The sequence below is a fragment of the Rhipicephalus sanguineus genome, chromosome 5 (assembly GCF_013339695.2).
Source record: "Rhipicephalus sanguineus isolate Rsan-2018 chromosome 5, BIME_Rsan_1.4, whole genome shotgun sequence".
NCBI lineage: Eukaryota > Metazoa > Arthropoda > Arachnida > Ixodida > Ixodidae > Rhipicephalus > Rhipicephalus sanguineus.
The window spans coordinates 26,011,337-26,146,169 of NC_051180.1; the positions used below are offsets into that span (position 1 = coordinate 26,011,337).

General features: G+C 45.6%; 5 protein-coding genes across 5 annotated transcripts; 2 read left to right on the forward strand and 3 right to left on the reverse strand.

Annotated features, from left to right (window-relative positions):
• Positions 1-816: 816 nt before the first annotated feature.
• LOC119393376 (ATP-binding cassette sub-family G member 1) lies at positions 817-38,419 on the reverse strand. The gene is made up of 13 exons (XM_049415880.1): positions 38,364-38,419; positions 18,422-18,576; positions 17,080-17,197; positions 16,180-16,366; positions 15,508-15,653; positions 14,468-14,591; positions 7,064-7,178; positions 5,992-6,137; positions 4,187-4,288; positions 3,384-3,552; positions 3,090-3,190; positions 2,024-2,179; positions 817-1,237 (listed from the first exon to the last, which is right to left on the reverse strand). Exons 1-13 carry the CDS (start codon positions 38,417-38,419, stop codon positions 881-883), a joined length of 1,932 nt encoding a protein of 643 aa, XP_049271837.1. The 3' UTR covers positions 817-880.
• Positions 38,420-50,937: 12,518 nt separating this feature from the next.
• On the forward strand, positions 50,938-97,334 carry LOC119393378 (ATP-binding cassette sub-family G member 4-like). The gene is given in 14 exon segments (XM_037660354.2): positions 50,938-51,408; positions 67,654-67,914; positions 68,576-68,693; positions 70,208-70,394; positions 72,147-72,292; positions 72,417-72,540; positions 73,892-73,984; positions 73,986-74,007; positions 74,786-74,931; positions 78,404-78,505; positions 79,758-79,926; positions 84,802-84,902; positions 86,031-86,186; positions 88,549-97,334. Coding segments are annotated over 14 exon segments (2,118 nt in total). The 5' UTR covers positions 50,938-51,263; the 3' UTR covers positions 88,897-97,334.
• Positions 97,335-102,218: 4,884 nt separating this feature from the next.
• Positions 102,219-110,079, reverse strand: LOC119393988 (uncharacterized). The gene is made up of 5 exons (XM_037661201.2): positions 109,663-110,079; positions 108,490-108,771; positions 107,683-107,875; positions 104,519-104,907; positions 102,219-102,614 (listed from the first exon to the last, which is right to left on the reverse strand). Exons 1-5 carry the CDS (start codon positions 110,077-110,079, stop codon positions 102,249-102,251), a joined length of 1,647 nt encoding a protein of 548 aa, XP_037517129.2. The 3' UTR covers positions 102,219-102,248.
• Positions 110,080-111,069: 990 nt separating this feature from the next.
• Positions 111,070-112,114, reverse strand: LOC125758703 (neprilysin-like). The gene is made up of 2 exons (XM_049416229.1): positions 111,938-112,114; positions 111,070-111,320 (listed from the first exon to the last, which is right to left on the reverse strand). The coding sequence occupies exons 1-2, from the start codon at positions 112,097-112,099 to the stop codon at positions 111,078-111,080; spliced, it is 405 nt and encodes a 134-aa protein (XP_049272186.1). The 5' UTR covers positions 112,100-112,114; the 3' UTR covers positions 111,070-111,077.
• Positions 112,115-127,006: 14,892 nt separating this feature from the next.
• On the forward strand, positions 127,007-128,657 carry LOC119392795 (endothelin-converting enzyme 1). Its single transcript, XM_037659747.2, has 2 exons — positions 127,007-127,739; positions 128,195-128,657. Exons 1-2 carry the CDS (start codon positions 127,017-127,019, stop codon positions 128,654-128,656), a joined length of 1,185 nt encoding a protein of 394 aa, XP_037515675.1. The 5' UTR covers positions 127,007-127,016; the 3' UTR covers position 128,657.
• The last annotated feature ends 6,176 nt before the right edge of the window (positions 128,658-134,833 follow it).

Consider the following 134,833-nt stretch of genomic DNA (forward strand, 5'->3'; position numbering starts at 1 on the left):
AGGAAACGGTTTTAAAAGTGAATAATTTATGCGTTACACATTAACGGTACAACTTCGTAAAGCTTAGGGAGCAAAAAGAACGAAAGAAAAACGGCCAAAAATACATGCATATACAGCTGTGATTAAGGAAAGAAACGTTCGAAAAAGAAACTGAACTAAGTTACACTTAACATAAACGCGATAAGTCGGCCGGCGCAAGTTCTCTTCGCCCACTTCATCTACTGCTTGGCTCCCAGAACACGTGCGCCCGATGCGCGCTCTCCCGCTGCGTCGAATTTGTCCGACTTGGGATGCAATAACTCGAACGGGCGAGAGCACGAGAACAGAAAGAAAGAAAGAAAGAAAGAAAGAAAGAAAGAAAGAAAGAAAGAAAGAAAGAAAGAAAGAAAGAAAGAAAGAAAGAAAGAAAGAAAGAAAGAAAGAAAGAACTAGAGAGAAAGAAAGGAAAGAATGCGAGAAAAAGGGTAGAAATACAGAGAAATAAATAGACAGAGACAGAAAGAGATAGAAAGAAACAGACAGAAAAGAGATAGAAAAAACAGAGAGAAAGAGAAAGAAAGAGAGGAAGAGAAAAATGAAGAGAAGCAAGGAAGACTGCCCAGCTCAAGTGTTGCCCCAGGCCCGCCACCACTAGCACGAAGATACCTTAATTTTTTTTTCCTTTACTTTTGTTTCATTTAGGAGAATTACTGGCGTGAGTGTACATGTGCCTTTGTATAGGTTTCTGTTTGTACTCTACTTTGCCACGACAACTATTGTGCAGGAGAAGTAGCCGGCGCCACGGATTGGCACCGACATCTCCTTACACAGATTTATTAGGGGGAAATTTTTTTTCTGATGATTATGGGTGGCCCGTACTTCAGTTGCAACCGGCATGGGCTCACTGCTTGCGCTGCAGTCGCCACTTCAACAGCGCGAAAGCGAATATCTTCAGCGAGATGTCTATACCCAACACCGCCATGGAGCAAACCAGTAGGTCCACATCCGTCGCATCGATTATGTCGAGCACGGCGTCACCTTCGACGGGCACACACAGCACGTCGGCGTCCCACTCGTTGCACGTCAATTCGCCGCGTCCGTTCCCGTACAGGGCGTACATGATTCCACGGTGCACGTAGTACAAGTGCGAGGTGTACGTGAGCCACCTGATGGCCGGGAACAGATGTCGAGGGCGTACGAAGAAGCCGCAGAACAAGAACGACGGCGTCGCCGCAGGAAGGCATAACATCACGGCGACCTGCGCATTGAAAAGCCCCGTCGGCCTGCAGACACAGCTGAACGGGATCAGATAGCAGACTGCTACAGAAATAGAGGTACGGGAGGCTTAATAAGAGCCGTAAGTTACACATTTTGCTTTTCTTTCGTAATTATACCGTAGCTTTGTAAGATTAATCATGTGGGCATGAGCCCTTCACAGGAAGCATGAACGAGAATACAAAATCCGGCTATACCCTAGACCATCCATCGCAGGAGGGAAGGCTGAAAACACACACACACACACACACACACACACACACACACACACACACACACACACACACACACACACACACACACACACACACACACACACACACACACACACACACACACACACACACACACACACACACACACTTACAGAGAGAGTATATGTACCAGACCACAGCGACCACGAAATAGTCCTCCCTTGTTCCCTGTCATGGAAAGTGCATTTGTACGGAAACAAAATAGTGCGACCTTATTTTACCTTTATATTGAAAAGTGTAGCAAATATTCCGTTAAAATTCGTTTCCTGAGAGAAAGAGAAAAACTTTTACTTATACAAAGAGGTCTTCCTCGCAGGGCGGAGCCCTCAGTTGAACTATCCATAGCTGGCATACCACAACGGCTTGCCAAAAAGTAACAATAAGTTTTTGTTGAATTTCGTATGCATAAATCAACAATCCTACGTATAAAGCTCGCTGTAGAAAATATGACACACTAGGCATTAGAGAGGCGCAAGTAGATCCACTTGTCACGCTCTTGCTGTACAAAAGTTTACCTCGGGACTAAAAGGAGTGGATGAGACGTAGCCAATGCTTTCGCTTGTGGACGCATACTGGATGGAGAATAGTATGACGAAAGCAAGGCGCTTGAAGTCCATTGGTTGAGATGTCGTCCAATGCACGATGGTCATCATGATGACGGGGCCAGCGATCTAACAACAGAATGTTTACAATTACGTCATGGCCGACGAAATGTCTGTCTGTCTGAGAGACACTGAAATGTGGTTAAGGCCGCGGATGCAAATAATGCTTGAAGGCAAGATTCGCTCACGCTGGAAAACACGTATGCAATGCAGTGTGAAAACAAAGCTTTCAGATTTTTTTGTCAATTTGTATATGTTATTTTAAGGCAAAAGCATTAAATGTCTCTTTGCACGGCCCCTTGAGCGAAACACGACAGGCGAATGCAGTGGTACGGAAAACCACGTGACATGCGTCACTAGTGAGGTCATGCTGTGACGTCACCATCTGCCGTCGTTATGACGTCACGGCTCTTTAATTTTTTACGTAGTCATGACGTCGCAACATGACGTCATATGATGGCGTCATCAATGACGTCATCACCTGAAGACATCAGTTGACATCGTCGCTTGATTTGTTTGTAAGATTCTTTGTTTATGTTTTTGGAGTGCGATCGTGTAGTTTGAGGGGAGGGAGGCGAAGGGAGATAAAATGGTCAGTTCAAAAGCACGTGAACCATAAGGATATTTTTATCTTGTTGTGGTTCTAACTATGTGATTGGGAAAAACATCCCTTCAAGGATGCCACTGCGTCCGTCGGTCACGTTGAAAATTCATAATTCATTGACACCCTGCATGCACAGCCGCTGTAATGCGAGCAGAAAAACTGCTAACGCGTCATACTACTTACGCCACGCGTTGAAAGCAACCGCTGCAGTGGCGACGTAACCATAAGATCGATGATAGCTTGTACCAGAACAGAACTCAATTCCCAGCTGCCTTCGACTGGACGACCATAGACTCTACCGTCATTGTGTGCGCAACATGCGAATCAATACGAATATCGTGGTAGCAGGATTATGGTGGCTACAACTGCACTCACCGTTAATGGCAATTCCGAAAGTGTTCGTGATACAAAATACAGGCCTGGGCTATACCAGCAGTTTCTCTGCTCTCTTAGCAGAACGTGTATCTCCAGAGGAACTGAAGGAAAGAAAACGAACAACAAATGAAGGAACAAATACTTGGTCGCGCTGCATGTAAAGTCCTGCACTTTTACTAGGTTTAAAATGCAGGGTATTCCGAAAGCTCACCCTATGTGTGTATAAACTCAACCTATAATATGTGTGTCGGCGTTCCTGAAGCCCACCACTATGTGCGTATAAGAGATGCTCACATGTCAACACATTAGCGCCGGCGTATGCGAAGAGCAGCATCATCATCGCCACGAGGTACATCATGATGGTCTCCCTTATTTGCAATGCCTTGTTGCCGGAGTCGTAGTACATAATGGAGAGCAGGAAGGCAAAGAACAGGCAAGCCAGCAGGCGCGCGATGCAAGTGGCCTGCGCTAGGAAGAACGACAGTGATCGTGGTATCAACGGTTGCAATCAAACGAAGCACAATAATAATGCAACGAACAATTGTCATAATAATAACAAATTTGATTTTAGCCATGTAACTGCGGTAATACTACACATAGTAGGTTTACTAGCCATGGTGTTTGGAAAAGCACTGTTTTCTTTCAAGGACATGATCTTTTCCCGCAGCTCATAGTCATCATTATCGACAGCGTATCTTCTGTCCACTGCAGGATGAAAGCCTCCACCAATGATCTCCACCCCACCGTGTCCTGCGAGAGCTGATTTCATCTTGTGCCTCCAAATTTCTTAATTTCGTCGCTACACCTAACCCTCTGCCGTCCTCGGCCGCGCTTTGCGTCCCTTGGTATCTATTCAAATGCTCTAACTGGCATCGGCTACCTATCCTTCTCATTACGTGAGCTGCCAAGGTCCCACTTTTCTTTTCTCTTAATATTTACTAAGACATCGATACCCCTGTTTGTTCTCTGATCCACTCTGTTATCTTCCTATATCTCTCAGAGTTACTCCTGTCATTCTTCGTTCTTTTGCACGCTGGGTGGTCCTTAACTTCTTATTGAGTCTCTTTGTTATTATCTTGTTCCGATAATTAACATACCTTGTTTCGTGTAACACACAAGGAGCACCTTTTCATGAGTATCTTGAACTGCTTCCAGTACCCCAGTCGTACTTCATACTGCCGTTTCATTTCCTCCTTTTCCTAATAGAAATGAAAATGAAGACGTATACAGTGGCGAGTAACACTGTAAGTTCGGTTACTTTTACAGAAAGCAAACCATACAATTTCAGACTGATATATAAATTTAGGGCTTGAGCATCCCTAAACATCACAGTGGGTTATGAGGAACGTCGTACCCGAAAGCTGCTGATTAATTTTGACCAACCAAGGCCCTTTAGCGTCGCCCAAAGCAAAGCGCATGGGCGTCTTCGAAATTAATCGCTATCGGGACGTGGCTGCGGCGGCCGGGTATCGAACCCTCATTAAACTCTGAACATTTATAAGCGCAAGCATACATGTCAGGCATGTGAAATCGGCGAGATTATGTCGGAGGCCGCGAGAGAAGCGAGTGCCGGTGAAGGAGGGCGCCTGGAGTAGGAGAGGATAATCGTAGCTCGGAGGAGAGCGCGGCACAGCATTATGCCGCCTAGAAGAAAGCCTATATTCAGTGACAACATAAGAAAAACTCTCAGCTCCGCCCACATAACTACGGCGCGCCTGGCGTGGTTAGGCCGTGCTAGCTGGTTTCTGCTCGAACCGCAAGTACCTTTTTTCGGCTAATGTAAATACTACGCGTATTATGAGTTTAAGGTTCATTATCACTACCTAAAAAGTTATGTTTGGCTGAGCCTTGAAGTCAGAATCCCTGACGACATTTACCAGGACGTTGAAGTTTCCGCCCTAAAACCAGTGGCCCAAAATGTGTCTGTATGGGAAACTCAACTATCTGAAACACTCGAGAAGTGTTTGATGTCACGAAAATGAATAAGCGCCATTGGACGCATTGTTTTCGGATACCTAGTTGACGAGCTGGAAGTGAGTGGTGTCAGGGGCGTAGGCAGAAATTTTTTTCGAGATAGGGGGGGGAGGCACCTCCTTGGTCTGAAGGGGGGGCTGGGCAAGCATATGTGGTCGAGTGTGACCTTGTGTTCTGTATCCAATGGCAAAAAAATATATTTCGGGGGGGGGGGGGGGGGGTCACGGGCCCGGTGTGCCACGCCCTGGCTACACCAATGAGTGGTGTTGATGCCTGCCTTCTTAAGTCGCTGGCACACACTGTTTTTCGCATTACGTGGGGAAAAACTGGATTTTCCAGCAGCGCCACACTGAGTTCAGAAAAAGAAACAAGTTACCCGACTCCCCATGCTACACTTCCCCCTCCCACATTGCTTTTTTTTTTATTTTTTCCCCATCTCCTTGAGAAGTACGATGCTTTTAGTTAACATCTTTGTTGTTGTATAGTCGCTTGGTAGCATAGAGTGTATTACTGCAATCTGCATAAGATTGCACCTAGCGTTTGGGTAAGTTATAGTGACGCAATTTATAAGTATTTAGTTTATAAGCGTCTCTAGCGCTTGCGTGTACCGGTTCAATAAACTTTCCTTTGTGAACGCATCATTTATGCAAATTCCCTGTGGCAGGCACAGCGATGGCTGTGAGCGGAGTTGACATTTTGTGTTATGTTGGAACCGATTGCAGGTGGTGTTAGGCGAATAGGGGGAAGAGAAAAAAGGCCGAGCGTCCTGGAGGAGGAAGGCAGGCTAGGCGCGCCTGAAGTGCAATATTCCCAGAATATTCAATCAAATCTATTAAGGAGTCAACCGCTGTATATATACGGCATTCCTCGTAATCCCACTGTGGTATTAGCCAGTGAAACCAAAGGAAAAACTTGTCGACAGGCTTACCTGATCACTCATTATTCGTCCGCCGTAACTGGTGAGGGACAATGAACCAGGCTTATCTTCATTATTTACGGGCGTGTCATCGGGAATAAAGAGTCTTGATAATTTGGTTGTCTGTTCTCCGTGTTCACCGAAAGCAATCTCTGTAACTGTAGCAAATAAATATTTACAACAGTGTCGTAGTGGTTAAGTCAAACATTTAACATTCACTTTTGTGTCATATTATGTACCCTGCGCGCTGTGAATTGCTTCTTGGTCGTTTACACGTGCGCGTCTTCAGCACAGCCACAAGCAGGCTACGTAGCATAAATAACCCCAACTAGAACATGCTGGAGGAGCTGGCTAGCGCGGCGACCAAAAGCACTTATGTGCGAGAGCTAAAAGCTATACCATAACAGAGGCTTTCTTTCGTAGTGAAGCCATGCGAGTCGTTAAAATATTGTATGTCTGTTTATTTTAACAGGAATATGAATATGACCTCACGGCGTATACCCCCCCCCCCTTTTTTTTTTCTGAGTCGCGTGTAATAGAAAATGCTAGGAGAGTGAATGTCATGAACCGTGTCCTATTACCATCTTTCCGAACGTTTATCCTGTAATTTATTCTTCTCTCCGCTGCTTTTCCATCTTCCATCCCCCTTCCCCCTCCTCCTATTGTAGGGTAGCAAACCGGATGCTACAATTGCGCTTGACCTTCCTGCCTTGCCCTCCTTTTCATCTCCCTCCCTCTCTCTCTCTTTCTCTTCATCCTTAAATTCATGGGTGGGTACTCTCCGAAGTCTCGCATGTCACACTAAAGCTACCGTGCAAAACAAATCAATTCATCCCTGCAGCTCAGCGGCTGCGGTGTCCTGCTACCAGGCACAAGGATGTGGGTGCGATTCATCGCTGCGCCTCAGACAAGGGAGAGAGGAGCGGGGCCGTGCAAATCGCCCTCGCGAACCGAGCCTTCAATGCAGCTTAAAGACACCTAGCCGGATAAAATGATTCCAGCGCGCTCTCTCTTTGCATACAAAGCACATTTCACGGTCGCTGTGTGGTTTTAGGGCATTGCAGACAATTAAAGAAACACTTACTCAAGTCAGATGGACTGCTGTACAAAGGGCAGTGAAATTTGTGGGATTCCAAGAATGGCTGTAGCTGCTCCACTGAACCACTGTATATGCATTTTCCGCCGGAAAGCATGTAAAGCTGAAGAGGACAGAACAAAATCCAGCGTGACAAAATCATCAGGAAAAAAAAAATCGCCGTTTTGCAAATAAACAGCGCTCTTTTTCTGTGACATTTACATTAAAGTATGCTGAATAGTAATTTTTCGTTGCTGTACCATACTTCATTTTTTTTTCTTAAAGAGGAGTGTGTGTGTGGGGGGGGGGGGGGGGGATATTTTGTTTGAAAAAAAGACCGAGCGCTTGCAGTGCTAAGCGTTTTACCACGAAGCTGTATACCACTCGCTGGTCTGAAAATTTCGTGGCGTCAGCACAAGACTCCTGTAGAGCGTATGGGCCACTTAAATTGGGCAAATTCCACTACTCACCACAGACACTCGCGTGCTACTCTGCTGGCAGATGCGCGCTCTTTTTGCGTTTTCACCCCAAAATCTGAGGAAGGGCATTCGGAGAGGTGGACAGACGAGCCGACGAACGCAGGGTCGCGAAGGAAAGAGCGTAACTAGCAAACGCGTGTAACTCCGCTAGCGTTCGCTGTAAATTCGCGCACAACCGCAACGCCACACCTAAATTTCGACCTCTGGGTGGTTTAAGAGCCCTTTAACAACCTAAGGCAAACGGCATATTTCTTTTTTTTTTTTTGCAATCAGGCATACAGCATAGAGCTCAGTATTCGTTTCAATAAAGAAAACCATACAAAACAAGCATCAAAACCGCATGATGGATGATAAGGCGCCTGTGAACAATGGGAAAACCCTCCCACGCGTTCCCGGTAAAGATTAGGTTGCAGCTGCTGTGCACTTCGCACGAGTGCTTCGAATGACGTCGAACGGCCCTTTCTTCTCCCCGCGTATGTTTTCCGCTTTCATATATAAAAGGGAGACCCCTCTAGCAACTCACTCAGTTCATTCTAAGACTGCCATGGGAATACCACGCACGGAAATTAAAGACACCAGAAGAACAGCGTGAACACGATGCTCGACGAAAGGATACAAATTCGCCTGGCTGAAAATGGTGGCGGAACCAATCAATGTCTACCACAGCGGCCACAAAGCGATTATTATTACCATTACTCTAAAGTAATAATAAAACATACCCCTTGCCCCCTTGTAAACTCGACTTGCTGCGCAACCAGGAGGAAAGAAGGAGGGAGAAAAAAGGAGCCCCCCCCCCTCCCCAATCTGCATCTGCCGTTCCTGTGCTGGGCGGCGTCGACGTTGCCGTCGTCGTCGGTGGCGTAAGCGATAAACAAGAAAAAAACATAGTTGATCCCTTCATCGTAGCAGCCGGCATAACACGAAAATGAAACATGTCCGCACAGAAGTAGTTGAATGTTTATTATACATTGATATACGAGAGCTTACAGAATGTCTATTGGTGTTTGCCCTTAAAAAAATGTATGTGGACAGTATATGGACTGTCTAAAGCAATTTTTAGACAGTCAATAGACTGTCTACATACATTTTTGTAAGTGTGGAAGCTATAGCACCGCTTGATGTAGACGCACCCACGCTGACGCCTGGTGGCACATCTCCATCACGACGACTAACATCCATGAACATGATTAAACATTTGTGGTAGCTGTAGTATTTAACATATAGCTAGACACAGCATATATATGGTGGATCCCGTCCAATGATGGCTTCAGCATGCACATAATAAACACTAAATCAACATGCACTATTTCAAAGCGTCGTAATTTGAGGAGATAGATGGCAAGGTGTGCGCTCCCTAGTCGTCGGTGCCAGTGCTCTCGAAGCTGCATATGCGGCGGAGAAACACCGTTGATCCATTTGGAGGAGGCGCCGCACGCTGACGCGAAAGGCGAATCGGGTAACTGCGTCGTCACCGAATCGAATCACCGTGAACGCCGCATTTCACCAACTATAGAGCTTTCTGCAATATTGCAGCGAAAGCCTCCGCCGCGCTAAGGCTACCTAAGCGCTCGCAGTCGGTACTCGTTAATGCCATGATGCATTACTCGGCTCTCGAGATTGGTTCCTGCAACGCGCCGTTGCTTGTGTTGCTCAGTCCGTTCCATTCCCACGGGGACAGCGTAATACCTTACAGATGCGTAGAGGGTACCTCGCTTATCCTCAGGAAGATAATGACGTAGTGGGTGCTGTCCTACTTAACAAATTTATGGCGTAGTCGATACCTTGCGGAAAGCCAAAACTTCAAACACAGTTGGCCTTGCCCCTACAAGAATCTGCGCTCAGAATTCGCATTAGGCAGTATCGCAACCGTCGGTGAATCTTTTATTTGAATATTATTTATAGAACATTTCGAAATTTACATGTTTCTGAACGCCCTTCTCAGTTAATCAACAGGGAAAGCTTTACATAAACATCATAATGGATCTGCTGCAATTCTTTTTTAGAAGTAACCTAGACTGTAGCATCATTGGCCTCGAGGCCCACCACTGGAAACGCCGGCGCCACTGTCGGCGTGACGTGCTTGGCAGGATCACGTGGTCTCAGCGGCCGCGTCGGCTGCTTGTGGCGCACTGCCGCGTGCTTTGAAAACGAGTTTCAAGTCCCACATGCGCTGCGGTCTGTTCAAATTCGGAAGTTTTCTCTCATTTTCTACTCAATTGAAACCATTGTAATAGAGTGGATGCCTCCGAAGACGACGAACATGGGGCTCTAGCACTCGGTACCGCAATGCCGCGCTTACGCAAAGGAGCCCAGTGTCAGCCTGCACCGGTAACCGCGGGACAAGAAACAGTGTGAAGCATGGGTTTTAAAGCTAAGAACCGGCAAGTAGCCATCTGCTACGAGTCTTGTGTGCAACAAGCACTTCCGCGACGAAGACGTTCGTTACTGCGTCAGGCCTGCGATGTTCGGTGAGTAGCAGACAGCGCGCACTGAGACGATGGCTCGCGCGCGCTTCCCGCCGGCAAATGATGCTTATCTGTCACAGGATGGTAAAAGCGCTACCTTTTACCACGTGCGATGCCATCTCAGAACCCTCCAATACGACCTCTTGATCGTCGGCCCCGTGCTCAGCGTCCACAAAATCGGCTGCAGATGCGCAAGTCATTGTTTAGATACGTTAAATTAAAAAACGCACAGGGTCCCTTATGCATTCGTTAAAGATGACTAGAAGGCGAAAGCCATCTTCTTCTTGTCAGTCGATGTACTGATTCTCCCGCGCCCCCCTCCAAAAGCGTTCTGTACCTAACGCGGTTTTGCACGGCCTCCGTGACCGATCACGGAAGCAATGCAAAGCGACCATGGCGTGTGAATACGTCATCATGTGACGTCATAATGACGCTACATAACTTGGCGATCTGTGACGTCATGATGACGTCATATGGTGACACCATCACGTGACGATTATTTTTTGCATCACTCGTGTTGACGCCGCCGGCGCGGGACGCCGACGGGCAACCTTCCCGTTTGATGAGGCATGCATTGCTTCATAAGCTACATAAATTTTGCATTGCCTCCGTGATCGGCCCACCGGCCAACTCCATGTATTTTCTTGGAGCCTCATTTATTTACGTGGGAAAGATGCCACCCCGTTGGCGTTATACACGACACTGCTGCCAAAATTGCTGGGGCACACGCCAAATAATTACTATTCTGTTTTGCGGCTGCTGGTTGCTGCAATACCTTCTATTTTATTCACCGCTATTTCAAGTTCATGTGGGTCCTAGTTCACAGCCGACGTTTGCAGAACAAGTCCGGCAAACGTTACTGTATTTTCTTTCTTTTCTAGGCGTCGCATGCTACTACATGCTCGGTCTCGTAGACTGGTTCTCTTTCCACCAGCAATCTCGAAGTGGTGAAGCTTTGGTCTATGAATTTGTTGTTGATAGAGAGCGGCAAGTTCACTGGAATGCAAACGGAACGATAATTAAGGAGAATTAAAAAAAGGCGTCGCATTTGCTCACGTTTTGTGTGAGCACCAAACGAAACGAATGCACTGAATAAAGAAACAGAAGCAGCGGCATTTGCCCGCTAAAAAGGCCGATCAATACGCAGTGCGAGAAAACTTGTCAAATGACATTGAAACGTACATGAATTTAGACCGAAAAAAAAAAAACACTGATTCGTCGGGACGGCACATCACAAGTTGCCATGCGCACCGAAGCCGCAGTTGTAACGAAATTGTTTTTGAACTGCTCTGATACCGTCCGCGCAGCAGCAGTTGTTTGTGCACTCACTAATTCTCATATTTCGCGGCCTAAAGTTCACAGCGCGGTGCCGAAACGCGCTCGTAGCAAAAGCGAAACCATCAGTGCGAACATACATGCAGACGCTCATACATGCAGAGGCACCGTCAGTCGTCGAGAACCCGTGCGATCGCCGGCTTGAGGCTTCTTTCTCTAATGCTCCGCTTGGTTATACAGGCAGTCTACTCTAACGAGTTATTTCACACAGTTTGCGCTCAGCGACTGACTATACCTTTTACGCAAGAAGCCGGCTCAGGGGTCTTTATCGCGGCGATAGTGTGAAGCGAGCGCTGCGTTTTCTGCAAAGAAACAGCGACTGCAAACTATCTTGCGCTTTCTCTTCGTCGAAAATGATTATTTTGACAGTAAAGAACACAGCTCATTTCGAAAGCACTTACAGAAATGCCCTGGAGGGCTTCCGCGAGGTGTTTTTGTAGAGCGCCGACAGCAAAACCTATGGAGAGCGCGCCGGCGGTATCCTGCCTAGCACGCAATCGAGGAGCGTCCGATAGAGGGCGACTCCGTAACTCCTCGAGGCCAATAGCAGGGAACAGCGAAGATACATGAGACAAGAGAGACTGACAGGACTTGGCGCTCTTGTCTCTCTTGTCTCGTGTATCTGCGCTGTTCCCTGCTATGAAGCCAAGCCAACAAGCTCAAGTTTACACCCTTTTAGACTGTAGCAGTTTGCTGTAGCTCCAGTGGCCCTGTTTTCTGTGGATCTCTCCGGCCCGCCGGAGAGATCCACAGAAAAAAGTTTTTTACTAATACTAAGTGCAGTGGAAATGATGCAAAGGGTTCCTTAACACATGTATACCTAACATATCCATATCTATATGTATACTCGGCGACAACTTTTCTTGACGGCACTGTAACAGCTACAGAACCTAAACGCATGCCTGCTACCGCGCCAAAAAATAGTACTTATGTTTACTGATAATTTTCTTATTTGCTTTGCTGAAGTAAATACTGCTTAATTTAGTATGAGACTCAAACAGTTGCGGAAGTCGTAGGTAAAATAAAGATAGCTCACTTTGCAAGAATGCCTTCCTTTTCTTTTCTTTTATTAGACAGCACCACCTTTTCAGCACGCCCGTTTTCCAAAGTAAACATGGCGTCCATGGTGGGTTCGTGTGCGGCCGCAAAAGCGCTGTTTAGTTCTCCAAGAAAAAACATACTCGTAACATGACACTAAAGCGTACACTGAACAATCGAAATGTTTCTCCCATTCACATATTTCGTGTATATAATCATCTAAACGCGTTAACGATTCGAGCGAGCAAAACCGAAATCAGCCATAAGCTGCCGTACTACTTACGTAGCAACACGAATGTGCGCAAGCCCCGCCTCCGTAGCCTTCGCTCCAATGTCAAGATAAGTTGTCGCCGAGTATAGAATATAGAAAACGTAAGTACACACAAGACTGTAAATTGCAACACGCATGCACAGAGCGCGCTAGCGCGTGCTGTATTCGTACATGATGCAGACTTGAATTCTTGTGAAAAGATTTTGAGGGTTCTCGAGAGCTCCAAGTGTGGCAGTGGATCGTTCGCACGCCACTGAAAATGTATGCAGTGACTGTACACGGAACGTCGCAAATATTCTTGCTTTTCATGCTCCAATGGTAACAACTAGAGGATGGATTTTTAGGCATTAAAAAAGCTCGTTTTAGGCGTCAAAAATAGGCATACAAAACAACGTTTTACGCCTCCAATATCGTAAATATAGACACAACGAACTTTCACATAAATGCAAATAATTTCTAACGAACACCTACGCTACCTATATCTACGACAGGAAAACAAAAATGTTATTGCTTAAGGTGGTACAAAGGCGCCAACAGTTGAACATAGCCGCGAAATTGTGCTTTGTCCCTCATGGTTCGCAGGACACGGTCTCTCTCGTGTTCTGTAGGGTCCGTCAAGTGCCTACTGTCGAATCAACACACTCCTGGGTGTCTTTTCGGCATGACTGAGAAGGGCAGAGCAGGAGCAGGCAACCAGATAGCTAAAAGACCAGAAGGGAGGGATTCCTCCTATTAGCCGGGTCAAATCACGTAGAGCCAATTTCTCCCCTGGCAGTGAACCACTGGCGTAGCCAGGCGGGGGAAGTGTTCAAACTACCCCCCCCCCTCAAACTTTTCAGTTTTCAGTTTTGCGTGTGTGTATATACACGCACACATACAAACGCATGCTCGAACCATAAGCTGCCGTACTACTTACGTAGCAACACGAATGTGCGCAAGCCCCGCCTCCGTAGCCTTCGCTCATAAAGCAATGCTGAACCCTCCTCCCTCCCCCCTCCCCTTCCGAAAAAAATTTCTGGCTACGCTGCTGCAGGGAACACCATAAAAAGAAGTACATTGCAAACAAAACAAAAGCTGCGTGCACATTACATTTCACTTTCTTTTTTTGCTGTTCACCCTCCTTTCCGCTGAGGGCTCTCCGCGGTTTCGCATTCGCCAACCGCTCGCGCCATGTCAGCGCGGCGGCGAATGCTAACCGGCGTGTCCCACTTCACTGCTGCTAGTGGTTGTTTCCGAGAGTTGGCTGAACTAGAAGACCAGGTAGAGCCCCATAGTTCCCAACAGTCAATGTCAGGCGGTAACATGAATAAAGGTCTCATATAGCACCCGGGAGAGGAACTTTAGGTTAAATATCGTTCACATAAGCGCCAATTTTGAAAATAGGCATTTATAGGCATTTTTAAGCATTTAGGCACGAACGCCAAAATAGGCATTTATAGGCACTATAAAAACCCCATAAAAGCCCTTTTTAACCCTTAACTCATGCTCATATATCAAAATGGCGCGATAGGAGCGCAAGGAACAAAATAGGCATTTGCCTAAAATCCTGTCTGTAGTAACAACTATCTCTGTTCCCCGTCACTGTTTATCATTCTCCGCTCCGCTATCAATCAAGGCCACCTTAATGGATAAACTCAGTGTTCTTCCGTTTTTGCTGTGGTTCTAAGACACATTTAACCGATAATGTGCACAAAGTCACCCGCCTTACCAGACACACTTTTGTCCATGCTTTCGTAAGTGTTTCGCCTGCATAATCGTACTCCGACTCCGTTTTTTAATGAGAGCAGTCGAAGCAAGGCGAGGGATCAGCGTGCTTTGTACTCACGTTGTCGAACTGAGAAAACAGGCGGGCACTCGGGTTGTGTATCGAGCATAGCACGGTGCGTCCTGATGCAGCGAGCGATTTTAGTACCGTGACACAGCGCTGCGCCGAGCTACTGTCAAGGCCACTGCGAACATTAGCAAAAAACGTACTTTAAAAAATATTCATTCATTCATTCATTCATTCATTCATTCATTCATTCATTCCACTAACTAGCCACCTTTACGTTGGCGACGTCATCTGGGCGTTCGTACGTATGAAACAGTTAAGTACTAACTTCGAATATATATGTGTTGTGTACGCAAATTTCCCATTCATGTATAGGCACACTCATATAGAAATATTCATCGCGCGGACAAACAGCCGGCAAGCATGTGGCTGCAATCGCACGTAGTGCTTCGGACAGACAACCAATTGGTCAGCGAGAGTTACGGAATGGATATGAAGGAACGGAAAACGCAGCCGAGGGCGGCAGAGAGTTAGGTTAGGTGATGAAATTAAGTTCACTGGCATGAAATTGAATCAGCTCGCGCAAGACAGTGTACATTGAAACTTTATTTCGCGTTGGAGGGTTGTTAATTACTGAGATGAGGCAATGAATGTCCTTGGAGAATCACGAGGGATAGAGGCGCGTTCTAACCGCATCGCTCAGTGCAGAAAACGGCCGAAGTGGGCTAGCTATACATGCACGAAGATAACAGTCGCTTGTTTGTCGCCTGTTTGTCGAGGCGATAGCTATTGCTATTTACGTATGCAAAAGGCCATACGTTTTCTCTAATCATCTCAAGTGTTGTCGTGTTTATACGACTCGCGTCAAAAGGCAGCCTACAAATAAACAAAAAGTAACGCATGAAGAAAGCTTATCTTTAGGAGCTGTCTCCGGTCGTTCTAGTTGTAACCATTTCAGCTCTCTCAGCACGCCAGGGTGTCGTGGTTTGTTCTTGTCTTCCACCTAAGCCTACGTGAGTACTGCTCCCTCTACACTATGAGTACTCGTTCAACCGTTCGCATGTAACATCAACCGTAAGGAGAGTGCGGCTAACCTGGTCGGTTCATCGAGCAATATCACCGGTGAATTGCTGATGAGCTCTTGTGAAATGGCCAGGCGCTTTCTTTCTCCGCCAGAAAGAGACCTAGTCAACGTGTCTGCGCATTCTTCGAGGCCCCATTGCTCGATCACTTTGGTCACCTGTATGACGGAAGCAAGATAAAAGTATTTTGCATTATCTACTTCATCATTAACGATCAATGCGCACTCAATTTCTGCGTCGCTTTCAATGGTATCAATAGCGTCGCTCGGGTAACAGCATTTACAGCTTGTCATTAAACTTAACCGAAGCATCGATTCAGCGGTATTTTGTTCTATTCATGTACTCTTTTATGACACGATCATAGAAAAAACATTGGTGCACTTACAATGTCGCAAGTACGTTTGAAATGAACCAGCAGGAAACTTCGTTAGCTCTTTATAGGCACGATTGATTGATTGATTGATTGATTGATTGATTGATTGATTGATTGATTGATTGATTGATTGATTGATTGATTGATTGATTGATTGATTGATTGATTGATTGATTGATTGATTGATTGATTGATTGATTGATTTTGTAGTAAGTGAGGTAGCTTACGTTGAAGTGTATTTTGTTTTATACACAAAGTTCTTTTTTTTCCTTTGAGTTGGCATAGACGTGCTAACGCATTTAACAACTCACGAGATGCGAAATGTTCTCGCCTCGAATTTTCGAGGTTCTCAGCTCCATGCTCATGGCGATAGCTTCTCGTACAGTCAGCTCTTGCAGCAAACAGTCGTCCTGCATGACGTAACAGCTCTGCATGTTGAACAGTTCCACACCTCGGAGGTAACCGTTGACGTGAACTTCACCTTCGTAACCTCTGCGGCTGTGGCAAAGGAAAAAAATGCTATTATCACAACACCTCTGTTGTGCATTCATATTTACGAAGAACAGTAACATGACAAGGGTCTTTACGCAGTTTAACATACAAGATCATCGGAAAACCACATTTTCCCGCCCCTTCACGATGCTTCACGTATTCGTAACAGTACTGGACTTGTTTGCTGTTGAATTACAATCACATTACCATGCGAAATATTCAAGGTTGCGCACTTTCATCCTTAACCATGCTGACGTTCTCTCGTTTGCGTCGTGTCTACCGACTCATAGTGTCATCAAATGGATTAACCAATTGCTTCGCCAGCTGCGAAGGGTGTATTTTGCCCAAAGGTATTTCGTCAAAACAATAATAATGACTTTTCGAATATTTAATTCTCTATATACCTTACAATAATAATCAAGCAGTCGCCATGAGACTGCTCACTGCACAAGTACTCCGTCTTGATCAAACGATTATTCCTTCCTAAAGCTGCAAGACAGAAATACAGATTATCATCATCAGTAAGATAAGCAATGCCTATTTGTGCGTGCGTATTTCTGTCCCTAATTTCGCGATGAAATTACTAGTTCGATACTAACAATAGCCATCGTGCATGTATTTTTCTCTTAGGCCTACAGTGCGAAATTTGAATGACAATAAGCAGGAACAAGCGCAGTCCTGCGTTCGTCCCTCTTTGTTATCCATGTAACAACACTTACAGGTGACCAGCCAGTATGTTGAGAAGCGTCGTTTTTCCTGCTCCCGAAGGTCCCATGATGGCTGTGAGGGTGCCGGGGGACGCCTCTCCGTACAGGCGAGTCAGCAGCGCCCGCTTCCCTGAAGTTTCGCAAATTTAACGCATAAAATAAATGAAGATAGAAGTACCATTCGGTAGAGTGGAATGATTTCATCTTCAAACCAAGTACAACGCGACAGTCGCACTATATGCTTCAACGACGTGTTTGCAAGTTAAAATATTCAACCAGCTCCGCTTCGCGGACACCGATGAAACAGCGAAGCCGGTGGTGTTCCCTTCGTCAGGCTAACGCACACCTATGTTTTGCAACTCTTTCAGGTATGTTCACAGTTTTCCGATATATATATATATATATATATATATATATATATATATATATATATATATATATATATATATATATATATATATATATATATATATATATATATATATATATATATATATATATATGCCTGGTCCTGTCCACGTCCATTCAAGATTCAATAGTGCAAAGTGTTTATCTTGAATGGGATCAAGCTCTTTTCGACGATCAAGCTTACGCCTGGCCTTTTACTGACTGACACGTGTAACGCCATGACTAACACCACAGATAAGCTAAAATTCCATAATAATTTTTCAACCCTCGTAATTATGATAATTTGTGGCCTTTTACGTCCCAAAACCATGGTATGATTATGAGAGACGCCGTAGTGGAGGGATCCGGAAATTTCGACCCCCTGGGGTTCTTTAACGTGCGCCTAAATGTAAGCACACGGGCCTCCAGCATTTTGCCTCCCGGAAATGCGGCCGCCGCAGCTGGGACTGAAGTGTTGCCGGTGTATTTCATCACCGGCTAATGCTTCTCACACACAACAGTTTCTTATTAAGAAAGTTGATCGATCGTTTTTAAATCACACGATCTGTGTGTGTGTGTGTGTGTGTGTGTGTGTGTGTGTGTGTGTGTGTGTGTGTGTGTGTGTGTGTGTGTGTGTGTGTGTGTGTGTGTGTGTGTGTGTGCGCGCGCGCGCGCGTGCGTGCGTGCGTGCGTGTGTGTGTGCGTGTGTGTGTGTGTGTGTGTGTTTGTGTGTGTGTGTGTGTGTGTTTGTGTGCGTGCGTGCGTGCGTCCGCAAAAATCATTAGATTCTTTACTGTCCACCACGACAATATTCAAATTTCTACATTTGTCACCTAGAAAATAGGAACTTATCTCACTTGAGCATCTGTTTCAATAATGGCCGTCAGTGCGTGATAAATGTGAAACTAAAGCAGAAGCAACACTGTTCATTAGCATAACCTTTAAAACTTGTCGAATGTACGTGTACCTGTTTTGCTTTTCACGGAGAACGTTATGTTTTTCCATTCTAGAGTGATCGGCGGACAACTTGTGTCTTGAATAAGTGCCTCAGTGGTGGCGGTCACTTTCGAGTTCTCAATCTGGTCTTTCTCTTTCCCGCACAGGTTGTCCCTTTCTTCCAAACTGCAAAGAGGAAATAATATAGCAGAAATTGACGGGTGCCAGTTGTCATTTTCAATCAAGAATAGCGTAACGGCGACACTTTTCGTGCAGGTGGTATATTATAGAGTACCGTCCCCATCTCTCGTCGGCTCACAATGCAGTGAAGGCACTCTTGTGCTTTTAACGCGGCAGCGTTCAAGAGCTCGTTTCGCACAACTTCCGGCGTCGGCGTCGTTTGTTGTGAACGAAAAACCAGCGTTGTCCGTGAACAAAAAATCGAGAAAGATGCATATAGTAAATAATAGAAATCTTCGGTTGGAGTGAGAATCGAACCCCGGCCTTCTGCGTGGCAAGCAGGTGTTGTACCACAGAGCCACGCCATTACTTGAAATTGCTTCGGAAAAAAACACTATATGAACGTCATGCGTGACAGAAGCGTAGAATCGCGCCAGCCGTAGAAACGTGTGAATTGCACAACGAGTGGGTGTTTTAAAGGCCCACCCATTACGAAGCGCTCAGACATCTTTTATCATCAGCAGCAGCAAAATCGTCAACAAGGTGAGCAGCTGCGTAGGTTCGCGTGTTGCCCTGCGGACGCGTAGTGGGCCCTTCGCTGATTCGCAAAAGAGGGAATTATGGCATAGTGGGCACTGCAAGGTATATGTAAACTGGTAGCGTAACTTTTATAGAAGCCCATGTGTCAAGTATTTGGCGGCTCGTTGCCACCGTCGCCATCTATACGTATCGCGGGCACAACTAACATCAAGCTAGAGTGTACTAGAACAGCGGAGTGCTCGGAACGGCCGCAGCACCAATGTATAGAAAGTGAAGCCCAAACAGGGTCAATCCGCTTGTAGCGCTGCGATCGGTAGTCCGTAATGTGTCGTCGTTTAAAGAGTTGCGCGCGGCTCCGCGAAAGTGGTGCAGGGGTACAATCCCCGCTTCCCACTCAAAAGGCCCGGGTTCGAATCGCAGCTGTACAGGGTGGGTTTTTATTCGTAGTGTCTACCTTCATAGCTGTATTGGTTTTCCTTACTTTCTTAAAACTAGCTTCAGTTGCTATGTATTGCTAGAAAAAGTAAGCAAAATGCGGAGTAAAATAGAAAAAAATTCACAGTGAGGATGGATGGATGGATGCTATGAGCGTCCCCTTTAAAACGGGGCGGTGACATGTCTGCCACCAGGCTCGAAGAGAAAAAAAAAAAAAAAAAAAAAAAAAAAAAAAAAAAAAAACTTCCTTGTTTCATGTTGGCCAAATACCTTATCTACATTGATTAAATCTATGTTATTATACCAAAAAATATAAATTCACGGTCCATCTCTCTGCCTCTTAAGGCAGAATGACCTTATTTTTCCCCCATTATTTATTTTTGTTCTTTATCTCTACTTTTCTGCCACCAATACTCTAACCGTCTCTTACTTATTTCTATCGCGGACGTGTTCAGCTTTCCATTGTTGTCCCTAAAACCCAAGGCTTCATGTAGACTCGTGCCCACACGTATACCTGGGTGAATATCGCCACATTCAATCAGTACATGTTCCATCGTTTCCTTAGTTCCCCCGCAGCATGTACATTGTTCTTCTTCGTTACTAAATCTCGCTTTATAACTACGCGTTCTAAGACAGCCCGACCTTGCTTCAAACAGTAAAGCGCTTCCCCTTGAATTATCATAAAACCTTTCCCTCCTTATTTCGTTTTTTCCTTTTCGGTAGTTACTCAGAGCCGGCTTCTTTTCCATCGCTGTCATCCAATAAGTCCTCTCCGCCTCTCTGACCTTCCGCTTAATGCTCCTTGTTGCCATATCGCCCGCACTGCCAGCCGTATATTTACTGGTGAGCCTCCTAGTTCTTTTTCTCCACTGCGTGTCAACGCTTTTTCTATACAAATACCTGAAACCTCTCTGCCCATCTACTCTCCTTCATTTTCCTCAGCCTCTCTTCGAATCTCATTTTGCTCTGCGCTTCCCTCACTTCAAAGCCTGTCCATCCCATATCGCCCTTTACAGCCTCATTTGTCGTCTTCCCGTGAGCGCCCAATGCGAGGCGGCCCACCGTCCTTTGATTTACATCCATTCCTGATTGCACCTCTGACTTCATGCACACCACTGAGTTCCCAAATGTAAGCCCCGGAACCATCACACCCTTCCACAGCCCTCGAAGCACCTCGTACCTATTGTATCCCCATAAAGCTCTGTGCTTCATAATTGCAGCATTCCTCTTTCCCTTTGCTACCGATGCTTTCTCTTGTACCTCCATATATCTATCCCCCTCATTTACCCATACTCCGAGGTACTTGTACTCGCTTACCCTCGGTATTTTTTGGCCCTGTATTAATACCGTATGGTCTCCGTGATCATTGAATACCATCAATCCACATTTTGTTGCACTAAATCCTAGTCCTAGAGCCTCACACTCCCTTCCGCATATATCTGCCAGTCGCTGTATATCATCTTGACTGTCCGCAAATAAGACAATATCATCAGCATAAAATAGACCTGGAAGCTTCTGCTCAATCATCGCTCCGACCTGTTTGTGTGACAAATTAAATCCAATGTTGCTACCTTCTAGCGCTTTTTCCATTCTCGCCATGTACAGCATGAATAACAGCGGGGACAAAGGGCATCCCTGTCTCAGCCCCTTGCTAATTTCAACGCTGTCCTTGCTACTTATTCCTTCCCATTCTATACAAACTGTATTTCCTCGGTATATTTCCCTCAAAAGCTGTACACAGTCGTCACCTATGCCCACTTCCTTCAATATATCCCACAAAATTTCCTGATTAACGTTGTCATACGCCCCGGTGATATCTAGATAAGCTACGTATAAGGGCCTGTTTTCTATTTTAGATATTTCTATACACTGGGTAAGAACAAACAGATTATCGTCTAACCGCCTGTCGATTCGAAATCCATTCTGAAGTTCTCCCAAAATATCATTTTGTTCTACCCACGCTTCTATTTTTAATTTTACTGCCTGCATCGCCAACCTGTATAGCACCGATGTAATTGTTAGCGGTCTATACGAGCGAATGTTATCCTTTTCTCCCTTGCCTTTATAGATTAAGTTCATTCTACTTTTTCTCCAACTGTCTGGTATTTCCCTCTCCTGTAAGCACTTTTCTACGGCTTTCAGCAGTGCTTCTTTAGTGTTATGTCCGAGTTCGTTAATGAGGCTGACGGGAACCCCATCTAAGCCCGGAGTAGTGCGCTTAGGAATTTTTCCTTCGGCCTTCTTCCAATTGAAATTCTCTAGTACTACATCTTCTTCGGTTGCACTCCTTTGCGTACTTTTACTCACCGGGGGAATCCCCTGGGGGACCTTTTTAAACGAATCGGCTGTTATCTTTCGGATGTAACCTAGCGCTTCATATCCTTCCAATTTATTTCCTCCTTCATCTACCATATGTTGTTGCATTGTGACAGACTTCCTACCCAGCGCTTTTAGGTGGCTCCAAAAAATCCTAGACGCGGCCTTCTTCTTTTCGCGAATCTCTGTCATCCAGCGTTCACTTTCACCTTTAATTTTTGCCTCGACTAATTTCTGCACAATGGATTTTTGCTCTAAATATATTTCCCATATTTGGTTGACTTCGTCCTGTGGCCGCTTCTCCTTTTTTGCCTGTCTGTGCTCCCGTGATGCCTGACGTCGCCTCTCGATCGCTTCCCGGATTTCTTTGTTCCACCAACTTTTTGGCTTTTTCTTTCCTTTCCAACAAATGGTTTTCTTCTCTATTTCCATTTCTTTCGTGATTACATGTAGCAGCTCACTATACTTCCAGTCTTTGCCTGAGTAGTTATTTGAAGCGCCATCCCGCGGAATTCAACAAAAACATAAGGTATGGCCCCCGAGATTGAATCCCACGAGATGGCGCTGCAAATAACTATGTTAACTGTGAATTTTTTTCTATTTTACTTCTCATTTTGCGTTACTTTTTGCAGCAATACGTAGCAACTGAAGCTAGTTTTAAGAGAGAAAAGAAAAACAACACAGCTATAAACGTAGACACTACGAATAAAAAGCCACCCTCTGCAGCTACCATTCGAACCCGGGCTTTTTAAGTGGGAAGCGGGCATTCTACCCCTGCACCACTTTCGCGAAGCCGCGCGCAACTCTTTAAACAATGACACATTGCAGACTACCGATCGCAGCGCTACTAGCGGATTGACCCTCTTTGGGCTTCACTTTTTGAAGCTCGTTTCGGGCACTCCCCTGTTCTAGTACACTCTAATCAAGCAAAAGATAAAAAATGAAATATGACGTCACAATCGGAAACGGTAGCGACGTCGTGAATTTGCACTACATGGCGCGAAATTGAAATTTTTTTTTTAATTGCTGACCTTTTATATGCTTTTGATAACTACGCGACTATATTCCGTCTTTATGGCTCGCTAGTTGGGTGTGCGAGAGAAAAGGAAGATCAACAAGAAAGATTGGGGAAGCAAGCTTGTTTTAATAGCCAAATAGTGTACCTGCAATATCCACCAAAATACTTTGCAGATGAAAAAATTCTGATACAACGGCACACGATGAATAGCAAAATACTTCAAAAATTCAGGTTTCCCAATCGAGGAAAACCACTGGAGTAAAACAGCAGCCTTGAAAGTATCACTAGGGCAACCTTATAGAGTACAGCGTTGCATCACGAAAGGCCACGGCACGCTGGCCGTGTGCCAGAGAAAGCAGCCTGCAGTCACAGGAGCGGTTTTCTAGACATTCCGTGAGCTAGTTCAGCTCCTCTGAAGTGTCACGCCAGTAAACAACTCATAAGCAAATAAATAAGCTGCGAAAGATACGCACGAAACCACCGCGCAAAAGTGAGCGATGGCTCGTTGACGCGACAATGCGCCGAACTAAACCACAGGTCCACATCCCGCATAGTAGACTGTCTGCATACGCCCCCCATTTATGGTGCTCGACAAAAAAAAAAAAAAAACAATCAGGCAATCAACTATTTAGTCAAGTGTCAGATAAGCCGTAAAGTAAATTTCTAGTTTGCTTTGGCATATATAAACCTAAGAGTATTCGAAAAAAAAATCCATCGAGTTTTTGGTTTTCGTTATTCGTCCCCTCCTCATCTAGTCGCACTTCAATCGTACGGCGGACATTGATGTCAGTGGCAATAGGTTCTCGACCACTTTACGTTCCAAGTTTCACGACCGATATAATTTGACCTTGGGCACTGCGCAACTATAGATGGCTTGCACTGACGTCACTGAAAGCGCCCTGTTAGAGCCCCAGCATGTGGAGACGCGACGTTTCCGATGCCACATTAATGTTATCAAAACATCACATGCACGTTCTTTCATTATTCACGCACAGAGATGTTCCTGCCGCGTCGTTTTCGCATAGACGCAACTTATTTGTCGTCAAAGCCGCCATCGTGGAGTCCCAGTTCAGAAGCTGCGTCCATCCAGGCTCACATAGTAAATAGGGGAAAAATATTGCTTTCTTCATTCTTTTTTACTGTTGTGGCTGTTTTTTTTTGTTTTGTATGAAATTGTAAAATTTTTTGGATATATTTGTATTCTGAATATTGTGTTCTATATGATTTTCTTTTCTTTTGTGAAACTGTGCTATCGCTGCCTGCATTGTAGAGGTGGCTGTGGGCCTCTGTCAAGTTGAATTGTTTCAAGCAACTTTTACCCGCAGTCTCCTCCATCGTTGATGGAAATAAAGAAGTTATTATTATTATTATTATTATTATTATTATTATTATTATTATTATTATTATTATTATTATTATTATTATTATTATTATTATTATTATGTCACGTGCAAGCCATCTATACTTGCTGTAGGCATTCTAAAATAGCTTGAAATGGCCAATGCTACGCGCACAGACGGTCGTTTCCTTGCGGCACGGTTGAGCCACGCATCGATAACTGAAGCCAGGCTAGCAATTGAGTAGCTGACTGGGCTAGTTGGTTGTGCATACTTGGAATAAACAGCGCAAAAAACGGACGGCCACGGAAAGAAACACACAGGACAAGCGCTGTGTTTGAGAAGCAATTGAGAAGGCGATGCGCACGGGGCCCGATTACGCTATCGCGTTCCACTCTTGCAGGCGAAGCTCAGGCGTCACCCAAGCTTTTTTGAGGACGGCGGACTTGTGCGAACGCCTCTGACTTGTGGTGCACTCCCGCAAGCTTAAGTCAATTCAATGCCCCCTCCCATTTGTCCCCTTCCCTCCTCTCTCTCATATCTTTCAACTCCCCTTCCCCGATCCCCCAGTGTATGGTAGCCAACCGGAAGTTTTTCTGGTTAACCTCCCTGCCTTCTCCTTTTCTGTTTCCTTCCTTCCTTTTGGTGACGCTCCGTCAGAGCATCTTTTCAAGCGTTAGATGTGTAAGACGGCGTGTCCTTCGCGCCCATGGCATTGGCCGTGGAATATCGGATTACTTCCATTGTCCTGTGTTTGTTTTTTTGTAACTTTGCTGTGTGTCGTCAACTTCTATAGTTTAAGGGGGAAGGGAAAGGGGGGTCAAGCGGATGCAACGCGCAAGTCTAATTATAACTTCGCTGAACGCATCCGGAATGCATATACATCGAATTTCAAGCACCGCTTTTGGCGTTTTGGTGAACACAGCTCAGCCATTCAGGTATGCTTCGAACATGCACCTCTAAACTCATCCCGTTTTAAACAAGACCTTCAGTTCCCTGATGTCCCAAAGGAAGGAACGAACAGGAGCGCCTGCCACGCACCGCTTTTTAAAATGTTGTTTTCAACATAACCTGAAAAAATGAAACCGGGCGGGCCCTGCATATCTCGCAAGGCCAGATCCGCCGGCTACCGACAACGTCATCCACCTCGTTTATGTCATAACTCAAGGCACTACACATTGCCCTTAGTCATGGGCAATCTGCCGCATAAATATACCCGACAGCAATGTGGTGGCCTTATTGCAGAGCCAGTGTCCTATGGCCTGACTTCGAAAACATGTAATAAGTATTCTGCGTGTATGTTTACGTATTTAGGTGATAAAAAAAAATGACAATAATTATGTCACACAATTTCGTCATTTGTTCGCCTGCCTCCGTGTTTTCTTTTCCCCCTTCTTTTCTACTTCATATTTATTTCTTCTAGTACATTTGTCTTTTCTACACGTTAATAATAATAATTGTTGGGGTTTTACGTCCCAAAACCACGATATGATTATGAGAGACGCCGTAGTGGAGGGCTCCGGAAATTTCGACCACCTGGTGTTCCTTAGCGTGCACTGACATCGCACAGTACACGGGCTTGTAGCATTTCGCCTCCATCGAAATGCGACCGCCGCGGCCGGGTTGCTACACGTTGTGCCTTGCGTAATACTCTTGAAGTGCGTCCGAACGTAGGTTTTTTATTTCTTCTTAGCTGTTCCTGGGCAGTATAGTAAAGATCTGATGATTATCATTATAATTATAGCAACAAATCGCTGTATTAACATGCATCACAGCAATTCTCACTGGTGGAAAATTGCAGGAAGGGAGGGAAAGAACAAGGAGGTCGACCAGACGTGCGCCCGGCTTGCTACCTCACTCTGGGGGAAAAGGCTTAAGGGATGAAAATAAATAAGAGATAAGAAAGTGCTATAGGCGTGGAACGTGTGTGAATGTCGAGCACATGCCTACAATCGATAGAAAGGGCCATTTGTTTGACAAGGCGACAAGATAAGCGAGGCAAAGTGAGGTAGCGGCAAGCTGTCTCAGCACCAGTTCGGCATCAGCGATACTGAAGCAGGTAATAGCAAAACAAAAATAAGTAAAACAGAAAACTCGCAGAACATGATTGAGCGTACAAGTAGATTAACCTATTTTTAGGAGAGCACCGCGCAAGCGAGCACGCATCAAAGTTCAGTGTAGCACCTCGCGGTAAACTTTGCTCCGTCAAGGAGCAGACATATCACGGGATAGGGAAGAAAAGTTGAGTCCATCGCTAAAGTAAGGCACTGCATATGATATCGCGTTGCATGAAATGTACGTAAATAATGTACGTATCATAAGAAGAAACATATCCCTCATGTATCCCGTATCGGTGACACAAGTTGTGCGTCCCCGAGAAAGATCTGCGCGCGGTTTCATTCCAGAAGTGTATAATCGTACGAAAAATGTGTAGAAAACATGTTGTACAAAGTTTTCCGCAATGTCGTAGTAGTAGATAGCATGAAAATGCTACTCTACATGGCGGCAAAGTAGTCATGTACACATCGCTTCAAACTTGTGTTCGGTGTAATCGTAACTCTTAATGGACGTGAAAAAGAACAAGCGATTGCAAACGTCGTACTTACGGTAAAGAAATATCCGCCATGCTATTAAATGACTCGGTTTTTCCACCAGACGTTGCTCCCAATATTCCGGAACCCTTCTGTGCATCAGCCACAAGCCCCGAATGTGTGGCTTCTTCGAGCACCGCCGTTTCCTCACAAGTCGTGGAGCACCCTGCGTGGAGGGGCGCCGCACTGATATTCGATACGGATGAGCGGTTCACTTTTTTTTTATCACCAGTTTACGGGTGCTATCTCCGCTGAATCAACATCAAACGATCCCGTAGGTCTAGTTGCACGCTGCCTCAACCACTGATCCCTGGAGGCCGCTGATAAGAGAATCGTCACCTGCTCAAGTTGCAGCACGAGACATTCTAGCTTGGAACCCTTCGGACACTCGAAAACTGAGACAGAGGATTACATGACGATCTATTAAGGGCATCTTGCCAAATGCCCCAACCCTGCTTTCTTTTATTAACTTGAGAAGATGATGCGTGGTGTAAACATGACAAAGAGGCTGACTGGTGGTTCTTACACGCGTTCGGATTAGACGTTACTTACGACGTTCTTACTTGACCGTGCTTGTTTGACAAAGCCAAGTCGTGACTCGGTGTAAAGGCACACCCCTGAATACGAGGGTTACTTCGGTGTCTTTCCCTTTCCGAATGACAGTGCTGATTGTAACCACTGTGACAGCGAAGAAACTATATAGAGCACGTTCTTTGCCGCTGTCCTCGCTACAGCGCGCACAGGCTAACGCTAGTGGCCGTGTTCACCCGCCTTGACAACAGGGCCCTGTTGGAACAGACAATATTAGAATGCCGACGCGAACCGTCATCGCACCGGAAATCAACTGAGGCCTTGGTGCATATTTTGCGTGGAAGTGGCCTATTGGACAGACTATGGTACTCCTCCTTATCACCTTTCCTTCTCGTATTTTTGTTTGTTTTTGCGTGTCTGCTTTTCGCTCCCGTTGCTTTCTTGCCCTTCCCCCTCTCCCTAGTCTAGGGTAGCAAACCGGGCGTTTCAATTCTGCTTGACCTCTCTGCCTTTCCCTCGTCTTTCTTTCTCTCTCTCTCTCTCTCTCTAGTATGACTGAGGTATTTGGGCACTTTTTTTTGCAGGCCCTTTTGTAAGCGAGAGGATATCACAACGTACCGAACTGCGTCCCGATTTGTACTGTGTTCGCTTGCATACGAGCAGCACAGGTTATCATTCGCTAATACTGCTTAATGGCGGCCATTTTTTTTTACACATGTAAGATAAGAGGCAGGGTTGGCTAAAAGGCAGTTTAATGCCTTACAAAGTGCCGCAACCCGTCCCAGTCATTAAAACGCAGAAGGAGCAGTGATGCACGCATGTTAAAAGATTAGAAACGAAGAATCAGCCACAGTTGCACAATTTTTTATAACAGTACATAAAACATCGTTAGAAGAACATTCATACTTCGAGACCTGTCTGCAAGACTCCGTTTATAACAATAGTGTGTTATAACATTTTTTTTAAAGAGACAAAGCAAGAAATATGTACAAATACCCAGACTTTTTGAATACGAAACCATGCTATTACTATTTACTAAATGAACATTTGACAGATATTCATACACGTCAATTGTAACGACAATGATGCCGAATGATGCCGAACGTTTCCTAAATATGCCTAAATGATTGCTCATCTAATGGTGCCCACGCATATACATAGACAAAAAAACTGAGTCAATTATACCTGAATTTTGTGCTTGTTTGTTTTTGCGAGGCACTAATGTTCTAGACGACAGCACATTTCTAAACGAGCGTGGAAGGTAAGATTTTAGAGTTAGGCCTTGGTGAACACTCGAGTATCGGCCTCATATGGGAACGACGTTGTACGCCGTTAAGTTTAAGTGTTTTTCTTATATTGCAGCTTTTTTTTTTCATTCATATGATATAATTTGGTGCATAATTCATTCATATGTATAGGTTGGTGCATAATTAAGGCGCCGGCTACACTCAGCACATTAAAGTATCGAGCACACGAAATAGAAGTTTTAAAATTACATATCGTAGAACGATTTTACAGCAACATCGGCACATAAAAATAAAATATATTATTTAAGTAACACTATGACACCGCAAAAGAAAGTATCAAGAATACAAATCATGATGGCGCCTAATAAGAAGGTATCTTGTCAGAAGATAGCATATACATCATGTCGATGAATTATCAAGTACATACAGCACAACCAATAACACATGATAAATGCGCCGACCTTAAAATAATAGGAACAATAAATGCCTTAATAGCGGTCAACAATACAGCTGTCTTCAAGAAAACGTTTTAGCAATTTTCAAGCTTACTAGGAATATGATGCGGAGGCAGATAAATTGTACTGCGTAAATAGCTTAAAAATGCTTAAAACAGCTTCGGTCGATATGCTTAAAGAAGTATAATAAAGGTATTTGGATTCGCATGGGAAGCCTAATAATCACACGCGTAATCCCCCCCTCCCTCCTCCCCCCTCCAGCAGTGTTTGTGTTTCACCGGCGGAACGCTGTTATAATTTATCGCTAGGCGCAAAACCCGCCTTCACGTATTGGGAATTTCACGCGTCAATGACACGCTGCCACCATGACCTGCTACTATTTTGCGTTTTTCAGCAAAAAAAAAAATAGAAGTAAAGGGTCTATTGTGCCTATACATATACGAAACATGGACTGTAAAAGAATATTTCAGGGCAAAATAAGCCCTAAAAGTCGCCGGCGACCGCCATTTTTCCATGCCGTGTGTGACGTCATATGCAGCATGGAGCGAAGCCGTCTCCTTCTGTCAAAGTTTCAGCCGTCGCAAGTCGTTTAATTTCAATGATAATAACATGTGGTGTTTAACGTCCCAAAACCACGATATCATTATGAGGGACGCCGTAGTGGAGAGCTCCGGAAATTTCGACCACCTGGGGTTCTTTAACGTGCACCTAAGTCTAAGCACACGGGCCTCAAACATTTTCGCATCCTTCGAAAATGCAGCTGCCGCAGCCGAGATTCGATCCCGCGACCTCCGGGTCGGCAGTCGAGCGCCATAACCACTAGACCACCGTGGCGGGGCTCGTTCAATTTCAATGTCAAGCTTAATAAATCTTATCTATCTCGATTGCATGCGCAGCTGAGCACGTAACAAAATCGTTCTCCGGAATGCAGATGCTCCCACAGCAAGCAGCTTGTTACGTCACGGCCAGCGAGCGCGCCAGTTTTGCCCGACTCTCAGGCCGCCGTGTGTGCCAAATGCGCTAAAATTCCGCCAGCTTGTTTGAGAGCGCACAAGGATTAACCCACAATCACAGATCATGATCGAAAGTTGGGCGTCATGGCCTCTTTAATACTGTGTTCGGATACAACTTTAGACGCCTGCGGCATTTTCTCGTCAAAGGCGGATGCTCACGACTTTCCACCAATACAGGCGCGCACTCCAGAATGACGGCCGGTGACCCCGCCTTCGGAGAACACTGCCGAGTGCACGAGCGGGACTATTTCTTTGTCGCGGAGGCGATCGGCTGCCGCGATTCGGTTGTCTGGGCGGGGCCTCTCCTGACTTCTTAAGTTGTATCCGACTATAAGTTCATGAATACTAATTATAGCTAACCGTTCACCATTCTAGCGAAAATGTAAAAAAAAAGGAATCCGACGAAACTCAGGGTAATAATATTATATTTAGGGCAGTTGTAAAAAATAGTGCGGTCTATTTGTTCGGCGATTGTTGTGTGCGCGCACGTGTCGGAAACGAGCCGACGGTAACTGAGTAACTGACCGATAGAGAAGGCTGAAGTACTTATCTCTCACTGTACGAGGATCGAGGGCTCTACAGCAAAACATTGTTCACAGATATCACTGCGAGGCGTTTTTTACCGCAGCTGCTACCACAGACGCAAATAAGTTCGAACACTTTAATTTCAGGAGCAGGGGAAAAGGTAAGTCTTCAGTTGAACTTCCCTTCGTTTATTTGTTACTTTCTTTATTTCTTGAAGGTACGGCGATAAAAAGTGCTTTACGTTTTGTAACTGCTGTCGCTAACTTTGTCGTTGTAAAAAAAAAAAAAACTTGATTTGCGTTTTCTGATTTTTGACTCTGCACACTCCCCGTCATTTAGGAATCGCTCAGTTGTTTCTTGTCTGTTATGTTTACTTTGAAAGTCTTTCTTCCACACCGCTGCATTCAGCATTTTAAAGTAGCTTGAACATTCGAGCTACGCAAGAATTTCCTTTAAGGTACTGGCCGGCACTTCAGAAAGCTACTTCAAAAGTAAAATTGAAAGCTACCTCAAGCATACTTCCACCATTTCTGCAACAGCAAAAAAGAAAAAAAATATATATATGTTTGCTTTCAGTCGGCACGTGTATACAGTCGCACCATTTAAAAAAGGCTGCAGGACCTTACGGGATTGCTTTGAGTTGAAATGCAGCGCCTTGTCCTGTCTATTCCTTTTCTGTATGTCCGTTTTGCTAATGCTGCTATCATGAATAAGTTTCAAACCACTCGATTTCATTTCTCGTAGTAGAATGCAAGCAGGGTGCGATGCAAATCGCGATATGTTGACACATCTAGGTTAAGCTAAGAGGTGATCATTTTTCGATATTTAGAGAGAGAGAGAGAATGAAAAAAAAAAATCACAGCATATCCACGGAGTGAATGATGATGAGTGGGCGAAGCTGCGGAGGTTCATCGGTAAACCGTGAATCTTCCGTGAATTCTGCCCAGTACATCATCACCGACGTGAGATCGGGCGCGTTTATACTAAAGGTTCGATGAGTTATGACGACTTGCAGCTCACTTTAATTTTACATGTACGCTGTGAATTTTCATTGTTTAGAAAACCATTGCTTTAGAAAACATCTGGCGTCTTTCATTAAGCAGCTGGCGTCTCTTCGTTTTGCTTTAGAAACATCTGGCGTTCTTTCGTTTTGCTTTTACAAAACATCTGGCGTCTTTCGTTGGTTTATTTCATCAATCAACGGCGTTTTGAACAAAATTTTTATTGTTTAATCACGCACAGGAGAAATCTCACCAGGCACTACCTTGGAGGTAAACAATGGCTGCTAATGGGAATGAGAGACAGAAGAAGTCGGCTTTTAGCTAACACTTACACTTCTACTTCTACTAACGTTTCCTACTGGAACATGACAATGGCTGCTAATGGGGAATGAGAGACAGAAGAATTCGGCTTTTAGTTAACGCGCACGCTGCGAATTTTTTATTGTTCAACAACGCACAGGAAAAATCTCCCACCGGCACCACCTTGGAGGTCAAAGCGTAAGACTGGTTACGCACTACGACTACTACGACTACGACGAGGGACGAACGGGTGCCGCCTTAAGGAGCTTCGCCCCTAAAAGGAAGATCGATATTTAATAACGCATAAATCGTTAGAGGTAAGCAGTAGCACTAGTCTCTAAAGAGCAGGCGTGTTCCACTTTTCTTTTTACATGTAACTTCATTAAGGCTTTAAAAAACTTGAGTCCGAATTGATGTAGCTATATGCTCTCGAAAAAATGCCCCCACCTCCCCGAAGGGAATCGTGAGGAAATGCGAATGCATTTCTTGCGCCGAGAGTACACGGCGCAGTAATTTTAATGGCGTAAATTAATGACGAGACGAGGATTTGTACCGTAACCATTTATTTACACATTCATCAGCACCTGTTTGTGTTGTCACTGTACCTGACGGCCATAATCTCAGCCTTGTGGTCGCCGTTGGCGTTTCACAGCGGTGTCTCGAGCACACATTTCTTCTTGAGAGGCGCCCAGCCAGCGGACGGGAGAGTGGGGCGCAGGGAGGAGAGAGAGCGAACGGCGAGAGAAGGAGCGGCGAAAGCGAAGCACTGCACCCAATGCCACCTAGAAGAGCGGTGCGGAGAGCGGCGCGCGCCCGCGCAAACCGCGGTGAGGGGGCGGAGCGCGCGCAGTCACGTGGGGTGTGACGTCGCTGCGCCGTTGCTACAGACGCTCCTCTCCGCTCCTCGCGCCGTTGCTATGGGACGGCGGATTCAGGGTCGCTTATAAAGTGCATTCGCACTTAAAAATTGTATGCCGTCTTATCTTAAGACGTTCGCTGCTGCACGCTTTCTTGAGGTCTCGTTTTAGATACGGAGTGACCCACCCGTGGGCCACTCGGCATATCTTCCAGGTGCGCCGTGACCCACCGGCGGGTCACGCGCCCGTGCCTGTTTGATTCGCTCCAAAGAGATGGCGCTGCTACCTTTGCGGCTGGCGTTTGGCGCGCTTATTTGAAAGACACATAGCTATTTTTTGTCCTTTTCGCGTGAAGCTACGCTGAAACATAAAGTGTCTGGCATCAGAAAACACAAACACACGCTTGGTTCCTCTGTGCTGTGCTTTCTTTTGCGTCCGTAAAAGACATGATGATTTACGAGTCGCGCTAAAATGTTTGGGAGCAGCAGGAAGAACTCATGCATGCTTATTCGGGTGAAATGTACTTTAAAAACCGCGGAAAAATGTTGGCGAGCAATACAATTGACAAATAGGCCTCCACTCCGCTCCTTAAAAACAACATCGCCTTCCCACGTCGATTGCAATAAAAATATGTGTACTGGTTTCATTCTCAAGCCACCTTAGACGGCAGCACATGACGGAGAGTTCTTGAGCGTGGGTCACCGGTGGGTCACACCGCACGCAGCATGAAGACGTTTTCATTGAGTGTGTCGTGGGTCACCGTTGGGTCACGCCATCTAACACCAGAAAAGCGTTCTTCTGGCCATTTATAACCCCTTGCAGCAAGAATCGACCTCTGCGTTCAAGTGGGATGAGGTTATCGCATCCGCAAGCAGATGCATACTCGTAACATCGCGGCCGCATAAGAAAAGCACAGGCCGTGACCCACCGGCGACCCACGACGCAGTGAACGTGTTAACCAACTTTTAAGAAACGTTCTTTCAATTCTACGCGTATAGCGATGAAACATTCTCGTGTGAGTTTCTTTGTGCGCTTATTGATCCCAGCTCCTAAAGGATCGCGTACTCTGTACATGACACGATCGGGCAAGAGTAATGATCCGCATTCGCCAAAATGCCCACATGTGGCGCTGGCTAAAACTTCTAAGGTTACCCATATCTAAATATTGAAGAAGGAGCACGAGTAAACTGCTGCCCCCGTACCAGCGCAGTTGCAGGGCAACACACGCACAATGCAATGTTGGTGGCTTTAGTTCTCACCAAGTGGCAAGTTGTTCTGTCATCCACTTTCACTTATCGTCAGGTCGTGATAACTGCACTACAGCTAAGAACTACGCCCCTTAAGTTTTCCCTACGCGCCGTGGTGGTCTAGTGGTTGTCGTGCTCGACTGCTGACTCGCAGGTCGCGGGATCGAATCCCGGCCACGGTGGCCGCTTTCTCGATGGCGGCAAAGATTCTGTAGGCTCGTGTACTTAGATCTATGTGCGCGTTTAAAAAACCCCAGGTGGTCGAAGCTTCCCGAGCCCTCCAAAATGGCGTTCCTCATAACCACATCGTGGTTTTTTGACGTAAAACCCCAGCAATTATTACATCATTGTGTTTTCCTTGGCTGTGTTTGTTGCCTGCTGCTTTAAAATGAACGTATATATTAGAACGAGTCCTGCTAACATATATGTGTGTGTGTCACGTTCTCGGAATACAATGGAACTCTTTTTATACGTACATCGTGGATATCCTGCTACGGTTGTGCAGACACCGGTATTCTTCACAACGCAATCTCGTGGAGCTTCAGTTGATAACGCACCGCACCAGGGTTATCGCGTGTAGTATCTATCCATCCGTAACGGTGACCTCGGCAACAACACGTGTACAGATATCGCAAAGTTTGAACCGTGGATCTCGCGGTTTCATGGCGATCGTTCACAGCTAGACTAAGCAAACGTACGGTTGCGCTTGCAAAATAATTGGCTTGACACCCGACATGTATCGCTGCGACCGGGCGTTCCGTTATCTGTTGTCGCTCTATTATAACAATAGACGCTATGATATAGGATGCACATGGTTGGCCACATTAGGGAAAACAGCTCAAAGGCTCGTAGCGAAGAACATTTCGCATAAAATTCAGGAAACTCTTTCTTTATTTATTGAAACATTTATTAGGCTTCATGAGTCAAAGTTTTCTGATGAAGAAGACAGAAGGTTTTAGTTATACCGGCTTGTAAAAAAACTTGCAGGAAGCTTGAGCTTCGCCTTGAAGAGTAGAACGCGATAGTTGAATCGGGCCCCGTGCGCATCACCTTCTATATTGCTAGCCCAGCTTCGGTTCTCGGTGCACGCCTCAACCATGCCGTAAGGAAACGTACGACTGTGCGCGTAACATTGGCCTTTTCAAAGTATCCTAGAATACCTACTGCAAGTACAGTCGTTAAGTGCCCAATACGCCATAATCATTACTTTTTCGAATCAGCGAAGGGCCCACTACGCGTCCGTAAGGCAACACGCGATCCTACGCAGCTGTTCACTTTGTTTATGCTCTTGCTGATGATGGCGATTAATTATGTCTGAGCGCTTTGTAATGGGTGGGCCTTTAAAACACCCACTCGTTGCGCAATTCACATGTTTTGACGCCTGGCGCGATTCTACGCTTCTACCACGCAGTATTACATGCGTAAAAAGATTCCTTCCCCTACATGACGTTCATATCAGATCAGATCAATTAACTTTATTAATTGCCCTGCGAATTGGTGGGATGGGCCTGGATCCCGCCTAGGCTTCGGCCAAGGGTTGCTGGCCCTTGGCGGCTATGACGTTCATATAGTGCATAAAAAAAAAATGACGTTCATATAGTGCATATTTTTTTTTTCGAAGCAGTTTCAAGAAATAGCGTGGCTCTGTGGTAGAACACCTGCTTTCCACGCAGGCGGTCTGGGTTAAATTCTCACTCGAACTCGATTTGTATTATTGATTGTATTTGCATCTTTCTCGATTTTGCGGTCACGGACAAGGTGATGATTGTTCGCTCACAACCAACGACACTAACACCGACGCCTACTGCGACATCGACACCGGAATTTCTTCGAAACGAGCTCATTAACGATATCGTGTTAAAAGAAATGAAGCGTAATTGCAATGGTGTGAGCCTGCCGGTACAGAGGTGTCTATGTCAATGCACCCGCTGGTCAGGCTGTAATACGGTTGCTAACATGCTATACGTTATTATACTGATGATCGCGTATGTCAGTTATCTAGGAAGGCGATGTTAAGGGCACAGGGTATAGGCCCTATATCCCCCATGTATTTTAAGGGTTCTTTAAGATCCATTTTCTCTTAAACTACTGGGCGTAAAGCGTTAGGATTTGTTTAATTTTTATTCTTCTGCGTCTCCTCTTGCAATGGAACTAGAATTAAAACTGTATTTCAAGTGTTGACATTTTCGTAAGTTTTTTAGCAAAACAAGTAATTTTTATTATTATAACTGCCAAAAAATGGGAACTATTCAGCATACGCACACTATTCTAGTTCGGTAGCTTCGTATTGACCCTCGGTTTTTTCTGGTAAAAAAATCAGCGTTCTGTATTTTCGAGTTGTTTTCACAATCGGGCAAATGTGACAAAAAAAATTATTTCGAGATAATGAGAGTTAAAGAGGAAAAGCAAGTTTATTTCATGTTCTGTTCAAAAAGAAAATGCACCGAACAATTTATTTATATCAACCTGCCGTATAGCCATCACACAAATCAGCGTTTCGCTTCTTTTTTTTGTTTTCTTGGTTCCCTGGCTTGCTTTGTCATAACTTTTGTGTCTCTATTGGCCAAATACTGCCGATGGCGATCGATCTCACCCAATCATATCACAGTGGTGCAACTCGGTGATATGCCAACTAGCCTTGAGAACGTTTACTGGGGCCATGCAGTCCTTTTTGAATGTTAGAACGGTTCCAAGGGTGGCAGTTCTGCGGGTTTTGATTCCAAGGAACGCGATCCATTGTGTACCTTACGAGTGCCACGGTATTCTGTGCAGACACATTTACTCGTAATCATGGTTTGTAGAAACCCCACATCAAGCAAAGCGTAGTCCATTGTCACTGCAGGTAACATTTCTTTCTTGCAGCGACGCGGAATGAGGACCAAGCTTACTTTCTGAAGTGCTCGCACGAGTACTCCTGGTCTCGTTTCTGTTAGTAGCCGAAGCGTATCGATTTTCCATTATACTGCGCTTTCTAAACAGTTTCTTTGATTTGTCAACACGAGGATATCTTTTGCCGCTGCAACAAAATCAACAAAGGCGCAACTAAACTCAAAATAAATGCACAGAACCGCGTCTCCATGCGCGTCTCGCACACACAAGGCAAGTTGATTCGGTAAATGCCACACTTGTTCAATAAGACTGCACAATGTGCTTTAAAGGGGTGGTGCCATCAAATTTCGAGGCTATAACAAGCCTGTTGTGGGTTTCCTCTGTATGCAAGGACACTCCACACGAAGAGTCGGACAGAGCAAATGTTTAGTATATATTTTAATTCACTTCCAAAGTGTACCTAAATGCCCATTCTCCCGATCGAAACCAATCGCTAGCGCGCCAACACTGACGTAGATCTGTAGGATGGGCAACGAAAGTTGTCGTGACGTCACACCAAATCTGCTGTATTAACGTGAGTGACCTCCGGACCTCCGCCACTTCCGCAACGTACGTACCGGCTGTAGTGAACTAGAATACATTCTAGTTCACTTATAGTACCGGCAAAGCATCGGTTGCTACATCACTCCCTGAGTTTCGATCGCTTCCTGGCTAAGTGCGTCACAGCCTTGTGTGGTCATGTGACCACGCATCCTACACTTCTACGTCACTGCACAACCTCGGCGCCCAGAAACCAAAACCAAAAGTTGTCCACATCAAAAGGCGATATTAAATTATTTAGCGAGAATACATGAATCTTGGTGCGTGCATCATGCTTCCTGGAGCTATAGGAAACGCTTACAGCAAAGAACGCGCAAGCCACAAATTTGGTCGCACCACCCCTTTAAGTAGCCGGGATACTATTTTTGAAAACCTGCTAAACTCAGAGAAACTACCAGCTTTGATTTTTCAAAAATTCACTTGAGGCAGAAAGCTTAGTTTGTTCACGGTCTCAGAAAAGGGGGCTAGGCTGTTCGTCAGTTGGTCTCGAAAACTTGGTCGTTTCGGCTCAAGCAAAATGCGCAAAAATGTGCGGGGCATTGGATACTGTTAAGGAAGGCCTTATCATTCCAAAGAAGCAAAAAAAAAACAAATTTCAGTTTTTCTTTTATTTAAACCTAACCTGTGTCCTTATTAAGGTGTCAAGGACCGCTGACACCAGACTCAATATGCACCGAGAGAGCACTCGGTGCCACTGCCGCTCAAACACAAAAAGAAAAGGATCGATAAAACCAGATAAGCAAACTATACCAGCCGTGAAGATTTAATCCGACATAAATTTATCAGGAGGATCAACAATAGCCAACCAATTGTCTACACACAAGAATATTCAAGCAGTTTTCTTTGTCTTTTCTTTTTTTTTCCCTTTCCGCGAATCGGAATGTCGCTCACATCATGACGCCGTTCCTTTACGTTCACGTGTTATGAGGTCATCCTTTATTCTTACCTCACAATGCCCGCTTCTCGCCTTTTATCACCTTTCCGACCAATATCACCTCGCTGTCCATTTTATCCGAACACCTCAGCTATCCAACTAAGTTCAAAAACAATATAAGCAAAAAAGAGACCCAATAAATTACAGAAAGAAAACTCGTTGAGCAACGTTGTCAGATTCTTATCTTTGACGTGGCGTTGTACATCCTGCCGCAATAAAAACCAAGAGTGGTCCCTGCAAACAACCTCAGAACAAAGCTGTATCGCTACGTTCCTGAGCTGTGAAATTCATTGCCTCGGTAACTCACTTATATAGCTTCGTACCCGTCAAAGCAAAAGCAACAACGCTCATCAGGTTGGGTCATTGGGACCTTTGCAAGAGAAAGCCATCTTCACAGTTTTCCTCTTACTGAGCATGGACTTTGCTAGCCTGTTGTGAACGTGTCCGTGGAAAAGCTTGCGCAACCCACGTGCTCTGGTCTTGTCCTTGGCAAGGAATCATGGCAATGTCCTATAGTACGTTTTGTTTTTCTATCGGTACACTGGGAGTACAGTGAATTCCAGCGCAGTGCTACTGTAGAGAGCACAGTGGGGATTTCAGAAAATGTGTTAATCGCTGAAGTGGGGGGAGAAATGCCGTTGTGTTGGAATCTGGCTGCGCCGTTTCTTACGAGTGGAGGAATCTTGAGCCGGTTCTTTCCTGGTATTTTGCGGCAGCCGTAAAGGTGTGAAGGAAGCTGAAACCGTATCCTTATCAAAGTTAAAAGGTATGAATGCGGAATTTTGATCGACACCTGGCTTAGTTTGCTCCCCATGAACGATACCGGTATTTGTACAATTAAGGGTCGAAGATCTGAGTCGGTGGACCTCAACCGAACCTGAGAGGGTGATACGTAATTATTTTGCTATATCTAGCTACCTTTTTTTTTTTTTTTGCTGTTTCAAGTGCTTACGCACGCTGAATAACAATAGATATACAGCAATATTTTCACGTGGTGAAAAACTACTGGGCCTACTTGCGCCCAGAAAATAAAGTGCACTCACTGTACACCCTTGCAATGTTTTAATGATATCACGCGAGCGTTCACGCATGGACGTGGTAGCGCCTATTATAGGAGAAAAGTAACGATATTTCCTACATGTTGCGCAATCGCCGTCTCCGTTGCTGTTTGCTTAGAGATGCATGCTCATTACCAGACTTATGTGTGCGATCATGTGTTCAGAAAGCCGGTGTGACTCCAATCGTCGAATCACTTTTTGCTTTTCGCCGACATATAAAACTGCAGTATCCAGGGTTCCACGCTCATGCGATATTATTTCAAAAATTGCAGGGATGCAAAATCGAGTAACGCTCACAATGCAACGATATACAGATGCACGGTCAGCGCTCGTCGAATAATCTGATCGTCGGCGGAATGCGTTCTTTGATGCATGAATGATCGAAAATTCCAGCATTATCGCTGGGGCTCGCGTTAGCTCTATAATAAACTCGCCAACTCATGTCCTGTGCGCAATCTTATCAGTATAGAATAAAACAATCGGGCAGGAGAAAAAAGAAGCGATCACCTTGTTCCCGTAGTTATCACTTATTTCTTCCAATTCAGCGGATCTCTCGCAACGTGCATCCTGAACATTATCGAGAAAGAGGGCTCGTCAAGGTAAACGTCATCAGGAACAACCACCGTATAATGACCCGCACGCGCGACACCTGGACGCAGCCAAGTATCCGGGGCGCAACGCCTTCGCGATTCGCGTCACAAAGTAAACAAGGGGACGGCACTGGCGTCAGCAGCGATCCTCGCCAAACGCACGGACACTGCCGAAGAGGCCGATACAGCACTCGCATACCAGACGAGCAAGGATTCCACAGTGGTCTTCACTGACTCACAAAAAATGGTTGGTTGATCCCTCCGTCATAGGAATCGGTATAACACGAAAGTGAAACGTGTCGTCAGAGAAGTAGTTTATTATTTATAGTGCATTGGTATATCAGAACTTGTACAATGCCTACTGTTGTTTGGCAGATATAGCACCGGTTGATGTGGACGCATCTCACTCACGTTGACGCCTAGTGGCACATCTCCGTAACGACGACAAACGCCCATGATCCTGATTTAACCATTGTGGTAGCTGAAGTTCTTAACGTATACGTGGACTCCGCATATGGTGAATCCCGCGCAAAGGTGGCATCAACAAGCACACAATAAACACTAATGCTCGATATGCACTCCTTCAAAGCGTCGTGAAATGCGAAGAGAAGCGCTTCGCGCGTCGTGTCTTCCCTCTAGCCTGCACGTTACTTCTCACAGGGCGCGCAGGGAACGCGGAGCGACAGCCAGGCGAGCGTCGGAGAGCTATTTGTCGATATAGATGGATGCTATGAGCGAGGCTTGCGCTAAAAAAGCCACCACACGGTGTGTTAAAGCGTTGACGAAATTAAACTTGTATTGAAAACGCGCCGAATGGGACGGTCGCTGCAGCGGCGCGTCTTTTTTTTTTTCGAGCCTGGCGGCGCAGATGTGACGCTCATAGCATCCATCCATCCAAGGGCACTCCCAAACGCAAGTGTGAAAGATAAAAGGCGCGTTCATGCCGCCTCCGTAATGTGTTCGGCGGTAGCTCAGTGGGCTAAACGCCCGCCAGCCATCGTCGCGGACCGAGAGGTCATGGGTTCGATTCCGGTTATCGGAACTTTTTCTTACAGTTTTTTTCTTTGCCATCTGATGGCATTCATTTTGCTGACGTACTTCCGTGACGGAAATACGTCATGAAAGTCTTGGTGGACCCCGGCATAAAACACTTTCGTGTTAAAAGCGGCATGCGCATACATGAAAGGCAGGAGCAATAAAAATACTCAAACGCATCGGCACCCCTCCCTACACCTGTATCGTGTGGGTTCCGAGGGCCTCGTGTGGATTGAAGCAGCATACACACTGAAGCGCCCTTCCCGCACGAGATGCGAGGCACGTCCCACACAACACCAGCAGACGAAACAGAATCAATGCCCCTAACTTATCGTGTGCTGCTGTAACACTGCCGGCTTGAACGCAGGGTATACCCTCCCGGGACCACATCACAAACTCACTAGAGAAGATGGCACCGACCACAGGCGACATCAGAGCAGGGCGTTCTCTCATGACATCTTATAGCACCATATGAAACCAACGTCTTACGGCTACACCTGGCCACACAGCAATGTGGAAGACAATCTGGCACACCTTCTGCAATGCAAAGCAAGCATCACAGCTCTACAAGCAGCAGCAACAGACCCAACTTCCGCACTGAAGCGTGCGAGGCTGCGATCTGCAAGCCGGACCTGGTCGATTAGCGCCAAATCGTCGCGCGAGCGCGGCGGGCGGTCCAGGCCAGAGGGTTCCTGAAATCAGGGACCCTCCTACCTTCAGTTACTAGCCACTCGTCAATAAACGTCTCTCTCTCTCTCTCCCATTCCTGTTCATTGCGCGGCTATATGAATTTTGTCAACCGGCAGTATTTAAGAAGTCTGCGCTATACGATGACCAATACTACAAATCTTTTCAATATAAGTTGCATTTCTTATTTAGTGGTTCCTTCCCAAATAACTATGCTTACCCATTACGCGGAAGTCGTCACGAAGCCAGCGATTTGGGGGATTGACGCAATAGTAAAAACGTTGGGTGACGAAAAAAGAAATGAAAATAGTACACGTTATATTTTAAAAATACTCGTCGTGGTAATTAGAATGCGTGTTTTAGACAATGATAGCAAGTACTGAGCCAACTTATATGACATCAAATATAATCTAGATTTTCTAAAATGGTCAAATGACCATTTGGCATTTGCATACATTCTCTACGGTCGCTTTTTCATCTTTCTTGCTCTATTTTGCGGAATGGCGTATAGACAGATACTACGTAGCTGATCTTCCTCATAGTTCTCTATGCTTCGTTTTCTCTCTCTCTCTCTCTCTCTCTCTCTCTCTCTCTCTCCTTTCTTTTGTCCGAAAATTCGACGCCCTGCGCGGAACAACAAAAACAGTAGACTGACGCATGACGCGGTCGGCGCAACACCCTGACCGCGTCAAACCGCTTTCGGAGGCGGCCCTCTTGTCCCAGAAACCCGTACACGATGCACCCGGCCGCGTGCACGCCTTGTCAACCTTGGACCTCACTTGAGAATGCGCTGCGTTGCTCCATGTTGCAATGCGTCGACCGTGGGGTGCGTGAAAGCCGCGGGCCACCTCCTGTCACAGCATAACGCACCGCGGCTAGATCTCGTCAGTGAGAGAACTCGGCCGGAGCGGAAGTAAGCGCCCACTTTTCCAGAATGTCCGCACGTCACGAAGCCACATGGTAAGACACCGTCTCTGTCCAAAGTTTTTGAAACGGGTACATTTGTTAGCCAAAAAAAAAAAAATACGGCAGGCGTTTACTGGTGTCGGTTATCGTTCTCAATGCGAATACCATAACGACGACTCGACAAAACTCAGCGTTGAGAAAACGCGCTGACTCGCACTAAGAAACTGCTTGAGAAAACTTTCCAGCGTTGTAAAAAAAAAAAACGCACTAAGCGTCTGCATGCACGTGCCTTAACGCGGAATAGTCTCAAAGGCGTTCTATTCCGCCTGATGATGCACGCGTGGTTAGAGCATCGGGCATCGATACTTGAGGTCCAGAATCCAAATTACAACGTCTGTATGTTTGAACGCCTTTACTTATGCTGATCCGGTGCACATATGCTCTGACGTCTCACACATATGTATGTTTGTGCGCTGTGTGCGTGCGGAGGGAGGGGGAAGTGACCCCGTCAGCCACATACATCGCCTATCTGATTTAAGAGCTCTTACGCTAGATTCGTTCATGTAAGATCATATTTCAGCCAATTGTGAATCTGAACGTACCGTTACTGAAGCACTGAAGCAACGAAAAGCCCTGTAAATCGGGAAAGAAAACGAGAGAGCTCAGACTAGAGTTCTTCTACTCCCAGAGTACTCTTGCATCAACGCCAACCGCCTTCGAGACTATTAGAGACTGTCATGTGACTCACGTCACGCTGCATGTTCTAGAGAGTACAAAGAACCAGGAAGGAAACAGGCGAATAAATGTCAACCTTCCCAGTCTTTCGCGAATGATTTTTTCTGCAAAAAGAAAAAAAAAAAGGATCGCGGCTTTCTAAGCAGGCTTACTTGGTCCAAGCTCGACGGTGACAGAGGAACAAACACGTTTTTCGTGGGCGTCTACTAAGAGCGTGAAAGTTGCGTAGATAAGCATTTCAGTTGAGCTTTTCTGCGTGAGAGTGGAATAAATTCATTGTGAGAAAAATTTTGCAGCGTCTGCTTTTTGCATGACTGAAAACGTTTGTCAGTAACTCAGGTACCTCATGTATACATTTAAGTAACATACGTTTGGGCGTTTTTGTATTCCATTCCAGCACATAGCGCACAGCACAAGCGCCTGCTTTCGTCGGTTGTCTCTCAGCCCTTGTCTTGTGTTGCGCGCTAGATGCTGAAATACTTCACGTAACTTAGGTATTTGAGTGTGGTAAATCACTTCTCTCTTCTAACTAAAATGTTAGTGAGCATACAGGATTCTGTCATCGCTACATTTTGTGGTTGTCAAGTGTATACATTTGTGATATATCAATAAAAGCAATGCAAATGATGTTATTGCATGACCTTCAAGAATGTCGAGAGCGTTTTGTAAAACGCCCACCCCACTCCCGTTTTTTCTATCAATCATATGAACGCCAAAATAGACCAGGACAAACGGTTGCGCTAATGTTCAAGACCGTATGATAAGGCAGAACCTAGCGCTTCGGGTGCGGCGCCGAGGCGACCGTAGATTATAGCGACTAACTTATCGTGATTTGTGCAGGTGCCGCCGTTCTACCAGGACGCCGACCTTGCGGCTTACAGGTCCGTGCACAATGTATCAGTCTTTCATGTCCCCATCTCACAGAGAATGAGAAGGGAAGAGAGAGAGAAATGAGGGAAAGGGAGGGAGGTTAACTGGAAAAGAGAGAACAGTGGAAGAAAAGCAAAAGTAAAACAGCCTGTTTGAAACAGACAGGCTGCGATGCTGCACATCCACGTTAAACTAGTCCAATTGAATCGAACAGACAATTAGGCCAGGGAAGCATAGAGGACGTTAATTGTTGTCTTTAACTACAGTGTACTAATTATGACGTGAACTGAAATGAAGTGGACGAAGAATTACCTTTTGTATAGAGCATCGTACACGTAATTCGAAGGTTGTGGGTTCAGATCCCACCGACGGAAAGGGTGATTTTTCGTCCACTTGAATCCGTTTCAATTTAATTCACAATTAGTACACTACAATTAAAGACAACAATCAGCGTCCTCTATGCTTTCCCTGGCCTAATTGTCTGTTCGATTCATTTGGTTATGTATAACGTATAAGCGAGCCCCTTGCAAAAAAAAAAAAACAATCCCCTTCTTTCGTGAGCGCTTTGTATGGCCCTCGCGCTGCAACACGTTTGTTATTTGTTTTTGATTGATTGATTGATTGATTGATTGATTGATTGATTGATTGATTGATTGATTGATTGATTGATTGATTGATTGATTGATTGATTGATTGATTGATTGATTGATTGATTGATTGATTGATTGATTGATTGATTTGCATTGAGGCCGATTAACGCGGTGACCACGCTTAGTAGGGTTGAGAGCTGGGCTAGTTGGTGAGATATCATTTTAACATATGGTGTAGTAGCGCAAATTCGACGGGTTTCTTCTTGTCCTCTTTGTCCCCGACGAATTTTCGCTACTACACCATATGTTAAAATGACCACGCTTAGCTTAATTGAAGCAACCGTGCTTTTGCGTCTTGATGTGGCCTACGTATTGCTACTGTTGCAAACACATGCCAATTTCGTGCATGCCTAAAAATTTCTTTCCCTTCCCATTTTCTCGAACCACGTTAGCATTCCTGCTTCACACTATGCGGTGGTGTTCATTGCTTTCCTTTCTATTGGTGAGAAAAGTGTGCATTACTACGGAAGATGTAATTTGCGATTCATAAACAAATAAGTGACACGCCGCGGTGTCTAAGCGGCTGTGGGGTTCTGCACTTGAGCACAAATTTGTGGATGAGATTCCAGGTGACGATAACTGCGTTCCGATGTAGGCGGGAAGCAAGAATATTCGAATGCCGAGCTTTGACTTGACGTCAAATAACTATACATCTATTTATTTATTTTTTGTTTGTTTTCGACGCCAAGCACGTAGCACGAAGAACCAATCGATTTGGGAAAAACGCCGATCCTATTCTTTTCTTTTCTACCTTCCTGTCTCCACTTACTTATCCTAGCTGCAGGTTAACAAACTGTTGCTTATCTATCAGTAAATCTCTCAAACTTCCGCAAGTTATTGATCTATCTGACTCTCTCTCAGCGCTTGTAACATGCATCACGTTGAAATGGCATATGGCATTATGTATCTTTCTGCTATGTCAGAAGTGAATTCAACATCATTCTTTATTAGGAGATAGCCGTAGATACGGTATCTCTCGGCCAGTTTCTCATCGCACCCAGCGTCCGCCTTTTGTCCAGCGCCCGTCCTCTGTCCGCTCTCGTCCACGATGTCCGTTTCTTTGCGCTTTACCCTTAAGCATCATGGCGTTCCAACTAGCGCAAACCACCACCCTTCTAGGAAAGTACCTTTCATTCCATGTATGCTTCCGCACTTATTACAGAGGTGTTGTGACAGTCACGCTGACAAAGTGAACGATCGATCGATTGTCTATGTACTTTGACGTCCGTGAGACAAGGAAAAAGTGTACGGTACTCTCACCAGTTGTGTTTATCACGGGTCAAGGACATGCCGTGAAAAGACCTCATGTTCATTCCGAACCGTCGGCCAATTTTGCAGCTGATGGCCGCATCAACAATAGTAATTACGTAGTAGAGTTGGCGTGTCATTTTTATTATCCCTTTAAGTTATTGTATAGTATACAGTATCCAGTCGAAAATTACTGTACACAGAACGAAATTATAGTTCATAGTGTTTACTTGGTTTGTGCCTGCACGAGAGAGAGAAAAAAAAAATCAGCGCGCAAGCACTCCGTAATGATTAACCGGTGAAGCTGAAATATGTGCGGCACCGGTGTTTATCACTGGGTTAATCCTGACGGTTCATTAAAGTCTTTCTCAATTACTGGTTACGTCTGTCCAGAAATCTTAATTGGTCATTGCGGCCCGTGTGTTTTCTTCATTATTAGTGTAGTGAGTAGTGGGGTTTGCCCAATTTCTGTGTACGCTCTAGGAGTTTCCGCGCACATGGGACGGACGAATTTTGATTTCGCCTAGCTTCGCTGTAAAAAACTACGTACTTGTGCAGTCTTGCAGAATCACAACTTAATTTCCAGCCAAGCTACACTTTTAAGCACTTTTCCAGCACATTTAATTTAGCACGCACATCAACCACAATCTTCCTCATAGTTTCAAAAAAAAATAATATCAGAAGTTATCATGGTCATTTCAGTAAAGCTAGCCAAATACTCGCCATTTCTTAAAACACTCATAACGATCCAGAGAGGGCCATATGTAATTGACCACAAGGAGACTTGCAGTTAGCCTTCTTTGTTTAGTGTCATGTGCAGCCGCACTAGCACAAGACATCCGGTAATCATCAACCAACGAGGCAAGCCTACCGAATTAAGTTCTACCTTGTTCACTTACTAATTATCGATACAAGGCCTTTTTTGTGAACATTTATTGTTGTTCGGATGCAGCAATTATGAATTTCGAAGAACATTTATTTCACTTGAAGCAGTGAAGGCGATGATAAAAAGAATTTCGTTGTTACGCTGCTTAGAGTAGGAGGCGAAGGAAGAAGAACGCATCATCCGGGAAAACGTATACGTTTCCGATATACGTTTTTTTTGGTTTTTTTTTTTTTTTTGAGGGGGTGGGGGCATAGAGAAAATTTATGGTGCTCAAAACTGTAGGGAAAAGATATCGACGTAAAACAAAGCACGCTATAGCAACCACCATTTGGTCTATTGCGCAGATGGCAGGAATATAAGCGCACAGGTGAACGAAAGATGGATCGCGAACGTTTTCTCCATTCAGCAAGAATACATGCGCATGCGTGTTGGTTCCCAAACAGCAGTTAGCCGCCTATAACTAAGTGCCGGCAAGACCCGACAAGCAATTTAGCGGTTTCACATAAAAGTGACTATAAACTACGGGAGCTGCGGCTGTTTTCAGCGGTGACCCGTGGTAGTTTGCGTAGACATACCGTCACAGTTTTTGCACGTAAAATCTAGAACGAAAATGCCAGTAATGTGGGAAAACGCAAGGAACACGTCACCTTACCGAAATTAAACGGGCCTGCTGTCTACGCGTGAGAGCCATGAATACGTGACAAACAGGAACGTATCAATCACATTTTACTGTAGTTATGGTTTCTTTGAGTGAGGTTAGACTGCGCGATGAAACGAGAACAGGCGGAATGAAGGAACACCATGGGCTTGTTGAAGCTGTTCGTTTAGAACAGTTTTAGCCAGCATTAGCCAACTATGCATTCTCATGGATATAGTTGTTCTTGTGTGCATCATTGCACTAGGATTGGTATCGGAGGTGCACTTAGAATCATAAAAAAAAGTCAGTGCAAACGAGGTCAATTACAGATGTAGCGAAGCTGTCACCATATCGCTATATATTGTTGTTGTTCTGGCCAGGGGTGTAGCCAGAATATTTTTTTTCCGGGGGATGGTGGTTCCGACCCCCTTTAGGTACGTCCGTGAGTGTGTTTTGTGTGCACGTTATGTACAGATCTCAAAATCTCAAAACTTTGGGAAAGGGAGAAGGGGCTGAAAACCGCCAACCTTCCCCTATGGCTACGCCACTGGTTCTGGCTCCTCTTTTCTGTTTTTGACAAACCATATTTAGTTGAGCAGTAATCTACATTGAACCTATTTTATAACTGTTAACTAAAAAGGTTTCAATACATGAGACTAGCTAGTTAATCGATCAGCAAATTTCAGCAGGGGTCTTTACGAAATGAGATCGTTCTTATATTCCTTCCGTACTGCTCGAATTCTTTTTTTTTCAATTTTCTTTTCCTTGTGATAGCTGCCTAGCATGTGCAGATATTTGCGCTAACGACACTGAAAATTTTCAGACGGTTCTCCGCTTGCGTAGCTACGAAATTCTGATAAGAGCCCAGGCGAGGTTATGGATTCGATCCCCAGCCGTAAAGGTAGCTTTAAAGTGTAGTAGCAATAAAAAAACACATGTATAATGACGTTTCGCTTTACGTTGCAGAACCGTAGGGTCGTACTATTATGCAGCCGTTTCTTCTTGTCCAGACAGATTGTTGACGCGACAAAATACATCACGCAGTCGGACATTTCTCTTCTTCTTTCTTTCTTTCTTCTTTCTTTCTTTCTTTCTGACTAAACGTCTGACCTCGCGCAGTCCTCGTGCATTTTCTACTTTTTTTTCTGAATTTTGATTAGTTATACAAGGGATGCACTCAGGTATCAAGGTCGGCAACGTTTAGCTTTGAATGCAAGGATCGAAAGCCGCATGGCTGGAGGCAGGAGCCTCCGATAGGCAGGAGCTTCCGTATACAAGGTATCCTGTGATTTCCTGAGACACCGTCTTGTGATTTCGTTCTCTTTACGATAAGAGATACTTTTCTCTTCCCCTTCCTCCTCCTACTCTGCCCAGTCAAAGGGCGCGAGCTCTCGGTCCCGCAGGTTACACACGCACCGCGAAGTCCAGCGCATTGTATACGAGACGTGGGAATCCCGCTCGGAATGAATCGAGAGCGCTGCGCTGTCGGCTGTCATCGGCAACAGGTCACCTCAGACTTTCCTTCTTCCTGTTCGTAATGGTCAGACAGACGCAATGAACAAAGAAAGAACGCGGAGACCAGTTCCTCGCAGCTTCATATTTGCATCGCCCTCGCCCGGCGCTTTTTCTTTTTATTGCGATAGCAATTATATGGACAGTCTCGGCTGGATTTTGCCGTCGCCGTCGCCGTCGCCGCCGTCATGCACCGTATATGTATAAGTATGTATATATACATAAAGGCCCCAAAGAAAAATAACTCAGAAAAATGCTTCCGAAGCGCGGAATCGAACCAGGGACCACTTGCTCCGCAGAGAGCGGCGCTATCCACTACGCCACGAAACGCAGATCCTCCACGTAGCTAACGGCGAGCGTTATATACACACCATTTAGCGCTGGACGGACTCAGAGACAGCAGGCGATAATAAGCGTTTCTTCATTACCAGCGAGGTGGCGCTAGGAGCCCGACGGGCGCATTTAAAAGTCGTCGTCGGCGAGCTCGCTCGCTTCTTCTTATATTTGCGCATGGGAGAAGCTTGCCCTTCCGCTGTCTGCTCGCGCGGTTTTCTCGTGGCGAGGCGTACAGGAATGTTTCACGCTTTCACCGTGATGTCCGCGCTCATGTTACGGCGCGTACGAATGTCACTCGAGCTCAGGGACGCCGCCAAACGAACAAACAGAAGATGAGCGCGAACTATCAAGTGTCGCAGCTCGACACTTGAAGCACGCTAGTTTCCTTCGCTGCTTCGGCCGCCTTTGCAACAGAAGCGCTGTTCAAACTGAGAGTATCCATTGGCGAGCCTCACTTCGTATAGCATTAGTTCCTTGCTATCGCATTCATTGCTTCGCCCTTGCGGCGAAACTGTGACTTTTTACCCTCTCTCCCGTATCTCTTTGTTTCGCGTTGCTTTTGGCACCATCTCCAAGGGCAGCGGGTGCTGTCTGGAACGTTGAGGCCAAAACGTGGGCCAAGCGGCGGGACCCAACGACGGCGAGGAGAAAACCGCCGTCGAGGCGGCGCGATCGCGTGCGAGGACTTCGCCTCGCATGCTCCGTGAGTCGGCGAGAGCGCAGCGAGCTACTCCGCATCCGCACCGCGCGCTGCTCACTGGATCGTGAACTGCAGAAGTAACAAAGAAGAGCGCAAAGCGAACGACCGCGGCTGTTCGCTGGGACGGCGCGAGTACGCCTGCACCGGCAACGACAGCCGCGAGTGCAAGTGCACCCAGACGGCCCTGGAAACGAGGAGGCTATATAGAGAGGAGGAAAGGGAGAAGGGTTGGGTTTACAGTTCGGCCTGCTCCGCCGGCGGAGTTTCTCCCTTTATGCGCGCCGGAGTCCGGAACACGCGTTTGACGAAGCAGACTGCTGCAGCAGCTGCTGCCTGACGCGACGCCGACGCAGTAAAAAAAGAAAGCGACGCGGCAGCCAACGTACCCTTTCCGCTATTCGGCACTACTTTTAGCAGCCGGTGCTACGTCAACTTGTTGCCTGAACGCGATAAAAAAAAAAAAAGTTCCCGATAGCTTTCGCAAGACGGGAGTGAGCCTCGATCCAAACAAGTGCGCTATAAAGAATCAGATGACAGCACGCGCTGACTGTATGATTGACGTGCGCGCCCGCGCGCATCCCGCACTCGACGCCTGTCTCCGCTGCCCGACAGTCCACCTGCACCCGGGGTTTGTGGGGTGAAGCTCCCTCCAAGGCTCTTCGCTGCTACTGCAAATTGCTGCTGCATCTCGAAGCAGCACATCGGGACAGCTGGGTGAAAATTGTCGGCGACCCTATGATAGCCTACTCTGCAAGCCTTTCTTTTACTCCCGCTCTCTTTGTTTCCTTTCTTACTCTTCTGCTTTCGGTATCGAACATTACTTCCACCCGTAAGCAAGCAATCTCTGTATAAGGCGATAGCATCGGCGACGTTGTCGCTTACGGAGAAAGGAGCACTGCATCCGGTGAGGGTTTCAGCGTGCTGTTCTCCTCACCTGCCAAGGCCGGCGACTATGGCGCGGCTGTGCGCGCGCGCGGTCAGGAAGTGATTCTAGCGAAGTCGTCCGACACTGACTTCCCGCAGGGAAGACGTTTCTCCACGCCGTGTGCAGCCGTCCGCCGTCAGTGATGCCGGGAACGCGAGAAGACAACGGCATCCCGCTCCTTCATTCGGACAACGACCTCAACGGTTACGCGACGAGGTCTACGCCGTCGGTGATGCCTATACGTGGACAAAGGCCTAGGTCGAGCGACGCCGGCAACCCCTACGTCGGTGAGTGCCACTTCGTCTTTACGACCAAGACATGAGTTTTACTGAATGTTCCGCGCTGTTTACCAACGTCGCTATAGATGAGGTCTCATTGTCTCGCACACCTGAAGCTAACGGCACTACGGGGTGAACTCATTCCAGGCGATGCGATTTGGTGCTCATTCTTCATATATTATCGGTTATTCTGCGGTACGCGACCGTTGGCACGTGCTCATTGAGAAAAAACTACCGTTTCATTTTATAGGGCTAGAGTTATTCTCTGTTATCTTGTCGTAATGCGAAATGTAGGCCGTACATATTATATCCATTTAACTGGGTCACATGTGCTCCTTTAGAGGTCATGCACCGACGTCGTTGTACATGTTGTCGAGAAGGTAAGATACACCGAAAGGTTGCATTTCAATTAAATGAAGGTAACGATTTAACGAAGTGAGAGAACGTGATTATTTCGTGAATGAAAACACGCACTTCTTTCCACGCAGGCTTAACGACATATTTACTAGATGAAATCAGTGGCATTTAGAGTGCCGCGGTTGTTGTGAAATACACAAGAGATCTCGGAGCTCAAGTCACGAAAGCCCAGTCTTCTAAATTTAAGGGTTTGCTTTGTCATAGACGCATTCTCAAACCGTTATTCTGCTGTTGTTGTCCTACACTTTTTTGTCAGTTGAGTTTATTGTCCAGAAGGCCTAAAATTCCATAACGCATACATCAGTTTTTTTGTATACCACAAAGTATATGTGCGGAATCGACAGAAAAGCTCGAATTTCGTAATAACCCATGTTCGCACCACGAACGCGTTCTTTATCCCCGGCCTGACTTCGGTGTTCCAATATTACCGGTATGCAGCGTGTATACCACTAGCGGCTCCAATTGCTTACGGAATGTATTGTCAATGACGTAAATGGCGATGAATGTGCAAACTAAAGACTCTTACATATAATCAATTAATTAACGAACGACATGTACACACGATTAACGACATCTACATATTGACGAATTGGCGTCGATGGCGTTTAAGCTTTTGCAAAACATTAGACGTGTTTGGAGCAGGACCCGTAAGAGACGGGCATATCCGACGCCGGCGCACGTACCAGAGAGCTGTGGGATTCCAGTTGTCACTGTCACGCGGCTCAGTAAACAGCTCTCTGGCAAACTTCCCTCACTCGTTGTTTGTTGTTGAGCCAACTTGCTCATCTTCATTATTTCATTTTTTTTTTCTTCAGCGTAAGAAGTTCGCAACGCTATCTGAAGAAAGAAAACGGCAGTATAGGAACGAGATCGAATTATTGGCAGCAGTTTTTTCTCAGACACCAGTGCGCCGAAACGCACTGCGCGTGAAAATCGGATGGGACAACGTAGCATGGAAAGTTCAGCTTGTTTTCGGTGCATACAGATGCCGCGCATTGAACAAGAGACGCACATAACTAAGAGTACGCACGCAGCGCTTTTGAGTCTACCTCTGTCCGTTGTTCCGTGCACTATACAGACAGTCATACCAGATGAAATCAAACTGCCGGAAACGCGCGCTTATCCCTTATGATTTCGTACCTGTGTCAGTGGCGGTGCATACTTAGTCAGAACATCAGACGTATCTTAATGTACCAATAAACCGGTACTCTTCTGGATCAATGTGTTAGCATGCGCTCCTCTACAGGGATCCGGGTCACACTGGCGACACATTGCTTAACGTTAAGGAAACGTTAGAGCTGTTATAATCTCCAAATTCTGGAAAGTGAATGAAAGCGCGGTTGGTCAACCTCGCGTGAATTATTGGCCATGATTTCGTTTTTTTTTTTCAGTAACATATTTTATACCGCAGCCCGACACCGGAAATAACTATAACAAGCAGACACGAACACGCGCACTTGCGTATTTCCGCCGCCAAAACACACGTGTGCTGCCATCAGTGACACTGAACTCACGATAGCCGGAAAGTCGGTGTCAGCGGAAGTGACAAACACTGAGAACGCATCGAAGCTGTTTTGTTGCTACAGGTCATTTTCTTTTAGTACTCCGACTTCCTAATGTAGAAACCTTTTTTTTTTTAATTACAGCTCTTTAATATGCACGAGATTCGAATATTTCGTGAAGCTTTATTAGGACGTGAGTAAATATGGTGTCGTGGAATATTACAGCGGCAAAAATCAGTACCCGTGGCTGCATCGTTTTGTGTCTTTCTCGAAATATTTGGGTCATAAAATTATATTCTTACAGTCTTTTTAAACTTAGTTTCCTTTTAGATTTATCTAAATTCAGGAATTCAAAATTTATTGTTAAGTTCAACGCGAATATACAGAATGAATCTCGAGGATTCGGTACTCCATCGCAGGCTTTTTTTTTTTTTAAGTGCATATGACGGATCTAACTTCAAGGGAAAATGCGCAACAGAGTTTATTTTCTAACGTCGTTGCTAATGCGGTCATCACTAAGCCATGTGCCTGGATATATGCGCCAAGCACATGGCTTAGCGACTTATTTTTAGTGACAGCACGTCTACATAGTGTTGGAGGTCGCTATTCCGCCTAACGGATTGCGAAAAAAAAAAAAAAACAGCCTCTCTCCTGGTTTTGCTTCCTTTTTTTTTTTCATTTTGACATCTGCCATTGCTCTTTTCCCATGGCCTCCGCTATATGATAATGCCGACCCTCGTGGTGATAACCTTGTGTTTGACGTAAGTTCCTGGTGCAATCGCAGCACACTCCTGCGGAGCTTCAACGTTGCGGAAACGGTGCATACGAACGTAAGGACGTGATGTGAAACAATTAAACTGACTCGCGTGTGAAGTCCCAAAGAGTGAGTCCTTCATGCGTAGTGTTAGAGAGCGTCCGTCTGCGTTGCATACAGATCTGTTGAAGTGGAAGAAACGTACTCCGTCGCATCTTCGCTAGCAGTCATCCGCATATTCTAACCATCTCCTTCACTACTCGTTCCTTCCGTACGGTCATTGTGTAAAAGGAGACGCATTTCACAGACGAGCAAATCAATCGACGCCTGACGTTCGTGCTCGATGTTGTCATTGTACAGCGAGTTTTCTCATATATAATAATAATAATAATAATAATAATAATAATAATAATAATAATAATAATAATAATAATAATAATAATAACAATAATAATAATAATAATAATAATAATAATAATAATAATAATAATAATAATACTTTATTAACATTTGGCACAGTAACAATGTGATACAAAATTGGCCTGCCAAAGCCTCATTGGGCTTGAAGGGCAGAGCCGGCAGACAGCAGACAACAGGAATTCATTTGTCTATAGGACCACTTAAATGCAGACACCTTTTTTTTTATCTTTTCGCGCATACATACAAACAATAGACGCACATGTACAGCGGTGCACGACGAAATGAAACTAATGGTAATACATATAACGTCACCTAGCCTTACATGAGTTGACCATTCGTAAATGGCAAACATACAATAATGGAAGACCATCAGATTTTCGGTGATGTAAAGAAAAAAAAAATAAGCGGGAAAACCATGAAAAACGAAAGAACACATGATAAAGCAATGTAACATCATTCAAACCTGTAGAGAAAAAAAAATTAAATGCCTTTAATACACCCACAGCTATGCGCAGCCTGAAATGCATAGTTACCTTAAGGTTTTGATACCGCAGCGGCATTTACCGAAGGAAAAGTAAAGACATCACGAAGTAGTTAAAGATTGATACGACGGAGAAGTTGCTTAAGCTTGAATTTTGTTTTTGCACGGAAGACACTCGGGGGTAGTTGATTAAGGCGAGACGGTATAAAGTAGCTACGAGCGCGCTGACCGTATCTGGTGGAGCAGCGAATCACTCGAAAACGGTTTTTAGGTCGGAGGCAGCGTGTAGGGACGTAAAGAGAGCGCCCAGTAAAGAGAGACTTTGAGTCTCTCTTCCCAAGTTCGCCTAATAAAGCGTTTCATCTTTACTGACTGCATCCTGCTTTCTTCACCGTCGCAGCCACGTCACAATATCTTCAGTAGGTAAAGATTCATGTGCTCGTCGTTCACGATTTAGTGGATGAGTCTTGACAAGTGATAGCACTTAAAACTCCTAGGGAAAAATAATCTATCCACGGGGAAAATATGTCGCTAGCGATATAAAAATTCAGGAGCCCTTCCCCAATCGGGGAAGTGGGGGAAAGCGAAGCTTGCCTGACGTAATGCTTTTCTTTCTTTCTTTCTTTCTTTCTTTCTTTCTTTCTTTCTTTCTTTCTTTCTTTCTTTCTTTCTTTCTTTCTTTCTTTCTATATAGGTAGAGGCAGTCCCCAGAACGCTGTTTTCGGGCTGAATCGGCATTTCGTCTTTTATGTTCTATTTAGCGGCATGTTCACGGAAACGCGGGCTAGAAATTCAATTTTCTCGAAGTCTGAATTTTCCTGAAATGTGCAATTCCTGATATCGACCACACGCGTTGTCTGGCATATTTCTTTTAGTCCACCAACATGAAATATTTCAATGAAGCGCCCATAACAAGTGTACTGATTCCATAATGCTTTTTTTTTTCCCAGACCCGGAAAGAAAAATTATTTGTTACTTCTCTGGTGCGCGCCAGCTGTGGGTAAGGATGGTTTTTCGGAATACCATCACCAGATACATAGGTCAGTCAATACAAGCTTCGCTTGAATAATGTTCATTGCCAGGAAAATACTTATGGCGGGAGTGAGTGTTATGCTTTCGCCTTGTCTATATGGAGCCGAGTGTACCCACTTTGCTTTTCCTCCGTTCACCTAAAAGAATCCTGCACGCAGATACGCGTACTCAGAGCAAGCCAAGAGCGAAGCATTGCGTGCTTCGCGATGTGCGATGCCTCACGAGCTGCGCGCTTCATCAAGGAACGAGGAACAGACAGTTTGCATGAGATCGCACAATGCGCGAGCACGAGATCCACGTTCAAAGAAGGCGCATCTTTCCGCGTATATAGATTAAACTTCCTTCCGTGGACTGATAGACGCTAGTATGCGTCATCAGTTCGGTCAGTTCGGTGTTGCGCAAAAACCACTTAGTAGCACGTCAAAGAATGGAAGGAGAGAGAGAGAGAATTTCCATCTGCTTGTAATAGAGAGAGCGAGAAAGAGAGCGAGAGGTAATGGCAAAGACAGGGAGAGTGGCAAAGTATACGTGCTCGGTTGGCTACCGTACAGTTAAGAAGGCAGACAAAAAATGATAGAATATGTATGAAAAAAGGAATGTAAGAACAACAACAAAATGGCTGTTAATGTGAACCCACGGAAGACGTGCTAACAATACTCAAGCGCTAAGGAGTCCGGTCGGCTTTGGGAAACACGACAGGGCTTTTGTGACCTGGTGCACGTAAAGATGCGTAGGCCAAGTTACCAGGACCTATAGAGACAACTTGTTCATGGGCTAGTTGGCTAACGTCCCTATATACTAATACTAACGTCCCTAGATATTTTTTATCTTTCTTGTGCGAAAAATATGGGGGCTTTAGGTAATACTTTATCAAGCCGTTGTAGCGTTAGACAGAAACGAGTACATGTATGAAACACAAAACCGAGCACTGCGTAGTGCCATGGTGTCAGGTTCTGTTGGCATATCTTGTGTTTGTTCTTATTTTTCGCTACAGTGGCTTTATTAAGTTCAAGTATAGTTTCCTCTGAAAGCTTTCTTTCATAAAGGCGGCGGAGCCGAGCTTCAAAAGCGCATCGTTGAGTTTTGAAGGATGTGCAGTGGCACAGAAGGTGTTCCATTTTCTCCCTATTCGCAAAAGTTGTTGGCCGTCCCTGCATCCCTATAGGAAAGGCTAGGCGTTCGTTTATTCCACGCCCACTGATTTATACACGCACCTCCAGATACCCCCCTTACATGCACCTCCCTCCCCTTCTACACACACGAACACATACGACTAGCGCCACCATTACCCCGTGTTTCGTAACAACCACTTAAAGCTAAAATCCTGGACAAACCTCTAATCACGCCTAAGCTCGTGCGACACAGTACATTTGCTTCGTGACGATAGAGTCCGAGTAGCCAATGACGTCGCACATTAGGGTCTATAGATGCCACAAGCGGCAGTAGGCGAAACCCGGTGCATTCACTTGTAGAGGTGAAGAATAAAAAAAGGCACTTAAATGACTTAAATATCCCATACACACTGAACACTGTCGTCAGAAAGGTTTTTGGCTTGGTGCCGGCGCAGTCCAGACACTGAGATAACTTTCATGATGCCTTTCGCGGCATAACGTTAAGCGCAACAGCGAAGTGCCGTTCAGCTTTATTCTGCTCGCATTTGCCTCACTCGTGCACGAGAGTAAAACCTTCAGATGTCGCGATAGTAGAGAGCCTCGTACACTTCCGTTTCACGCAAGCGCTGTAGACCGCGTACGTGTGTCCTTGAGACAGTAAAGCTGAAGCAATCCACATTATACCTCCACTACAGTAACTTTAAGTGTAGCGGTTTGCGAGGTCACGCGCTGCGCTTGTACGGTCAACGCGTACATTTTCATTCGCACTCTTCTATACCTTTTTTTTTTATTATTTACAGAACACCGCAGGTCGTCGTGTGGCCCAGGCAGGAATGGATTATTTATTGTTTATTCGCTTTAGATTCTAATCTGCTGACAAATATATCCGGCTACTATTCTTTTTTTCTAGCTTCGTAAGTGATCGGCACCGTCAAGAGGAGATATTGTGTGCCATAAAACGGAGCAAGGAGTCGCTACAAAAATCAGACTGACTAAAAGTATTATCACCCGAAGGCATTTGTACGTGGTTAACCCATGGCTATCAGGAGCCTATCAGGAGCCACATATTGTACCACGCGCTGCTCGATTTTTTTATCGTGTATTGTGACAGCTTTCGCGCCATGCTGCAGACTCCGTCGATAAAGGCGACGTGGGGACTGCTGAGCCATGGAGAAAGATATGAGGAATAATGAAAAAAGAAACGTTGGTGCCCTCGGAATAGTGTCTGTCTGCGCTGTTTGCTGAGCTGCTCAAGAGAACGACAGAAAATTTAAAAAATTAAAAACCCAGCGGAGGTGGTTGACAAGCCAAACTGAAAGGGGCGACCTCAGTGTTCATCACTGGGTTTATCGCGAAGCGATTCAACTCTATGGAGGTGGATGATCAGCGAAACTGTGTAGCACAGGGCACAGAGGTGACACTAAATTTTGTCGAAAGGCACAGGAAGGCACAGAACTTTCATGAAAAGCACAGAAAGTCACCTCTGAATGTAGCATACGCTCCTTAAAAGTTTTACATTTGAGCAGCTTGTGTCTTTTTGCCACTACATGCGTCGTCTTGCCTGTCTTACCCCACGCGCTTGGCGTTTCATGCACGATCTTAAAGCCATTTGAGCAGCGTGCGTATTTTTGCCGTATTCTCCCTTCCGCGACACTTTAGTGGACCAGTGGTGAGTAGGGGGGTTCGTCCGATTTGTGTGGCACATACGTTTTTGCTAGCGAACAATTCATTTTTAGTGGAGCAGTTCTGGGTGGGGCTTGTCCAATATCTGTGGCACATACCTGCGTTTTAGGGACAACCTGCCTACAGACATCCGATACGCATCGGTATATAAACCTTTGCTGTAAAACAGGTGTGTCACGGAAGCCGGTCCTTGTGTACGCCGCTGTCTTCCTTACATATAGTCATTAAAGCTTTTCTGTGCAATAGGGGAAAGGTCCGGCAGTTCAATGCCTTCTTGATTTTTAAGAAATGTTTTGTATTCGTGATAATTTAGAAACTAACCTCTCGAGACAAATAAAAGAAAAAGAGGTACATTGATTAGCGCTTCCAGTGTAGCAGGACAAAAATAAAAACAGGAATCTGATAAGTTGTATAGGTATAACAGACCTTTGAACTGACTCCCATACATTTTTCGACTACGCAGCCATGCACCATTTGTATTTTTATGGTTCGCAAATTGTATAGACAGGCGTACAAGTGGGGTTCACATTCATTCCGAAAAAAAAAAAAAAGACTGCGTACAGATGCTACACAAGCGCCTGTAGCAAACAAAAGTTACTGTATACTTCTTGCATTGTCGAAGTTATACGCCCCTTGGCTTGCGTGGTGATATCTCTAACATGTATTTATTTACTTCAGTCATACTGTTAACCCTCTGTTGAGGGTTGTTACAGGGCTGTAAAAATAAAAAGAGGACATGTATAAATTCAAGGAAAGATGGAAACTCGAAGAGGTGAAAAATTCCTGAACACGGGATGTCGCAGGCAACGTTTCGACTAGCGGCCTTGTTGAAGCCTCGAAGAAGACAAGTCCGCTCGTCCAACAACACCTCGTATTCAATAATTTTTCATCTCTTTAACATGTATGTTATTCGAGCAAAATAGAACGGCAACTAGAATAGCGCATCATGTACCGCTTATACTGTTGACAGTGTACGGCACGTCTGACAGGCACGCAAACAAGCGACGCCGATCTCGTTAAATGGCGATAAAACACTCTACCGTTTTAGGTTGTTGTTTTTTCTCGAGATAAGCTCGCATTTTGCACATGGAGTGTATCGTAGCCTTTGTTGCCTATCAGCGAGACGCCGTCTGTATACGTGTGGACGAAATCTGGGGTGACCGCAAAGCCGGGCAGCGTGTCTGTTACCAGTCGCTGCGGTAGGCATTCATCTTGCTGTGTACCTTTGGATCTGCATCTCTGCCTCTCTGCGGTTCGGCTCCATGGATCGAGGTCAGTCAAGTGGTTGGTGGTGATTGCAGATGTAGTTTAAATGACCTGATATCTTCTTGAAACCTCTATGCAACGCTGATTTTGCACGTTGGGGATTGCACTTCGAAGCCGAGGAAGCGAGTAGTCAGAGACATATTTCATCTTATATACAGTCTAAGCTTTTCTTACACGGCGGGAACATGAACGTTCATTACCGCAGCTTTCGTTTGCCTTGTAAAAGCGTTGGCCTTGTCGTTTCGGCCGGCCAATTATCTAAAACATGTTTTGGTAAAGAAAGCAGAAGGGAAGAAAAGGAAAGAAGAAAAGAAAAGACGTAAAACAATGTAAAATACATGCTGCGCGCAATAGTCGGAATGTTGCAAGTATTATTTCGACAGAACCTTTGGTTGTGAAAGTTATTTACCGCGTCGTCGGTGCTTTCTCTTGTGATCTCTTGTCGAGCGACGTCCTTCGACGTTCATTTAAAAGCCGACAATAGCCCGGAACATTCTTGCTAGAACATCATCAGCGTCTGCAGTATTCATGCGACTGTGCTTTCTGTACTGGTTCTCAAGACATAAGTTCCTTTATTTCCCTTACCATTCCATTTGATATTCTTTTAGGTCGTATACGTATGTTATTCGCTTTTTTTTTACTTTATTGATTTCACTTACTGCAGTGATTACTACCGTAAAATGCCGAGCAAGCCCCCACCCGAGCAAGCGCCCCCCTCCCTTTTTCGGGAGATCTGAAATAGGTGCCAGTGACCGAGCAAGCGACCCCCCCCCCTCCCCCTCCTCCCCTGCGGCCACTTTTTTTTCAAGACGAGCATAGCTTGTGTAAAAAGAACCACAAGAACGAGTACACTGAATGCGTATCTCATGTTGTTTATGAAATTCCGTTGTCATGTGGCCGGTCGTATATTGGTCAAACCGGTCGCTGTTTCAATGGTTTGACAGTGACGAGGGGGAATAAAAACAGTAAATAAATAAAGCATTTCATTAGAAACATGGATGGGCAGTTTTTATTTGTAGCTGCTCTCCCACCGCCATCTTGAATTTCGGTCCGGGACCGAGCAAGCGCCCCCCTCCATATCTGGTCGGATTATCCTTCACCGTAGGGGGGGGGGGGGGGGCGGGGCTTGCTCGGCATTTTATGGTAGTTATTAATGCGATAGCGTTAGAGACCTCGTTTCGCAGAAATTCCGGTGTCAGCGTCGGCATCGTTGGCTGTGAGCGAAAAGTCAGCTTGGCCGTGAGCGAAAAATCGAAAAAAAGATGCAAATAAATAAATAATAGAAACCTTCCGGTCGAACGAGAATCGAACCCATGCGTTCTGCGTGGCAAGCAGGTGTTCTACCACAGAATCACGCCATTGCTTGAAACTTCTTCGACAAAAAAAAAATTACTGTATGAATGTCATGTAGTGGGACAAGTCACCTTAACGCATGTAATATTGCAGAAGTGTAGGATCTCACCAGGCATCAAAACGTGTGAATTGCGCGACGAGTGGTTGTTCTAAAAGCATACCAATTGGAAAGCTCACAGGCATAATTAATCATCATTATCGGCAACAGCATCAACAAAATGCAGCAGCTGCGCAACTGCGCGTGTCGCCTTACGGACGTGTAGTGGGCACTTGGCCAATTCTCAGCACGAAGAATTATGACGAATTGGGCACTTCGCAATTGTGCTCGTAGTAGGCATTCTAGGACAGTTTGAAACGACCACGCGCACACACGTTCGTTTACTTGTGGCACGGTTAAGGTGTCCACCCTGAACAGAAGCCAGACTAGCGATTCAGAAGGCGATGTCCCGATAACGCTATCGCGTTCTACTCTTGAAGGCGAAGCTCAAGCGTTGTCCAAGTTTTTGCGCTGGGCAGCAGAGACAATATTTTATGCGCGTTAGCAAGTTCAAAACTATTTGTTCCTATATATAATGCCTCGAGAAACGAGCGGGGATGCAGTTCGAGCCACGCATAAGTCATGCTGCTTTAATTACACCAGTCAGGACATCGAGAACCCCTCTATGAACTTAATTAATGTGTCAAGAACTTCATTAAGCTACCGTCAAACTGTCTCCGTCAATCTTCCTTTTCCCTACCTGTTCCTATTAAATGTTTTGCAGCCCTTGTACTGCTCAGTGCCTCCACTCTCCAGTGTAATATGAAAACCCCCGATTTACAATAACCAAATAAAGCGGACTGCTAGCTACGGTTGCGCGGATATTCGTGTCACTCTGCATTCCGCAGCGGCCGTCAGCTGCTCATTGGCGCAGATGTGTTCTACCGTAAACCTATGGCACTCGCCCTCGCCACAAGCCTGGGCGCCACATATGGTTAACTAAGTCGGCTATAGAGCACTTCACTGAAATACAGAACAGCATATACGTCGAGTGATCCACTTTTCAAGTAGCTGTAATACGTGTACTCCGCTGTACGAGCGCGGACTATATACTCGACGCGTTCGCATCATGACGTGCCGTTGCAAAAGGGCTAGCAGGGAATGGGAACTGAATATGACACGTGGTATGTATAGGCGGTGCGCAAGTGGCGAGCTTCCGGCACAGCTCATCAGAAAGCACCTACTTTTAACTGTGCCGTTGAACGGTTGCACATGTGACGATGCCATGTATTATCGCAAGAACTGTCATAACCCACTTGGACATATGCTTTCTTTTTTATTTGAACATACTGTAAGCCCATAATGGGCCGTGCAGAACTGTCATACATAAAGTTTTTTTTTTTTGTTTGTTAGAATAATACAGAACCTTCCGTAACTTAGCTGTGGTAAAACTTCTCGGTGAGAGTTACGTGGTGGATAAAGGGAGCAGTTGCGAGCATTAACTCCCTTTACTGATTATGCATGGGCGTATCTTTGTCTATGCTGGCTCGCTCTGGAATAGCTTTATTTTTGCGCGGGCGTGTACCTTTTGTAAGGGTGTGTACCTCTTATACATACCGAGCCACAAATTTCCCAGCTTACGGCATATATTCACTGGCCCCTCCCTAACTGTTCCAACTTTTGAGGTGGTTCACGAGGGAGTAAAGGCAGCCTCTGTTTACTCCGAACATTGAACTTCGCGTAGACGATCTTGTGTACGTGTATGAGCAGATATGTATGTATGCAGAAAAAAAAAGAAAGAAAGAAACAGTAAAGAGTAACACAGGATGTCTCGAGGGGGGTCACTGTATCTCTTAGCCTCCTGCAGCCGTCCTTGGAAATGCGTCAGAGCCTTGATAAGCAAAGAAAAAGGGTGTCGATTGGATGGCTTGAGCAGTTGCGACTGTGTGCGAAGCGACAGCCGCTACGGCAAACACAGACAGACCTCCGCTAGCTCGTGGTACCGTACAGTAAACACGACACGCGGTCACAGCTACCGCAACGCCAATATTGCGACTCTTCCGTTCGTGCAAAACTGAGGTGAAGTACTTTACTCGGCACAATTCATTTAGTGTACGCCTGTTATTTGCAAGGTGCTAACATGACAAAAAGTTTTTTTTTTTTTTTTTTTCCGTGCCAGTGACATTTCGCGCGTCTTCGGCGCGTTCTTTTCGTTCCCATCTCACTTTAATGGCATAACACTAACCCGTCACATTCATATATGCGCTTTGCTATAGACTAAACTATTTCAGCATGAGTACACAAACTCGTGCATATCACAGGTAATTTGCTGCATCTGTATCATACACATGGCATGAATGCATTTGCAACCTTAATTGTGTAAAGTTATTACCACGGAGTGTGAATTTCGCACTTATAGTGATGGTAAAAATGTTTTGGTAAATAAATTTCTTTACCTATTTTGTTTCCTCGCTTAGCGTTACGAGTTTGTTTTTGGTTAGAGCTCTACGATCTTAAAAATTGGCTAGCGCGAAATCGACAAGGACTACGAAGGAACACAGATGTACAGGACAGGTTCCTTCGTAGTCCTTGTCGATTTCGCGCTAGCCAATTTTGAAGACTTGGAACCAGCTAGCCCAGCAACGTATACTATTGAGCTCTACGATATTGAAGTACCGGGTAATCCTGTATCTAAACTTATATGGTTTTATGAAAGACACAGATCTCAGCCCCGAAGCTAAAATTTGCCTGGTTAACGTAAGCCTTGGTCTGTTCCTGTACGTGGTGATGTGTGATCGCGAGTCGAGAACGTTGCGAAAATATGTACGAACACAGCTGGGTTCTTTTGAGATATATGGTACTGGCATAGTGACTGCACCTTCTTTTCCAACCACTATTTCCCCACCTCACTGCAGGGTTGCAAACCGGATACCCAAATCTGGTTGATCTCCCTGCTTTCTCTCTGAGGATCCTCTACACTGCCAAACAATTTTCCATATGTCAGTCATGGAAGAGAATAATTCCGAATGTTATTTTGAATCTAAGGACTAAAAGCTACTTCGTGCATGCAGAGGTGCAGTGATAAGGAGAGCAAGACAAGTTTTTCTCTTTCCATATATTTTGGTTGATGTATATTATCCAGCTGACGATTCCTGTAAGGAATATAATATTTCCTAATTGTTTCCTTTCCTTTCTTTCGTTCTTTTTTATTTAGGGGACCTATACTGAAGGCGTGGTAGTCTTCATTGAAACATCGACACACATGTCGTATAGTACTAGCCGGGAAGTTTTGAAACTCGCGCTCGCAAACCGCTCTTTCCCGACCCCTGGAACAGATTCTTCGCCGCGATGCTTCGCCGGCATCCCTGAAAGCCCGGGTTTTGACGCGGGCTTTTGAGATGGCGCTACCGGTCCTACGGAGAACAGTTCCACCCGCGTCGCGCGTCCCTGGGCGTTGGAGCCACAGAGCGCATGCGCGCCTCGAAGGCTGTTTCTCATTGTTTATTGCTTCTGTGGCCCCTTCGTTACTATATACCTTCGTCCTTCGTCATCCTCAACGCCTCTCTCCTTTCCTCCTCGCCAGCATCTGTCTCCTTTACGTGCGTGGATTTGCTCGGTGGCTGGGTGACTTTACATGTCTGTTGCCCGACACTCGCTGAAGTACAAAGGCGCTCATTATCCCTGGACTTTGCAAGCAGTCACCTCGTTGCTTTGTCTCGCGGTGAGCCTCAACCACAAGGTTTGTTTTGCCTCGGTGTTGTGCTGGCTTCTTGCGAAAACTGTTCGTCTATCCGCTCCAACAGTACAGTACCACTGGCATCTGCAAACGCACCACCTCCACAATCGTTTGCTTTAGCTGATATTAACGGTAATGAATTTTGTTCGCGCTAGTTTTTCTTAGGTCGGCGCATGTCTGCTGTTACGATCGCACTGTGCGCTTGTCTGTGGGTCTCTGCACGGCATTCCTGCGAAGGCTGTGTTGAAGCGTTGTGTCGTGGCGCGCGCGCGCCACCCGACCTTTCGACGGAAAGAGCTGTGCGGTGAAGCCATATACAGCGTTGCGCTTTTCATTCATTTGTTGAATGACGAAAAGATCGAATCGTGTGCCTGCAGCCGATGAGTCATCGTCATTCCTCTAAGTAAAGCAGTCTATTGTTTACTCTGTTGTGCAGTACAGCGTGTTTGTTTTGGCACTGCGGGATGCTTGGGACGCTTTTTTGTGTTGTTGGTGAACTCGGATTGTTGTGATCAAAACGTATATTTTGGGCTGATTTCGCACACGTCACGTGCACTGTTTGAATGTGCAGGTGTTGAGCAGCTTTGAAGCAGTAAAGGTCCTTTGTCCCAATAATGCAGTCCGTGCCCATGCAGTACCTTTTCCCGGCGGAATTTTCGCTGTTGCTATGTGTGTCGGGGGAGGCCGACTTATTATTATTTTTGTTGGCACTGGCGCTACGAATGCGTCACATTAACGTGCATGCCCGCTTTGTTCTGGGCAAAATTGCGTCGTTCTATCTGTGAAGAACGCATATTTTCGCTGAGAATATAGGACACTCTTGCCACTACCGGGTGATTTTCTCCCACCAGCTGCGTCCGGGCAGCGCGGTTTAGATCTAATCAGCCGTAAATAACTCCTCTATGTGTGCGCGCGCTCAGGTGGGACGTTTTACCTCTTGCCACGTACGTGATAAGTGAGCCTATATATCATCTGAAAAAACAGCGCGGCAGCTAGGACGCGACACGACGAAAGAATGAACAAACAATTAAGCGCGGACACTGCGCTTGTTAGTTCCTCCTTCTTTCTTTGTATCCCGTACCCCTGCTGCGCAGTTTTTTCAGAAGATGATCCCGTACCAACTTGCAGGGGCGTATACCCAGAAATTTTTTTCGGGGGGGAGGGGGCCTGGGTTCAACCATAGCTTTGTCTGCGTGCGTTTGTATGTGTGCGTGTATATATACGCAAGCAAAATTGAAAAATTTCGGGGGGGGGGGGTTGAGCCCCCCAACCCCCCCCCCCCCTTGGCTACTCCCCTGCCAACTTGCCTAACTTTCAACGCGAGTCCGTTGTCAATTTACATGCCGTCAGTACGCTGCTATGTTGATCCGCGTGCTTGTACACACACACACAAACACACACACACACACACACACATCCGGGGGGGGGGGGGGTCACACACACACCCCTCCCAGAAAAAGTTTCTGGCTACGCTGCATGCTGATATATGTGCCAGAACTTTTTCATATGTGTCATAATGAACTTGCGAAAACCAGTTTATTAATGGGTGTGACAATGAGGTCCTTCTATAAATATGCCTGCACACTTCAGAAAATTAAACTGAAAATTTTGGCACTGGCCACCTGATGTTTATTTTTCTACTTCTCCATATATAAGTAGACAAAGTATAAGGCATACAGTTTGACTGTAACAAAATACTGAAAAGATTTATGTTATGACAACAAGTGAAGCTCATGAGCATTCAGGTAAATAATGACTTAACAGGTGTTGTAGAACACTAGATTTTCCTAGAATCCAGAATAGACCCTGGCAGTAGCTCAACAAGAGAAATGAAATGCTGTGAAGAATAGTATTAGGAAAGTAATAGGTAAATAGCAATAGGAAAATAGGTAAAAAAAAGTACATATGATGTCAGAACTAAAATTCATCTAGTAAATGCCCTGGTCTTTCCAGTGGTAATGTCTAGGTGTGAATTGTGAAACTTGCAGAAATATCTTTAAGAACAATGATTCTATTGAGCTACATGGCACCGGAATAGAACCGCATGTACTGCTAAACGAACAAATATATTGGACATAAGAGAGAGCAATCACAATCATTCTTTTGAAGCAAAGATAACGAAACTAAAACTTCCTCATTTTCGTCGCGTCATTCGAGCCAAGAGCTCAGGGAAGAGAAAATTAATGTTAGCCAAAGTGGCGGATAGAAAAAAAACGAGGCCACGCATGCACAAAGTAATTAGACAATATTTCGGAGACCACAGGGAAACGTGTAGAAGTATTTAAGAACTTGCATTAGACATGTCTCACTACTGGTCATATACTCACAATGTCATCAGCAACTTGACAGCACTTAACAACAGCCATGTGGTATAGTAATGAATCTACATATTAATTGCAGTATGCTTTTGCCTCTTCTCAAGGGTGTCAAATCGGTTGGTATGTAATAACTCCGGCTCTCATAAGCTTCCTTCTATTTGCATGTATGGTATGTTAACACTCCAACTACGCCTTCCCTGCAGGCTCCAAGCTGGCTCTCTCAAACGAGTCTGAAGAGGAGAAGCCCCGAAACAGCACAGCAGCAGCATCGGACAAGGAGTCACTCGACGAGTCGCAGCTGCTGCCGCAGGAGTTTGTGGTATCTTTCCAGAACGGGGGAAGCCCCGTGGTGGACATTGAGAATGGCGCAACGCGATCGAGTGACGTGTTCCGGCAATCGCGGTGTAATGCCGTCTACCTCGACTGGAAGAACATCACATACACAGTGCCTGTCAAGAAGAAAGGTGTGTTGCCACACTCGGCGTAAACGACAGACAAACCGGCATTGTTTTTCTCAGTAGATAATACTGTAAAGAAAAAAGTTTACGGTTTGTAAAAGTTCGTGCAACTTTATGTGCTGTACACTAATGTATGCCGTAAGGTTATTGCAACATGCCACCATTGTGTTTAGAACTGATAACCAATGTTCCATTATTGAGAGAGAAAATGCCAGGGCAAAGTAAGTTGCCTGTAGTGGAAGAGAAATGGGCCTAGCGATAATGATATATCTGCAGTGTACACCGACATAATCAAAGGAGTAAGACACTGATGCTTGTGTCTTGTGCACTTCCTTTATCTTGTTCCTGTGTGCTGTAGATATGCCATGCATCACCATCTGTCGCAGACCAGTGATCAAGTGATCACTAATCAGTTAACACTGTCTGGTGATTGCATTAAAAAGCTTTTAAACATGGAGTGTTTCTGCACGCCTTCTCCTATCGTTTCTCTTCGTATTTTTGTCTTTCACGCGTTAAAGTAGTCTTCAAGATGGGGAGTGTTGGAAACATAATGGACCTGTAAGGAATTCAAAGGAAAGCGATGATGATCATTATGTCATTGCATTCAGTCACAAAACATATGCAAACTAGGGCACTTTAGCCTGCACACTGTTCTTCTGTCTTACAGAAAAAAAGGCGCTCATCAGCCGCATGTATGGCAGGGCAGAACCAGGCACATTGACGGCCATCATGGGTCCCTCGGGTGCTGGCAAGACTACGCTGATGAATGTCCTCTCTGGCCACTAGTAAGTTCCCAGTTTTCTTCATTTTACACCATTCAGCATTTCAGGCTCAGCACTGTATCCTGCTTTAAAAGCACACATTAACAAATTGAGGCTGGGAGAAGCAAGAAATTCCATACAAGAATTCAAAACATTATTGTTGTGTTCACAGTTAGTGTATGGGTATGGCATAAGACTGAAAAGAATGACAAATCTGAATTCGTTATACTGTGCCTGCACTTCTGAACAGACGATAAAGTGCATGTAGTACAGTCAAAACTCACTCTAACAGACGTCACATATGGCTTAAAAAAACCATAATTATGTGTTGTATTCGTTATAAACATCTGCTAGTTACATACTAATATCAGCACTGTACATTTTACATTTACCTAAGTGTTCGTTATGTTTGACAGCATGTGCGTCAGCTTAAATTTCATACTGAAACATTGTGTAAACTCATTGTGCATATAAATACATTTAGAATTAAGATTGAATTTTTCATTTTCTCCACGACACATCACTGGAAAAGCTAGTTGAGTGCTCTGGTGTAGCATCACCACAGTACCTTGGTTTATATTACATCTGTAATTGGGCGTGTAAAGGCAAAGAGGCAATGGCTTGTTTTAATAACAGCATCAGGGGTGGGCGGCCTTGTAACAAGAGCAAGGAATAACACATTTATGGCAGGAGGGAACCATTTAAGTGCACTAGAGTATTTCTGGTGGCAATTGGCATGACATCAGTGATGTGGCTGACGATTCTGCTGTCAAACTTGTGCAGAGGTAATGGCATCGCTAGTGAGGTGCAACATGTTTTTTGTCAGCGATAACAAAGGTGAGTAAAGTGAATAGACCGCGAAATTGACACAATAAGTGTGTCAACCACGACCGAGCACTTCACATCACTTAAACTACTTATTCACAGCAAAGCTGTTCATGATGAACAAGTGTCTACTTTGAATAACCTGGAACATGCTATCATTGGCTCAGTATTGAAGAAGCAAAGCAAGCTTACTGATTGCCACTGTAGGCCAATGTGGGTAATGCCGGTTAGTGTTGGTTAATGATGGCCACATGATGGGTGATGTTTGCAATAAGTAAATAAATGCCGCCAAAATTCAGTAGAATTACAGTGGTGCGAAGTGTACAAATCATTGTAGCATGAGACACTGATGTATATCTGAGCATTGAAAACGATAAATAATAAACTGCCACTTTGCTGGCTTATTCTTGCTTGCTCACCTATTACTATCGCTTGGCTACAGCGAACACACCCACATAACCGTGATGTCCATTACAGGTGCCACTGATCTCATCACCTCGAAAGAAACTGGCTGTTTTGAACGCCTAACTGCATTTTTGTTCTTGACGTATACTATTTTTAACTAAGTGTGAGCAGGATATTTTTGCTCAATAAGCAAACATTTTTGTCGTGGACTGGATTCTATTGAACTAGTGTATATTCACACCGCAATCTTCAGTCCTGTGGGTTTATGTTAATGTATTCACTCTAGTTACGCCTTCTCTGTTATGCAGTGACAAGGGCTACCAAGGCGAGGTGCAAGTCAACGGCTGGGTGCGGGACACGGAGCTGTTCAACCAGCAAAGCTGCTATGTCATGCAGGATGACTGCCTGCTGCCTGAACTTACAGTGCGCGAGGCACTCACTGTGGGTGTCCAGCTGCGAATGCCGTCCCTCAACCGCTCAAAGCGTGAGCAGCTGGTGGGTGCAAATGCAGACTTTGTTCTGTCAGCTAGCTGTTCTTCAGAATGCCTAAATTCTGGATTTTTCAAGTGCCAAAACCGTTTGATGATTATCAGGCGCACCCTTAGTGGTGGACTCTGGATTAATAGCAGGTTTTAGCACTGCGCACATGGCATTTGTGACAATGTTGCATACATAAGAAGGATAATGCTTCTACGCATGTACTTTACGCGAAATGTGACATCCTTATGTGCGTAATGCTGTTATGGATTCTACATGTACAGTATTAAATCTTGCCAATACTGACCACCTGGGATTTTTTAATGTACTCATAGATCTAAGTACCAGGGGTGTATAAATGTACGAAACTTTATTTACAAAGTCTAGCGAAGTTTATTCAGGGTGGGCCTCTACCCCTGCCTAGGCATCGGCCGCTAGCCCTTGGGTCAGGAGCATAGCCAGAACGTTTTTTGGAGGAGGAGGGGGGGGGTTCAACCATCCTATATGTATGTTTGTGAATGCATTTGTATGTGTGCATGTATATATACACATGCAAAGTAAAAAGGTTTTGGGGGGAAGGGGAGCGTGAACACCCCCCCCCCCCCCCCCCAGCTACGCCAATAGTAAGTACACAGGTGTACTTGTATTTTGCTCCCATTGAACTGTGGCTGCCATGTAGAAATTGAGTCGGCACTCTTGCGCTTAGCAGCACAACAACATAGCTGCTAAGCCAAGTTCACGGTCATGGAGGCAGTCATACAATAAAGTTCCAACTAGTAGGAAGCTTGTGAGCACATCAGTGAAGACAAAAAAAACAGTGGTTGTCTTACTATCATTAAGTCATACCATTATCCCAGACAAATAAAACAACAGCATTACAGTAACTTGTTCTCACAACTGGCTCACTACATCATTGTGAACTGACAAAACAGCAGTTTGTTGGGCCATTTTGACAATAATTCAAATGTATACATGATGCCTTGTTTAAAGGTATCTTTTTTATTGTAGGCACAATACCCATTAGCGCCCTTACTAAAGCAAGTGTAGTAGCAGACCACTGTCTTTTATGATTCCTATCCACAAATGGGAGTTATATTGCTTTGCTGTAGCAGTACCAACTTCCTGGGCCTTCTATAACTGTTGGTTCTATAGTGCAGACAAGTTTCGTCACATTCTACTCTCACTCTTTTGTTTCTGCATGCAAATCTATAAGAAACATGACAAGTGTTAAAAAAAAGTCATCAGCCGTGCAGTGCCCAAAAATTTGCAGCAGAAATTGACTGGTGCCAATTGTGATTGTTAATGTAAGTAGAATAACGACATATTAACAACAATACAACAGCATCATGAAAACATGCCAAGTGTCTCATCGCACTGTCTTGCCTAAAGGAAGTTCGTGCAAGCCACTACTGATTCACAGCTCAACTGATGTTGTATCAGTTGAGTAGTGAATGGATAGGTAACATCACACGAAGGTTAATCGTCCACCCATTCGGAATCTGTTATGCTAGCCAAAGAAATGCTGTTCGCATTTAATAACTGAAGATAATAACATTTGAGAAAGTAATGCCCTCCATGTAACACTCTTCCTCAGTGTGGTCTGGCAGGCCCTGTTAACATACTGGAGGCAATGGCGTAGTGAACATAAAATGCATGTAAGCTTTGCTCATTATGCATAGTATCCCGCTTACATGGTAAGCGTTCTGACAAAACATTTATTGGTCAGTTGTGAAACGGCTTGACACAACTGTAGCCTGCCTTTCAATGCAGGTGGACGAAGCAATGGCGCGATGGGGTCTGGACATATGCCAGCACACACGTACCAGCTGTCTCTCCGGGGGTCAGCGCAAGAGGCTAGCAATCTCCCAGGAGCTAATCAGCAACCCTCCAGTCATCTTCCTTGATGAGCCTACCAGGTTGCGTTTCCTTGTAATGATAACCGCACGTGCACTGAAAACACACGACATGTCAAACTGCATCAAATCTTGAGCCAAAGGCCACTTACTGATGTGCTTGTGTATGTGAATCTGTTTATTCCAGTGGCCTGGACAGTATCTCTGCACTTCGCTGTGTGAAGGTGATGAAAACATTGGCTGCAGCGGGCCACACGGTGCTCTGCTCCATACACAACCCAAGTGCCAAGCTTTTCTCACACTTTGATAGGGTGGGTAAAGAGTTCAGTTCATGGTACTAGATTATGTTCTGTGCGCAGTAAAGGCATCTTGTAGTACAGGAGGAGATGTCTGCTTGATCGAACATAATATTAAATTACAAAATGGCTAAACATGCTCATCACTTGTCTCGCCAGCGGTCCATACAGTAGTGAACAAAACTATTGCCTTGTTCATTTTCTGTCTGTCTGCTTGAACTACACTGCTCTGAAAGACCACCTGAGTATAATATCGCAACAAAAAAAAACGTAACTTATAAATAGGGGTGTGCGAATACTCAAAATTTCGAATATTTTTCGAATAGTCTTTGCTATACGATTCGATTCGCACTGCAATTTTACTATTCGAACAATTCGAACTTCCCAAAGACAGATACAGTCAATGTCCGATTGAAAGTGACCCCTTCAGATTTTCAATATGCTTCACCTCATTACACTCTCCTAGTGCGGCAAAGATGCTTTTCAAGCTCCGTTACGGTCGAACTTGGCCAAGATACAGCCCATGTCCGATTGAAAGTGGTCCCTAGATTTTCAGTATGCTTCACCTCATCACACCCCTGTATTGCAGCAAAGCTGCCTTTCAAGCTGCGCTACGGTCGCAAATGTATTAACTCAATAAAACGCTGGTTCCAACATGGAGACGAAAGATGTGGCAGAGGTGGGGGCTCAGTTAACGCTGTCTTGGACCTAAAATTTGGGCAGAAAGTCAAAAAAATTCGGATGCCGAAGGTTTTTAGCATCCAAAATTTCAGATGTTCTTATATATCGATGTCTACGAGGCAGATTTGGAACTCCGGACTTGAAGGGAGCACACCCTTGTCCACCACATCAGTTGGGCTTCTACAGAAGTTGAAAGAGGATGAGAGACTGAGGAAATGGCATCTTTGCCTATCATGTGTAAAGTGTTGTTCAGGCAACACTTGGGTTGCACCAAATCATGTACGTAAATGCAATTCGGCCTCTACATTGCTCATTCTTGATAAGACAACTATGAAACACCACCCCACCAGCGCTTCATCAACCTAGCGCAAAGAAATACTTTCATGATGCTATCTCATAAGAATACGCTTAGGAATCCTCTCCAACATTTTTTTCTGCAATTTCTCTTCGAAGTATTAGAAAAATATTCGAGAAATATTCGAAAAACATTCGATTCGATTCGCACTCACACTTCAATATTGGAATTCACATCGCACCAAAAAATTTTCTATTCGCACAGCTCTACTTATAAACAATTAAATTTATAGCCTGTGGTAGTTTCATAGATGTGTCACTGTGCACAGTGACTCCTCAGTTGCTCTTGATTTACGCATGCCTGCCTATTATGTCTTGTTGCACTCTACAGCTCTACATGATATCAGAAGGCATGTGCATCTACAATGGGCCAGTGGACAAGCTGCTGAACTTCCTGTCCACCCAGAACCTGCACTGCCCCTATTTACCACAACCCAGCAGACTTTAGTGAGTATATGTCCTAGTTGAGAGACTTCTTTCACAGCATATAGTCACCTTTACCACTGCCAGTGGTGATCCTGCTCACTTACTGTCTTTGCCAGGGACACTAAAGAAAGTAATTTGGTCCAGTTCAATGATGCTGTCATTCACTGCTAAGTACCTCTGTTAATACGACATGGGGATATTGATTCTTAGCAAAAATAAAGCAATAATGCACGGTGTCATCTGCGCAAACACAACTTGGCCTGGCACATGCCTTTCTGAAAGGTGGGGAAAGCACTAACTACATCCAAATGGCTTACTGAGCTGATATCTAATGTGCTTGTACACACAGTATACCTTCACGGGGTCTTTTTCATTATTTCATCTGAGATATGCGAACCCTCACTTGCTACATGCTAACAGAGTAATAATTGTGTTACAATACCAAATTTGCACGCATCATAAAATTAGCAAATATAACTATTCATTTTCCCGAACTCTCGTCCTGTCACCCATGATGTCTGTTTGTTGCATATATTTGAAATTACATGCATCATTGAAGAGTACACGTGAATATATATACATGACAAGCAAAAGCGTTTGTCTGGTAGATTGACCGCAAATTAGTGTTAAGGAGCTGTGACATGAAAGTAGGTTGTTTATAAGACCTTCCTCAACAAAACTAATAGTGTTCTGGGCTTTCACGAAAAATCATTTCTGAAAACTACCGTTGCTTTTGTTTCACTCCTTTCCACAACGTGTAACACTGATGTTTGCTGTGACTTTCTGGTCTGTATTGCAGTCACGGAAATTGCATCTGGCGAATATGGCAACCTAAACAAGCAGTTGGCGAAGTCGTTCACACCAGACTACTCAGAGGAGGTCAACGAAAAGAAGCTGGACCATCCCGTGCTCACTGAGTATGGGGGAAAGATTATGAACAAGAAGGTGGGTACTGGTTCATTTGCAAAGGTTGTTGCTTCTACAACCATGCTGTCTGCATCCAAAAAATTTAACACTACAAGTCATGCAGCTAGTCTTCTCTATTGGTTTGAGTATGTTGGTAGTAATTCAATATACTACAACGGTAACATTATTAATTCGAAGGGGTTAAGAGTGTACCTTGTAATTGTGTCACTTCGAAAGAGTGGTTTCATGTACAGCATTAGTTTGCACCCATACCACCTGTATAAAGCAGTTTTTCATGACGGTGCTGAGTACCTCACTTAAATGAAAATCTGATGGTTGACAGCTGCCTAACAGTTCCCCTGGTTCTTCCGATGTCAACAACTCCAGTGGCCTTTATAATGTAGTCAGGAGCTTCTCTTTCTGCCTTTCAATCCTTATGTGCACTCAGCAGGGGCATAGCCAGAAATTTTTTTCGGGGAGGCGGGGGGGGGGGTTCAACCACACTTTATGTATGTTTAAAATTGAAAATTTTCGGGGTGGATATTCAAGCCCCACAACCCCCCACTCCCTTGGCCACGCCCCTGGTATTCAGTCATGTTGAAAAAATGAAGATAGTTTTCGCAAGTCGATCTTCATGTTAAGTAAAAGGTTCTGATAAAATTTTGTAAATGCAAAGCATTTCTTAGCAAACCTAAGGCACTTTGGCCATTTCTGTCTACGTATCTGTCTATCTATTTATCTAGCCATCTACGTCTGGGTGCTCTCCTGGTCACCTCCATAGCTTGTAATATACACCAAAATTGGCATAATAGGGGATCAGTGTATGACGAACACGATTTACTGGTCATGACATGAATAACGCAAAATGCCTGTCATATAAGTCATGAAACCCTCTCCCTCAGTCACGTGTGCCACATACCCGCATACGTACCACAGTTCATGTTATGCAGGTATGTGCCACACGTGATTCAGTCTCAATCAACACAGTAACAGCGAACATACACATTGAAATGCAAGGCAAGTGAGGGAGCTGAAGACAGAACACCCTTGGAAGACACTCGACTGCCATCCACTCATCCATATGGTCCCCCAGAATGACGCAGTATTCTCTTCATTTCTTACGAGGCTGAGCGGTGGCCTCATGCTGACCGAGGATGACCTCTGATTGATTGAGAGCTGCCATGTGACATGCGAAGGAGCCGTCACTAAGTGCACTGACGTCGTACGGCTACACTACAGCAATGCAGATGTTGACCGCTATAACGCACATTGCCTCAACGCTGCGGACGACGTTTCATGTTATCCCGCGTGTGATAGCATAACTGGCTACAAGAACGAGCAGGTACGCAGAGATTCCCTGGCCAAGGTGGCCAAGATGAATGCAAGTAACATGGGTGGCCTGCCGGCCTCAATTTGCCTGAGTGTAAGCAAGCCCTACATGATCACAGCCAACATCGACGTGCGATGCCTTGGTTAATGGAAACATAGGTACCTTGTGGTACATTAAGCATGAAGAACACTGCAACCTCATGCGACTGTGGCTTGAATTTTCAACGTCCACGGTAAGCATTACCATCCCAGCCAGGATGAAGCACATCACTACCGCACTCCCCTAAATAAATTCAAATAGGTGCCTATGGGACTGTGAATCACCACAACCACAATATACGCCAGACAAAATATCTCGTGTAAGAAGACACAGTTTCCCCTCGTGCAAGCAAATGCCATATACACAAGTCACAAGGGGCCATATACGTCCAGGTAGTCTACGAATATGATAAGTGCTATCGAAGTTGGTCTACGTAGTACTTTCTGGGGCTACCAGCCTCAACGGCCTATACTTCACCAACGCAAAGGGTGACGAGGTTTTGACATGTCGCCGGCTCTATCGACAGACAATTTGCTGACGAAATGACCCGGCTAGCAAACAGGCCTTTAGACATTGTTTTGGACCAGGCTACTGCCTTCATTCGATGCCACAACCACAACAATCGCCTCCCACTTGCTGCTGTCAGCGTACAGTCTATGCATGCGCACATGCATGGCCTCAAGAAAGACGCTGTGCTCACAGAAACTGGTGTGTTCGCACTTTCTGAAACCCTGAGCAATGAGCCCGCTGCAATCACGGGATTCCAATGTCTTGTCCACAGCAAGCAGCTTCATTGCAGGTGCGGCAGTGTGGTCATATATAAGAACACGGCGATGCGCATATTTAACGTTGACTGCATCCCACTTCGCTGAATCGGCGACGTCTGCATTGCGCACGTCAATCACAATAATTAAGACATTGCACTCGCCGCCATCTGCCTCAGCCCTGGAGTGCAAAAGGACTCCTTCCGGCGGTTCTTATCAACATACCTCATCGGTTACGCAAAAACAAGGTTCAATGCATCCCACAATAACTTTGCTGGGAGGACCATGCCCTTCATCACTGCCGGTGGCTTCAAACATTGATTTATCAAAACCCAACAACACCTGGTTCTTACAATACATGAAATACGTTTCCGATGTGGCCAGGGCATCACAAGACCTCATTCTCACGTCCAGGACAGGAGGCATAATACTAGATCATTTCTTCGTAAGAGGCATCCACAGTTTCCTACAACTCTACTATACCTCATACTTCACTACACATAGACCCCTCGTCGCCGCGACCTTGAACGGATCCAATAACAAGTCTAGCCCATCTGCTGGTGCTCACTGATCACAGTGATGATGGCCTTGTTCAAGAACTGTCAAAAACCCCTTCCACACATGCAGACGGGTTCATGAAATTTGTGTGCATTCTTCGCCATAACGGACAAGTTTAAGCACTGCATATCAGCTTACCGCTTCTAGTGTTGGCAATACCCATGTTGCTGTTGACACCGTTGTGCAACTCTAAACAAGTGGTTATATAACACATATGCGGTTCTTCAACATATGTGTGTACGTATACCATTTGTACATAGGTATCTATATAGCATCATTTCGTAATGTTTTGCTCAATATAAAAACCTACGCCAGTGTCACTTCCCGCCACATGCTTCGTATAACATCGATTGCCCATAATGTGGGATCTGCCAAATTTTGTGTTCATAAACTTTGTTTGCACATTTAGTCAATCAGACTGACAATGCTTATGACGTATGTTGAAAAAAGCACACCTTCAAAGCCCATAGAGGGAACCTGATATGAAACGTTAAGCATTGTCAACAACTTTGCTAGAAAAGCAGCCTAAACATTTACAGAAGAAAAGCTTTAGCTATAGCAAGCAGATCAACCACAGGCTCGAGGTTTTTATGGATATATTTATATTTATCATTCATAAACAGCATTTTGGTGGCATGCCTCTTAACAGTGGGCTGTTAAGTGCTGATGCATTTGTTGCATTGCTAACATGCGAATGCTTTCATGGTTCTAGTTGCACTTGTCACACTGCACAGCATTGGCGTTGCATATTGTCTCACGTTAACTTGAAGCATCTGAAGTGATCTGTTACACCCAGCTCTCATTTCTCTTCTCTCTGCAGGAAAAAGCAGAGGAGATGGAGCTGCACCGTGTGCATGTCAACTACTTCCACCAGTTTGTCGTGCTGGTCAAGCGGTGCTTCTTGTGTGTGATTAGAAACAAGGTATCATCAACATACTTTCTTGTGTTTCTCTCACATTTTAATTATCGACATAATGGATGCAGTATATACATACTATGTTGCTCAGCAGATGGCATGTTTTCTTTGTATGCGGCAAGAAATATTCCAACTAGGATACAGAGTCCTGTCTGTATTTCTATATATTTATGATATAGATCACACTAAATGCTGCATCACTAATAGGCTCCGATACAAACAATTCTTGCTTCTAAATTGCTACCGTAAAATCCTGAGCGAGTGTCCCCCCCTACGGTGAAAAGTAATCGAACAAGATCTGGAGGGGGCGCCTTTGTTCGGTCGCAGACCCAAATTCAAGAGGGCGACTGAAGAGCCTTTATGAAGAATGCACACCTGTGCTTCTAATGAAATGCTTTATTGAGTATGCATGCATTTACTGTCTACTGAACCGGAGGGAATCCTCGTGTGAAATTTCATGTGTTACGACAAGGGGGGAAAGACGTTCTTCAAATGTTCCTTCAAATTTGTGACACTCAAAATGCAACCCCGATGCACTGTAAAAGTGCTAAAAAATCATGCACATATCTAAAGACTCTCACAACTTGGGTTCCTAGGAACCACTGCTGCAAGATTCTGCAGTGGAGAACAGGTTGAAAAAAAAAAAATGACAGAAGGGGAGGAAGGGGGGACAGCTTGCTCGGTCATTGGCACATATTTCAAGTCTCCCAAAAAGGGGAAAAGGACGTTTGCTAGGGTAAGGCCCTTGGTCAGGAGTTCACGGGGTAGCCTGTTGTCCATGGTCTGGTTTGTTTGACCTTATAATTAGAAAATGCATTTGCTTGTTTGGTTCATAATATAATGTTGGAGCCGCACATTGTAGAGGTGCTGTAACAAAAAAAAAAACAAGCCAATTATCTCAATGGAAAAAACTTAGGTGCAGTCTGTAAACCGGAAAGTGAAGTAATTCTGCATTGTTTAGTTTATACTGTGAAAATTTCATCATTCCATGTACAGGTAACACTTACTGTTTCTTTCATTGAAAAGAGAAGGAGTCACACAGGAGGTTTCATTAAAAAGGAGTTCATGCTGTACGCAAGAAAAACAAAGTGAATAAGCAAGGCAGTTCAGTATGTTTGGAACATTCAGAAGAGGCAGACTTTGTTGCTGTTCACTTCTCGTTGGCACAAGTCGTAGAGTAAATTTCTTGAGTATTTCAAGATGCAGCTTGTATATTGTGTTTAATGTTGCTGTCGCCACATGTTTGACATTCTGGCAGGTTGCCACGCTGCTGCGCCTGGTGGCATACATCTTCATCGCGGGCATGATGACAGTGCTGTTCTACGATGTAGGCAACAGTGCCACCCGTGTCATCAGCAATGCCGCCCTTTTCCTTCTCTGCCTCACCATGGCACTGTTCCAGTCAGCCATGCCAACTGTTCTCATCTGTGAGTTTCTGAGTAATTGGTGCTGCCACTAAATCCTTTGTATACAGAGCCTTTCATCTGGCCTGGAAATAGCAATTAACTTTTGTGTTTGTCATTATTAATAGGAATGGGCAAATAGTAAGCTTGAGGATCAAAGTGAATTCGAAGCTAATGGTAATTTTGTCGAATAATTTTGAACTGAATAGTTCGAATAGTATATATCTCATTTTATTAAGAAAACTGAGCATTTCTGTCATAATCTAACTAACTTGCACAATATTTTTAAGACTTGGAACTAGGCATGTGTGAATGTCGCTTTTTTGGTTCGAAGTGAAGTGGAAGCAACTTCGAATAGTAGCAAGATTTTTATATTAGTAGGGCGCAAGTTATAACTGGTACAATACGTTACGTTTAAAAAATTGTTATACTTAGCACATATAAGCTTGTATAACACGAAAGTGAAACGTGTCTTCACAGACGTAGTTGAGCGTTTGTTGCGCATTCTTTCGTCCCAAGTGCGAAGGAATGAATGCTACAGCAACAAATTTCATTGTCACGCGAAGAACGGCGAGCAGCTTGAAACTTGCAACGCGCTGCTGAAGCAGAAAGGACACACGGAACACAGAACGCACACACACAGGATGAGCGCAAACTAACTATCACAGCTGTAACTTATTTCTGTGTGAGCAGCACGCTCCTTTTGCAAAAGCGGCTGTTGCAGTGCTCCTTCATGCTCTCAACGTAAACTTGCGGTGACAGCACAAGACGTACAAACCACTGCCATCAGGAGATAAGCGCGCGCACGAGCGACCACGCCCTGTAGGTGCGCGCTCATCTGCGTGGGGCGACGACATTTAAAGCGCACTCTTCGAGCCCTTCGCACCATCTTGCTAGTGATAACGTAAACACGCTGATGTACCACCAATCTCCGAGTACCGCCACCGGCAAATGGTGTATATAAATAGCTTGCCGTTAGCGCGGCAAAGAACGTGCCGTCTGTGGCCGAATCGTTTTGTGCCGCGTGCTGCAGAGCGAGGGCTCGTAAGTTCGACTCCCGGTGACGGAACCTTTTCTTCTAGTTTTTTTCTTTGCCATCTGTTAGTCTTTATATTTTACAATATCATATCCATGACGGAAATACGTCAGTGGAGCTGTGGTGGACCCCGGCATAAAACACTTTCGTGTTAAAATAATTAATTGAGATGAAGGTGAGTCCGCACTGCCGCGAAGCCACGCCTTGAAGTATGGCTTAGCGGCAGTGCGGATTTCCCCTGGATGGCTGGTTTCACGGCATATCACTCCTACACTGCAGTGAAAGCACCTTTACAAAGGGGTTATATACACTTAAATATACACAATTTGTTCATTTCAAATACTTCGAAATTTCAAATAAATTAAATTAGTGTTGAAGCGAATTCGCATACTATAATATGTGTTCAAATATTTGAAGAGCTCGAATATTCGCCCATCCCTAACTTTAAATAAGTCTACTGCAGAAAACAGGGCTTCTCCTAGAGGTCCTGGTTACTCATTTCGGGGCGATTATTTTGGGTGGTCGCCACCAACATAGATCTGATGGACTTGAGTGGTGCTTGGGTGGGCCCACCACAGTAGAAATGAGTGCCGAGAAAAACGAAATGCACTCAATGGACTTGAATGCTCAGGTGGACTTCAGTGCTTAGGTGTGCCCTGCCCAAGCACCGAAGTCCACCAGAGCACTGAAGTTCATTTAGTGCATTTCCTTTTCCATGAAACTCGGTTCTCCTAAACAGATCTACTGTCAGTTATCTTTTGAATGCATTGCATGGCCACCCATTCTTGTCACTGTTGACTGAAACACATTAAACTAACTCACAGCCTATAACTAAGCTATACTAAACTATAAACTAGCTCACACACTATACTAAATTTACGGTATTGTGAATGCATAAGAGAAACAAAGGACATGTCCTGTTTGTGCCTTTCAGTCGGCAATTACAACCAACTAGTAGTTTAATTTCCGATTAACACCACTGTTTTTTCATCTGTTAATGTTATGCCTGTTATCTTCCTTTCCTTCTCTCCTTGGGGTTTACTTGCATCCTTTCATGCTTTGTTAGCCTCTAAAATTCTAGTCTGAGAGCCTAACTCTCAGTTCCTTTTAATACGATGCACAGAATGATTGCAAAAGCATGCAATGTAATACTGTATTTGCACAAATGGAATTCCACAGAAAATGTCACACAGGGGGGAAGCCTCAAGAAATAATTGCATGACTATAGCATGAAATAATTGCTGGTTTATGACTAATTTCACAAAAAACACAGCGCAGTGCTGTGCTGCAGTGCTTTGCATTAGCAAAGGCTGGGCTAATTGGTATTGATAAAAAATTAAACATTGCTCTTGGATGCATGTTAGGGTTTGACATGATCGCTTCGGTGCATAGTAATGTTTCCGCTGTGTAGTGTTTCAAGCGATGTTTTCGCTTATAGCAAGCATACTACCAAAAAGAGAGTGAATACATGTGCAAACACCATGGAAAGAGCCAAGTGAGTGTCCGTAATCCTTGCCACTCAATGTCAGAATAAAGGCAGTAACGACTGTATATTCCAGTGTATAAGTTGCACCTTTGTACAAGATGCACCCCCTGCTTTTTTACGGCTTTCGTAGGAAGAAATGATATATAAGACGCACCTCTGTATAAGACACATCTATTTTTTAACTCCGTCAACATGATATAACACAATGACGCACACAGAGTATACTTTCATTGCGAAATGAGTAGTCATGCATGGCACTGAATATATCTAAGCAGCAGTATAAAACTTGCAAATATTGCTGTCCCAAGGCGCAGAAAACCAATACTTATTCGACTGGATTCGAAGCCACATCCTCCGGCGCACTGTCAAAAGTTCTTGCACCTCAAATGGCAGCATCGCTGGGCCATTATTCATGGCAGCCCAGCACCTTGAAGAACATCATTGGCATTGCCTCTACGGCATTATGAGGCTTGGCAGAACACATAAATAATGATTGCACCGCAGGGTTAACACCTACACACACGCATACAAAATGTAATTGGTAGGGGTGTGCAAATATTCGAGTTTCAAATTCGAATTGAATAATGCTTAATCGAATAATTCGATTCGGCTTTTGAATAGCTAGTATTCGAAGTTTTGAATAATTCGACAGTGCAAATATCTAAAACGCGACCATTAATTGCCAATGGTGGAACTTGATTAGGATGGGGTGGTTAAAACTCACGCTAACATTGTTACAGTAGGCCTTTCATTGAAACTTTCCCCAATATCCTGGTTCAAAAGCGAGCACGTTTATCTAAAAGGAGATTATGACATTTCCACACGTTGTGGCTCCAGCAAAGAAGGCCAGGGAACAGTGTGGGAGACTGTTGAACTGCTAGCATCAAAAAAATAACCAGCACACTGAGCTCAGTCCTTCTTGTCAAGAGGTTCGAAAATACTTCAATGAACCCCTGATCCCAAGAAAGGATGATCCTTTCAAATACCAGAAAGTGCATGGAGCTGCACTTTGTCCAGGTCTCGGAAAAATCGCTTTGCGATACCTTCTCATCCCTGTTACTGAGGTGCCCAGTGAGCGCATGTTTTCAACTGCAGGAAACACCGTAACATCACGGCGAGAGAGCCTGAAGCCAGGTCACGTGGAACATCTTGTGTGTCTGCATGACACTTTGTAGTCTTTCTGTAGCAGTCACTCACCATGTTATGTGCTCGAGGACCTGAGCAGACTTCATTTCTTCGTTCTTTCTTTCAATTTTCAGTAACATGTTTTGTTTCAATATTTGATTTGATATTCAATATTTTAGGGGCACTATTCTATTCGAGATGAAATTTCATTATACGTACACTCCTACTAAATGGCGATCAGAAGCCAGAAGCTGCAACTACTGCTGGACCGCAGCGACGTCTTAGACGGAAACTGACGATGATAATGAAATGGTACTTTAGTTTTTGTAACTGGTATTGTGGGTGCCACAACGTTACAATGAAATATTGTGGTAACCTTTTTTATTTATTGCCTCAGTTCTGTGGGCTTATTGATTCGTTTAAGAACAAACAATTCAAACAGTACAACAGTGCACGTGACGATAGTGGCTTTTATTGTGGCCATAATCCTGTGGTCGCCGCATTGCTTGAACAGCAACTAGCTGACATCTAAGACCACACCTGCTTCATTGTTATAACAAGATTATATATCTTTTTACAAATGCTTTCACGCTCAGTTTATTGTACTCACGAATGAAATATGGACATATTGGTCTCGCAGAATCGTATGACTTTTTGCGTGTATAAGACGCACCATTGCATACGACACACCAGTGGAAATGCCAGAAAAAAAGTGCGTCTTATACACCGGAAAATACGGTAAATGATGTCGCTTTTGGTGAAGGCCGAGGATGTAAAAAAAAGAAAAAAAGTAAATGTCGCCTAGGTTGCCACCAGCTGAAAGGGAATAGATGAATCAGAAGTAAAAGTTATCTTTGGGGGAAATCATGGTTTTGAAATTGCAATAGCATATGAAAATGTTGAAGCAGAATCAGAAAGCCCAAGAAGAGTCTGCATTGGAAGGGCGACTGATATTTTTTTTTACATTATGAAGATGAGGTGAGGGCACCACACTGGGTATTATGAGTATAACATTCACAGCCATACAAGAACCTTTACAAGCCACAAAGGGATGAGGAGTTTTCAGAGCTATAACTAAGATCGCACAGGCTTGGACTGAGCACATAAGAGATAGTTCTTTGCTGTAAACATTATCATTTCACGAGTGTGAAACGTGGTCATATTTCACGAGTTTCATTCTGTACTTCTGGCTTTTGAATACTATTACCCTCTTTGTAACCTTTCTTGTCGGCTTTTTTTGCTTTATCTACAGTTCCCACAGAGTTAACCGTGCTGCTAAGAGAGCACCGAAACTGTTGGTACAGCCCTTTCATGTACTACATAGCTAGGATAATTACGGAACTTCCTTTTACGGTAAGTTGGGAGCACTCACTCTGTCATATGCTTCAGTCTATTGGCGGTTTACTAAAGCACACATTTTATTCAGAGCAGCACTAACAAGCAAATAGTGCTTAAGGATGACAATTTAATAACAAAAAAACTCTTATTCAAATGCATTGCCTAACCAATGAGACACAGCGAAGCAAGAGACTTTGGAATAATTTGCCTAGTGCAGCAGTTCTTTAATATGCATTTAAGTCTAAGTACACTGATGTTATGGCACTCTGACTGTGATTGGAATGTGATCGTTATAATCGGGAATTCAACCAACAGCCTCATGCTCAGCACATAATGCTACAGCCACCATTTCAATGTGGCAGGCAACTTAAACGTGCTTCTGGTATTATCATACTGAATCTGAAAGCATGCCAAACTCTCATTCTGTATTGCGACCCTGCTAACTGTTATTCAAGAGTGTCAGTTGATGAGTACAGTGCCTTGCGTGTTTCTTTTGTGCCTCAACAATTCCATGCATATATGAAACGGGCATGCAATGCAAAGGCACTTGCAAATGAAGTGTTGTGAAGTGACGTAGTTAAAGAAACTTGGAGTCTCCCGTAATGCTGTCACACGTAATCCTTCTGCTGCTTTTCTGTTTATTTGTTTGTTTGCACAACATAAAATGCACAAAAGTATGTTTAGACCTATAACCAGAGGCTAGTGCACCTAAATAAGGGTTTACTAACTTGTATTAGTGCAAGTAAGGGGCATTTAGGGCATTATGTATAAAGTACATTTCAAAAATTTTTTTCATCTAAACTCTTCTGAGATGAAATGGAATGCCAACTGCCATTAAAAACGAACTGGCGCATAAGATATATCAATAAGACTACTGTTTAATTACATTAAGACAGCTATACACTGAGGCTGCGAGCCCGCTAATAGGCCCCTAGTACTTCTGACCAGAGTGAGAACTCCATTAGCACCTTGGCTGCCTTCAATGCATTAGTTCCCACATTAATTGACATACAGTTGTGAAGCACTTTCTTTTTTGCTTAATATGTTTTGGTAATAGCTGAAAGACTTGAGTAGAGTTTACCTTTATCACGACCTCATGAAGTGTATTGTGGTTTGAGCCAGCATTTACTTCTTATTTTCTAGATCTTTGGCCCGCTTTCCATGATGTCATTTCTGTACTGGACGACAGGACAGCCTCAAGAGATGTGGCGTGCTGCAACTGTAGTCATGTTTGTCATACAAGTGGGATCTGTGTCCCAGGGACTGGCTCTCGTGGTCTCAGCATTGAGCAGCATACAGGTACTGAACACCGATAATGCCAGGTTGTAATACTTGCCAAAAACTAATGACAAAAGACCGACACTATTCACCGAGTGCCGCATTTAGCACAAAACAGCACCTATGACTGTGTTGCTAATAATGAGTGAACTATATGACAGCAGCAGTGCCAAAATGGTCTAAGTATCGTGGGCCTTTTCTTAATTAAAAACTGCTGGTGCATAACATAAGGATGGAGGAGGATGAACACCTAGATTTCTTACTCAACAAGAAACATAAATGTTATAGATGTAAAGATGACAAAACTAAAAACACTGCAAAGGTAGACAGTAAAAGGTACCATGACGACAACAATTATTCGTGCAAGAAAAATAAAAAATGAGAGATATGGCATCTCATAGAAAGGTATCCATAAAAAATTTAGTGGTACTTTTTTGTACTGGTGCAAGGATGTGGTCTGTACACAGCAGTGAAATACATAACTGTTGCAAGTGTATTTGCATTTTCCTTCCATGCATGAACTTTCTATATCAGGAGTCTTAAACTCTCCTCAGCCAGCGGGCCGCAGTCACGAAACTTAATCCTGCAAGGGCCGAGAGAGTGAAGGTCATAGCAAATGGGGGTGATTGATTAAAATATCAGCCAACATTGCCATTTGAATGAAAGCCTTTTCCTTATCTCATATGGGCCATTTCACAAAGTGATTTGGCGTCAGGATTCAAGAAAAATACCAATACTGATCTCCAGAATAACAAAAATCTGGACACCGAGTCTGAAATTTTGTTCCACACCGCATAGAGTGCCTCACGAAATAAATTCTTGAGATCAGTCACGTCTGTGTAGCTTACCTGAACAAAGCGCTATTAATCGCAGTAGGCAAGTAAATAAAGCGAGTACCATTTAGCAAACTTGGAACACTCATGAACGTGCTTATTAAGAAAATAAAAAAATTTGAAACAGAAACAGTCATGTGCGAGCCAGGCCCCTGGCAAAAGGTGCATGGGCCGTGTTCTTGAGACCCTTGTTCTATATTATGTTAATTGTTATGCTTCATGCCTAACCATATAGCCTATTTTATGGCTGAGCCCATAGTCATTAGTCATTGTGCAATTTGATATACAGTAGTATTCACTCGAATCTAGGCCACCCTCGATTGCAGGCCGACCCCCAAAATTCGCAAGGCCAATAAAAAAAAACTTAACTCGAATGCAAGCCAAATGAAATAAAAAACGGCGCTTCACCGGTAGAAAACCCAGCATTTTTGTTGTGTAAGCACACACTCCGTAGGCACGCACGTATAGGTTATTCGTCGTCGTCATCGTCCGCAACATCGCTGACCTCTTTGTTGCAGAGTTCATCATAGAAGGCATCATCCTCACTTCCGTCCATCATGTCTGAAATATACAACTTTTTTTGAAAGCACTAATGATTGTTTCATATGGAATTTCTTTCCACGCTGCGCCGATCCAGTTCGCTAGCCGTTTTCGCCATCGCCAGCTCGTTTGCGCCATCGTCGCACATTCTTTTTTTACATGCCGAACTGCTGCTGCGCTTGTAGGTCTGAAGTTTTCTCCGCTTGCAAAACGACCTTTCGCTTAAATGTCGCGCTGTAGTGGTACCGCTTGGTTGGTGCTGTCATGCAAGTGGAGCAGGCATTTCGCAAGCACATGGTTGAGTTGCGACACTTCGAAAACTCTACCAACACGACTGCACTGAATAATCACTGCCAGAAAACTGCCAACTCAGCTACTCTGCCTGTCACCACCATGGCGCCACCGCGCCACACGAGGTAAAGGGAGGAGGGGGTTTCAAAGTGCATGGCAATCGCCGGCGCCGTAATCACGTTACACGATCCACCCTTGCCAGCGTGAAAGCTCGCCGGCTCGACGACCCTCGCCGCCCTTGCTGCATGAACGTCGGAGTGCGAGGTTTCGGAACAATGGACAGTGCGAAGCAGACAACATGGTTCGCCTGTGTAGCCGTGGGGACCAATACTCTGCCGCTGAGCCTGAGCAACCACATCACCGTGCAGCTACCGTAGAATGTCGAGAAAATGAGCCTCGGGCACGAACGCAGAACCGCCTGCACACGGCAGCCTGAGATCGGCGCATAAGGAGCCGTCATACCGCTGGCACGGCCGGGCCTTTGCATATGTGGCAGCTGTGGTCAAACCATGGTACTTGAATCTAAGCCGACCCCCCCACTTTCGCACGTCGTTTTTTCAAAAAAACATCGGACTAGATTCCAGTAAAAATGGTACATTAAACACGAGTTACAGGTGCTTGCTTTAGTTACTTTGCTTGAGTATCTTTGCTTTCTTACCTTACTTAATTTAGCCGCAGTCACATTGATCCTAATCTTTCATTCTGCATTCTTCTTGCAGACAGCGGTGTTTTTGGTGCTGCCCGTGGCATCACCGTCATTCCTTTTCTCGGGCTTCTTCGTGCAAGCGCGGCACATTCCAGTGGCATTCCGCTGGATCATGGAGACTTCGCACCTATACCACGGCATGCAGGGACTTCTGGAAGCCCTGTACGGCCGTGGACGTGGTGAGCTCGACTGCGAGGAGAACGAGCTTTGCTTCCTCAGCGACCCCGAGGAGGTTCTCAGGCACCTAGACGTCGAGAACATCGACATCTCCCACAAGTTCCTCATTCTCATCGCCATGGACCTCTTCTACCGTCTTGCCGCCTTCCTTATTCTCAAGTGGCGCCTGCGGAGGAAGCGCTAATAGTAGGGCTGAGCTGACTCATCGTATCGTATAGTACTCGTTATTCATCAGCCTACCTGTTAAGCACATTCTCTTTGGAAGCGCTGAGTGCCGAGAGACTAGGTTGTTTTACCGTCAGCTCGTCATCTGCCGCACTTCACAGTGGCTACTCTCTCTGCCTCTGCAGTTTTGACAGAAGCTGCATCGCTGTAACTTATTTCTTTCTGGGCTTGGCACATAGCAGGAAATTTAGATGCACCTGCGGGATGCCTGCTACGTGTCACCTGTGTTAAGGAGTGATCACCTTTGGCAGTACATTCTCAGTGCTCCTCTTGTAGCATTACTTCGCAGTGGCTCATGCTCAAAAGGTCTTTGCCAAAATTTTAAGGCACAGGCTTAACCGAACATTCATTAGGCCAAGCTGTCATGAACAGATGAGACAAATTTAGACTTTGCGCTCCATTCTGAAGTTGATTTAAATACTGCCTCTCATTTTTTATTGGCAGTGTGGCATGAGTGTGACATGCCCAAATATGCATGATGACGCATCGGTGGGCTGTATCTTCCAGTACAGTGGAGACCATGAAAGTAGCATAAAATCCTAAATTATATAGTGATCAGAGCGACTTCAGGGCACTTTAATACTCTGGAATGGCACAATGCACTGGCTGCAATGGAGTCCAACTGAAGCATGAGCTTCAGACATTATGTTATATATCTTCAACTTGCAACAATCATGTGAGAAAGCATTTGCGAAGTATAGTTCAAAGCTGCAAAAGTATTCAGATAAAATATCTTTGGTGCATCCGCAATGACCAGCAGATGTTCTATTTGACTCTGAAATCCTGTATTGGTGTGGGTGTTCCATAACAGTGGGAAAATTGTGCAATAAAATTACTACTGCTCCATTTGGAAAATAGTTGTGAACCAGTGTGCTGGTATACCATGGGCACTTTGCAGGCTTATTAAAGGGGCCCTGCAGCACTTTTTCAGCATGGTTAGAAAACGCTGCCTCTCGGTAGTCGAGGCCTCTGAGAACACGTGAGCCAAAGATAATAGCGCAGCACACGGCCTGAAATTCACAACTAATTTTCAAAGTCAGCTAAAAATCGTTCTCTCTTCATTCTACAAATGATGTCATATACCCAAATGACCATGCCATATACCCAAATTCACGGTCATTGGCTGATTTGAGCATTGTGAGCAGCAGAGTTACCGAGGCTGCCTTGTGCCCGCGCATGCACTCGCGAATGCACTGAAAGTAAGCAATGCGTTCGAAAAAAAAAAGGAGAGAGGGAGAAAAAGTACTCAAGGTCATGACGCGCACGTGACATAACTTCTTTCCCCTGTGTCATCCCTCCTTGCTTAGCTTCCAGTGTGCTCGTCACGACGAGAGAAGAGAGAAAGCACTTACAGCGTGCAACAAATCTCGGTAACTCTGCTCGCACTTGGCGGATACTAAAATTTTTTGCGGCAGTCGATTCGTAAGGCAATAAACTCCTTTAATGAAGCTATTCGATGGTTACTTGAAAAAGTGTTGCAGGGCCCCTTTAAAGTTATCAGAACTGAGCTTCCTTAACTTTTTCTTTCCCGTTTCACCTCCCTTTTAGCAATACTTTTGCATTACTCTAGTACTATGCTAATGTTTCGATTTCTATTCAGTCTGCGTGAATACATTACCTTCACACTTTATTTCATTTGTCTCGTCAGCATTGTTTCACTGCAGATGCTGATGATTCAAGAAGTGAATAAGCCTTGTAGAACAAATTTCTGCGCATACAAAATGTCAATTCCCAGAACCTCTGATTCAGCTTCTTGGCACTAAGTCTGCATCCTCAAAAGTGATCATTCCGATATGATAACAGCCCCTATCTCTAACATGTTTTTTACGTCTAGGGCAGCATATCTCCCAATGCGCAAACCTTGCAGCCATTTTACCACACTTGATGTTTCTTGAGTGCAGTGCGCAGATTCATCCTCGTTTAAGCTCTGCCACAACAGAAAGTGTTACTGGGGCTGCAAGAGGTGTAGTGCTTTGTATGTGAAGTGCCTTGTTATGTGGTTCTTCTGTCGTTCATTGTATTGAATGGACTCCGCTGTTCTCTTACATGTGCTGCAGTTTGATTGTCATACAAGGCACCTGTGCAGAAAACACTGGGTCACAGTGAGCTGTGTCCCAAACTGTACCTGCTACGTACCTGTGTTCCTCTGCCACTATTCTGGCTGGCTGTTTCCCCAGTTTTAATGTGTGCTCGTTATATTAAGACGTGCAAGCTCCGCTGCCTCTTCATCTTAAGCTCAGTTGCTCTGCAGTTCTAGCAAATGGTGTGCTTGATTCCCTAATTATCTCTTTTGAAGCGTTCAGGATGTGTTCCAATATTTTGAGGTGTTCTGAAAACATTAGTGTATCGATATGGAAATCCACATAACCTGTGTGTGAATTAGAGAAATCTTATGAAATTATGGAAATTGGTGTAGATACTTTTCAACAGAACTGCAGGGAAAAAGAAAAACCATAGCCACACTCTCTTGCCTTTGTCTTTTGAACCGTTCTTAACTAAGCAGGTTAGTTACAAGGCAACATTGCACCATTTTTGTAATAATTCCAACTTCCATCCATTTAAAACTACAGTGAAACCAGTTTTCTGGTTGTTGAGCTGTTCTGTCGCTTAGTTAAACAAGATGGAGTGTTTGATCATAGCATCTCTTGAACTGTCCTTTCAAATGCTCCCAGCTTGCTAGAGGGCAAATAGAAAGAAAAGCCCATTCTACTTTTTCTGACTGAGGATATTGTTGGCACTTCAGTGTCATGCAGCTCTCTCTAACACAGTAACCATACATCATTAATATATGAACAGTTAAGGTTGCTTATAGTTAATCTGATAGAATGACATCCACTTCAGGAGTTGTCATACCACTTTGAAAGTAGAGAAGAAATATGCTTTAGGTCCAGGTTTGTCGGTGCAGTCTCTTGACTGAAGGATTTTTTTAACATAACGGCTGAAATCCTTTCCTCAGCTTTAAACACTGCACTATAAACACTTTTAAAGGATTGCTGACAGGTGAGCTTTACATATTGATTTTCCACCATACTGAGCATTTTTTGTCCAATTCACAGACGTAAAACCCTTTAAGCTAATGCAACAGGTGTCTCATTCAATTCCCTTGGCATCAAAAATTCAGGCGATGGATTTTTCATGGACTGAACACATGCACCTCACAAGCTTCAAGAAAACAAGACCCTTGAAACTTGATCACTTAGAGAAGATACACGTTTTTGTTCGTGTTACAGAAACTGGCTGTACCGACGATGTGTTAAATGCAGCAGTGATTGTAATTTCTGGCCATTTACACAAAGTATACTTGCAGAGTCACGGTGTTCGATTGTGGAGTACAGTACACATATTTTCATGGCGTTTTCAAGGGGATGTTAAAACTGTTAGATGTCATGAATAATTGCATATCTTAAGGTTTGATTGCATTTTCTGTACCAAACACATGAAGTTCATTGACCTGTACTCGTGTAAAAGAACTTCCACATGACTCAATGTTAAATTTATAAAACTTTGGTAATCCAGTACCACGTGAAGATCTGCCTCGCTCAAGTTATTAGGATGTCTTTTGTGCTCGATGCAATGTACCAGTACTGTGGAGAAATTGAGTGAAGGGGATTTGCCCGCGTCTACACAATCTGGCGCATCAAGGATGTGATTTTCAATAAAACCGAGGAACACCTTACAGCGCAGGAATAAAATTTATTGCTTGCTATGGACAGTTTTGTTTTAAGTAAGTGGATTTCTCCTCAACTTCTTTTCCTCACTGGAGATGAGAAGTCTATGTAGTGAATGAATCACAAAAGTTCATTTCGTTAAGTTCATTATAGGTGAGCTTATCAAATTAGGAGTATATCAAATTACCCAATACATCACACTTTATTGACACACAAGGGTATGTTTGTTGTGGTACTTGCTTAATATGATTGTACTGTTTATGCACCCTGTCTGGAAAGAAACAATATGGTTCTTCACTGACACAGGGCAACGCCATCTTCTCACTCTGTTTGCTTGAATTTCTCGCCAGCTTAACTTTGCAAGCTCACAGGAGCAGCAAAAGTTTTGTCTATCTTCAATGCAATCGAGCATCTTGCCACTGTTATTTCTCATTTTACCAAATAACACCAAAGAACAAAATTGGCAATTAATAATTTTTACATTCAATTCCTGTATTCATTTGTTCCTCAAAGGCACTAATGTTTCCTTTCCCAGTATAGTTTCAAAGCAGTAAATAAATGGGTAGAAAAAACAATTGCAATTAAAAAAAGCATAGTTTCATTTATCATTCTTGAAGCTTCGTTTTATGGTTTCATGGTTTTGTTTTATTGGAAGGCCTTCCTGGGCAACAATGTTTTAATGTGGTATTACCAGCAAAATATCATCTGGAACACTTCCTTTCCTAGCTTAATTTCAGCCTCTGTTATTCAGCATAAATTATGGCCATATTCATAAACTTGTAGTTCTTGGCTGCATCTGCATCTGCTGCAATTATCATACATCAATCGAGTGTGCTGAATTCACTGTATCTTCTATGACTGCTTCTCCACCGCTTGTTTGGAGGTTCTGTATGCACCATCACCAAGGCTCTGTTTGCTCTCACGAGTGGAAGTTGTTCTTTTGATACACACTGACAAACTTGACAACTTTTCAGGCTTAACTTCAGGAGAGCTAGCGATCGCTGTGAGAATTGGAGCTTTGTGTAGAATGCATTAATCTGTTGATCCTGGCAACTACAAATTCTAACCTTCTCAGCTACATATTTAACTTTATCATCAATAACGACTTGTGTGAGAAATTACTTCTTGTATAGGTCCTTAAGTCGTACCATTTCTAAATTTGCCCGCATTTTGTAATGGTGGCTTAATGCAGGCTTCAAGAACCTACATCTGTGACTACATACTGTATACTTAAAAAGCCGGCCATGTACACATGGATTACACATCGCACTTTAAGTAATGTGCAGCATGCATTCTAATCGGTTATTTTCCTGTTAATCTTTAAATTCGCACTCGAGGTGCAATTTAGCAGGCCAATCCCATTTGTCTGCATTATTTTTAAGCTGTTCCTTTGAGAACTTTCACTACCGCAAATAAATCAACCCCGTAGCTATATTACTGGCCATTTATTACACTCTGGTGACACTGCAGCAAGTGCCCTGCCATTATTTGTAGGAATCATTCCCTGTACAGATGAGCACAGGTGAATTTTTTTTTCACTTGCAAACATGAAAACATTGCAGTAGCTTTAACTGTAAGCCCATGTCACGTCGCACAGCACTTATTATGCTCAAAGCAATGAAGACTATTTTTACATGACAAGTGCTAGGGCAGCAGTAAATTTAGAGCCACAATTTTATACCCCAGGAGCGTAGTGCCACAGATTGAATGGCTTCCATGTTTTGGTCGGCTTTCCAGCCATTTTACTGCCGCAAGCGTGTGTGCACGTATTCCCTTCCTCAATAATTAGTAGGTTTGGCTCTCAGTGTAGGGGCTGGAGCATGTGTGCTTGCTTTCACAGTGTCAGCTGGTTGAGAACACATGACAGCATATATAAGGGCTGTTGCTGTCTAAGTTGCATGATGTTGCCATGTTAGCATGGTTTATTAAATGTTAGCTTACTTTCAACACAAAACATGAGACACTTGCTGAAGCCTGTGTTTATCTAAGCGCTTAGAAAATGCATTATGATAGGCTGTGATTTACAAGATGTTCAGGCACAAGTTTCTTAATGTCATCTGTTGGGTCATGACGTATATTTCTACTCAATGCAGATGCTTTTTCTTTTTATGCTTTTTTTTTGTTAAGGGTGATTGTCTGACTGAATGAGCTATGATTATCTAGCTGTCAGTAATGCCTGGTAGAGTAGGAGCGGTCATCATGTTGCCATGGGAATGAGCATGCTGTTCAATATTGCCACTGTCCTGTCCACGTGAAAGAAGTCCTGTTTGGAATGTGTCACACAGATGGCTATACATGAGGAGTGAATCTACACTTGCCAGTCTATAGCAAAGATACAATCTAAATGCGCATTTTTTGTTGGTGTATGAGCCACATCCTATTACAATGATATTACTGCAAGTGCGGACTTTGTTAGTGAATGCAGAATCTTGTTAAAAGTACTGTTGAAAGAACTAAAATCATACGAGGACCACACCCTCTTAAATCTATTTGCAAGGTGTTGCAGTGAGTCTACAATTTTTTTTTTTTTTTTGATACAGAAACCATAAAATGGTCACCAGCCGATTCTTTATGATGGTGCAGAAATTGGTGGTCCACATTTTCTGCTACTGTCAATTAAGGCACCACGAGACTTGGCCGTTAGCCTTTGGTCATCTGAAAAACAATCATAATGGACACATGTACATACTAGTACGGCTTGTAGATGAGAAGCAATAATGTGTGACAGTTTGTATCCCGGTGCTGTGTCTTTAAGTGCTTCTTTTATGGCCATAGCTGTGTGAAAATGTGCAATATCCAGAGTGGCAGCGCAATATGACGCATCTTGTTTACTGTATTTGCTGCATTGACAGCTGATGTTTGAGTGACCACACCCGAGGACAGCAGCACTGCTTTAGTGCTTGGCAAGCTTTGTAACTTTGTATGTTATCCTGTAATGTTTGTTTGTATAGTTCCATCTTGTTGGGCAGTAGTATTTGTACTGGCCCTTCCATCAAGAGCATGTGATACAGACCGTACATAATTCGGTGTTGTCAAGCTTTTTGTTAAAGACTGTTAGAGTGTGAGCACTGTTTTGCTACAGCCCAACATTGCATAGGTTCCTACTTAGCCATTAAACTAGGCTTGTGCGAATATCGCTTTCTTGGTTCGAAGTTGCAGTTAATGGTAATTAGTATAAAATAATTTCGAAGTGAATTTGAGTAGTAGCAGGATTCGTATAGTACTAGGGTGCAAGAGACAGTTTTAAAATTTGCTGTACTTGGCCCGTGTAAGCCTGTATAACACGCTTTTAAACTTTAAGAACAATTAATTGAGGTGCAAGAAATATGCACACTTAACCTTGAAGCATGGCTTTGTGGCAGTGCGAATTTTCACAGATTTGGTGGTTTCATGACATAGCGGCCCTATGTTGCAGGGAAACCACCTTTTTGGGCGGGTTACATGCCGTAAAATATGTCTATTTGTTCATTTCAAATGCTTTGAAATATCGGAAATTTTCAAATACTGCAATATTCGTTTGAATATTTGAAACACCTGCATATTCGCACAGGCCTACATTAAAACCATCTGCCGCGAAACAAGGTGTTTGCCATGTGCTCTGCATATACGTAATGTCATCAATTTCGTTACACATCTGTGACTGTTGCAGTTGCACTTTTTTTTTGTTGTATTGTGTTGCCGCTGTGCTCGCTTATTTCTGTGAGCGTATTGCTACATGACAAAATTCATTTGTTTCTTCCCCCTACCAATACCAAAACTATGTCTTTCCTGTGGTCTAAACTCTGTGCCTCTACCCATATGTCCGTGTTATGTTCCTAGCTCTGAAATTGAGAAGTTGCAAAATGTGGGACATGTGTTGACGCGGCGTTTAAGTGAGTGTGTGTGTACAAACACCATGGAAAAATTGAAAAGGTTTGTAGTGGAGCGCATGCAGATGCGATAGGGTTAACAATTGTTACTTGCAACTTTATACTCCATACTTGCGACTATTTAAGTAGTCGCAAGTATGAATTGCGATTCCATGTGCGTATCAAACAGCCTATTGATTCAGATGCTTGAACTCAAGCGCTCCTCATAAATGGCAAAAGAGGACATGAAAGGTTCCATTTTGTTCACTGCTTAGCCCAATACAGAGGCTTTCTAGAAGACCACACATGTTGAGATGAAGTGTTTACTTACCTTTCATTTAATTTTCGAAATGTTGTCACACCAGTTTTTAATTTGCCTGCAGACATGCTTTCAAAAATGAACTACAATGAATGCATGGGCTGAATCATCCTTCAATCCTGCTGATATTTTTCTTGTTTACTTGTATAACTTAATTTTGTTTTTATTTAAAGTATGCGAAGGTATATTAAGGTATCAATATTGAATATCAAATTACAGTTTTTGATATGGAAGCCATGGCAGAGAGTGATATTTATGCATTTCTTCCCGGTGTAAAGCATCATTACAAAGTGGTTTCATTTGTCAGCTACAAAGTCAAAGCTCGCCCTTTCTTTGTCTTTCATTTCTGCTCGATTACGTTTGTCTACTGTGGATGTAGGCATTCTTGTAGCTGTGATCATGGAAGTTGCTGTGCTGGACCATGGTGACAATGAATGTGTTGCGACGTATGTTATGAAACCAGCTTGTCTGAGAGTAGGTCTGGTATTTTCTGTTGTATTTGTACGTATAGCAATTTTACATCAGTACTTGAAGCGTTGCATTAAACATGCATTGAAACACATTGCCCTGTACAACAGAATTTTCATTTCGTGTCCTTCATTTCACAGAATTAACGAGTACTACCAGACAATAATGCCAAGGAAAGTATAGGGGATGTTATTAGTGGTAAATGTAAGGTAAATGTGAAGAAAGAAAAGTGGACGAAAAGATGACTTGCCGCGGGCGGGGACCGAACCTACGACCTTCGCAGGTTCGGTCCCTGCCCGCGGCAAGTCATCTTTTCGTCCACTTTTCTTTCTTCACATTTACCTTACATTTACTACTAATAACATCCCCTATACTTTCCTTGGCATCATTGTCTGGTAGTACTCGTTAATATTGTGTATAACAAAGAAAAACGAGCCCTTAAAATTAACACTTCTTTCCTTCATTTCAAAGAAGCCACACTTCAAGACAGTGAAAGCTTACACGAACGCATGCCCTACATTCCTCACCGTAACTTCCACAATGGTTTGGAGATGCGCACGCGCATCTAGACTAATTGTGGAACATCATCTCTGATCCTGACACGTGACTTCGGTTCTTCATCCACTATGGTGCGTGCAATGGCGTAACTGCAAGCCATGGAGGAAGGAAAAATACTGGGATGAAGCGTCATGTGACTATCTTGGAGCCCAGTGAAAAACAATTTAAGGGATAAATATGGCCCTAGTAACGTGATAGGCAAGCGCAACTATTGGCAGGTGACATCAGAAAAGGTTGGCTTGAGAGCAATCATGTGACGCTCTCTTCTAGTCTTTATCCTTTCTTGAAGCTGGGTCATCCCACGCCAAGTGTCCCAGCCATTTTGATGACCATCTCAAATGTACTTGAGAAAAATTGTGCTGATTTCTTGCATTGAAAACAGTGAATTGCTAGAATATTTTGGAGAGAAGAAAATTTTTGGTCGCGTGGGAGCCTTCCGAATTTCACAGAATATCAGCTGAGTGCTGTTTGTCAGAAAAATTCTTCTGAGAGTATCGGTTTTTGTTTCAGTGCCAAATTTGGCTTAGATATTAAGCAAAGGTGTTTGTCTAAGTTGTTCGAAGCTCGATATGTTACTGCAATTTTTTAGTCATACACTCCTCAAGAAAATTTGGCAAAATGTTCCATGTTTGCATTTTTTCCCTTACAATATTGCACAATGTATGAATATCTGAGTAATGAATACTTACTCTACAAAAGGTATATTTTGCGTTAAAAATGTTTTCAAACCTTTGATGTTTCTAAGTTTTATGAGAAAAAATGAGAAATTTGAGAAAATCGTCATTTTGGTACACATTGAGATGCAATTAAAAATCAGCGTTATACCTCAGTCGAAAGCAAATAAAGAGTGGAAGTTTTATCATTACTTTTTTAATGCGAAAGTGTTTTATGCCAGGGTCTACCAAGACTTTCATGACGTATTTTCGTCACGGAAGTACGTCAGCAAAATGAACGCCATCAGATGGCAAAGAAAAAGTTCTGTTGACGGGAGACGAACCCACGACCTCTCGATCCGAGACGATGTCTGACGGGCGTTTAGCCCACTAAGCTACCGCCAAACACATTACGGAGGCTACATGAACGAGCCTTTTATCTTTCACACTTTCCTCTCACGGTTAATTCTCTTACATGGATGGATGCTCTGAGGGTCCCCTTTATAATGGGGCGGTGAGATCTGTGCCACCAGGCTCGAAAAAAAAAAGACGCGCCATTGCTACCACCGTCCCATTCGGCGTGTTTCCAATACAAGTTTAATTTCGTCAACGCTTTAAAGGGGTCATGAAGCAACCCTTGGGCTTGTTGAAAAAACACATCCTGCGGAAAGTTGACACGGCTATGAACTGCTCAGCCAAATATTGCAGTCGTGCGCGCCGCGTAAAGGCTACAAGCGGAACGCGAAGTTGCTGTTTTCGCAGGCGCCCTCTTTTCAAACAGAGGCCGGTTCTCACTCTCGTCGGTGGGCGGGGCGTCTGCCGATTGACGTCGTGATCTGCATCGCCGCGTCGCAAAAGACATAGCATCCTCCAGGGGCGTAGCCAAGGGGGGGGGGGGGTTCAACCCCTCCCCCCCCCGAAATTTTTCAATTTCGCTTGCCTATATATGCACGCACACATACAAACTCACGCACGAACGTATATAAAGTATGGTAGAACCCCTCCCCCCCCCCGAAAAAAATTTCTGGCTACGTCCCTGGCATCCTCATTGGCCGATAGCCAACGTAAATCGAGAGCGGCGTTCGGATCAGATGCGCTTCTTGCCACGGGGTGCCGCCACTTGCCGGCGCCGCACTCCTCAGTACACGGTAGCCGCGCTCGCGCACGCGAATCACAGCGGGAGAGCGATCGCGTTTTATGACGCGCGCTGACGTAACTTCTTTCCCCCGTGCCATCCCTCCCCGCGTAGCTTCCAGTGCGCTCGTCGGCACGAGAAAAGAGAGAAAGCGCTGAGAGCGTGCGCCCACACCCCGTAACTCCGCTAATTCTTGACGGATTCGAGAAATTTTTGCGGCGATCGATTCGGGAGGCAGTAAACTCCGATACTGAGGTCATTAGATCATTACTTGGAAAAGTGATTCATGACCCCTTTAACACACCGTGAGGTGGCAGCTTTAGCTCAAGCCCCGCTCATAGCATATCCACATCGAAAAATAGCTCTCCGACGCTCGCCTGGCTGTCGCAATGCGTTCCCCGCTCGCCCTGTGAGAAGTAACGGCCAGGCTAGAGGGAAGACACGACGCGCGTAGCGTTTCTCTTCGCATTTCACGACGCTTTGAAGGAGTGCATATCGAGTATCAGTGTTTATTATGTGCTTCTTGATGCCACCTTTGCGCGAGACTCACCATATGCGGTGTCCACGTATATGTTAAACCGCAAGGGTTAAATCATGATCATGGGCGTTAGTCGTGACCGGTACGGAGATGTGCCAATAGGCTTCAACGGGAGTGAGATGCGTCCTCATTAAGCGGTGCTATATACAGTAGTAGACATTGTACAAGCTCTCATATACCAATGCACTATAAACAATAAACTACTTCTGTGACGACACGTTTCACTTTCGTGTTATATCGATTCCTATGACGGAGGGACCAGCCATCATTTTTTGTTTTAAGGAAGAAAATAAGTTTTGAAGTTCTCCATGACTTCCCATTTCCCATTTGGTCGTACGGCAGCTTCCTCAATGAAGTTCCCCAGTGCCGTCATGCAATGGGTAACTTCAAAAATTATTTTCTTCCTTAAACCAAAAAAAGTTAATGATAAAACTTGCCGTGTATAAGAACTCTTCATTCGCTTTCGACTGAGGTACGTATAAAGCTTATTTTTAATTGGAGCATCACGTGGTGTAAATTGCGTCTCAATGTGGACAATAATGATGATTTTCTCAAATTTGTGATTTTTTCTCGTAAGATTTAGAAACATCAGTGGTTTGAAAATATTTTTAACGCAAAATATACCTTTTGTAGAGTAAGTATTCATTACTCAGATATTCATACATGGCGCAATATTATAAGGGGAAAAATGCAAACATGGAACATTTTGGCACGTATTCGTCAGGCGTGCATGACTGAAAAATTGCAGTAACATTACTGAGCTTCCAACTTTGACAAACACCTTTGCTTAATGTTTAAGCCAAATTTGACACTGAAACAAGAAACGATACTCTCAGAATAATTTTTCTGACAAACAACACTCAGCCGATATTGTGTGAAATTTGGAAGGCTACCACGCGATTTTTTTTTCTCTCCGAAATATTCCAGCAATTCAATGTTTTCAATGCAAGAAATCAGGGCGATATTTTTTCTAATATATTTGAGATGGTCGCCAAAATGGCTGGGTCGTTTGGCGTGGAATGACCCAGCTGCAAGTGCACCGAGAAGCAAAAAACAAAGAGAGTAATACAATAATAATTGTTTGGGTATAACATCCGAAAACTACGGTATGATCGTGAGGGACGCCGTAGCTAGTGGAGGGCTCCGGAAATTTCGACCACCTGGAGTTCCTTAACGTGCATCGAAATCTAAGTACACCGGCCTCAAGCATATTCGCTTCCATCAAAAATGCGGCCGCCGCAGCCGGGATTCGATCCCGCGACCTTCGGTTAGGTCAGGTTAGGATCAGCAGTCGAACACCATAACCACTATAGACCACCGTGACTGTAAATAGATAGAGAAGAAAAAAAGTGGGCGGGGCTCGATACGTCAACATGATGCGCTCACTGTCCTCCAGCTTGATAGAACGCAATAGTGCCACTATCGGTGGGTGGCCGTGACGAAACGGGGTGAGTGTGGCAGTGAAGCTCGTCTCCTAGAGGCATATGGTAACGGTGCATATCAATTTCTTCTAACATGTCCGATTATGAACCGATTTTTTTTTTTAAATTTTCTAGTTAAACACTCCCAAAAGACGTCACGTTACAACTTGAGGTTATTAACCAGAATTTTCAATGGGGCCCTTTATTAATCCTTGAAGATTTGCAATTACTCCTGCAAACAAATATGAACATTTCTCTTGTTTTAGGCATGTAATGGGTGACCTGCATTCGTGCAACGAGGTTCAAGTTCCTTCTGAGAGACAGGGCGTGCAAACACGACACATGAAAGAAGACACTAGAAACGCCAGTATAGCGTCTTGACTTTTTTCTTGTGCCCGTGTTTTCACGCCCTGTCTTCTAGAATTAATACGTATACCAGCTAGCTCAGCTCTCTGTTATTCTGAGGTTCAAGTTGCATTTAATTAGGTTGCGAATAGAGGTCTCTTTTTTCAAGCTACATACACCTGATGAGCTTACATGTCCTTAGGCGTACAGCATAACGGCTCAGCAAGCAATATTTTCGTAAATCATGTATTGCTCACTCAAACATCACGAACAGGGAGCAGGAGAGCTCACAGATACAATCGACGCACTGCTACGAAATGCAAATGCCCCGACCAGAGTCCCTACATCAATAACGAAACTACGCAAGGAGCTCCTGCAATGCAGACGCTGCTCGCAAACGGACGCCATTTCCCGGATAGCAACAGTCGACGTCCTTCTCGGGCCACTTGCAATGGAATGTGCGGGCAAACTGGCTCGATCGTAGCATGCCATAAAGGCACACTTTGGCAGCTTCTTTATCGCCGCAAGTGGTCTGGCAGAAGCGCCGGAAGAAGAGCTGCAGCCTGAGCCTCTCGGTGGCGGCGTCCTCGTCAATAGGCAAGTCCTTGTTGCGGTCTCTTCTGTTGCCCTTGCGCCACTGCGTAGCGGCGGCGGCCAGAGCCAGGTCCAGGGCCCAGGGAAGGAACACCATTGTCCGAAGGCTCGCGTCGCTCACATTGTCAGCCTGCGCTCATTGCGCGCGCCGAAAATGTTGCAGTGTTACGACCAACTTTGCAGTATCCTGTTAGGGTAGAAGAGGCTGGGATTCCAGCTATGAAGCGGGGGGTCTGACGAAATCTCGTCTGGTGGGAAGAAACATGGGTGAAAACATTGATGGACGCCGACCAAGGTGAGACATACTTAATTACATTTCGGATCCCTCACGGGAGCCTTGTCCACAATCTCGAACAAGGCTCTCGCGTGGGAGCCGCAATTTCAGTATTATTCATCTTGGTCGGCGTTCATCAATGTTTTCACCAATATTCCGGCTATACTGGACTTCAGGAGCGAGACGTACTCACATCTTCTAGCACAGGCGCAAGCGAGGTTCTCCATTAGGGGACGGAGCAAATTTTACCGCAGCCCCCCCCCCCCCCCCCCCATCCACACACACACATTGGTAGAGTCCGAAAGGAGACAAGCCTCGCAATGCATGCAAACATGAGAATGAAGTGACGACCTGCTTCTCATAACGTCCTGCCTTGGGTCCCCGGGTTTTCGGAGGCAATTGGAAGTGCTCTTGCAGTGCAATATAATTGGGTCCCCAGCTGCCGTTATCGTCAATACCGGAATGGCCATATGCCTGCACTTTAAACAATGACGGGAAAAGTCTGGCTGAGTAAAATTATAGGGCAGACCTCGCGCGCGGTACTGGGTGCGCGGCGTTGAAGCAAGCAAAAGCGCGCAAGACAGGTTATTATTGTGACGCAAAGGTAAATTGTGTTCTGGTGTAAATAAAACACCTATATGTGTTTCAGTTCATTCAGAACAGTCCGTATGTAAACGTACATAACAGCAATTTTCACCCAGTGTCCCGGTACCTAATCAACTCTTAAAAGAAATGTCACTTTCGTTCGAAAAGCGAAGTACTCACTGCTATAACAATGCATGAGGCAGCTATCCAACACAAGGCTCGTATCTGTATCGCCTAACACGCTGCCGTGATCACTTGCTTACTAGCTAAATAACCGAGCATGGTGTCATCTGTGCACAGGCAAGCACGATCACCTTCACCGTGCTAACTTGATTAACAGCGCGAAGAGGAGTTATCAAACCTATAACATTTCTTCTCGTTTAAGATAAAGTACGCGAGATGCAACGGTAAGTAGCAGTAAGTGGTTGTTTATTTACTTTGTACTGCCTAATATAGCAGCATCGCACCGTCTCAAAGAAGCGATATGCAATGTGATATGTTTTGACTCAATTCTGTTCGCGCGGTTAATCACGCCAGCGTTCCGTAAGCCAGCAAGGAGACAGAGCACACTAAGTGATCAGCCATCTCCAGTCATTCAACCTTCGCAACCGCTGCTAATTACTTGCAAGGAAGGATGCGCGCCACCTTTTCACGAGCTTAGCTGCGCGAAGTAATGGCCCACGCTCGAGGTTGGATTGGCCATGGGCCATGGCCTACCATCACTGGTACACTGCCGTTATGCCACACGAAATGGTGACGGACGCCTGCTGGGACTGGATCACAGACTACCCTCTATCCCCTCCGGTGGCTACCATATCTTAAAAAGGGAAATAAAGTTTATTCACTCGCTCACTCCCCTCTTTCCCTCCGATACGGCACGCAAACGTCCTCCAGCACCCCCACTACCCCAGAACACGCGAGCTGTTCACCTCAGTACGAAAAAAAGAGCACCTGTAGGACAGGAGGAGGAACGCACGCTGACACTGGCGCTACTGTCGACAATATGACAATGTTGTTATCTGTAGCGCCAGTGTGAGTGTACGATCCTCCTTGAGTCCCCGTTCCTCCTTTAGTCCCGTGTTCAACACCTGAATGTATCGCAAACAAACAAGCCCGAATCGCCACCTTCGTCAATTCCACCACAGCGATGCCCCAGCGCATCGCTGCTCACTCACCATGATCAGGCCCGTGGCGTCGCTGCGCACGCACTGGGCATATTCGCTCAGGCGCACACTTAGCTCCGGCTTGCGGGCGCTGACGGCGTGCGCCCACTCGATGAGCAGCATCACGCCCAGTGTCGAGTAGTCCAGGCTCGGCTCGCCGGCATCGGCGTGAAACATGTCTGGAGTGAGCGCTACGGTAGGCACCACTAAAGCCCCGGCGTGATCGGGCTCGATACGCCCTTTTAGCTGCCACTGGACAGCAGCGGCAGCGTCGGCGCTAACACACGTTTGTGCGGCCGTCTTGCGAGCCAGCAAAATGTTGGCCACGAAGTCGTCGCTGTAGCTCGCTTCCTTTCGGGTTGCCGTTGATCTGGCGGTGCAGCCTTCGGTGATGACGCTCCCTGATTGAGAACGAAGGGCATAATTATGTATTTTTACTGGCTGAGTTATTGCTTAGTAGGGCGCCAAGTTGGGCTAGTTGGTGGAAGTTCGTCTTTGAAAAAGTTTCTTAAGCTAGAAACATAGAAACACGGACGACGTAAGACAAGAAAGGGCGTGTGCAGACTCGCAATTGAATTTTATCGAGTGAAAGATGACATACATACAATAAACAAAAATGGACGTCAGCTCATTGGCCATCCAAAGTCGTAAGAAACGCTGCCGTCACAACTTAGCATCTAGACACTCCACGTAATTATCGACAAGTACAAGTGACGTATCGTTAACACATCCACGTGTTTTCTTTATTTTACAGGCTTCAAACAGCTCCCAGAGGGCGACGACCTATATACATACATACACACATACATATATAGCCCCTCCTTAAGAAATGAAAGGGGGGGCCGAGCCCCCCTGACTTTAAGCCCTGCGTATACGGCGCTTATAGAAAAAATTCGGCAGATCCCACGTACCGTTGGAGTCAATTTTATGCGAAGCATGCGGCGGGAAGGTGACTGTGGCGTAATCTTTTTATTGAGCGACACGTCACAAAATGACGCTAAAGATTTGTATGAATTTTATACGCACACATATATGTTGAAGAGCCGTATATGTGTTATATAACCAGTTGTTTACGGGTGGGTAACGCTGCCAACGGCAACGTGGTGTCACACACACCAGAAGCGGTAAGCTGATATGTAGTGCTTATACTTGTCCCTTATGATGGAGAACGCACGCACGTTTTACCAACCCGTGTGCATGTGTGGAAGAAGTTCTTGACAGTTCTTGAACAAGGTCATCATCACCGTGCTCAGTGAGCACCAGCATCTGGTCATGACTTGTTATAGGATCCGGTCGTGATCGCAGTATCGAGGGGTCCATGTGTAGTGAAATATGTGGTATAGTAGAGCTGTTGGAATTCGCGAATGCCTCGGTCATTTCGTCGACAAATTGTGAGTCGATAGAGCCGGCGACATGTCGGAACCTGACGCCACCATTCGCATTGGTGAATTATAGGTCGTCGAGGCTGGTAGGCCTGGATAGTGCTACGTAGACCAACATCAGTGGATGGCACTTGTAGTATTCGTAGACTACCTGTGCGTTGCCTAGTCAACAAAGCGGATGCCAATCAATCTGGCATCATCCTCGGTCAGCGTGAGACCATCGCCCAGCCTCGTAAGAAATGAAGAGGACACTGCGTCATTCTGGCGGGCGAAGTGCACTTAACGGTGCGGTGATGTGGATATCATATATAACTTTCGTTAATGTATTCCTCCGGGGTCGAGCAATGCTTCAATATAGCTTGCTGAATTATACGAGTACTAATGTAATGTTTATTAGACTGCTATAAAAGCGGAGACAACACTCTAACGACAGACGTTAATCTGATATGACGCTTGCATCGTAGGAGTACATATGTAGTGATCATTGCTTTCTTGTAAAATTAGATGGCAAACACCACAACCACAAGTGATGTTACACCGATATTACGCCTGCGTAGGCTGTTTTTCCAAACCAGTTTATAGACCTGGCGTGGCTCAGTGGTAGAATACCTGATTGCCACGCAGAATGCTTGGGTTCGATTCCTGCTGGGATCTTAATTTTCATTCTTTCCATTCGTCAAGTCACCGCTGCCGATGTTGGTTTTTCTTAACGCTCTCGCATTTAAGTAACCAATGTCTGTTCTCGCCATTCCTGGGTAGATATAAATTGTCAATCACCTGTGGCGCATACCCGTACACTGCGGCCCGTGGAAAACGGGTATGTGCCACACGTGTCTAGTGGAAAGGGTTTGACGACGTACACGACAGGATTTTCACATTATTGATGTCATGGCCCGACAATCATATTCGTCAAATCCTCTTACCCTCCCATGCTAATCTTGGTCTACTCTAGGTTAAGGAGGCAATCATGAGAGCACCCAGACGTAGGCGGCTAGATAGATAGATAGATACGTAGATAGAAACGCTCAAGTGCCAAAGGTTCGCTAAGAAATGCTTCGCATTTAAAAGGTAGGGATGTATACCATCGTAAGGATCGTAAGGCTTACGCGATAAAGAAATCACATGGATGTGTTAGCGATCCCTCAGTTGTAATTGCTGATTGTGAGGTACTTGCATGGTTAATTAAATTATTAATTTGAGTACACAGTTAATAATTAAAGTAATTAATTGAAGTACTTAAATATTATTTAAATTGCAAGGCTATGGTCATGCACATTATTTATGATAACGGCGGCCGTGGACCTCTGACGTTGGATTCTAAGAACTGTTTACTTCCCATCTTTACCCCGGGAAAGCCGGGGACCAATAGCAGACTTTTGTGAGAAGCACGTCATCACTTCATTTTTATTTTTGCGTTCCATTAATTTACTTGTTGGAGTTTTACTTCCCTAAACCACAACATGATTATGAGGGACGCCGTAGCGGAGGACTCCCGTTAATTTTGACCAGCTGTGGTTCTTTAGCGTCCAGCTAAATATAAGTACACGGGCCTCTAGCGTTTTCGCCTCCACATTTTTAGCATTGCATTGCGAAGCTTGTTTTCCTTCGGACTCGACCAAAAGGAGAGGCGGGGATGGGGGAGGAGGCGCTGCGGTAACCATAATAGAGAACCCGGCGCAACTGTGCGTGCGTCCTTTCGTTGTTGCTTTCCGTGTATCTTAATTTGAGACGTTTGAGCGTGCATGCATATGACAGTTACGAGTGATCTGCTCGGAAAGGAGGCTCGATGATTACCTGCCGTCTTGACCATCAGCTTCTGTTGGAAGTCGGCGATGTTCATTGCAAAGCTTTCTTTGAGCCACGTGCTCGTTTCCATGCCATGGTTCAGTGCTGCGACCATATTCTCGAGGTAGGCCGATGTTGCACGTACTTCCAGCGTACGCGCCAGCCATGAGGTGAACTGGACGCTGATGTGCTCACCAGTGGCCTGCAGACGGAGCAGCCAAATACGCACAGCAAGCGAAGCTCCACAACGTACACTCTTAATAGCAAAGCTGCAAGGGAATTTATCATGCACAGGAGCGGTACCGGAGGACGTCATGTTTCCTCGTCGACCGAACCGAAAGCTAATCGCAAGCGTCTATGCGCGCTTTTGCAGAACGTAATACTTTCTGTAAACCTGAGAGACAATAATATCTAGGGTTTTACGTGCCAAAACCACGATATGCTTATGATGCACGCTGTAGTGGAGGGCTCTGGAATTTTTGACCATCTGGTGTTCTTTAACGTGCACTGACATCGCACAGTATACGGGCCTCTAGCATTTCGCCTCCATCGAAATGCGACCGCAACGGCCAGGATTGAACCCGCGGTCTTCGGGTCAGCAGATGAGCACCATAACCACTGTATCAACGAGGCGGACTATTTCTAATGTTATGACACGAATGCTCGATTCAGCGGCCTATGGCGTTCCATTTATCTCTGGCTATAAGCAGCACCTGAGCCCTTTACTTATAGCACATGCGCGCTAACCACTTCGCGTTCATTTTGGCCCGATAAGACCGATGACCTACGTTTTGGACAGCATTCACGGCTTCGCACCTGTAAACACAACGTGACGTCTTCAAAGCCGGCGTAGTTGGTCGCCAGCAAGTAAGGGTACTTCATAACCTGCGCCAGCATCAGCAGCAGCGAGTAAAGGCCCGCGGCTCGCAGATCTGTCGTGGTTAGTGCTGTGATCGCCCATTTTAGGGCATCCACCGCCTGGATGCTCACGACCGTATCCTTTGCGTTTGTTGATTCGTTGGACGAGGGGGAGGCATGCGCCAGGGCGTCGTCCTTCACGTCCTCCCAGGATACGCCCAGGATTGGAGTCGCGGCGTTCTGGGTTGATCAGAATTCAAAAAGTGAGTGAGTGAGTGAGTGAGTGAGTGAGTGAGTGAGTGAGTGAGTGAGTGAGTGAGTGAGTGAGTGAGTGAGTGAGTGAGTGAGTGAGTGAGTGAGTGAGTGAGTGAGTGAGTGTGAGTGAGTGAGTGAGTGAGTGAGTGAGTGAGTGAGTGAGTGAGTGAGTGAGTGAGTGAGTGAGTGAGTGAGTGAGTGAGTGAGTGAGTGAGTGAGTGAGTGAGTGAGTGAGTGAGTGAGTGAGTGAGTGAGTGAGTGAGTGAGTGAGTGAGTGAGTGAGTGAGTGAGTGAGTGAGTGAGTGAGTGAGTGAGTGAGTGAGTGAGTGAGTGAGTGAGTGAGTGAGTGAGTATATATGTAGTCTCTCTTGCGGAGGGATGCAGTCAAAATTGATCTCTCTGCAGAAATCGTCATAGAATTTTTAATGCGATAGATTTGTGTTTGAATTGGAGCCTTCTAATACTTCCGGACAGCTGGCCTCTATAAAAAATAATTACTTGTACACAAATTGTAAGTTACAAGCCAAGGTCTCCTATCACAGACGACCGAATGGTTTAACCATTATGCCGCAGGTGACAGGTGCATGCTTAAATCGACACAGTAAAAATTATATCATGCAGATTATTATCTCATGCGTGCTAGCGCTTTTGAAAGGCGCTATCTGGCATTGCACATTACTTTGACGTTATCATTTGTTGTTCACTATGCCGCTGGAGGCCGTTTAGCGAGTCTCAGCGGCGGAAGAGAAGTACACACCAACCGAAACGCTGAATCATCACCCACCGGCAACTGCTTCGAATTAACCTAAGTAAGGAATCGGCATACTAGATGGGGTGTTTGTTATACGACGTTTTGCTGTATAGTCCTGTATGTACCTCTCCGACGCCAGTGGCGTTGAGCGGCAGGGAGTCGTTGACTTGGTTCCTCGCTGTTTCAACTCTGGCGTCCAGGCTCTGCAGAGCGGCAATCAGCGATTTGTTCTTGGGCCAGCCAAGTTCGCGAAGTATGACAGTCACGAACGACGTGGCGTGGTCACCGAGCGTAGAGTGAAGGCTCTCACCGACGTCCATGACCAGAGGCCCGTCCGCCGAGTTTTCGCCCTTGCTCACCCGAACCAGTCCGGCAAGACCCGTGCGAAGATTTGTGGTCACAACGTGGTCCAGAAGCTGCTGCACACTCGTGAAGTCGGTCCACAAGCTCTTGTTGAGACCCATTCTATCCAGCAATGCCGGGGCATTGGTCCTCGGGCGTTTTTGGGCGTAAGTGAGACAGCTGGAGTAGAAGCGAGCCATTCCGATGCCGCGCGGTCTGCGGAAGCGCAGGCGAATCTCATTAGTATGAGTCGTCCTGCATACCATTTCTGATTTCGCTATGTCCTCAACCACATCTTGAAGAAGCCTGATCTGCTATAAGGAACACTGTCGGCCTTTTCTTCCGTGTGATGGCACCACGTTTACGACGAAGCTATGGAGCCTAAGTGCAACAGATTTGCATATTGGCTCCTGTTGTTTGCGCATGAACGAATCCGCAAGGATGTGCGCTGCTTTCGGCAACCTTGCTATAATCACAGTGCATTATACCGCAATACTGCAGTCCGGGCGCGATGGTCAAGATATGTTATAGGACTTCCGGCTCATATATTCATTTCCTTAGACGTGATATCTCCGCAGGACCCCGTGTATGAAAGTATGGCTTATCAGTTTTCTAGCTGCGTAGTTATTTGGAAGCGTACGCGTGAAAGAGCTTTGCGTGGGGTGTAGGGTGCGTCTCTTGTTTTGCGGAAAAGGTTCACCAGTGTGTCCCCTCTCGAGTGTGGTGATCAAGTAGTGTTTTCAAAGATGCGGTTCCTACAGAAGTATTTTTATTTCAGCGGAAATGGCCTTCACTTTCAACCCCTATAGGGTGTCATTTTCACCGGACACGGCAAAGACGCGTACAGAACGGCTACACTCTGGAAGGTCCGAGCCCCGTTGCCCGGATGTCGCAATACATGAAGTTCATGCATGACGTAAACGACCCCGCAGAAAGTCATCTAAGGCAAGCGTACAGGTTTTGTTTGCTGACATTTGTAGATAAAGTAATCTAGCGTAAAAAATGAAAAAAAAAACAGAATAGATTAAGCACCGGAACATACGCTGATCTAACGTCTATTCCATGGTGCTTCCTTTTAATATGTCTTTGGTTTTTACGCTTTATTACTTAAACCAACAGTGCATCAACCTGCTAACAAAGTGTACAATTCCAGCCTGCAGAGAACACCATTTCTTTACTGTTTAGCGCATTAGCCCGCTCACATGTCAACGGTTCCGGGCTGAGCCCTGCGTAGCAGCTGTGTCAAGGCTCCATGGACAGCTGCGCTGAAGTTGAGCCGGTTCTCGTCGACGTAGCTTCTACGCGCAGTACTACCGGCGAACCACCGTCCGCAGGCGTGCCGGTGGAAGTCTAAGCATGGGTCGAACCCCAGGTCCGTGTTTTCCATCGCGAACGCTACCACACGGCGGCATGCCTCGTTCGAGCACACGCCACTCTCTTCCTGTACCAGGGACACCAGGTCATTGTCGTCACATTTAATACTGAAGAAGATTCTCGGTGAAATGGGGGCCAAAGGCATTGTTAGCAACACCGTCTAGCGCGGCACAAATACAATTTGCCCCCCACACACACACCATAGACCACATAGCATCAAGCCACAAGGAAATCTATACGAAAATCCACACGGAAGACACAAGAAAATTTATCCGTATGAATTTCCTTGTGGGTTCGTGTTACCAACGGGTGGTCGTCGATTTCCCTTTCTTGACCCTTCCGCCACCTTGCGGGATTCCGCAGAACCGATTTGCAGTATATATAGCATCTCTTACAGCTTGAGATGAATACGTTAAAAAAAAATTAACGTTTTTTTATCGAATAAAACTGTTTAAAAGAACTGCACGCTTGTACTGACGTCAAAAGGGGGGAGGGGGGGGGTGAATGCGACAGTAATTTGGCGTAAGCTGCAGGCACTCCATTAGAACCAGCAGTGACCATTAGATCATCGCCGCCATCACTTCAGACAGTCTCACTCTACCAGACCATAGCAATCGATGTTTTACGAAGCGGCCCATCAAGACCAAGAGAAGGGGAGAGTTCTTGAGTTATTTGCCCACTCACGTGCTCAGGCATGGCGCTCATCTTGTGGAGAACGCGATTCCTGCGCATCAAGAGCACAAATACTAGCGCGACTATGAGCACAGCGAGTGGCACCAGGATCAGGATTCGTCTCGCTCGACTAGGACCGGAAGGTTCGTCTTGGTCGTTGGCAAATAGGCCCATGCGCAGCCTGTGAAGCGTCACTGTAAAACAAAAGAGGGGGCAAAGAGAGAAACAGTTTTAACACCATATACTCCAGTGAGCGAGCAGGCGTGCAGGAGAAATTTATGAACTGCTGTGGGCTGACCACATTTTATGAAATTCTTTCTCTCGTGGCGGTTACAGAGACGTAAAATGATGGAGAACTGCGGGGTCGCACGTTTAGGAATATGGTGTATACACTCATTTTATGCCACAGCGTAATGAAATAGACGTGAGGTCGGTTTCTTTATTACAAGGCCATGCGTTTGCCCGATATATGAAGAGCTTTAACAGCGGAGACGGACTATCGGCAAAAATGGAAACACGGATTGTGATTCTTCACATCTGCACGTCTCCAATACTTTCGTTGCAGCCTTCATGTACATCGGAAGTGTGCAAGCGCGTCATGTGTTTTTAAATCACCCACAGAATAAACGTTTACGTTCCATCAAATGTTAGGTAAATTGACAGAAACAGTTCAATTGTAAGATAACTGATTATGGCGGTACAATGAAACGTAAAGTGTAAGTGCTTAGACACTCCTCGACACTCATCATGTACCATTTCTGAGACAACGCCAATTGAACGTTCACGTCACCTTGATAATCCGCCGTTCCAGAGTATCTGGACTTGACGTGGGCCGAGGCGGGATTACGCTTGACGCTGTTGGTAGTTCCGGTCCCACCGACGCTTTCGCTCTTAATGATCTTCATAATTCGTCCGCGCCACGGTGCCCGGCCATCCGACTCCGAAGATTCAGGCATCGGTTCAGGAGACGCCTGAGCCGTTTCGCTCGAGGTCGGATAACGTCCGAGCACGATGGCATTCGGGCGTGGTGTCATAATCGGCGGTGCCGATAGCATCGGCTTCTCTGTGCTCCGTTTATGCCCCATCGGAGCGGTGACACTGACCATCGGCAGCGCGGAGTGTCTCGCAAGGCTGCCTTGCTGTGCCGTCCCGTAATTTCCACGCTTGGTCAGAGCTGCTTCAGCCGCCGAGTCGTTCTGATCGTGGGACGTACCGTACTGCGGTGTTTCGAATGGCCGCGTTGGTTCCGAGTTCGACGCTGGGAATCCGGCGTCGCCTTCGACGTCCGTACGTGTTGTTTGCGAGGTTTTTTTCAACGCGTTCTTTTCTGCAGAGCTGGTGTGTCCAGCCCGGGGCGAAAGTTCGAGCGCGTCGGTCTCCCTTGCCGCAGGCGTCGTCTCCTGAGCGACGTCAACAGACTTTTTGCTGTATTCTGGCTCCTCTTCCCTGTCCATCGTGCCTCGTCCAGCCGACGCTGCGGCGAGCGACGCGAAGTCATGGCCAGCATCGTCTGAACTGCGCCGGCTGTTCGGACTGCACTGGTGCATCTTCGTTCCAGTTTGTTTTGTTTCTTTGCTGGATTTGGCCATTATGTCTGCGCGGTCTGCGTGTGTCTCCTTATCCACCTCGGCTATTATAGGGAGCGCTTTCTTGTTGGCCGTTCGGTTGCTCGATCGCGATGAACCGGGGCTGGAGCCTTCTTCCGTCTCTTTGCTTTGTCGAATCTTGTGACCATGACGCCAGCTGTCCTTTTCTACCCCATTGCGCTCACTATCACACTGTGAGGCGTGGGACGACAGTGAGGCGGGCTGTCGGACCACATCGTCGCTTTTGCTGACAGAGTCAACCGTTTCCGGTCTTACCGGCTTGTCTAAGCTTGAAATCATCTGTAGATCGTTGGTGTTCTTACTTTGAAGAGGAAGCAGTCCCTGCGGACGCGTTGTAGGCAAGGGGTCTCAGCTATAAGACGTTGAGCGGGGCGTTCAGCTCCAGGCAGGCTATGAAACTTTCTTCTTCTTCTGGAATTGACATTGACGGCGATGATGATGATGGTTGTGCGATTATCTAGTGCAGTGTGCGACTGATATGCCCTCACTGCCGTTACATTTTCCTTAGTTGCGCCCGACAGTGTTCCTCGCAACCTGTGGAAGAAGCTTTGCCAAGACAAGTGGCTTGATGAACCGGCAGAATATTCACTCCGTTGCAAAGTTGGTCAGCTCCTGTAGTTCTCACCAAACCAACAATATGATCAAGCGTTCAACACGCCCTCTACGTTTAGACGTAACCTACACTCCTAATTTCTCAATTGCGTCGTATGAAAAAAAAAATTCAGACAGCAGTATATATGATACTGCAGTTTAGAGTTTCTGAATGGTATTGACTATTCTTATCTTCACCCCTGATACTTTGCTTTCGGGTTCCAACAGGCTTGCTTGCGTGACATGTGCCGTTTCATTCCTCAGAGGAAGACATATTGATCCATTAAATTGACATTCTTCCTATTTTTTTATTTTTTAAACTTCCCATGCGATTTTGGAATTTTATTTCACTCATACAGAAGTAATATCTTGTTTTGTTGTGTCGCTCAAAGGAAGCTGGCTCATACCCACGAGAGGGATTGTCCACACTGTTAGATTATAAAGGCGAATGCAAACTCTATGAAACCCGCAACCTGCGTCACAAGCTTTGCAAGGACACATGGCTTGATGAACAGGCAAAATATTGACTCCGGTGCAAAGTTGGTCTGAGTATTTCCTGTACCTTTTCTTCTTCAACATCAGAGCGCCTTCCATTTTTCCTTATAGTGGTAACTGCTAAGCAGCACGTTCCTCTTAATTTCCATTTATTAAGGAAGTTTTAGTTATCAAGCACTTACATAAAGATAGTGTGCACAAACGCTCGTTTTAATATTCTCATTATACATTTAGTACCTTTCATTCCCCTTCCTCCCCTGTTTCTTATTGTCATATCGACCGCTCCTTGGCCAATCCATATTTGTGGGCATGGGCCGTTTTGGGGGGGGATCATCGTTTTCAACCTCTTTTTCATCTTCACCATCACGTTAGTCGAAGACGACGAAAACTGCGAGAAAACTCACGAGGAAGAAGAAAGAAGAAGACGGAGAAGAACACGAACACGCTTCTGTTCCTGTCCGCGGCCGCTTCTGCGTGTTTTTACGATGGAATCCCAATGCAGTTCGCCCGAATCGGTGCCAACACCTCTTCGGAGCAACTCTACTATGCGCCCGCTACCAATGGTGAGCATATTTTTGCCACGTACTTGAAAAATCGGTAATAACGGCTTTCGTCCAACTCTCCAAACTGAGTAGTCAAGCTTGCGAAAGGAACCGCAAGAATTTTGTCACCTGGCGGCATTATCGCAGTCTTGGATGTCATCTGAACGCACTAAATTCGTAGCTGAATTCAAGTTCACCGATAACCAATTTAGCACAGAGGGAACACATGAGCTGCGTGACTGAGTGCACAATCGAATAGCCTCTCCGACTGTGTGCATATAACTTAAGTCAACAATAACGACGGAGGCGGCGGTTGTAGCCCCGAAACACTCATCGTAGAGGACTACAGGCAACAAATGAAGGCACAGATGGGGGTCAAGACGGTAGCACATGAGCTGGTAAATCTTCGTCGCCAGAATACGTTACATGGTGCATATTACAACAGATAGCTTAAATAGAGACGTCAGTTCCTTACTATTTATTCCATCTTCTTAGCATGTGCCATCTAATGGCGCCGTAGTCGGCAGCGACGCCTTAAATAACATCAACGAACACTTAACGTTTCTTAAGACTAGAAGCTTATATCTTTGTCCAGAAATGAAAATGCGTCCAATTGTCTACAACACTACTAAACGTCGCGAAATCATAGAATACAGCGTTGCGTAAGGCTAGAAGCTTACATCTTTGTGCAGAAATGCAACCGCGTCCAAAAAACAATCAAGGATTACTTAAATCGCAACTATATCGGGAGCGTTACGGGCTGCAACCTTTACAACGAAGATACCAATATAGCGAACCTTCTTTAATGTTTAGAGCACTTACTCATAAAGTCACCTTCTTTAAGAACGTTTAGCACGTCAGACAACGGTACTAGAAGATGATCTCCTAGAAGCAAAGTAGGATGTAGAGGTATGCGTTGTTTATATAAATTTGAAGTATTTTTGTCTCTGAGTTTCAACGTCGGGGCATGAGATGAGGACGTGTATGAGTGTTATTGGTTGTTGGCATTTTTCACATGTTTGTTGTTCTCCTTTTTTGAGTAGAAAGTTGTGTGTTAGGTGTGTGTGCCCAATTCGGAGTCTGCATAAAATGACCTCAACAAAGCGTTCTTGGTGACGGCAGGTCTTCCATTCTCCAAGTATAGGCTTTACTAGACGGAGCTTGTTATTTGTGCATAAGTCCCACTGTTGCTGCCATTTTCCTAACAGTGCTTGACGAATTGTTCTTTGGTTGTCTTTCCGCGGGATTTTTATTTTTGTGATGCTATGTGTACTGCCAAAGAGGCGTATTCATATGCTTTTTCGTTGCCCGGTATCCCAACATGACTTTTTAAGTAAGCTCTAAAACTGCATCATGTCACTGCCGATTATTTAATACCTTGTGACTGGCGCAGCATAGCCTCAGCTGCTTTTGCGCCATAAAAACCGAATTAACTAACCTACTCATAAAGGCGTTTGACAGTACTATGCAGCTTACGTTGTGTCCTCTTTTTGCACAGGTCCGTTGTACAATCTAAGTTTCTTACGGAACACGATGTTCGCATAGTCACTTTCAAATAATTTTCTGTCGAACGCAGAAGATCGGTACGCTGTACCAGTCTCAGCGGCATATCATCTCGAGTCCGCCGCCGCCTCCCGAGCGTCCCAAACTGGGTACGAAGGCGACCGTGGTGGCCGCGCTGCTGGTAGTCGCCGTCGCAGTCTGCGTCGTGTCCGCCGTCGCTGTCCCAATCACACGGCGCATACGCCGCGCCGCCCAGCTCGTCGGCCTGTGCGAGACCACGGCGTGCACCTCGTACGCTCGCATGGTGGCGCAACGCACGTCGGGATCGGTCAACCCGTGCCACAACTTCTACCGCTTCGTCTGCGAAGGCTACGCCAACTCGTCGCGCTCGGTGTTCCGGGACCACATGGACACCTTCACGAACCTCGTGGCACGCTCGCTGCGCACAGCCGTAGCACCGGAGTCAGGGCAGAGCGCCTTCGAAAAAGCCGCCGTCTTCTACCAGTCGTGCGTCGCTGTGGTCGCCGAAGGGACAAACCAGTTCGAGCAGTTCAGAGTCATCATGGAAGACGCCGGTATCCAGTGGCCCCGAGTCGCACAGCCACCCGAGCTCATGGCCTCGATGCTCAAGATGGCCGTCAGCTTGAACATCTTCACCATCGTGTTCTTCACTGCTGATATGGACGGCGGGAAGTGCCACATCGAGATCTGGAAGGGAGACGTCCTGGAATACCTGAAGCGGCGTCGCCGCGAACTCGAGACCGTAGGCAAGTACGATATGTACTACGAATCTTTCTCCCGGATCTTCGGTGGCGACGATGAGGACGCGATTCCCAAGAAGGGCGAGGGTGGCGACGCCTCGGCTACGCCCAGAAACACGTCGCTGAACTTCGAGCAATTCCTCCAGACTGAGAACGTCGTCTTCCACTACCTTACTGGCCGCAAGCAGTCGGTGAAGGCAGTCTTCGACAACATCGCGAGGTTGCATCGCGTATCGCCATCAATCACGGCCTGGCGCTGGGCAGACGTCTTCAGACAAATGATGGGGATGCCCTCAGTACGTGCGGACAACGCGTCGTCGCTGACCCTACCGTGCTCGCAAGAGATTACAGTCTGGGACTTGCAGTATCTACGCTCTCTGGACGATGTGCTGCTCGCAGTGGGCTGGCACCGGCTTCATTTCTACTACGGATGGACCGTCGTTCAAGTCCTGGCCCGATTCATGTCGTACGGCCTCGCTGTAATGAGCCACGGAAGCGTGAAAGCAGCGCGCGATGATTCGCCGCTCCACTGTCTCCGGCTCACCGAGAGCACCATGGGACTGGTGGTGTACCAGCGCTACGCGGCCACTGATTTCAACAGAGACACGCGACTGGAACTGCACGAGATGGTGAACGTAGTGTACGCCGCGCTTCTGCGCATGCTGCAGGCCAACCCGGATCTCGACGTGCGCGAAACGTCGATAGACCTGCGACAGCTCGAGAGCACGCTTCTTCCCAAGTTCGAGCTAATCGAAGACGATACGAGGCTGGATAGGCTGTTCGCCGATGTCCCTCCCATGGCGAAAGACTCGTTCGCACAGAACTGGCTTCACCTCCAGCAGGCATTACGGCGCATGAGCCCCGCGGTACGAAAGGCCATCCGATCGTTCTACCTATCTGCCGTCACAACTGCCAGCGGGTACTCGATTCATCGAGCAAGCGACAGAAGGGAGCTGGGCCTAGCACCCTACGTGTCGCTCCTGCCATTGTACGACCCTCAGGCGAGTTGCGACTTAAGGTTAAGGTGTAGTTGTGAAAGTGAAAGCAACAGCTTGTAGCTTTTAGATCACTAGAAAATAATAACATAACGCACCTGCACGCTAGAGATGAGTTTCAATGACCTTGACGAGAAGAAAACATCACTCAAAGGTATGCGCAGTTACCTTGGGTTTCGTATCTAATTTTCTCGTTTTATCAAAGACAAAATATTTCTACGATCATGTAGGTATTTAGATGGTGCCAGCATTTTCTGTCTTTCATACAAGTAGCATGGAAATGTATCGAATCGCGCAGCACCGTAAAGGTGAAAGACACACTCAAAGTGACAATATGTATACATTAAGCTCTAAGATAAGAGATGTAACCACCGAGAAATAGACAGATGTAGCTGAAGTTTAAGTGAGTCGGTATAACTTCACCTGAAGAACACAATGCAAGCAAGACCCAACCTGTCTTGTGTGCTGTGTTCGGAAGAGGAATACAGCTAAAGATTTCACAAACGCTACACAATTCAGGCTGCTACCGACGCGTGAAACGAGACACGATAGTATACATACAGAACATGGTGCATATGTCTTCAGTGTAAGCGTACGACTGCTTGTAACACAACCGCCTACGCTTCAGCCAATTTCTCAGAACGTTCTCGCCTGGTGGTCATCATCATCATCATCATCATCATCATCATCAGCCTGACTGCACCCACTGCAGGGCAAAGGCCTCTCCCATGTTTCGCCAATCAACCCGGTCCTGTGCTTGCTGCGGCCACGTTATCCCCGCAAGCTTAATATCATCTGCCCACCTTACCTTCTGCCTCCCCCTCGCGTGCTTGTCTTCTCCTCTTGCTCTGTTACTCTTAATGACCAGCGGTTATCCTGCCTTCGCGCTACGTGCTCTGCCCAATGCCATTTCTTTTTAATTTCGACTAAGATGTCCTTAACACCCGTTTGTTCCCTGACCCACTCTGTTCTCTTCTGGTCCCTTAAAGGCCAACTCCGGCGATTTTTCGAGGTCGATGGATCTCAATGAAATTCGCTGGGTATGTTCGTTTGCACGTTTCCGTCATTTATGCCAAATTACAGGCTTGAGACATGCGCAGATTGTTTGCAAATGAATTTTAAAGATTGTCTGCAAACGCCCTCCTGGCTTCCCACAATTATTGGCAACATTGCGTCTGTGACGTAAGTATTGGGAAGGCGGCGGAAGTGACGCAGCCGAGGGCACCGCTAACTTCGGCCGCTACAGCGAGCATCTGCTGTGCTGGCCGAGACACTGTCATTATCAGACGCGGCACTGTCAGTCGCAGACATTACAGCTGATGCGCGGCGTGCTCACCTCTCCACTGTGCGCCTGCTCGTCCCGGCTGTCACAGTTTTCATACTCCGCGCCAGCGTGACCGGCATGCCCTGCACAACTTCCGGTTCGTTCGTAACAACGTCTACGTCATACGTAGACAGTACACTCGGTTGGGTTTCGGTTTCGGTGTTGCGCTTTTTTGCTTATTTAAAATTATTCTCCAATTTGCCGAGTATTTCTGCTATCGGGCCCGTAACAGGAGCGTCTCAGGAACATAAAAGCACCATTACTTTGACATGGCCAAAAAATCGCCGGAGTTGGCCTTTAAGGTTAAACTATCATTTTCCTTTCCATGGCTCTCTGCGTCGTCCTCTGGGTCCAGGTAGTAGACAGCATCAAGTACGGCGGCCTGGGCTCCATGATCGCAGAGGCCACTTTCCAGTTCTTTCAAGAGCACCTGCCAGAGCACAGCCGCTTCCGCACTCTACTCGCGCAGCGCACCCGCTGCTATGAGACCGGTAGGTTGCGTGGTCTCAAGACGGACCCCACCAAGCGCGCCGCATTCGAACGTGCCGTCGCCCTATCCGTCCTGTGGCAGGCGTTCCGGTCTCCGCTGCGGCGCCACGACCCGCGCTGGCGGCTGCGAGGCCTCGGCTCCTTCTCCGAGGAGCAGCTCTTCTTCGTGGCCACCTGCTTCCCGCTCTGCGCCGGATATCAAAGCGCAGTGGCCGAGGTTCAGTGCAACGAGCCGCTCAGGCACAGCCGACACTTCCCGGGCGCCTTCCAGTGTGCCGGAGGGGCGCCCATGAACCCAAGGCTCAAGTGCAGCGCTTTCTACTGACGCCCACTCACACCACACTCAGTGGACATTGTTTCGTATTTTTATGTATATTCTGGGACAACGCGTTTCAGCCACGAACTCGGGCTGCGCAGTATGTGTTATTTTTCTTATCTATATGATTTGCTTGTATTGCAGACCGTTCTTGAGCCTTTGTTTTCTGTTGACGCTTTATTCGTGCTTTTGATGTTACGCCGACTCTCTTAGGTAGCATATACCGTTCAACAGAAGTCTGTGTCATTCGTCGACGGCAACAAGTTGCGCCAGAAAAGACGTTTTGGATTACTAGTTACTGGACGCTCGCAAGAAAATGAACGTAGTTATTTGTATGCTCTTATGTTTTCTGCCTACTTAATATTATTTCTTACTGCTCTGAAACTTCGTACTTTGTTGTCTCTGAAATCTATTGTTCTGTTTTCTGACCGATCGGGAAAAAACTTGGAGGACGCTTGAGCTTCGCCTTCAAGAGTTGAACGCGATAGCGTAATCGGGCCCCTGGCTTCGGTTCTCCGTGCATGCCTCAACCATGCCGTAAGGAAACGAACGACTGTGCGCGTAACATCGGCCGTTTCAAACTATCCTAGAATGCGTACTGCAAGTACAGTTGTTAGGCGCCCACTACTACATAATTCTTCCTTTTGCGAATCAGCGAAGGGCCCACTACGCCTCCATAAGGCAACGTGCGAACCTACGCAGCTGCTCACTTTGTTGATGCTTTTGCACCTGATGATCATTAAATATGTCTGAGCGCTTTGTAATGGGTGGGTCCTTAAAACACCCACTCGTTGCACAATTCACATGTTTGGACGCCTGGGGTGATTCTACGCTTCTGCCACGCAATATTACATGCGTTGAGGAGACTCCTTCCACTACATGACATTCATGTAGTGTTTTTCCCCAAGCAGTTTCAAGCAATAGCGTAGCTCTGTTGTAGAAAAGCCGCTCGCCACGCAGACGGCCTGGGTTTGATCCTCACTCAAACCGAAGTTCTTTATTATTTACTTTATTTGCATACTTCTCGATTTTTTGGTCACGGACAAGATGATTTTTCGCTCACAACCAACGACTTCGACGCCGACGCCGCAATTTCTGCGAAACGATCTCTTTAACGCTATCGCGTTAAAATGTTCTATATTTCGAAGTTCGTGAATTTGATTGCGTCTTGGATGATAACAGTGGGTGGTACGTTCATTCACTGTCATCTTCACTCCTTCAACATTTAAAGGTAAGAGCGCTGTCAGTACGAGTACTATACTGCATGCGCACAAGCAGAACTCGAAAGGAAAGAAACAAGCTTATAAATGAGCTGAAACTAGCAATTTCTTAAAATGTTAAGAGAAGTAGTGCCGGTCGAAAATAAAGGTCAGCTTCGCCGCAAGGGCGCGAAGCAATAAATTCAATAGCAACAAATTGAAGTGTTATAGGAAGTAAGGCTTGCAGCTAACTCTTTTAGCGTCCGGCATGGTTTAACTGAACAAAACGCTGGCGTAAGGAAAGTCGCCCGCTGCAGCGAGCGAAGCGACCTTCGTGCTGAATATTTCTTCATACTTAGAAAACCAGGGCGACAACGACGGAGACACAAGAAAAGGACACAGGACGAGCGCTCGTCCTGTGTCCTTCGTTTCTTGCGCGTTCGTCGTTTTCGTGCTGGTTTTCCAAGTATGCATAGTCCAACACGCCCACCTTTCTACATTACAGCGCAAAATGATCAGTGAGAACACAGCACGTACAAAGGTATGAGCCGCCTGCTAATCCCTTTAAAGATAGGGCGCGCGCAACCTATGTTGACAGGGATTCTTATCTGCGAAAGTGCGCAGTTACTGCCGGAGCCGCAAAGCTCCTTCCCCTCCTCCTTTACCCCCATGGACCTTTCGCGCGACGGAAGACGGCCGGCGCGTTTCCTCTCTGCTTCAGCCGCTATCGTCGGCTTCCCTCGCACGCTTTCACTCGCACATAGAACATACAACGCGTTTGGAGTTTATACGATACCTTACAGCAACGCCAACGTCGACGGCGAAAATATGCCTAAAGTGTCCACATAGTTGCTATGGCAATGAAGTTGCGGCCGAAATTCTGGAAATTATTGCTGCACCAGACATGGTGCGACGAATCGTTGCAGCGCGGGAAACCGCGACGCCTGTCCAGCTGTCGGGGCGCATGGGTCTGTGGGGAAAATTTTCAGTGGGTCTAAGACGGAAGGAAAGTCGTGACGTCTTAGACCCAGGAGTGGAGATTAGTAAGATGGAACATGGGGTCAGTTGGTACAGCTTCATCGCAGCTACAACGCGTCTGACGCGGACGAAAGGAAAAATAAGGGGACACAACACGGCGCTGACTACTAGCTGAAGTTTAATAGAAGAAAGCCACACACATATAATGAGCATCAACGTGACCAACACCCAGGACAGACAATTTACGGTTGAGATAGTGCAAATGGGAACAGTGCTGGAGAGATACCATACAGGTGCTCCAAGCCAGAAACCGCGACAAAGGAGGTGTAGAGAGGTTCGTTCTCATATCAAGATAGTACTAATTATTACATTTGTTACGATGAGAATATTTAGGTATTGCGTGTCGTTTTACTGCGTAGCTGTGCAGGAAGCTGAGTGGGCAACTGGAATATCTGTGAAGGTATTTTTGACGTGGCTTCGTTTAAACCGATTCGGGGGGACATATTTCAGAGGTTCTTAAAGGGGTGGTGCCACCAAATTCGTGGCTTGCGCGTTCTTTGCTGTAAGCGTTTCCTGTAGCTCCGGGAAGCATGATGCCCTTTTGATTTGGACAACTTTCGGTTTCGGTTTCTGGGCGCCGAGGTTGGGCAGTGACGTAGAAGTGAAGGAGGCGTGGTCACGTGACCACACAAGGCTGTGACGCACATAGCCAGGAAGCGATCGAAACTCCTTATTATTATTATTATTATTATTATTATTATTATTATTATTATTATTATTATTATTATTATTATTATTATTATTATTATTATTATTATTATTATTATTATTATTATTATTATTATGGTTTAATGGCGCAAAGGCTACAATGGCCATAGAGCGCCAAGGCACGATCGAAACTCGGCGAGTGATGTAGCAACCGATGCTTTGCCGGTACTACGGTATAGTGAACTAGAATATATTCTAGTTCACTACAGCCGGTACGTACGTTGCGGAAGTGGCGGAGGTCCGGAGGTCACTCACGTTGCTACAGCAGATTTGGTGTGACGTCACTACAACTTTCGTTGCCCATCCTACAGATCTACGTCAGTGTTGGCGCGCTAGCGATGGGTTTCGATCGGGAGAATGAGCATTTAGGTACACTTTGGAAGGGAATTAAAATATATTCTAAACGTTTGCTGTGTCCGACACTTCGTGTGGAATGTCCTTGCATACAGAGGAAACCCACAACAGGCTTGTTACAGCCTCGAAATTTCATGGCACTACTCCTTTAAAGGTTCATTGAGAACCTAGGGAGACTTTGCCAGACACTATGGGATACGGCGACATCCAGTGACACCGACGGTGAGGTCCCGCAAGGCTTTGTGAAACCTGACAATACCTTGTTTATGTTCTCAGAAATGCTTTACATTAAATAAATATAAACCAAGAAATATTCTACTCAAGGTGTATAATGAGGTTGGCTAACACCAATTCGCCGTCCCGGCATTCATTATTGATTACAATGAATTCGCCTGGTAAATCTATCTTCTTGATCGTTGTTCTTAATTAATTTCAATTCAGTCTGCTTGAGTCATTTTTTAACATCGGTCGCATAAAACTTATCTGTCTTTGATTGTTCTTTTTTTTTTTAGTTTGCAAGCAAACCTAAATTTTCATATTCAGTAGACTTAACTTTTTTTTTTTTAAGTTTTGACCAATCTGCCATAGTGGGTATGAGCACATCAGTTCGTATGACAAGAAGGAGAAACAGAAGAAGAATTCGCTGCTCACCGTCCCAGCAAGTTGTCCTTCACTGGACCTGGTACACGGTTATTTTCACATGGAGCCAACCACTGCAATGCAAGAACAGGGCTCTGAGAGGCTTCGTGCCCCGGTGGTGAGTGCATTGCAATCAAATTCTTTCAGTATGTCGAAAATAGAGTTACCGAAATCATTAGATGTTGCCTGCTGGCGGATCGCCAACTCCTCCGTTTCAAGTCCTGTTGTATGCCGTCACTTCCAAAACACGACTCGGTGCATGTATTGCGTAGAAACGCTTGTGCGTGGACAACTTTAAGCGTGCCGCGAGTCCACATGTAGTACGTCCTCATATAGTACCGCTTTGGAGATACCGCTTAAAGGGGCACTGCAATACTTTTACAAGCAACCATCGAATGGCTCCATTAAATGAGTTTATTGCCTCACAAATCGCCCGCCGCAAGTTTTTGGAATCCGCCCAGTACGTGCGGAGCTACGGAGATTTGTCGCCCGCTATAATTGCTTTATTTCTGCCCTCGCCCAGACTAGCGCGCTGGAAGCTAAGCAGGGAGAGATGGCACGGGGGAAAGAAGTTACGTCACGCGTGCCTCATGAGCTTGAGCCCTTTTTATTAGTTTTTTTCCTTCGAACGCGCGGCTTACATTCAGTGTGATCGAGAGCGCGCTGGGCACGTGGCGGCCTCCCGCGGCGGCCGCCGTAACTATGCAGCGCACGATGCTCAAATCAGCCAATGGTCGTGAATTTGAGTATATGGCGTGGTTATTTGGGTATATGGCATCATTTGTAGAAAGAAGAGGCAACGATTTCTAGCTGACTTAGAATTAATTGTAAATTCCAGGCCGCGTGCTGCGCTACAACGTTTAGCTCGCGTGTTCTCAGAAGCCTCGACTACTGATCGGCAGCGTATTCTGACCATGCTGAAGAAGTGTTGCAGGGCCCCTCAAGTTACCACAAGTACGTCAGTGATCTTCCCGCCGTCCCTGCTTTAGTAGCACCTAGGTCGTTGAAATGACTCCTTAAGCCGTTTTAAGAGTACACGCGAATTCTGCGTACGCGCACATGAAGTTCAAGGACTTGCAGACTCACGACCCATGTTGAGAGTGCTGTAGATTTTCTTTTAGTATATTAAGTGACACTCTGTATTGCTGTAGCCTTGGTACGCATTCAAACATTCATGACACGTGATTCAAAATATGGATAGAACTACGCACCAATCAGATTTTAATGAAAGCGAAAGTTTCTCTTGAAGTCTGTCTGGCCACGAAATGCATAAATACACCAACGCACGAACAGCCTGCCGTCAGCACCAAAGCCCGTATTCATAAAACGTTGGTCAGAACAAAGGCCCGTATTCACAAAAAATGTCTTATGCTAAAAATTTTCGTAAGATGATATTTCATCCAATCATGATGTGGGACGTATCATAAGCGAAGCCGGCTGAACAATGGGGCAACACACTTACGAAAGAGAAGTTTTGTGAATTAGGCCGCAGTTTAACGGATCTTTGCCTAATCATAACATTCGTTCCTTAAACGACCTTCACTGTCTTTTTTTTTTTGCTTTTTTGTAGAAGACCGGCTGGCTGTGCCAGCCTCAAAACCGCATCAAGTTAAACCCTCCCTCGCTACCTGAGCGTCTGAAACGGGACAGCAGGGCTGCTGCTGTGGCCGCTCTTCTGGCACTCGCCGTCACAGTCTGCGTCGTGTCCGCCGTCGCTGTCCCAATCACACGGCGCATACGACGCGCCGCCCAGCTCGTCGGCCTGTGCGAGACCACGGCGTGCACCTCGTACGCTCGCATGGTGGCGCAAAGCACGTCGGGATCGGTCAACCCGTGCCACAACTTCTACCGCTTCGTCTGTGAAGGCTACGCCAACTCGTCGCGCTCGGTGTTCCGGGACCACATGGACACCTTCACGAACCTCGTCGCACGCTCGCTGCGCACAGCCGTGGCACCGGAGTCGGCGCAGAGCGCCTTCGAAAAGGCCGCCGTCTTCTACCAGTCGTGCGTCGCTGTGGTCGCCGAAGGCGCAAGCCAATTCGACCAGTTTCGAGCGATCATGACTGACGCCGGAATCCTCTGGCCACAAGTTTCCAAAAGACCGAACATCATGGCGTCGATGCTCAAGATGGCCATCGCCTTGAACGTTTACACCCTAGCCTTCTTCGCTGCCGAACACGACGGGGAAAAGTGCCTCATTCATATATGGAAGGGAGACGTCCTAGAACATCTGAAGCGACGTCGCCAAGGGCTTGAATCCAACGGCAAGTACGAGCTTTACTACGACTCTTTTATCCAAGTATTTGAAGGATACGATAAAAATGCAACAATGGGCGGCTCTTTGCTGGCCGCGGCGACCTTTGGCAGTGCACCCACGCGCTTCGAGTACTTTCTCCAGATTGAAAACGTCGCCTTTCACTACCTTACTGGACGAAAAGCGGCCGTGAAAGCGGTATTCGACGATGTCGGTAAATTGAAGCGCGCATCTCCATCTATATCGCCGAAGCGCTGGACCGACTTGTTCGGCCAAATGATGTTCGCGCCGCTCAATAAATCTGAAAACCTATCGTTTCCGTCCCTGCCGTGTTCTCAAGAGATAACAGTGTGGGACGTGCAGTACCTGCGCGCCCTGGACGACCTTTTACTTGCTGTCGGCGAGCAGCGGCTCCACTTCTACTATGGCTGGACCGTCGTCCAGGCTTTGGCTCGCTTCATGTCTTACGGCCTGGCCGTCCTCAGCTACGGAAGCGCGAAGTCTGCGCGAGACCAGTCATCGTCTCACTGCCTGCGACTCACGGAGACAACCATGGGTCTGGTGGTGTACCAGCGGTACGCAGCCAAGAACTTCAGACAGGACATGCGGGTTGAGTTGCATGAAATTGTGAATGTGGTCTACTCGGCGCTTCTCAACAACCTCCAGATGATTCCGGAGCTGGAAGTGCGTGACACCTCGATGGACCTGCGGCAGCTAGAGCGTACGCTTTTTCCGAGGCTCGAGTTTCTCGACAACAGGGACCGACTGGATAGGCTACTCGCCGAGGTACCGTCCATGGCTCGCGGCTCTTTCGCACGCAATTGGCTGGAGCTACAGCGGGCACTGCACCGCATGAGCTCCGACGTGCGCAAAGTCACCAGCTCCTGGTACCTCTCGAGCATCGCGGGAGCCAACGGCTACTCGATCCACAAGACTGGCAACAAGGGAGAGCTGGGACTCGCACCTTACTTGACCCTACTGCCACTGTACGATTCGAATGTGAGTATCCAGCATTTTGTGGCACCTCGCGTGCGACGGACCTCTAGTGGCGTTAAGACTCATTCACAGCTCCGACTAGCAGCGGTCGCGCGACCACGTTATAGTCCCAAAGCGACTGGTTGCAAACGGTCGCAGAGAGCCGCTTTGGTCGCAATGCGACTGGTTTGGCTCAGTCGTTCGCTGCTCGATTTTTGAGTCGCGCGACTGCAGTCGCAAACCTCTAAACCAATCAGATGCGCAGGAACGGGACGTCAGCTTATTTTACGGGGCAATGGCATTGCGTGGCAGTGGCAATGCGAGGATACATGAATTTTTTGTAGCGATGGGTATATGTCGCCCGCAGATGTGAGCATCAGTCGCCTTGAGTCGCTTTTCGGTCATCATTCGCAAATGGTCGCGCGACAGGTGCTTGTCGCAGGTGTGAATGGGCCTTTATGATAAACCTTGCTTCGCAGGTGGTGGACAGCGTCAAGTACGGTGGTCTTGGCTCGCTGATCGCGGAGGCCACCTTTCAGTTCTTCGTGGAGCATTTGCCCGAGCAGAGCGGCTTCCACTCGCTCCTGGAGCAGCGCACTCGCTGCTACGAAAGCGCGGGGACACTTCGCGGCCTTCAGGGAGATCCTGTCAAGCGTGCTGCTTTCAATCGCGCCGTCGCCCAGTCCTTTCTGTGGCACGCGTTTCGGTCTCCACTGCGACGGCGTGACTATAACTGGCGCATGCACGGCCTCGAGTCCTTTACCGAGCAGCAGCTGTTTTTTATGGCCTCCTGCTTTCCGCTGTGCACCGGATACCAGAGCGGAGTGGCCGAACTCACGTGCAACGAACCTCTGAGGCATAGCCGAAACTTTCCGGGTGCCTTCCGTTGTCCGGGAGGTGCGCCCATGAATCCCAGGCTCAAGTGCAGCGTATTTTACTAGCGCGCCTTCGTTTCGTCTTTACTAAACCGTGCCTGTCTCCTTTAATGCATTTATTAATATTTGTTAGCTGGTTACTGCACCTAACTTAGATGGACGTTAGTTCTTATGCAGCTGTTCGGTTACGGGGTAAATGTCTAAGATATGAGAGTGCTTCTGTTGCGGATAGCTGACATCGGCTGTTATTTTCTTTCTTGCAATCACTCTGCCGCTGTCAGAGATAAGGAGCTTTTTACGAAAGTTTACTAATGTTTTGCAGAAGTTCACAATCGGCTACAGCCAGTCCTGTGCTACCAAGCCTATAGGCTGTTGTTTTTGTGTGTCCTCCGATTATGAATTTATCGACGCTGACCGCTTAATTTATACTATAGGAGCACTAGTTGCAGGCGTAGAAAAAGTTATCGGCCCATCATTTGATCGCCACGCCAGAACAAGGGTGCAGTGCAGGCAACGCTAGTAAGCACAGCGGAACAAACATGATTGGCCAATACGCTGCATATCAGATGTCACGTGTTAGCGAGGAAAAGTGCTAGGAGAATGGCTTCCCGGAGCACTCGGTGGCAATTCAATGAATATATTTAACTATAGCATCTATGAACGTTACCCTATAGTGGAAATACCTACCTTCCTATCTATTTGAGTGTGAGTGAATCGACTCATGAGTCTGTTAGCATATAATTGGCTTTATCGACCATGGCAATATCTCGCATGATTGGTGCTCTACTTGGCGCCTTTTGGTTGCAATCCAGTAAGGGCATTTTTATAGAAATAGATGACCCATACAAGATATTTTTATCAAGAAATTCCTGTGATATAGTTCGCCGAGGCAGGTCACGGTACCTCCTCCTCTTCCTACTCCCCCCCTCCCCTCTTCCCCACTGTAACTCACGCCTCGTAGCCATAAATATTGAGCTGGCGTAGGAACTCTAGGGCATTGAAGTATGTGTCAGTCGACGGGAGTATAAACGTGAGCCGACATAAAGCTGATAGTAATGCTGAAGTGGTGCGATACGTCAGCAAAAAGGTGTGGAGCTCACTCAGACTCACCCAATAAATATATTTTGCGCTTAGGGCTCACTCAGACTCGCCAAAGTTTTCCTCAACCGGACTCACTCGGACTCACACTCACTAAATTTTTTCTCAACCGGGCTCACTCTGACTCACTCACCAAAATATTACTCAGCCGGACTCACTCAGACTCGCGGCTCGATCTGAGTCTGAGTGAGTGTGGGTGAGTGGACTCATGAGGGTTTGCCGACCTACGGATATAAAACTCGAGCAGAGTAAAACAGAACGGAAAATAGACGTGGGTGGGAACACCGTTTTGGGACCACTGTCGTTGCTAGCACATATACAAAAAACATAGCCTTAAAGATTTGGCGAAGATAAATCTCGGAGGATGCTTCGAGGTCGTAACGCGGAGGCGGAAGTTGAGTTTCATTGCCGCAGGGCGCCGCCACATGCCCGCTTCTAAAGATTGAAAGACCGCTTCTGCTCATTTGATAACAGCGCCGCAATTTTTCTCAGTCGTGATTCACTAAAACGATCGTAAGTTATAGAGCGCAGGCGGAAACACAAACACAACACTCGCACCCTGCGCAGAAATACGAAAAGACAAAAAACGGTGTTCGCGCATTTTTTCCCCCACTTCGTACACTGCAAGACTAAAAAACCAGCAAGCCAAAATGTCCCTGATCATTTACTATACGAAACACGTTCACCAGAAAAAAGAAAAGAAAGCCTTCCATCAATATATCCAGACCTTTCATCATTAGGGCCGGATTAATACATTCGAAAAAGACAAAATCAATACCTGGTATATCGAACTGCTGTCTACATCGAACATTCTCAACATTACCCTCGTGAATCCCTTGCAAAATTATAGCACTGCGTTGCGCATGTATTGAACAAATTAACCGCCAATTTCAATATAATTGGGCACTGCTCCACGCCGCGCCCCTGAAAGCGCTGCTCTGCAGCTTTGCGATCACTTCTCGCGTCAGTGGAAACATCGATGCCGAGGAACGCCAGAGTTGCTGCAGATGTTGTCAAAGAATAAATAGAATCTGACAGCAATTACATGCAACAAATAAAGAAATCAAGGTGCTTGCCACAATAATACGGATGGCTCGCGCGGCAGTTATAATGACGAATAATGACGAATTTGTTTATAAGCTTCGCTGCGTTACAGTTCCGTCATGCGGTGAATCAGGCTGTAGCGAACATAATCGCTGTGCAGCAAAGCGTACTGTCCGGAGTCTACAGTTCTTGTATCGAATTACCGAGATATCAAACAACTTTGTATTTTCCTTAAAATTCGATATGCGCAGTTTCGACCGTAGCTCCAACTTCTTAAAATCAAAGAAAGAAAGTTCTATGAACCGATCCCAATCCGAAAATCGTCGTCCCGATATTTTCCTTGTTTTTCATACAAGCGTGCTTTCGAAGCAGTGAGCCTTCGTTATCACGATCGTCAACCTGCTTACGTCCACTGCAGGGCGAAAGTTTATCCCAACAATCTTACCTCTGTCTCGATCGTACGAGATTATTTCATCTTATACTTTCAAAATCTGCGATTTCGTCGTCCCACCAAATTACGCACTATCCTCGACTGATGCTCTGATATACCACCGGCAATCTGCCCTACGCATAACATAACCTCCATCTCCATTAACCCTGGACTTCCCGCAGGAAGGGATCACCACATGTAACGAAATTACTGCTTTTTATAGAGAGAATCGCAAAACATATACGGCCCCGTATAACGACCTAACAAGGGAACAGGCTACGATCTCGAGGCAAATGCAAATGGATTATTTTCCCAGCCCGTGAATAAAGTTGTTTCTCTCTCTCCATTTCACAGCGAAAACTGTTATGAGATCACAACAACGGCCATTCTTGGCGCCGTAGTTGTCCGCCGCCGGTGTCCGTAACTGCTATCGCGCGAAATAAGAAAAAAAAATACAACAATAAAAATATCCAGGTTAGAACGGGGTTCGTATCTGGGCCTTCTGCGTGGGAGCCCAGTATTCTACCACAGAGCCGTGCCGGTGCTGGAAACACCTTTGTAAAAATACCCGACACAGGCTTCATGTCGGGAAGGAACCACATTTACATATGTAATATAGCGTGGTAGAAGACTAAAATAACAACAAGGCGTCACACAACGCTAATTTCACAAAGAGTGGGCTGTTGAATGCTTCCAACCCATTACAAAGGGCTCTGCCATAATTCTTCATCGACATCAGGCACAGCATCAACAAAGTGCACATAATGCCTTGCAGGTGTTTAGCGGATACCATCGTTTTCCGCAGAAAGCCAAAAAATGGCATCGTGGTTGTTTCCGTATTTCATAAAAATTATGATGATTTGTAGCGTAGTGGGTTGCTCCCAAGTGCACTTGTATTGGTTGCCAAGGCGCCCCGCCACGGTGGTCTAGTGGTTATGGTGCTCGACTGCTGACCCGAAGGTCGCGGGATCGAATCCCGGCCGCGGCGGCTGCATTTTCGATGGAGGCGAAAATGTTTGAGGCCCGTTTACTTAGATTTAGGTGCACGTTGAAGAACCCCAGGTGGTCGAAATTTCCGGAGCCCTCCACTACGGCGTCTCTCATATAGTGGTTTTGGGACGTTAAACCCCAGATATTATTATTATTATTGGTTGGCAAGGAAGCCCATAAGGACCCCATGATCCATTTCCTCGGGGTCTCAATAAAGTTATTGCCCTTCTCTCTCTCTCTTTCTCACGTTAACACATGTTATATAGCATGGTGGGAGGGTGAAATAAGGACCGGGCGCCGCACAATGCGAATTACGTAACTTGTGGGTCGTTTTTAAAGCTTCCAACCCATTACAAAGGGCTCAGCCATAATTCTTCGTCATCAGCCGTCGCATCAACGAAGTTCACATAATGCCTTACAGATGTGTAGCAGGTACCTCGCTTCTCCGCAGAATGACGAATAACGGCGTAGTAAGTGCTTCACAACTTCACAAAAGTTATGATTTATGGCGTAGTGGGTACCTTGTTAATGTACTTGTATTAGTAGCCCCAAGAGAGTTCACAACAGGCTTTAGAAGTGCCGCTATTCCAGCTTTCGCTGTGACTGTGCTGCGCTTTCCGCGCAGGCCTGGCGTTTTTTTTTTCTTAATGTCATATAGAATAAGCTGTCCCTGTTTTCACTGATGATGAAATGAACTTTATTTGGTCCTGGAGAACCCCGATCAGAGAACCCCCCAAGGGGGGTCCGCCGCAGTTGCTGGCCGCGCCCACGCCGGTACTGGAAGACCGTGGCCCTCCGCCCGTTCGCAGGCCTCCTGGACTGCCGACAGCTGGACTGAGAGCTCGCAGCTTTTAAAAGCCCTCTCCCAGTCCTCTTCTGTGCTGAACTTTGCGCTAACTAACGCCTGTTTTCACTGTCCTCCTGTCTTCGAAGGTTACGACAAATATTTTTTCGTTAAGTGCATTTTTGTTTAACGTCTTTTGCGGCAGTTACACAGCCTTAACCTGCACTATAGTGGTTTCGAAGGCGGCTGACGACGTTCGCGCTCATGTATGTATGTATGTATGTATGTATGTATGTATGTATGTATGTATGTATGTATGTATGTATGTATGTATGTATGTATGTATGTATGTATGTATGTATGTATGTATGTATGTATGTATGTATGTATGTATGTATGCGTACATCTATCTATCTATCTATCTATCTATCTATCTATCTATCTATCTATCTATCTATCTATCTATCTATCTATCTATCTATCTATCTATCTATCTATCTATCTATCTATCTATCTATCTATCTATCTATCTATCTATCTATCTAGGTATTAGGTAAACTTAGACACACTTACTATTGGATAATGCTTATGTTGCACTGTAAAGTTATTCGTCTCTAAGAAATGAAGTTTGCTTCACCGCAAACACGCTCCTACTGCCAGAAAGCCAGCTTTGATGGACTCTGCCAACTACAGCACAGATAGTGCTGTGCCCTATCTCGCCGATTACGTGACGATTACGTGGCGAAGGTCGCCGATTCAATGACCTGCGACACTTCGCGCCAGCACGTAACTGTAGTATACTTCGTTACTGTACCTCTGTGTTCTATCGGGGTAAACACTGCGCCCTCAGTTGATGCCGCCGATACGGCCGCATACGTTCACGACTGCGATAACCCAGCATTACACAAAGGGCAATACGCTTACGTATGAGCTATATCTCCCGTGTCATTTCTTTCGAAAACGGGATGATTCAAACCGGCATTGTATGCGCGAAGTTGGGAAAACCCACGCGTAACGCCGAACCACCTATATAATAACCAAGGCGGCGCATACTGAACACGTTCAGCCAGCGACCGTCACCACTTGTGGCTCCGATGACTCGGCGTCGCAGAAAGGTCAGCTCGCCCGCGGCCCCTGCCATTTGTGGCCGGCGCTCCCTGCTTCGCCATCTCTTCTCTTCATTCATTCGCGGTGTCGGGTCCCTCACTCACGCGTTCACTTCATTCCGCAACGTTCCCAGCTATTGCACTGCTGACGCTCTCTCCGCGCACCAGTGGCGCACCAATCAGAGGCCGACCGGGCAACGACGAATCGATCGCGGCCATCATGGCGGCTAGGCGACCCGGCGCCGTCTCAGCGAGCCACTCTTCCTGGAAATGGCAGTCGATCAGCTGGAAAAAAAGAAGAAAGAAAAGATGGCTCATTTGTCAATCACAATATTCCGCGAAACGTCGTTGCAGCGCCTAGCAATAAAAGTAAACACGAAATACACAAGGCAGGGCATATACATCGGGATATAGCCACAAAAACGTGGACATGACTAAGCGTTAATTATTTTGCGGCACAGGAATACGGGCCATGGTTATCATACTGAATTGATACCCTCATTTGCTACAGAACTGTCAATCTCATTCGAATTCTTTACTACATCCGAGCTTATTTTTCTTTCGCAAATCCCGCATTTTCATTGAAGAAAATTCAGCCAGTTCCCCGTCGTGAAAACCGTCAGACAGGGAAGTTGTATAGTATAATAATAACTGTTGGGGTTTTACGTCCCAAAACCACGATATGATTATGAGGCACGCCGTAGTGGAGGGCTCCGGAAATTTCGATGATCTAGTGTTCTTTAACGTGCACGGCGAAAGCTCCTTGTTTCTCATTTCTCCCCTGCCCTGTC

Coding starts and splice junctions, on each gene's coding strand:
- LOC119393376 (XM_049415880.1), bottom strand. CDS start 38,419: ATGGACAGCGAGGTGATATTGGTCGGAAAGGTGATAAAAGGCGAGAAG. Junction 16,367..17,079: donor AACATACTGGCTGGTCACCT/GTAAGTGTTGTT, acceptor CCTTTGCCACAG/CCGCAGAGGTTACGAAGGTG. Junction 1,238..2,023: donor CCACTCCTTTTAGTCCCGAG/GTAAACTTTTGT, acceptor TTCAATGCGCAG/GTCGCCGTGATGTTATGCCT.
- LOC119393988 (XM_037661201.2), bottom strand. CDS start 110,079: ATGGCTCGCTTCTACTCCAGCTGTCTCACTTACGCCCAAAAACGCCCG. Junction 108,772..109,662: donor ACGCCACTGGCGTCGGAGAG/GTACATACAGGA, acceptor TGATCAACCCAG/AACGCCGCGACTCCAATCCT. Junction 104,908..107,682: donor GCTGATGGTCAAGACGGCAG/GTAATCATCGAG, acceptor GTTCTCAATCAG/GGAGCGTCATCACCGAAGGC.
- LOC125758703 (XM_049416229.1), bottom strand. CDS start 112,099: ATGGGCCTATTTGCCAACGACCAAGACGAACCTTCCGGTCCTAGTCGA. Junction 111,321..111,937: donor TGAGCGCCATGCCTGAGCAC/GTGAGTGGGCAA, acceptor TCCCTGGTACAG/GAAGAGAGTGGCGTGTGCTC.
- LOC119392795 (XM_037659747.2), top strand. CDS start 127,017: ATGATGTTCGCGCCGCTCAATAAATCTGAAAACCTATCGTTTCCGTCC. Junction 127,740..128,194: donor TGCCACTGTACGATTCGAAT/GTGAGTATCCAG, acceptor CTTGCTTCGCAG/GTGGTGGACAGCGTCAAGTA.